We start from the raw sequence: 144,179 nt of genomic DNA on the forward strand, positions 1-144,179 counted from the left end.
TAACCAAAAAAAGATGGTGTAGGGGAGCCCTGGGGAGATGGATCAGCGGTTCAAAGTACTGGCTGTTCCTCCAGAGGACCTGGGTCTAATTCCCAGCATGCTCATGGTGGCTCACAACCACCTGTAACTCCAGTCCTAGGGGACCCAATACCCTCTTCTGTCCTGAGGGCACCAGGCATATGGTGCATAGACATATACAGGACCTTGGACAGTGTGTCAAGGCATTTCCAGAAGGTTCCTCTGCAAAAGTCCAAAACAAAAATCATTGAGCCTCTGGTCTGCTGGGTGGCTCATTTCTGCTGCTAGATCTGCTTGGGGGTACATTTCAGGCAGAGCAAATTAGAGAGAACAGGACAGCTTCCTGTCCATTTATCCTTCTCTCTCAGCTCAATTTCCCTCAAACCCAGCCACTGCCAGACATCCTCCCTTTGTCCCAGGGACAGCAGGACCCGGGGGTCAGCTTTGCACCTCACTACTTGATGGTGTCAGAGCCACCAGAACCAGGATGTAGTGGTTCTTAGCAGCTGTTTGCAAGTGCAGACAGTGAATTCCAAACTGGCTGGAAGAGGGGACCAAGCACAGAAGAGCTGACCAAGGCCATCCCAGAGACCTGATCTACATCTGCCAGCCATGTCTGTGAACTCCGTCTCCTCAGATGACAGGCCCAGGCAGGGTGACAGCAGGTCCCTCACTGCCCTGAGGCAGGCTTCATTTGGGTGTCTATAACAACATAAAGAAGGGCAAGACTGATAAAGGGTACCTTTGATGTCACAATTTAGTTCTGGTTTGAGGTGAGGGGGAAAAAAAAGCAGCTCACACAGAATTTGAGTGCAAAAAATAAATATAAAATTTATTAAAACACCCACAATATTTTAAAGATGCCAGGAGTAATACAGTTCACAAACCCAGTTGTTTGTGTAAATTATAATAAAATACAAATCAAAAAAGGATACATACTTGCAATTTCTAGGCACCCTAAATTAAATTTACTGAAACACTGGGGGAGAAGGAAAGGAGAGGAAGGCGGTAGCTCAGGAGACAAACCAATAAAGTGGAAGGAAAATATTAACAAAAAGGTAAAAATTATACAAAATAAAATTATCAGCATAAATTTACTGTACTAAGATATCTACAGTTTAATAATACACATCCTATTGCCTTGAGACATTGCAAAAACCTACCATTCATCCATCAACCCCAGATAAACTTCATTTCAAGTAGCCACAGTTTACAAAGTCAAGACGGAATATTCAAGTATGGTTGTTAAGTTCACCTCCATTGGAAGCCAGGAAACCAAACAGGAATTCAAAGAGAGAAGAAAGAAAACATATCCAGAAGCTACAAGGGTTCTAGGATCAAGTCTAAAGCGTGAGTATGCTGAGACAGTCCTTGCTTCTTTAAACACAAGAGAAGAAATGACATAACTCCTGTCTGTCTTTCCCCCCTCGAAAGAACAAAACAACAAAACAACAAACCTGCATCGGAATCAAGAAAATTTGGGATGTCCAGATGAGCCAATTAGTATCTGAAGTCCCCATACGAAGAGTGAGGGTTCCCCCTGAAGGATGGGCGGTCAGAGCGAGGAGAGCACGAACGTGTGACACCTACAGAAAGCGTCCCTGATATCAGAACAGAAGCAATTGAGGAGCAGGTCAAACAGCTCACTGATCCATAGGCACACAGCGCAGAGACAGCTCTGGTGCTGCTCGCTCTCAGATGCGAAGCCTATTGCTCTGCCCTCCTAGGCAGCGCTCCCGGAAGCAACCACACAAAGACTGGCGGAAGTGGGGCTGCGAGCCCGGGTTGGGGTACGCACCTCCGATGTGTTATTTTGGTCCAGGGTATGTGGTGAAGTTTGCCTGGTAGGGACAGCAGATAAAACCAGGTGTGGGAGTTTTCAAATGACAGCCACGCTGACAGAAAGCTCGATGAGATGGGCAAAGGAGATTCACATTTTATTAAAAAGCAAAACTTAGAGAATGAAAAAGATCCAACCACACTCCTTCCTTCGGGCACTCTGCCATTTAACTGCTGAAGCATGAGCAGAGAGAATGACCCCAGCTGTGTCAAGGTCAAGGAAGTCACCCAATGGACAACCTTCAGGTATCATACCCTCATGGAATCTAAGTTGTCACAATGTCCTGTTTTTGAGGTATTTAAAAAAAAAACTGTGACAGTCAATGATGTAAAAATGGAGCTTCCTGTTCTTGAAAGTTACATCAGCTTATGTGGACACAAGGAGAAGTTTAGCACCAACTAAAAGCGGCCTTGGTGGTATGGAGGGACAAAGAAGCACCTGCCTTTAGTCTCAGCACCAGGAGCTACCAGTGAGCGGCAAGAACCAAGGCTTGCCCGTCCCGTCCCTGCCGGGGCCAGGTGAAGACACCCCCCCTGGACCTCAGCCTGTCCCCTCTGGGGTTAGCACCCTGGACCACAGGAGAATACCTGCCACACGAGAAGAGGCAGGGGCCCTGACTCTCCTTCCTGAAAGCCACCTCCCCGTTTCTAATATGGCCTGAGAAGATAGCACAAACCCACAGTGCCTACCCAGCCAGGCAGGCCACTGCTGTCCTTGTAAGGAGCAAGCTGCCTTCTCCACGCACCTAGCTTTGGCCACCAAGGGGAACAAAAAAAAAACAAAACAAAAACACCAAGCCAGAACACTGCTCCGAGCAGACACAGCACGGTCAACAGGTCTACCAAGACAGCACCAAAAGAGAAGGAAAGAAAAGCCGAGAGACGGAGCCCACCTTGTTTTTGGTTGGTTGTGGTTTCGAACGTTGATAGCACCTCAGGGAGACAAGATCAGGGACAGTCACATTGAAACACCATAGCACCATTTATTAGACTATTTCAATTCATAAAAATGCTTCCAAGTCCAGAAAACACACTTCAGTAACAAAAGGAAGGAGATTGGTTGAGGCACGTCAGGGATATATCAGTTTTCCACCAGCTTGGCCTTGCTTGGACGTCAAGAGGCAGTCAAGGAAGTCCCCTCGCTCTGTGACATTGGGTTTTCAGCTACCGTCAACCACCCTCACACATCCACCGCCATCAACTACGAAGCAGCAGAGCTCAGCTACCTCTGTTCTTCCCGTTAGCACTCGAACCCCTAGCTCTGCAAACTGTTTCCCCAAGAGCAGGTGGGAGGCCAGAGGAGGCAGAATCCCTTCCCATGCACCAGGGCCACCTTGGCGAATCCGCACAGTAGCACCCAGGAGGACTGGGGGTCGGGCGCTAGGGCCCGCTAAGAACCAGACCCCACACTGAGCCCTCTAACCCTTGTGACACCCTCAGAGGAGCTACCGACAGGTGGTTTCCTCAGCTAGCACCAGTTATTTTATGAGAACCTGCTGCAAAATGTTCTAAAAGAAAATCTCTCGGGATATCGCTTCCCAAGTCCTCTCGCACACATCAGGCAGGGAGAACGAAACGAAACAGAGCAGGGGTGAGGGGCGGAGGGGGCACCAAACGCTTGCACTGCACGTGGACTGTGGCTATGGATGGGCACACTGGGAGCGGACTCCAATGCCGTCACCTCCCTTGCTAGAATGGTACTTACTCTTAAATTCGCTCATGCTGTCAGGTTCTTGAGTTGCAATGGCTTTATTTTTTTCTTCTCATGATAAAAATGTCTTGTCAATCATCTTCAGGACTTAAAAAATGATAGTGCCAGTAAAAAATAAAAATTCTGATTTTTCTCTTTAAGAAGCCTTCAGCAGCAAGGGGTGGGGGTATAGAACTGTGCATAGTTACGTCTTAAACACACGTCTAAAGCATGCTCATTTCAATGACAGATTTGAGGTAGGTTATACATGTAGTGTGTGGAAATCAGCATGGGCTCAAGCACAGCCACAGCACTGAGCCCTGGAACAGCGCTCGCTAGGACCTGAAAGGCCAACACAGAACGCCTCTTGCCTCGCCTCACCTCACAGCAGCCTGTTTCCTGGCCTTCTAGAGCTTATGAACCAAGGCTGTGCAGGCTTGGGGGATGGACGTCACATGCTTTTTAGCTTGTACTGGTTTCTCCATTCATCTAATGGCTTTGCTACCAAAGGGTGAGGAGGGTTGGAGCATACTGAATACACGTCGTCAGAGGGATCCACACACTGCCAACAGCAGACTCACCTGGGCCACACTTGGGACCTTGCAAGCTAACAGCCAACCTGGGGCTTCCATGGGCCGCATACACGGTCACATTCTCCAAATGCTTTGTAAAATATCATATTTAAGATTATTTAAAATGAAGTTTTTCAAGGCACCCCCGCATCTACCTAAGCACGGAGTCCGATGAGACCTGCATAAAAGTACTGATGCGATTAAGCAAAATAGCATTTAAAGGACCCAATTCTCCCTCAAAACTAGAAAATTAGCATGCGCCTTAAAGCCTCTGATTCCTTAGCTCGTCAAACAGAAGGTCAGAGGCTTTCCTATAAATCTGAATTCTGAATAATTCTAAATCCTGATAAGCTCTTGGGTATTTATTTCAAAAGCAATAATATTTCATTTTTTTCTGTCCTGTAAAATAATTGCAACTTTACAGAATATGGTAAAGGTGGATTGACAAAGCACATTAAATATTCAGCTACTATTTACAGTTTCTCCCACAATTACATGTTAAAATGTACTTTTTATTCTTTTCAAGTTGCTGTTTAAATCTAGGCAAAAGTGCTTAAAAAAATCTTTTCACTATTTACAGTTAAAACCAGACCACAAAAATGCTCAGGACACCTTTTAGCCACTCTCTGCCAGTGCTTCCGAAGGGCTGCAGTCAACACCCAGCCGCTCGGCTCTCAGCTCTGGCACAAGGCACCGCGAAGCTCGGGGACTCGGACTCGCCTTCAGCCCTGTCATGGGATTGCTACGCTCAGTTTATGAAGACCACACCTGGCTAGAACTACTTGATAACTGCTGTCTCGGGGACTGGCTGCTACTCTGCGTGTGTCCTGATGAAGCCCCCCACTCACCACACACGTCCACACGAGCAGCTGGATAACATGGCCAACAGCATCGGAAAATGAACGAACACTCCGTGAACTCTGACACGCTGCAGACCAGCGCCGCTTCCACCTGTCAGGCCCAACCTCTCTCGACAACGTCACAGAAATGAAAAAGCACCAACACTCTCCTTTCAAAGATCTAAATGAATGCACCAGGATTTTTAGAATGGGTGTGTTACAGGGGAGGTGGAGGAGGAGAGGAAAGAGAAAGATCCAATGGAGAACTGGCCCCCTCAAAGGAGGAAAGCATTAGCAACCTGTTGAAAACGCCTGACCTTTGCACTTTAAAATGAAGTGTAGGCCATGCCCTGTGAGGGCCGGAGGACTGCACCATTGTCCCTTGTGAAGATCCAGGAATAAGGACGATGAGTGACCTGCCATCACACTGGCTTGCTGAGCTCTGGCAGGATTTTGCCACCTGCCCCGAGTCAGGAAAGTCCCAGCACAATACTACAGCACCAGGCTCCAGCACCACACAGCACAGCACCGCACCGCACGCCGGCTCTTCACAGCTTGGGTTCAACTTCTTGTTTTCAAAGATACAGTAGCCCTTTTTCAGTATCGACAAACTTTGGGGCGATTTTTTTAAAAAATGCCACTAAGCTTCCTTCAGCCCGGTACTCACTGGCTTTATCAATGAGATGGGAAGGGCTCCTAAGGAGCCTCTCGCTCCTGCTCCAGCATGAGGTGCTGCCTAGCGAACCAGGACATCATATGACTTGATAAATAACGGACAGAGAGGATTCAGTGTGGAGACTAGCAAGCTTGAAGCTGTGTACTTCCAACCTGGTTTCGGGGATCTCTAACACCAGCATCTCCAGGCCGGGCCCCCAGATGTCTACAGCTTCTCCCATTCCACAGAGGGGAACGAGGTGGTCCCAAAGGCTCCCCGGCCTGTGGGAAGGAGGGATAGACCAGGGCTACATGCTAACCTTGGTTTGTGGGGGGCAGATGGCTGGGAGAACCTGCAGCTCCCAGGAGGCTGGGCTCACCCGGCAGGAAGCACTGACTGCCTTTCCTGCCCCCATCTGTAACCATTACTATTGTTGCTTTAAAAAAAAAAAAAAAAACCCAATAAATACACATTTTAAATGGAATTTAAAACTACGCTCCTTTGTGAAAGGACACTATAAACTTTCTTTCCATTATTGTGATATACAAGGATAAAGTTTTAAAAACAAAGAGAAGATAAAAGCCCCTCAAAACAAGGGGGAAAAAAATCAAACAATGTGGAGATATAAATATTAAGATCACCAAAAAAAAAAAAAAAAGAAAAAAAAAAATCACCCGACAGCCGTAGTTTCTTCTTCAAAGTGCTGGGGAAGTAGGGGAGGGAGGGGCGGGTCAGTTCTGAGGTTTGGACCATAAATACATATATATGATAGGCATATCCATATATGTAGATATAGAGAGACTTCTGCACCCCCAACCCGCCCCCGGGCATGAGGGCAAAAGCACCAGAGGCAGCTCGGGCCGGGCCCGACGCTGAGGTACGCTGGCTCCCGGCACCTAGATCCAGCGGCTGTAGGGGCCAGTGACCTTTGTGTAGGCGTAAGAGGACACGGTGACCGCGGAGTCTGTGGGCATGGCCAGCGCCTGCCGGGTGGGGACAGCCTTCTTCTCTTTGTGCTGGGGCTCAGACACCATAGCACCCCCCCATTTGCGCTTCTTCCCATAGAGCTTGGCCTCCTGCGGGCCCAGGCCCAGGCGGGCGGCCTCCTCCTGCCGCTGCCGCGCCCGCTCCGCCAGCTGCTTCATCTTGGCCTCCCAGAGCGCCAGCCCGTGGTTGGGCTGGTTGAGGTTCTTGTGCTGGTAGAAGACCAGCGAGATCCGGGTGGGGTGGCAGCGGTTGGGTTTCTTGAGTGGTGTGGTGGCATGGAGCTCCCGCCGGGCACACTCGATGAGGATGGAGCAGTGGGCGGGGGCCACGGCCACTCCACCAATGTTCTCATCCAGGAAGTTGTGTTCACTGTCTGACCACAGCTCCTCCTCTTCCTCTTCCACTCCTGGTCCACTCTTCTCTTCCTTCACCCCCTTGCTGGGGGGCTCCTCAGCTGTCCCCTCCTCCAGGCTGAAGGGATCCCACAGCTTCTCCTCTGACTTCAGGGCCCCAAACAGCTTCTCACTGGAGCCCAAGGGCATGCCAAAGGCCTGCCAGGCTTGGTCTAGCTGGCTGGGCCCCGGCGTGGGAATCCTTCCTTCCTCGACTTTCACAGGATTCCACAACTTGTCTTGGAACCCAGAACCACCTTTCAGGGCAGAGTTGAAATCCCCTGATCCGACCCCCCATGGCTTCTCAGTCAGGCTGGAACCAGTCAAGGCCGAGGTGCCGTTTCCAAACTTGCAGGGGCTCCATGGCTTGCCTCGAAGCCGTCCTCCAGGATGGGGGGCGGCCTGCTGACCTTCACCAGCGAACAGTCCCCACTGGCTATCTGGGAAGTGTGAAGGGGTCAGACAGCTGGCCCCGAAGGAATTGAGCTTGTCTGGAACGATGGTGGGACTTTCCCCAGAAGGGAACACTCCCCAGTTGCCGCTCACACCGTTAGTCCTCTTGGGGGACATGCTTGGGCCTCCTGAGTACTGTCCCCATAGATGACTGGGTCCCCCATTCTGAGATGCCTCGGGCAAGGGTGTTCTGCCCATCTTACCAGAGTCTCTGGGCACAGACTCAGCCTGGGTCAGAGGGTCTACTGGCTCTTGCTTGATGGATCTGTTGTAGCAACTGGAGCTCTGAGCAAAGGGAGAGGGATCCCTGGATGCCGGGTGGAGCTGGGGGACCTTGGGTAGCAGGTATTCCTTGGGGCCTGGGTAAGCAGGCTGCTGGTGGTGCGGGGTGGGGTGGTGGGTGTCTGTGGACACAGCCTGGCCCGGTAGCTCGGCAAACTCAGCACCGCCGTAGGCCGGGTTCAGGCCGCTGTGTAGAGCATGGAGGTCTGGCTTCTTCTCAAAACTGCCTCCACCGCCCCCGTGTGCCCAGGCACTGGGGCCCAGGAACTGGGAGGGGAAGACAGGGTTGCTAGACGGAAAGCCATAGTAGCCGAAGGAGGGAAGGGTGTACTTGGAGTGGAAGCCATTGACGGAGGCCAGGCCGGGCTGTGCATAGCGAGAGTGGTAGGAATACACACTGCTCATGCTGTAGGGGTCGGAGGGCCGGCAGCTGCCTAGCACCGAGTAGCTCTCCACCACCGCGTTACCGCTGTACTTGAAGGAGCTGAAGTGGTTCTGTGGCTCCACCTTGAGGGAGGGTTTCAGGCTTTGCTGGGACAATGCACCCTTCAGAGACAGGCCTGGGGAAGGCAGAGGGCAAGGTGGAAAAGGAGGCAGACACCACAGCCTGGCAAGGTCAAGGTGCGGAGGAGCGGGGGCAGAACCTCCTTCCTTGCCTGAGAGGTGTTTTCTCTGCAGAGTCAGGATGGACGCGGTGTCTAAGGGAGTTCAAGCCCAGCCTGGATTTGCTCCCCGGGTACCCCTCACTCCACCCCACCCTGCCTCAAAGACCCCAAGGTGAAGAGAGAGAGCTTGTGGAGAGGCCATGTCTGGCCCCAGAAAATGCCTTAGTTTCAACTGAACCTCACCTTCCCAAGTGTGGGCTTAGGGTCACAGCAGGGACTACCGCCAAGGAGGAATGGGCGCTCAGACACTCACAGCCCACTTTCTACGGTGGGCTCTGAAATAATGGTCTTCTCCCCAGACACAGTGAGAGCACACTGGAGAAGCTGAATGCTGTGCCCAGGCGCTTCACAGGGTGCCTTTCTGATGGGCAGAAGGTCTTAGGACCTTCCCTCCTAAGTGGCCAGTGTGATGTGAGGTGGGGATGACACCCCTTGAGGACAGGGCCCACCCCTGTCTAGTTAGTAGCAGCCCTTCGCTTACCCGGGTCGGTGGTGACGCCAGCCAACTCCAAGGCCTCCTGCTTGATCTTCTCCGGTGTGCTCAGCTTCTCCTTCTGCAGCTTCTTCTTCTCGGCTGCTGCCTTCCTGGCTTCTAGCTGCCGTTGGCGGCAGGACTTGGCAGGCTCGGGCAGACGCCGGACCTCTCGAGGGAAGGCGGTGAGCACCTGGATGGCCCCGCTGCTCACCTTGGCGTTCTGATTCTCCTCACTGCCAAACTCATCCGTGCTGGCCATCTTGTACAGGGGCAGTACATGCAGCTGCTCGTCCTCGGGGATCTGGCCCACGCAGCGATTGTCTTCCTTGGTCAGGGTGCAGACCTGCCCCACACAGGGAGAGAAGATAGGGGATTGGAGTCCATGCTTGGAGAGAGGGGCCTGAGCTTCCAAATATGTGACCTCCACACAGTCCTACCACCAGCCATCTCCCTTGTCCCATCACACTCTCCTGAGCACTGAGGTTCTAAACACTAACACCGCAGAGCCTGGGAGGCAGCTTTCTGAGGCTCAGTGACATTATCTCTTAGCCCCAGGGTGGCTGACCTGGGACCAGGGCGCCTGCTCTGCCTGTAACCCATTGCGGCTGCATCATGCCACATCAATAACCTGAAACCTGACTGCTCACTGCCTTTGCTTCCAAGGTAATCTTTCTTTTTATTAAAAATTATCTAAGGCTGGGCAGTGGTGGCACACGCCTTTGATCCCAGCACTTGGGAGGCAGAGGCAGGCGGATCTCGGTGAGTTCAAGGCTGGCCTGGTCTACAAAGGTGTTCTAGGACAGTCAGAGAAATCCTGTCTCAAAAATTAAAAAAAAAAAGTAAGCATTAATTATACATGCATACACACATATATAATACTTTTGGGTAACTAAATAGGATATTATGCATAGTTTTTTTTTTAACATTTTTTGAATATAGTACAAATAATTCTTTTTTTCTTCTTTTCTTGAGACAGGGTTCCTCTGTGTAGTTTTGGTGCCTATCCTGGATCTCGCTCTGTAGACCAAGCTAGCCTCGAACTCAAAGATCCGCCTGGCTCTGCCTCCCGGGTGCTGGAATTAAAGGCGTGAACCACCATCACCCGGCAGTACAAATATTTCTTGCACATGAATTTTCTAATTTACTTTTTTTTTGGAGACAGGGCCTTACCACGTAGTCCTGGCTGGCCTGGAACTTGCTATGTACACTAGGCTGACCTGGAACTCAAGAGAAATCCACTCGCCTCTGCCTCCCAAGCACTGGGACTAAAGGTATGTAGCATCATGTTTGGCCTCTTTTTTAAGACAAGATTTCACACTGTGGCCCTAGCTGGCCTTGAATTCGTTATATAGAACAGGCCGGCCTTCATCTTCCTGTTTCTGCCTCCTGAGTGCTGGGATTACAGGCATATGCTGCTATGAAACACATGGTCTGAGACAGCCCTGTCATCTACTGCCAGGCTGCCCTCCAGCTGTCCCCACACCAGACTCTGGTCCAATCTTCCAATCTCCGCCATTCATGTCTTTGAAAACACTTCAGCTGTTATTAAAACGTATCTTCTTGATGGCTTCTACTGCTCAACAAGGCTTGTCCCCCCAACTTTGTTTGTGGTCTAATCTTGTATTTTCTTGTTCCCTGTGTTCTGGTTGGGGCATTTAGGGCTATGACTCAGAGAGACTGCCCCGTCAGAGCCAGTTAACTCCCAAAGGCAGAAAAGGATTCTGATATATGAACGCTAGACCTGTCCCTAATTGATTTATAGCAGGTCAAATCTCATCCTGTCCCAAAGCACCTCCAGTGCATATGGAGACCATATCCTCTCCAGCCCAGGGCATGCTGCAGCTGCCAACACCCTCCTGGACTTACGCAGTGGTACCCTGCCCTTGCCTATCGCTTTCTGCTGAAGCACTATGCAGACTCCAGTGTCTCTCAAGTCTCTGCCCCTCCTGACCTAGCGGGTACATCCTGTAACATTCTTCATCCATCAACCTCACTCCCTCTGGTGTGTTTAAGTAGCTTTCAACACAAATCCGTCTTCCTTTTTTCTGTGAGTTTTGTGTCTTCTGCCCATTTTAAAAAATGCTATTCCATTTTTATAATTTATAAAGTCATCTTTATATATTCAGGCTATCTTCCTTGATCATAGAGTCTGTCTCAGTTGGAACATTATATACCATTAGCCATGATGACCAATTCAACAACCACATAGATGCCTGACCTGTGGCATGTATACCCACCCACACATGCTTCCACACAACATACCACTGCTGACCTGTGGCATGTATACCCACCCACACATGCTTCCACACAACATACCACTGCTGACCTGTGGCATGTATGCACACCCACACATGCTTCTACACAACATACCACTGCTGACCTGTGGCATGTATGCCCACTTATACATGCTTCCACACAACATACCACTGCTGACCTGTGGCATGTATGCCCACCCACACACGCTTCCACACAACATACCACTGCTGACCTGTGGCATGTATGCCCACCCACACACGCTTCCACACAACATACCACTGCTGACCTGTGGCATGTATGCCCACCCACACACGCTTCCACACAACATACCACTGCTGACCTGTGGCATGTATGCCCACCCACACACGCTTCCACACAACATACCACTGCTGACCTGTGGCATGTATGCCCACCCACACACGCTTCCACACAACATACCACTGCTGACCTGTGGCATGTATGCCCACCCACACATGCTTCCACACAACATACCACTGCTGACCTGTGGCATGTATGCCCACCCACACATGCTTCCACACAACATACTACTGCTGACCTGTGGCATGTATGCACACCCACACATGCTTCCACACAATATACCACTGCTGACCTGTGGCATGTATGCCCACCCACACATGCTTCCACACAACATACCACTGCTGACCTGTGGCATGTATACCCACCCACACACGCTTCCACACAACATACCACTGCTGACCTGTGGCATGTATGCCCACCCACACATGCTTCCACACAATATACCACTGCTGACCTGTGGCATGTATGCCCACCCACACATGCTTCCACACAACATACCACTGCTGACTTGTGGCATGTATGTCCACTTACACATGCTTCCACACAACATACCACTGCTACTCTGGACCAGCTTTCTTTAGTCAAAGATCACTTGAGTTGTCCATTTTGTATGTTCTTTCCATTTTCACTGTGCTGTTTTATGTACCAAACAGGCTTTACATTATCGCGGGGTTGACTCACGACTGTTCTCTGTTCACGCCCTCCTTTGGTGGTACTCTCCCCAGCTTGGTCCTTCCCAGAGTCTTCAGACTGCCTCCACTGACCTGACTTCTGCCCTCCACCTTATGCTTCCCTTCTTACACCCCATGTGATAAACAACAGAGCAAAGGTCAAACACAACGAAGAGTGAGACACGACAGGAACTGCCTCTATCCCCAACACACCCAAGAAACCTCACAATGTCAGACCCCACAATTGCGATTAAAAAGGAAGCAGAGGACATCCTCAGAGATGCGATTAAAAGGGGCAGGAGAAACAGGGAAAGACGTTCAGCCCTGTCAGTGTGTAAGAGGCACACCTCACTGAAACACGGGGATTCTACAGAGATGTCAGCCCTGTCAGTGTGTAAGAGGCACACCTCACTGAAACACGGGGATTCTACAGAGATGTCAGCCTCATCAGTGTGTAAGAGGCACACCTCACTGAAACACGGGGATTCTACAGAGATGTCAGCCCTGTCAGTGTGTAAGAGGCACACCTCACTGAAACACGGGGATTCTACAGAGATGTCAGCCCTGTCAGTGTGTAAGAGGCACACCTCACTGAAACACGGGGATTCTACAGAGATGTCAGCCTCATCAGTGTGTAAGAGGCACACTTCACTGAAACACGGGGATACTATAGAGACGTCAGCCTCATCAGTGCCTAAGAGGCACACCTCACTGAAGCACAGGGTACTACAGAGACTGACAGGACCCAGTGTGTAAGAGGCACACCTCACTGAAGCACAGGGTACTACAGAGACTGACAGGACCCAGTGTGTAAGAGGCACACCTCACTGAAACACGGGGTACTACAGAGACTGACAGGACCCAGTGTGTAAGAGGCACACCTCACTGAAGCACAAGGTACTACAGAGACTGACAGGACCCAGTGTGTAAGAGGCACACCTCACTGAAACACGGGGTACTACAGAGACTGACAGGACCCAGTGTCTAAGAGGCACACCTCACTGAAGCACGGGGTACTACAGAGACTGACAGGACCCAGTGTGTAAGAAGCAGAGCAGGTACTAAAAGCTTGCATTGTCCTGTCTGCCCACCAGGGCCTCCAGAAGAAACTGTTTCTGCACAGAGGGGCAGGGCCTCCTCATGGCACACAGATGAGAACTGTGTGCAATCACCAACTGGCCATCTGTGGGGGAGCTGGTTAAGTAGCTGATATCAGAGCTACACATGAAGCTTCAACACATTTAGTAGCACTAGTTAAGAAAAGCACACCTCGGGACAGTTGGTAGACATGCTGTGACCCCATCCGTGTAGGTGGAGTTTTATAGAGCTGTATCCAGCCGTCACCACACCGGCTGTCAGAAGGGATGGCCACCAAATGCTGGCTGTGGTTATCTCTACAAGATTTCAGATGAGTTTGTTTTGGTTTTTCGAGGCAGGGTTTTCTTTGTGTGTAGCCCTGGCTGTCCTGGAACTCACTCTGTAGACCAGGCTGGCCTTGAACTCAGATTGGCCTGCCTCTGCCTCCTGAATGCTGGGATTAAGGGCATGTGGCACCATGATCTGGCAATTTGTTTTTCTTTTTTAATTAATTTTTTAAAATTTGTGTGTGTGTGTGTGTGTGTGTGTGTGTGTGTGTGTGTGTGTGTGTCACAGAGGTCTGAAGGAGGAATCAGATTCCCTGGAGCTAGAGTTACAGGTGGCTGTGAACCACCTGAAATGGTTTGCTGAGAAAAATTCTGAAGGGCAGCAAGTTCTCTTAACTGCTGAGCCACATCCCCAAGTCCCAGCTCTGAGTTTTTATGATGAGGGGATGAGGCAGATGGTAAACTGGAAGACCTGAGTTCAGTCTCCAGGACCCACACTAAAAAGCCAAGCCGAAGAGGATCTCATCTTACTGGCCACCCAGCCTAGCCTAATTGCCCAGCTCCAGGTACCAATGAGAGACTCTGACTTAAAAATAACTCTAAAACCCCCAAAGGCAGACAGCTCCTGAGGAACACCACACGCTGGCTTCTGGCCTTCATGCGCTCACATGCATGTGCGTGCCCAGCTGCCCACATGTGCAGACCCGCTTGCTTGCACACATATACAAATTTTAAGACATGAAAACTTTCAGAAAGTTTGCTACTAATCATTAATCTTAGTAAAGACCACAGGAGCTGGGAGGTCAGGTGACCACCCGGTGCTTCGCTCCTTCCTGCTCCCAAGTGTCCCCATCTTCCAGCTCTTTATCCTAGAGGTCCTGCCCTTTCTAGCACTTCAGGTCTGGGCCCCAGCCTTCTCTCCAGCCTCCCCAATCTCTGCAGCCCAGTTAAAAAGCGAGCATAGTACCAGCACCATTCTCATGAGGGGGTCTCCACCTCAGTCAGCCCTGAGTGCCCTCTTCTCCAGCACACTCACGCCTCTGGAGATCCACTCACACTCTCCAAATCCTCTCTCTCCTGCCTGCTCTATATACAACCCACACAACTGAGCGGGCATCTCAAGGAAGACTCTTTTGTGTTTTGTTTTGTTTTTCCGAGACAGGGTTTCTCTCTGTAGCTTTGGAGCCTGTCCTAGAACTCGCTCTGTAGACCAGGCTGGCCTTGAACTCACGGATCCTCCTGTCTCTGCCTCCTGAGTGCTGGGATTAAAGGTGTGTGCCACCACCGCCCGGCTCTTTCGTGTTTCATATCCAATCTCATCTCTTAGTTATTCTACTGCTCAGTAAATGCACACACAGGCTCTGGTTACTCATACATCTATCACCAGTCCACCTACTGCTGTGAGGGTTTTCTCTGAGGAGGGGCAGGAGCAGGCCATCCAGCCAACACTATCTAGGGCTCTGAGAACCCAGTTCTACACCCCTCCCTATAATGAGCGGAACCATAGTTGGCTTCCTCCACTGGACCCAGGCTTCCTTACCACAGTGCACCCATTGTAGAGGTTGTGTTGGTCCTTGTGGGCGTGGGCACAGAAGTCCATGCAGGCTGTGACCCCTGAGAAGGGCCGCCCTTCCTTCAGCCCTAGGCGGCAGTCGATCGCCACTTCCTCATTGGTCACCTGCGGGAAGGCCAAGAACAGCTGTTCAGGAGGCTTACAGGACGAGCCCTGACGCTGCACCTGGGATCTAGGTCTCAGCGAGAAGCAGGTTAAGGGTCAAAGTTGTGAATCTGGGCCAGAGGTACTGGAGGATAACCAGGGAGAGGGGATGGGGAGCTAGGGGTGGGCTGTGTAAACAATGCATCTTACAAAGCACACAATAGCTCCAAGAGACCTCTAGACTATTCTCTCCTCAAGAACACAAAGGAGACTGCACCCCTACTTTCCAACATCAGGGAATCTTTGTGACAAAGGCCCAGGCTCCAGTACCTGGTTCTGATAGGCCTGGGGGGCAAGCCGCTTGTACAGAGGAGCAACTTCAGTGGCCAGGTCTTGGAAGCTATTCCGGAGCACTTCCTCCTGCAGAGAGAACAGTAAGATCCATCCAGAGCTGCCCTACCTGGCAAACTTCCTGCCAGAAATAAGCCCCACCAGAATCATCCCTGGGTACCACTGGGAAGGGCAGGAAACCAGGTGCCTGCAGGGACTCACAGTGCCCCTCTGTTAAAGCTGGGGATACTGTGGCTCACCAAGAAAAGTCACTATGGGAAGGTGCAGCCACCCTGACGGCTCGGCTGCCATGTCAGTCACGTGGAATCCCACTGAGCCCAAGACAAGACAGCGGGCCCTTGCTCTCCGAGCTGAATACTGTGGGTCACAAGTGTGGATGCTTGTTCCCGTGTTAGAGAAAGGAAAGTGGAAGCTAATGGGACTGTGCTGGAGACTCACAGCCGGCCTGGCCCAGAGCCTGCCGCCAGCCAGGTGTTAGACAAACAAATCCAAACATCTGGCTGCTATAGCCCTTCTGAAATTCAAGTTAGTGATGGACCGGGTCCCTCAGTGGCTCCACGTGGTTCCTGTACTACACAGCAAAAACGTCTGTAGCATCAAGGAAGATCTACAGGACGACTGCTCATACCAAGGAGTGGCCACTCACTCCCTGACACGTAGCGGCAGCATTTGTTACCTCTCTGACCTTAGCCATTGGGGCTTGCAGGCACTTGAGGCCATGAGCAGGAACAAGGAGCATTTACGAAGGAAGTACCGGCAAGCACACTGCACAGAGAGAAGCTGAGAGCAGAGCTTAGTCATCAGTCAATGCATCCAATGCGAATCTGCGTCAGGGCCTGGCCGCCGCTCTGGCTCCTGTCTGGATGCTGCCATCAGCAAAATGGGTCCAAAGAAACAGCTCCAAGGCGAGGCTCATGAGCTGGGGCAGCACAGGCCTGGGAAGGAAGCCTACCTCCTTCACCATGAACCACACACTAGGTCTGAGCAAGTCACTCCTGTCTGTGAAGTGGGGTGACAGTGCCTGGGTAAATGAGTGGTCCTGGGACCACAGGTATGTGTTAACCCAGCACACAGCAAGTGCTCAGGACATGGTGAGCGACAGAGCCAGGGATGGCTCTTGGAGAAACTAAGCCATTATCTTTTTATTCCTGACGAGTCTTAGGCCCAGAGCTCTTCAACCTGCTGAAGCAGCCACGTTTGCCCCTTCAGAAGAGGGGGGTCCGAGCTTACAAATTAGAACTAACAAGTTAGAGTATTTTAAGCTTACAAAGTTGTCTAAAAGTTTTGGGAGAAAAGGTTCTGAATTTGGAAAAAAATAAGATTCATACGTGTGCATGTGTGTTTATGGTATATGTTTATGGTATGGTATGTGCAGGTGCCTGCCGAAGCCAGGACAGGGTGTCAGTTCCCCAGAAGCTGGAGCTACAGACGCCTGTGAGCCACACTGTGGGTGCTGGGACATGAACACAGGTCATTTGGAAGAGTAGTGCTCTTAACCATCTCTCTAATCCCCCAAAATGGCTCATTTTACTTATGAAGATCAAAGCCAGGAAGATGTTTACATGGGCTATAGAGCACAGAAGACGTGCCCAGTGGGTGTCCTTGTCCTCAGGAGAGTGAGAAGCCCTGCTGGTACTAGGATCTTCAAGCTCTGGAAGACTGGCATCAGGATGCCCGCTTGTACTCCAACAGAGGGACCAGCCCCCCGATCCCCCCCCCCCCCCGCCCCGGGAGCACAAGCAGAAGGGCGGGGAGCAGAGATGAAGACAGTGTGCTCATTCAGAGACTGCCTCTTGCCAAGGCCATTGCTGCCCGGAGCACAGAAAGAAACGGCAGTGGAGAAATGGCCTCAGCGGACACTTCCAGATCCTCCGCCCTTGGTGGAAGCTGCAGGAGATACCCAGAGGCCCTTGTTCTGTTGTGACAGGGATAAGGCAAAAGTCCTGGGAGGGAGACCACGGTGAGAAGTCATGGAGAGGCCTCATTATAACCCTGTGACTTTATGTGTGGGCTACCACCCGGTGCACCAGGACAGGCCCCCAGCATGGAGACAAGAAGGGCCTAGATGTCTGCATGAATGCCCAAAATGTCTGCTCAGCCCAGTGGGGGATGGGATACCTCACCAAGCCCAGTAATGATTCAGAGAGTCACCCACAGAAAGGTCCTCCTTCCTCCTATAATTCTTACACCCTAAAAGATGTCCCACGAAGAAATGACCAGATCACATTCGGATAAAAGATCTGCCATTTGCATTGGAAGTACTCAGAATAATTTCTCTAAAGCTGCCGAGTAAGTGGCAGGAGTCTGAGGGACCGTCCCTAGACGTCCTCCATTTTCATACCACCCGCTAACAAACTTTCTCAGCAGGGTAAGGCGACTGCAAAATCCCAAGTCAAGCAAGGTACACTTTCTGCCCATCTGTGTGGTGACCCGTCAGTCCCCTGTCCGCACAGCTATCGGGGTGCAGGTGGGGAGGGTGAGGAGGGCCTGCTCCACGCACGGTGGCACTGCCTTCTCACCTCCTTGGGATTGTCCCCCGTGAGGCGGAACTTGCGTGGTGTCTTGCTCCGGGCGTACTTGCAGCCATTGAAGTACATGCTCCAGGAACAGCCAAAGGAGAAGGAGGCACCGCAGGTGTTGGGGTCTTTGCCTTGGCAGGCGCAGGTCCGGCTGCAACGCACAACACAGGCCAGGCAGACAGATGTGATCTCTTTGTTGACACTGCCCTGCTCCCCGCAGAGGACCGGCATCCACTAGCCCCTGGTGACAAGGACTCCTCCTTCCACCCCACAGCTCTTCCAAGTTTCCAACACAGGCTACTCTCTGAACACTCAGGCTTGGTAAGCCATGTCTGTTCAGAAGGCTACATGAGGTACGAGTCTATTGGTGACATTCTTGAGGAGGCAAACTTAGAGACAGGAAGGACGTGGCTGCCGAGGGAAGGGCTGTCGGTGAAGGGCACGGGGGAGTCACGTGTGCTTGCACATGTAGACACACGTGTATGTGTGGGCATCAAAGGACAACCTGCCGGAGACACTCTTTCCTTCTACCATGTTCCTGGGAATGAACTCAGGTCGGCAGGCTAGGTGGCGATTGCCTTTACTCACTGAGCCTTCTCATGGACCCCTATTCTTAATCTTGACTGGGCTACATGACTATAGATATTAAAATCCTCCCAACTGCTGGGAGTAGTGGAGTACAACTTTAATCCTCCAGAAGCAGGCAGCCTAGAATACAGGCCAGCCAAGGCTACAATAGCAAGACCTGGTCTCATCAAAAATGGAACAAAACCCTCCAAACTATATCTAAAGGATAACTTTACTGAAACTAAAACATCCCAATGAAAGGATAGGAAAATCCAATCAAGAAGGTTAATGTTGATCTGGGGCCAGAACCCAGGGCTGCCCAGCATTCCAGTGCCCCATCACCCTCCCACTAGCATTCCAACACATACTCATCATTGAGGCCACATCTCCGGCTGGTAGGGTTCCCATACTTCCGGAGGGTATCAGTGAGCTCCTGGTAGAGGGTGTCTCCAAGGCTGCGAGGGATGCCTTCCCAGGCCAGGATCAAGATGATAATCACAGCGTTCTCACAATGGTGGCCCGCCCGATGCCGCACCAGGCAGAGGAGCTTCTCTTCTGTTGTGTGTCTTCGGATAATCTGCAGAGATACAGGACCTAGCTATTACCCTGAAAGAGCCACACAATTCTGCATGGAACGTGCCCCTCACTACCCCACAGACCAGGCATTGTGGGTTTTTAGGACACTACCATTAGGGAAAAAGAAACACAAAATTTTAAAACAGCAAATTAAAAAACTAATTATGATAAAGTCTAAGACAATCGTGACTGTCCGGTGGTGGTGTTGCATGCCTTTAATCCTAGCACTTGGGAGGCAGAAGTAGGTGGATATCTGAGTTTGAGGCCAGCTTGGGGACAGCCTGAGTCGAAAAATATAAAAAACAAAACAAAAACCCAAAAAACAAAAAGACATTTTGTGACAAACACAAACCTCAAAGTAAAAATAAATGAAACTGTGAGCCAGAAATATAGTGAAGAGTTTCAGGATATCCCAGAGCATCTGCAGAGAAAGTGGTGCACATATCTGTGTGTTTTCACTCGTGGTATAGCATTATGGAAAATAGTCTGAGGCTCCTTAAAAAGCTATGTATAGAATCAATGTATAACCCACAGTTCTGTGAGTGTGAAGGTCAGGGAAGGACCTGGCCCACAGACAGATGTAGTCACATCTGCCACTGACCCTGTCTGTGCAGGTTTCACAGAAATGAGTGGCTGGGTAGGCAGTACTAACAAGGAAAAGGGGCCTGATGCCCAGTCAAGGCTTAGTGGGGACATCTATTCCCTGCAAGCTGGGAAGCCTAGCTCTCCTTAACCACACAGGGAACCTCAACCTAGTCAGCCAGCGTTCCAGTTTGTAAGAAAAAGTGGAGGGGGCTGGAGAGATGGCTCAGAGGTAAAGAGCACTGTCTGCTCTTCCAGAGGTCCTGAGTTCAATTCCCAGCAACCACATGGTGGCTCACAACCATCTGTAATGAGATCTGGTGCCCTCTTCTGGCCTGCAGGGATACATGCTGTATACATAATAAATAAATAAATCTTTAAAAAAAAAAAAAAAAGAAAAGAAAAGAAAAAGTGGAAATGAAGAGTTGTACACACCACATGCCATCCTTCCTTTGAGACAGGATCTTACTATGTAGTCCTGACAGGCCCTGAACTTTCTACATAGACCATTTTGGCCTTGAAAACACAGATCTGCCTGCCTCTGCCTTCTGGATGCTGGGATTAAAGGCATGCACCATTGTACTTCGCCAAAAACTAAGTATTTTCTTCATTTAAATACTTATGAATACACACAAACACATGCACATGAGTTTACGAGAATCATGTGAGCATAGAGCCACCAGAGGCCAGAAGTGGCACTGGATCCCCTGGAAGCGTGGTAAAACTCCTAACCCATCTCACTAGCCCTCAAACTCCCCTTTTAAAGCCATAAGTCCCACACTTTGTTATCATGGTAACTACACATAACAGAAAATCTACCACATTTAGCGTACATTTTACTGGCTTTAAGCTCATTCACCGTGTTACACAGCTACCATTTCTAGAACTTCTACTCTCAATAAAGCTACAACTTCATTCCTACAACAGTAATACTCCAACTCTTCCCTTCTGATGCTCCCAACCTCAGATCACCTTTTTGCTTTTTTTTTTTAAATTAAAAAAAATTTTAAGTTGAGGCCAACCTGGGCTATAGAGTGAGTTCCAGGAAAGGCTCAAAGCTACACAGAGAAACCCTGTCTTGAAAAACCAAACCAAACCAAACCAAACCAAAAACCCAAAAACCAAAACAAAAACCCAAAACAACAACAACAAAAACCCATTCACGTGTCTGTGCACACTCATGCAGGTCAAAGGATAACTTAGGAACCAGTTCTCTCCCATCACCTAGTAAGACCGAAGGATGGAATGCACATCACAGGCCTATGTGCAAGAGCCTTTACCCACTGAGCCATCTTGTCAACCTCACAATTTTTTTTTGGTTGAGCTGAGAATTGTCCGTAAGGCCTTGTGCATCCGAGGCAGGAACTCTATTACTAAGGCATATGCCCAGTCCTTCAGCATTGTGCTCGCTCTCTGGAATCTGACTCTGAAGTAGCTCATGCGTGTGGAATCCTATGCAATCCTTTGACAACTGGCAGTGCTCTCAAGGTGGTCTGTTCGTTGTAGCATGTGTCATGACTTCCTGCAGACCTTACAGAATATTTTGCATTTGGCATGCTAAATGACATGCAGCCCTGATCATGAGGTCTTGGTCTAAGGCAGGGTCCTAATGATGTCATCCTCCACTTCCCTGCCAACAACCAACTATCATTTTTAAAATTGTGTCTTGGAATTTAGAAGCACACAAACCAGGTACTGGGCCAAATGTTGCTTCAGGACTCTCTGTACGGTTGCCTGGCTCCTGGCAGGTTACAGGAGGTCCATTGTGGGCACTGACATGTATCTGCAGGATGCTGATTTGACAGTGGTCCCTGGACCAGGGTTCTCCAGGCCTTACGGTCCATCTCTCCTCAGTGTCCCTCTATGGCTGACATCACTTTCCAGGTGAGTTCTCTGAAGAGGTAGGCACCACCCTATCACATTAGACCTTTAACTGCAAGGGTTACCTCCCATGGGGATAGAGACAATATGCTTCTTCACACTTAAGCACCAAGTTCTTTTGTTGTGAAAAGTCCTACAATAAAGCCTAGAAGTGCTGAAAACAAGTATGCGGTGATTTAAGTTCAGACATCTGCTATTTTCACTAAATGCAGAGGCAAGGAGCGATCCCAGGGAAAAGATGCCGAGGCACAGGCGACATCCGAGTCAGCCACACAAACATTCCTGCAGTCTTTCTGCCTTTGCATGTGGACCCACCTCACCGGAAATGCTGCTCCTCATTCCTTGGGCCACTTAATACTTGTGGTCCTGTTCATGTCCGTGTTCCAGGCTAGCCCAGCGTCAACATTTATCTAGCCCCTGTCCCTCAACTCCTACAGTAGTAGCATCACAGCCGGCTCTTGGTGAAACCTTGCATTTCCAGGTTTCTGTTACCTTGCCTCCAGGGTGCCTAAGGCACTGAACATGGAGGCAGTGTTTTCCACACGGACCAGCTACCCAGAGCTCAGTTCATTCTCAGCCAGCTCTGTGGCAACAGACGCTCACGATTTCAAGAGCTGTGTGAAGGCCAGAAGGACAAGGCTGAGTGAACTGGGGTCTGTGTCTGTGACATTCTCCCTGACAAGATGCCCAGGATCCCTGCTCAGAGGCTAGGCCGAAGCAAGCCTCTTAACACCACTATGCAGAGGCCTCATCTTGTACCTCAGCTTGGCTCACGTAGGTCAGCCTACAGTGTCTTCCCTGGCTTCCAGACAGGGGACCGGAGGAGTATTGGCCACTCAGACACACAGAAAAGAGGAGCCACAATCCTTGGGGTGGGGTGGGAGGTGGGATCCAATAATGGGCCAGGCCAGCAGCATCTCCAGCTCCTCTCTTCCTAAGTCCACAGCCTTCCCCATAGGTCACACACACTGAGTGTAAAGACTAACAGTTCCTGACAGCAGAGGGTCCCTGGTGCTGGCCTGTAAGCAGGGCAAAGACAACCAGCTGCCATGAGTGTCGTTGGCTCCAGGCCCCTCCGTGGTAAATGTCTATTTCCTACTCACTGGCCACAGGAACACCCAGGCACAGCTCGGCTGTGGAGACCCAGCACTCACCCACTTGGCAATGGGGCAGCCTCGAGAACTCTTCCCTTCCTTCCCCGTGTAAATGACCTTCTCGATCCGGATCGCTTTCCCCTTTTCTCCATACCTAGAGAGGAGACAGAAGCCCCACCAGCAGGTGAGTACACAGGGAATATGCAATGTGAGGAGGCAGGGCCCAGGTGCTTTAGTCCGGGCTTCTGGCTCCTGCGCAGGCAGAGAAGGGAAGAGGTGGAAACTGGGCCACTCTGCTCAGAGGACAAGGAGACACAGTGCCTACACCCAGGCTCCCAGGCCTTGGTTCACCCGCCACCCCTTTTCTCCTGTCCAACACGTCTGTCTGTCCTCAGGCAGAAGGACAGTTGGGCAGAATAGCCCGACTCCTGATCCTTGGAGTTGCCTGAACCCACAGGCATCTGCATGCAGCCCTGCTGGTCAATGCCTCCCGAGTTAACTATTTATAAACTCAACATACACATGAACCAACTGTATGTGTTGGGGGTGCTTATTGGTCTCTCAGAGCCATCCCAGCTGATGCTGGGGGAGTGACCCTGCCAAACACAAATGCTGGCATACGATAGACAAAGTCACCCCCTCGTCCCCTGCATGTACTCACTTCCTGGGAGCCCATGCCTCAGTACTGAAGAGCCAAAGGCCGCTGACACCATCTACTCAACCACACCGTGTTCACAATAGACAGATACAACCATAAGCATACATCATACAACTACACGGGGCAAGGCTGGTTCAAATACAGCCTAATGGTCAGACGGCCTCTCTCTCACTACATGATTGTAGCTAAGTTACTGAGCTTGCCAGGCCTCAGTCTTCTCATATGTGAACTGGACGTTAAGAGAGCTCTACCTCCCAGGCTTGATAATGTATGTCAAGGATCTTAGCGTGAGGGAGGAATTCAGTAAACCTCTTCAACATAAAAGTCATCTTTTTAATAGATGTTCGGTATCGTCTGCAGACAAGGATCACTTGCCATCCTGGCCTGCACACTCTTGCAGTCTGTCTGTACTGACAGAGCTCCTGACGTGATATGGGCATCTTTGCTCATTCTGGACTTGTCCGAGAGTGTTTCCAGCCATCTCTCTGTATGAAGTTGGCTGGAGCTGAGACAAAGACATCTTTTCATTGAAGGGTATGCCGAGGATGTCCCTTTAGGATCTAGGACCTTTAGCTCAGCATCAATTAACTTAGCAAATGCATTGTTAACATTGAAAGAGACAGATGACTGAAGCATTTTCTCTAATCAATTAACATGGTATTTTTTAAAAGATTGATTTATTCTGTGTGTGTGTGTGTGTGCGCGCGCGCGTGTGTGCGTGCACACACCTGAGGGACTATGGAAGTCAGAGAGGGCATCAGATCCCTCGGAGCTGGAATTATAAGTTTTGCAGGAAGGCTGGCTTGCTCTGCAGGAGCTGGCACCCCAACTCTGGTCCTTGTGACTGCAGAGCAGGCACTCTGCTAAGCCTTTTCTCAGCTGCCAACACGGGCAGGCTTTTTAAACAGCCTAAGTAAAAACAACCTGTACTCTGTAGTAAATTCAGTTTGATCACGACATTTAAGTATGCCACTTAATAAGGCATGATGCTCTCCCGACGTCTGCAGCTCTGAGATGCCCTGTTCTTTATCTCATCTGCTCCGCTGCCATGCATCACTCTACCCCAGGACCAAGTGGACAAGGACACTGGCCGTACGTGCAGCTGCGTGGTACAGAGGTTGCTCTACAATTTCTCTATATACCTATGTGTATCTTGCCTTTAACCAAGTGTCTTGTGGGAAAAAAATCAGTGGCCAAGGTGCCTTCCTTACTCTGCACTGAGGGATGGATGGATGGATGGATGGATATATATATATATATATATATATATATATATATATATACACACACACACACAGAGAGAGAGAGAGAGAGAGAGAGAGAGAGAGAGAGAGAGTCTGGTCTAGGAACTCACAGTCCTCGTGACCTTAGATTCTTCAGGGCCGGGATGGATTACAGGCATGTACCATGCCCTGCCAACACTGAGATGTCGTTTTCAAAAAAAAAAAAAAAAAAAAAAACAAAAACAAAAACAAAAACAAAAACAAAAAAAACCCTCCTTGTTGCATCTCCCTCATTGAAAAGGAACAGAGTTTCTTTTCAAACACTGAACTAAGTTGTCTATCTCACTCAGATCTTAGGGGAGGGCGAGAAGTGCTTCTGAGCACATTAACAGGCAAGGGCTGCCAGGGCCTTATAGGAAGTGCTTGCAGACACCACTCCGCATCTCCGCAGCGGGGCCTGACAGCATTGCTTTTGTCTGGTGCCTGGACAGGTCTCAGCTCCACAGGCTTATCAGGACGCAGCCCCCAAGGGCAGTCCTGGGACCCAGGTTTGTCTAGGGATCCCTGTCAGGAGACTAGCATAAGGCTGCCACAGCACTCTCACTGAGAGGGACTATCATATTCCCCACAGGAGGGTGAGCTGAGGACACTGGGGCTGGCTTTCTGACCAGCTCCTTCCCTATCGTCCCGTCCTTGTCAGAAAGCGCCTCAAGTTTTCATTGGAGGAAAAAAAAAAGAGGGGAGGGGCTGCCTAACCAGCTACATTTTTTTTGTTGTTGTTCCTTTAAACAAAATTTAAAGCCAAGTGGCGGCGGCATATGCCTTTAACTGCTGCACTCGGGAGGCAGAGGCAGGTGGGTCTTTGAGTTCAAGACCAGCCTAGTCTACAAAGTGAGTTCCGGGACAGCCAGAGCTGTTACATAGAGAAACCGTCTCGAAAAACAAAAACCAGAAAAAGAGGTTATAAAGGAGGCTGAAGAAATGGCTCAGTGGTTAAGAGCACCGGCTGTTCTTCCGGAGGACCCAAGTTCAATTCTAAGCACCCATATGGCAGCTCACAATGGTCTGTAACTCCAGTTCCAGGGTAGTTGATGGACACCCTCATACAGATATACATGCAGGCAAAACACCAATGCATATAAATTAAAAAAATTTTTTTAAATTTAAAAACATTTGGGGGTAGGAGGCATGCCATGGTGTATGTGTGGTGTTAGAGGACAACTTGTAGGAGTCAGTTTCTCTTTGTACCCTGAGGGTTTTATGTTTACACTCAGACTTGACATCAAGTGTCTTTACCCACTGAACTATCTTGCCGGCCCTGTTTCCTCTCAGAACAGAACTTGATAACTGACTTCTGCTTCAGTTCTCTCTCTTTAAATGTCTTACTTCTTGGCTTATCATGAAGAGTGCAGATTACCAGCCTCTAGGGGAGTCGGCAAGGATCAGATGAAGCATCTGAGGACAACTAACAACTTGGCCTATGGTTCTTGAAGGGTGGACCCAGGTCCTCAGCAGAAGTCTCATTAGGAGCCTGTAGGTAGTTCTTGGGTGGGGCCCAGTGCCCTGCCCATGCTTTCCCAAGCCCTCAGCAGCTTTGGACTTCCCCAGGGTTTGTTCTAGCATACTAATGAGATCAGTCTTCCCCGAGCTCAGAGGACCCATGAGCAGCACAGGCTCTTTGTAGTACCAGGCTGCAGAGGACCTTCCTTTGATAGAAGTCAAGGCTCTGGGTAGTGAGCCATCTACAGATTGGAGCTTGACAACTGACTCTAATTATCTATCAACACCAAGACCTGGGTATCCAGTAGGTATGATGCCCATAAATACATTGAGATATTTTAGAATTTGCTTTTAATTCCGCCCCCTCCTCCAGTTTTGTGCTCTACAAATAGCTAAAAGCATCAAAAAAAAAAAATTTTACATTTTAAGATTTATTTATTTATTTATTCATTTATCATGTATACAGCGTTCTGCCTGCATATATGCCTGCAGGCCAGAAGAGGGCACCAGATCTCATTACAGATGTTTGTGAGCCACCCATGTGGTTGCTGGGAATTGAACTCAGGACCTCTGGAAGAGCAGCCAGTGCTCTTAGCCACTGAGCCATCTCTCCAGCCCTCAGAATCTTCTGGATGTTAGTATACGCCCCCTCCCTGACTCTGGCCAAGCCCTGACAATACAGTCATCCTACAAAGAAAAAGTGAAGAGAGAGGTCCAAAGTCAGTTGGGACAAGTCACAAACTCAACATCCACACAAGAAACCCATCACTCAACTGCTTCCCTCCCTGTCCCAGAATAAGAAGACATCCATAAGATACACTCAGTGAAGAGAGGGAAAGATGAGCTGCTACACAAAATGTGATCACAGGTTGTGTGTGTTTTTAGGAGCTGTGCCTAGAGTAATTTATCACACGGGAAATCAAAACATTAATAGCGATTCATAGGGTTGTGTCATCAAGATTCAGGGGTGGCCTAAGCAGATTCCCACCACCAAAGGCGACCCTCACATTCCTCCCAGGGTGGGGTAAGTGGACCTGACTCTCAACTCACTGGCAGCCAGGATGATATGGAGGCACGGCCTGCTCCATGACTCGTGGGGTCCTTATGGTAGAAACAAGCCAGTCGCCAAGGAAAAACACAAACATTCCTAGCTCTCCAAGGGGTTCCTCCCTTGGATAGCTTTCTGAAGAATCTATAGGTGGCTGTTATTTTTCAAGCAGGGAGGAAAAAAGCATAATCTCAATACCATCACTCCCTCCAGATTCTTCCTTCAGAATGTACTCTGCTATAATTAAAAGTTACTTAGACTTAGAGAGCTGTCTGGAAATCATCTAAGATTATAAACACCCTCTCCAAAGGAGTACAACCAAATCAGACCGAAACTAACACCACACACTCTCCCAGCTCAAACTTGAGCAAATAAAGCATTGCAATCCCTTACCGAAGCCACCGGTCAAGCCTGCAGTGGTGGACGAGACCCCAACACTTGAGAGACGGAGGCAGGAGAATCAGAACATCAAGGCCAGTGTCAGATACACAGAAAGCTTAAGGTCTGCCTAGGCTGTTGAAAACTCTGTGTCAACAACAGCAGCAGCAGCAAAACAATAAAGAGTCACTATCCAAATGTGGCCGGCCTGGTATAGTCTGCAAGCTGTGGCAGGCCCCTGAGGAGGCCCACAGTGAGGACATACAGACACACATGGATCTAAGTCTATTGTCCTGGGCTCAGGTGGGGGCCTTTACATCAGGACTGCATTTACAGTGGGCTTTTCTGATGGCTATTTTGAACAGAAATGTTTTCAGATAGCATAGGAAATGATTACTGTATATCAGTGACCTCTATCCAGCTCAGCTTACAGTTGATCCATTCTCCATCCCATTCCCCTGCTGCACTGACAGGCTTAGCCCAGCTCCCCTTGGCCCAGAAGACTTGGCTCCCAGGCTTGCAGAAACTAAGCCACTAAGCCTTCCACGAAACGGTATGCACGTGCACCAGCAAATGTAGATCGCCTTTACTTTTGTTTTACTTAAAATTCTAATGAGTGGTTTTGAAAATACCACTGTATACACACACACACACACACACACACACACACACACACACGCACGCACGCATGCACGCACGCAGGACAAAGACTGCGCACCTTTTTCTGAACACCTGAAACCCACACTTCAGTCTTTATGCCAGTTCAGTCTATGTCTATAGCATTCCAACAGCGTGTCCTTGTGCTATCTCTGTTTTGTAGAAAAGAAAACCAAGGCACACAACTGCCCCAAGGGGACTCAGGAGCAAGTATAGTATCAGGATGGGATGCAGGTAGCGAGCGTCCATGCTCTTAACTACAGAGCTACATCACCCTCCAGAGACAGCAACTCAGTACCATTATCTGCTGTGGCTGTGCATAGACTTTAAAGGCTCTTTGTGAGCCAGGCACGGTGGTGCACGCCTCTAACCTCAGAAAGCAGAGGTAGATGGATCTCTTGAGTTTGAAGACAGCCTGGTCTACATAGCAGGTTTTAGGACAGCCTGAGCTACTTTTGTAGCAACACACACCCTGACCCCAAGCACCCCAGAGTCTTTCAGGACCCCTTGGATAAATGTGCAACATGAAGCCAGAACATCTCATATGGGAAAAATCAGGACGGACCCCACTTATGAAGTAATTTTGGTGGAGGTCAGAAATCAAAGCAAGAAAAGCCACCTGGTTGGAACTTGAGCTTGAAGTACCTCTTTGCAGGACATCCAGAGCATACAGAGCATGATAAACAACACTGTAGAAAGCTATCCAAGAACACCAGGCTGTAGGGAACTAACTCCGCAGATGTAATACCACCTAGCTGTGTTTTTCCAGGAACAAGAGAAGGGGTCGGGGCATATGGAGGGCATATCTACAGATGGAATGAAACCAGGACAGAAGTGAGATGCCCACACTGAACCTGCCACCACCCAGATACTGGGCTTCTCCCTAGTGCCTCCTAGCACAACCCTATGACTCAGGTGCTTAGTGTCCACATTCCACCCGATAGGCCCATTCTCCCTGGATGTTGGTGTCACTCACCGCTCCTCCATGAGTTCCCGGATAGAGGCTACTGTGGGGCCAGATCCCAGGTGAGTGTAATATGGGCCTTCATCTTTCTCCACTATTTGTTCTGCAGAAATACCAAGAGCAAGCATTATTTGGAGACAATTTTGTCAACACTAATTCAGAAAAAGGCAAACCACTAATAGGAAGTTAATAAGTATGTTACAAATAGCTTATAAACATGTAAAAACTGTGTTCAATCCCTATCAGGAAACACACAATAAAATTAAATTCACAATAAAACACACTCACCAAAAGGGAACATTTAGAAATCTGGTAAGTTCAAGTGTTGTCAAGACTGTGGTCTAACCATTTGGAATTCGGCTCACCAGCAGCCAACAAAGCTAGAGTTGTGTACTACAGGATGGAGCAATTCTGCCTCCACATATACACTCTAGACCAGGAGTCAGTTATGGCAGGTACACTACAGGGGGGAATCAAACTCCAGGGCTCACGGCAGCATCCCCAAACACAAGTATCCATCAACAGACAAGAAATAAGTTAAATGTGGTGCATCCAAATCCATTCAAAAGAGCATTGTCCCAAGAAGGAGTAAGTTCTTTGTTGCAGTATTGGATTCAGGACCTTAAGCATACTGTGGTGGTTTGAATAAAAATGGTCCCATAGGCCCACAGCACTATTAGGAGGTGTGGCTTTGTTGGAGAGGCTTTGTTGGAGTAGGTGTGGCTTTGCTGGAGGGGGTGTGGCTTTGCTGGAGGAAGTATGTCACTAGGGGGTGGGCTTTGAGGTCTCAAATGCTCAAGTCAGATCTAGCGTGACACTCCTGCTGCCTGTGGATGCAGATATAGGACTCTTAGCTACCTCTCCAGCATCATGTCTGCCTGCACTCAGCCATGCTTCCTGTCATAATGGACTAAACCTCTGAAATGTAAGCCAGCGCCAATTAGATGTTTTCCTTTGCAAGAGCTGCCACGGTCATGGTCTCATCACAGTAATAAAACCCTACGACACATACTATACAAAAACTACCACTAAAGGGGTCATTCACAGCCCCCTTAAAGAAAATTTTAAGATAGTGTATTACAAAGTTACCCTGGCTGGATTTGCAATTGAAATCCTCCTGCTTCGGGCTCCTGAGTAGGCAGATTACAGGCCTGTGCCATCAGGCCCAGCAAGGATGAAATTCTGGTACAGCTACCACAGACAACCTTAGTGAAATACTATGACACAGCAGATACGGTGATGCATGCCTGTAATCCCCGTATCCGAGAGGATCAGGAATTCAAGGCCAACCTCTGCTACACAGCAAATTCAAGGCCATCCCAGGCTACAAGAGACCTGGTCTCAAAAAACAAAACAAACTATATTAAGATCTCGAAGAGGCAAATTCCTAAAGACAGGAGGTAAACTCGAAGGTTAAACCAGAAGTTACCAAGGGCTGGCAGAGTGAGAAACGGGCTGTCACTACTCAACAGGTACAGGGTTTATTTAGGGTGACAAAGCTTTGCAAACAGTGATTGGCAGAACAATACAGCACTTATTTAATGACCTTAACTGCATTCAGGTTTACACATGGTTAAATGGCAACTTTGTTTTCATTTACTTTGGTTTTTTGAGACAGGGTTTCTCTGTGTAGCCCTGGTTGCCCTGGAACTCGCTCTGCACACTAGGTTGGCCTCGAACTCAGATTCACTGATCTCTGCCTCCCGACTGCTGGGATTAAATATGTGGGCCACCACCACCGCCCGGCTAAATGGCAACTTTAGGTTAGATATATTTTACCATGGTTTAAAAAAGAGAAATGGGGCTGGTGATTTGGGTCAGTGGGTAAAGGTGCCTGTCCTGCAAGCCTGGAGACTTCAGTCCATCCCCGGGACCCACATCTGGAAAGAAAGAATTGACTCCTGCAAGTCCTGACCTTTGCAACCACACACTCATCATGAAATCTAATAAAAAATTTAAAATAGATAGAAACAAAGTACTGGTAGATGCTGACATTCACGAGGCTTGAAAACAGTGGTAAGTGAAAGAAGCCATAAAGGGCCCACAGTGTGTGATGCTATGCATCCTAACTGCCCCAAGCAGATAAATCTGTAACAACAGAAATGGAGGCCGCAAGAGTGGTGGCTGCCAGGTGGTGGTGGCGCACACCTTTAATCCCAGCACTGGGGTGGCAGAGCCAGACAGATCTGTGAGTTCGAGGCCAGACTGGTCTACAGAGCAAGCTCCAGGACAAGCACCAAAACTACACAGAGAAACACTGTCTCAAAAAACCAAAGAAGAGTGGTGGGTGGAAGGGAAAGATGGGGAGAACAGCTTACTTAACCAGCATGGGGTTTCATTTGGGGGTAATGGAAGTTTTTAGAACTAGACGAGAACTGGTCATACAACGTGTGCACACTCACCACTTACTCTGAAATGGATAATTTCATGCTATGTGAGGTTCATCTGCTAAAATAAAATGAACTATTGACTCATGTAACCTTTTAAATGAGTTTAAATGAATTTTTCAAAGTGAAAGGGTCAGAGTCCAAGAGCAATAATCACTTGGACAAGTGTACTGAATGGATACTGTAAGGCTCTGAATGGATACTGTAAGGCTAACAGGCAGGCAAACCTAACTGTAAGCCACACACACTGTAGGTTGTTGTTAAGTTTGGCTCCTGTCAAAGGAGACAACTATACACAACAGAAAGAGGAAATTGGTGGAAGCCCACTGAGGAGGGTTTAGCAGTCTACTGAGTAGTGTATCAACACCAATCTCTAACTTTAAATGTATGTACTTATATAAGACAATTAACATGGGAGTTATTTTAAGATGCATGAGATTAGTAATGATTAATAAAATTACAAAAAATAAAATTTGTTGTTGGCATTTCAAACAAGTAAAGGCTGGGGTCAGTGAGATAACTCAAGGGGAAAAGGCACTTGCCATCAAGCTCAATGACCCGAGTTTGATCCCTGGAACCCATAGAGTAGGAGAACCAACTCCTAACAAATTGCCCTCTGACCTCCAAATAAACACACACACACACACACACACACACACACACACACACACACACAAAACACATAAAAAAAATTTAGAATAAAACCATGCTACAAGCCATCATTTGTGATCTGATTCCAAAAGAATCTGGTCACACACATCAAAACACGTATGAAAGGATTTTCACAGTATTGGCAACAGTTAAAACTGGGGAGCTGGGCAGTGGAGGTGCATGCCTTTGATCCCAGCACTCAGGGGGCAGAGGCAGGCGAATCTCTGTGAGCTCGAGGCCAGCCTGGTCTACAGAGCGAGATCCAGGACTGGCACCAAAACCACACAGAGAAACACTGTCTCGAAAAACAACAAAACAAAAAACTGGGAATACACAAGGGTAGAAAGTCTGTGTCCAACAGTATATGCTGAAGTCCAAACCCCCTTGTGACAGCAACAAGAAGTAATGTTTCCAAGAAGTAATTAGGTTACAGAAGTGGAGAGCTGGGGCTAGAGAAATGGCTCAGCAGTCAAGATCACTTCTATAGAGGATCAGAGTTCAGTTACTAACATCCACACAAGCAGCACTACCTAGAACTCTAGCCACGGGGTATCAGCATGCACATGTATTCACTCTCTCTCAATGTACAGTTCTTACAAGAGACAGAGCCTGAGGAGACGGCTCAGTGGGTAGAGTGCTGTACAAAGGTGAGTCATGACCTCAGATCCTCAGCAACGGTGAAAAAGCTGGGCATGGCCACCTGTGTCTATAACCTCAACTTCAGAAGATGAGACAGTATGTGTGTGTATGTGTGCACACACACAAAATGGTGGATCTTTTGAGTTCATCAGCCGAGCCACACTGATGGGCTCCACGTACAATGAAAAGACCTTGACTCAAAAAAAAAAAACAAAAAAAAAAAAAAAACAAAACCGAGGTAGAAATGGTCAAGAAGTTCCTGGATGTTGACTTCCGGTTTCCACATGCACATACACGCACATACACACCTACAGACAAAAGAGACCCAGAAATCTTAATTCTGCTTGCTCCCTGCTCTGGACCAAGTGAGGACACATCATGTAAGAGCCTGTATCCCAGCTAGAAAGGGAGCCCTCACCAGTTACAGGGTCTTTTGAGTATCTCAGCCTTAGAATCTCCAGCTGCCAAACTGTGAGAACGCTTGTTTAAGCTGTCCACTGTGTGGTATTTGTGTTTTAACAGCACACATTGACTAACATACTCATAATCCAGCAGCTGTGGAATGGATAAATGTAGGAGTCACAGCTGGGACGAATCCAGAAGAGCACCTACAATCACACCACCACAGCCTAGTACCACAAGACCACAACGAGGGACTGAAGATTGACCCAGCAAAACCCGACTCCGTTTAAACATTCAAAGACTCAATCATGCTGCTTAGAAATCCATACAGAGGTGGCAAAATGAGACAGAACACTCAGACACTCAATGAATTCCGACCTTCAGAAAATGCCGTTTTCAAGCTGGGCCTTGGTAGCACACACCTTTAATCCCAGCTCTTGGAGGCAAAGGCAGGTGGTTCTGAGTTCAAGGCCGGCCTGGTCTACCAAGTGAGTTCCAGGACAGCCAGGGCTACACAGAGAAACCCTGTCTCGAAAAACCAAAAGAAAGGAAAAAAAAAAGAAAGAAAAAGAAAAAGAAAAAGAAAAAGAAAGAAAGAAAGAAAGAAAGAAAGGAAATGCCATTTTCAAAAGAAAAGTAAGGCTAGCATTGTCACAGAAGTCAAGACAGTGGCTTCCTGCAGAATAAGTGGCAGGAAAAGGAGAGGAAGGGCCAGAGGAGCGGAGGGGCCAGGCATGGCCTGTGTCTTGAAGCAGATGGTGGTGATGTGGGCACTCACATTTTATATATTTTCATGGTCCTATGTCAAGAACTCACAACTTTATAATGTAAGAAAATGTAAAAAGCCTAGGGGGCTGCAGAGAGATAGCTCAGCAGTTAAGAGCACTTGCTGCTCTTACGGAGGACCTGGGTTCAGTTCCCAGCACCTACATGGTGGCTCACAACCATCTGTAACTCCAGTTCCAGGGGATCTGATGCTCTCTTCTGGCCTCCATGGACACCAAATATGCATGTGGCACACAAATATACATGCAGGCAAAAACTCATGCACATAAAAACACAAAAAATTTAAGAAGTTAAGTCCATACTCATTTTGGATAGAATATTACACTCTGTTTATGGTAGATACAAAACATGATACACAGTTGCTCCCTTGAAAGAGCAGATGCTCCTGCTGGACAGACAAGTGACCACACAAGCTATCCTCACGGCATGTTACATCAGGGAAGGGCTGAAATTTTCAATGCTTGATTTTGGAACATCTGGGTAGATTTATTTGATCCATAGTTAGAAATTTAAAGCTACTGCTCACTCCCCTTAACTCCCTCCACCTCATATACACACAAATCAGAGTTGAAGATGGCAGAGTTTAAGAGCACTTGCTGCTCTTCCAGAGGGTCAGAGTTCCTGCCCCAGCAACCTTGTCAAAAAGTTTACAACTGCCTGGAACTCCAGCTCCAGGGTATCCAATGTCCTCTCTGGCCTCTGAGGGCACCTCCCTGCCACATGAACACATACACACACACACACCCTATAAACTAACTTAAAAAAATTCAAGATTATCCAAATAATCACAGAGTAGGGAAGGACTCAAAACCTGACAAAATCCACAAGCCAGTGATTTAAAACAAAAAGACCTGATAAATTCAACTAAAGGAAACCTTACCGTAATCACAACCAAAAGTCAGGCTGAAGCCAAACATCATGCTGGGGAGAGATACCTGGAACACCATACTAGTTTCCTTCATCCACCACGGCTCAGTAAGGGCAGTAACATAAAAGACGGGGGGAGGGGATGGTTCTCAGGGAATTACAAGTGGTTTGAACACGTCTAAAGCCATTTCTCTCCTTTTCGATGGGTCACTGTCGAAGCCTCTGCTAAGTCAGTGTACTGGAGAGGGCACAGGGACCAGGCGGTGCGGACAGACAGCAACACAGCCACATGCACAATTGGTCTAACCCAGCAATTTTAGAAATGTCAAAGAACTTCTGTTTCAGAATTTGGTTGTACTTGCCTGTGTGTACCAGCCAGGTACGACTACATACATGGGTCATCTCAGCACGCAGGAGGCTGAGAAAATGTTTTGTGAGTTCGAGGCCAGCTTGGGATACATTATCAAGTTCCAGGCCATCCCGGGCTACACAGAGTCATCTCAACTGAAGGGCAGGAGTTAGGGTGGAGAAATGGGGGGATGGGACACAAACGCCCATGGAATTGTTGTTCATAGTGAGAAATTATCAGAGGGAACCTAAGTCCCACCACCGAGGACTGGACATTTGGGCATGGACCCTAGGTTGGAATTATTAAGCAGCTGGGATTAGATTTATGTACAGGAAATAACTTGCAGGTGTTTTTACAGGGGCATGTTTCAGTGTTATACAGAACATATACATCTGTACATACATAAGCATAAAGGCACACGTGGTACCAACGCAGTGACAGTTACACAAGTGTAAGCCGAGGTCAGCCTTACCCTCCAGTCTTGTTCTAAAGAGCTGTTAGCTATGCTCGAGTGCAGCCTAACAGTTGCTCATTGATGGCTCTCTAGCCTAGGACAACAGTTGTCTGTCCTCAAAGCATGTTTCCCCTACCCTAAGGCATCCTTTCCATGCCCCCAGTTACATTCCCCAAACAGAAGTCTACTCACAGCTCTTGCTGCTGGGGACTCTAGACAGAAGACAGAACTTAATTTCAACACACAGTCCACAGCACCCCCACACCGTCTCGGCACGACCCCCACTCAACCTTACACCACCACTACAGCCTCCTGCCTCACAACTGCACAGCCCCCCCCCCAAGTCCTTAAGTGTATTCTCATGGACAATACCTTCTTTTCTTTCTCTTTTCTATGTATCGTGTACGTACATGGGAGCGCACTCACCTGCATGTGTAGAGGACGGGCATCAATACTGGGTGTTGATCATTTTCTACTTGTGGATGTGCATGCTCACACAAGTGCAGATACATACATGTTATGCATGCAAGGGCCTGAGGTGACCAATAAGCATCTTCCTTTATTCATTGAGGCAAAGTCTTGAAATTGAACCTAGACTTGCTCAATTTAGCTAGTCTAGCTAGCCAGCTCGCTCCAGGATCCTTGGTCACCCTTTGGGGCGATAGAATTATGGGTAGGCCATCACGTGCACCCAGCATTGTGTGGGTTCTGGGGCCCATCCTTGTGAATGGCAAGCACTTTACTCACTGAGCAACCCCCCTCACTGAACCTGGAGCTTACCATTTTGACTAAACTGGCTAGCCAATGATCCTCTGGACTACCTGTCTCCTTCACCCCAGCACTGGGGCTACAGCTTTTCATGTGAGTGCTGGGGACCTAAAGGTTGGTTCTCATGCTTACCCAGCAAGCACTGTGCCCCCTGAACCATTGCCTCAGCTCAAAAGGTCATCTTTAAGGCCTAGTTCACAGGCTGTGTGTCTTGCAAGGCTCTACTGGGCTCTGCCATATATCAAAGAGAGGAACCATCCTATTAGGTAACTGTTAATGATACAGAGAGGAACAAATATGGATCTGTGGACAGGAACCTGGGCAACGATGAAGGTTATGTTCCCCGCCTCTCTAGTCCCTGTACCTGTGTGTGTAAAGTAACAGGCTTAGCCCGTGTTTGGTGCATAACATGAACTCAATAGGCTGCTATTGTTCAGGATCTGTCAAAAACTGTGGCTGTGAACAAGTTACACAACCTTCATAAGCCTCAAAGCAATTAAATGGTAGTTATACATTACAAAACAGTTGAGGATTAGATGAGCTGTCAGAAGCCAAGGCCTCGACATTTCATGAACGGCTTCCACCACAGTTTAAACATGACTTACTCCAAATACGCCCTATTCTGAACCATACAAAAACCAGAAGATGGCAGAGGGTGCATGGTGGATGCCGGGAGAGAGCAGCATTGAGATCATGGGGGCTGAAGTTTGTGGTCTGAACGCTCTTGATAGGTGCTAGCAGACAGCTGTATCATGGCATACAGAAGACAGAATATGCCAGAACTTCTGGGCTTTGCTCCAGCTTCTGCTGTGTAGAGAAAATTCAGTGATGGACCAACTACAGGGTCTTGTAGGCAACCGAACACCAGGGTAGCTCTGGTGGCCACCTTCTGCCCCAGATCAGAAAACGGCAACTCACACGGTTTGCAGCAGAGAGAGGAGACATTCAAGGTGAAGCTGCAAACTGAAGCCTGGCAATTCCATCCCAAACCAAGCCAGTCTGGAAACCAGCTGGTCAGGTTTCTCTGGGAGGGCTGCCGAAACACAGGGAAGACACCCCCAAAGCCAAGAAAAACCAAAGCCACTTGCAGCCATTGACAACACAGCCCAGGTGTGTCTTAAAACACCATTTCTTCTTTATGCAAGTCCTCCTTTCCTGAGTATGTTTTCTTAGGGGGTGGGTGAACATTCTATGAGAAGAAATCTGACCCAACACGTTTAATTATGAAACTTGTGTACACACACATAAACCCCAACACTACCTATTTCTTGTCATGTAAATATCTCATTTTATAGTGTTTGCTTTAAAATTGTATTTGTGTGCACGTATGTGCCATGACACACATGTTGGGGTCAGAGGGCAACTCTATAGAGTCTGTTTCTCTGTCCACCTTTACATGGGTTCTGGGGGGTCAAACTTAGGTGGACAGGCTTGCACAATAAGCTGGGCCATCTCACTGGCCCAATATTTGCTTTCCATAGTCACCATGACATTAAGCACTTTCATAGGTTTCCAAGTTAGGAGTTAACATCCTTAGTACTAAGGGACACAACTATAAAAATCAGTTATGTGAAAAGCCTGTACTTAATTTGAATTGCAAATGTTTAATGTGTTACTTTAACAGCTTTAACACGGGAGACCTACACACCTCAGATAACCAGCTTACACTGAGAAAAGATTTGTTTTAGCTCATGGTGTTACAAGATTTTAGCCCATGGTCACTCGGCCCTGAGGGTTGGGCCTGTGGTGGCACAGAATATCACAGTGGGAATGCACGGCATAGGAGGCCCAGGAGAGGAGGAAGGCCAGGGTCCCTACATACCCTTCAAATGCTCTTGTACAACAGTTTCCTCCTGCAGGAAGCTCTCAGAGCAAGAAGGTGAGCAACCCAAAATAAGCTTCAGGAAGTCCCCAAAACCGACCAGATTCACTAGGCCCCTCCCTGCCAGGGTGAACAATGAAAGCTCAGAGTTCCTCTCAGATGAGGAGAGTTGATGCTGTTAGGATCCTGCCCTCACGCCCACACATGCGCAGCTCGGGGTCTTGCGTCTTACATCGTCAGTGGGCACTGGCGACTACGTACCTGCAGAGTGGTCACACTGGACCCACCCTCTCTCTCTGTTCTGTGTTTCCTGTTCTGCTCTGCTCCCTCCCCCTCCACCATCTTTCTCTCTCACCAGGCCTGGTCCCCTTTCCCCCCTTCCTTTTTCCCTCCTAATAAAGCTCTGAAAATTAACACTGGGTTCTGTCGTGACCGTGACCTTTTCACGAAGTAACTGGCGCCGTTTTATCATCCTTTCAGACACAACTACAAAGTTACACAGAAGACTTGAGACCAGAACAGCTGCCCGGAAGAAGTTCAGACAACAGTCACTTGGAAAGGACACTCTCCAATTTGTTGAGAGGCCTGAGGCTGTGCAGTATGCTCCAGGTTTCCCAGATTTTGTGAGTTGTTACTCATGCTGGGGTGGGCCTTGGATGCAGCTGTCTGAGTTATTTCTGTTCCTATAAGTAACCCCTCACCCCATACTCCTGCAAGTAACTCCAATAAAATTCATTGGTTCACCAAGTTGGACTTTGGTGGTATCCATACTTTGTTTTTACGTGAGATCCCTATCTGGGGTGAGTAGATGTGTGTGTTGTGTCTCTCCAGGAGAAGTTATGTCACGTAACAAGTACATACCCCCAACGACCTAACTTCCTCCCATTAGGGCCCCCCTCCTAGTGGTTCCACTTTCTCAATAGTGCCATAGGCTAGGATCCAACCGTCAACACATGGACCCTCGAGGGACATTCAAGAGCAAAACTATAGCAATCGCTATGAACTTAGTATCAAACTCACTGCAACAGCATAAAAGCCCTAAGCTTCTAGAGTCGTGAGCAATCCCAGCTCTTTATTCTGACTTAAATATCACCCACCAAAGGACAAGGAGGGCTCAGAGAAATGGTCAGTTCAAGATCTAAAGCCCAAGAAGTACAGCATGTACTCCAAACATCTTGTATAAAAAGCAAAAAGTACAAATAGAATGCCTAGAGGGTGGGCAAGGGGTGGGGGTATGTCCCAAGAGCCCTGGAGCTGGCCTGAAGGAGCTTCCAACCAGTCAAATTCAGGAGAAGCTGAGCAAAAAGAAGGTAACTGTAGCAAAGACACATTAAACAAACCCTGGAAGAGAATGGTAACTAACAAACAATGAAACAGGAATAAAAGAGAGACCTTTCCTTCTAACCACCAAAACGTTCATTTGCTGTTCTCTGTACAATGTTTACATGCACCAGAAAAAGGGAAAACGGCTTTGTAAACCATGGGAACACCTCTATATCATTTGACATTGAGCTTGTTGAAAACGCTTTCAGACTTGTTTAAACAGACTCATCTACCAGTATGTGCATCGAGAACAATGTGAGCTAAACAGACCATGTACACTGTGTCCACTTGTGTGTTGGTAAACATTGAATGTGTGTGAAAAAACGATTTTTAAGAGAGAGAGAGAGAGAGAGAGAGAGAGAGAGAGAGAGAGAGAGAATGAGATGATATTATGAATGTTAGGGCAGGTACTCAAGGAGGCCAGAAGAAGGAGCTAGAGTTACCGGCAGTTAGTTACAGTGAGCCATCCAATAAGGGTGCTGAGATGCAAATTTCCGTCCCCTGGAGGAGCAGCAAGTGCTCTTAATTGCATACATAGTAACTTCTTGTTTTAATACTGAGCCACAGCACATTCTTTTTGAGGACATTTTAATTAAATAGCATTGAACTCCAGCACATGATATATACAATATTCTTTAATTTTCATTTTAAAAGATTCATGTATATAAGTGCTTTGCTTGTATTATGTATGTATACCACATGCATACCTGGTTCCCATATGTAGAAGCCAGAAGAGGGTATCAGATACTATGGAACAAGAGTTAAAGATGGTTGTGAACCACATATGGATGCTGGGAAACAAACCTGGGTCTTCTGAAAGATCAATGGGTCTCTTAAGCACTGAGCCATCTCTCCAATCCCAACAATATTCTTTTGTTTTTGTTTTTTGAGACAGGGTTTCTCTGTGTAGTTTTGGTGCCTGTCCTGGATCTCGCTCTGTAGACCAGGCTGGCCTCGAACTCAGAGACCCTCCTGCCTCTGCCTCTCGAGTGCTGGGATTAAAGGTGTGCGCCATCACTGCCCAGCCCAACAATATTCTTAAAAAGACAGTCATGTAGACTAAATTGGCCTCAATCTCAATCTGTAATCAAGGATGACCTTGAACCTACATTCCTGCCTCTATCTCCCAAATCTTGGGATTATAGGCACATGCCACTATGCTTGGTGAAGCTTTTGTTTATAGTGGTTCTCAGCCTTCCTAATGCTGCAACCCTTAATACAGTTGATGTGGTGGTGGTGACCCCACCCACCCATAAAATTATTGCAACTTCATAATTGTAATTTTGCTCCTGTTATGAATCGTAATATAAATATCTGCCAGGTGGTCTTAGGCAACCCATTAAAGGGTCGTGACCCACAGGTTGAGAACTATCAGCTATTCTATATATCTGAATGTATTTAGCATTTATGGCTAGCCAGCACAGCTTCCTCATCTATCATTCTGTGTAGTCCCCAGAAGTCTACATCCCTGCAAGCTGGACATGTCTTAATGAGTCCTTTACATGCATGAATGGTGACTTAATTGAGCACTGATCTCAGTTACTGAATATTTCAATACTCAGAACTGCAACAGATATATCCAACATTAAAAAAAAAAAACTTTACTAATCAGTTAGAGAGAAACAGATCAACAAACTTACAAGGGCCCTTTACCAACGAGGGCATATGAAAAAGCACGGAATCTCACTAGCCACTAAGGAAATAAGCATAAAGGCACAACGAGACTTATCATGTAACACTGACAAAGATGCACTACTTGCTGGTAGGGGGTGGGGGGGGGTGAGGGATGCAGAGTCGAGCTGGTGTATGAGTTGAAGCATTACAACCACTCTGGCTAGTGGATGGTACCACCTACAACGGAACACAGCCTCAGCCCTGGGAATAAACTCAGACCTGCCTGCCTCTGCCTCCTGAGTGCTGGGATTAAAGGCACGTGCCCAGAAATCTGCCCTCTATTCTTACTGTTGAGTGAAACCCCCATTTCTGAAAATGCCTCTGTGAAGCCCCCATACCATGGGTGGTCTTTCCTGTCATTCCCAGTTTGGGGTTGTCCACACACACCTAGTTTTTGCTGTTTGAGACAGGGTCTTGCTAAACTGTACAGGCTGGCCTTGACCTCACTCTAATCCAGGCAGACCTTGAACTTCCACTCTTCCCACCTCAGGCAACAGGAGTCAGGACTATAGGCCTGTATCATTAGCCTCCATACAATCTTTTCATAGGGAAGCTTATGCCCAAGGCATCTCTCTTCCAGCTTCTCATACTGTTTTGCAATGGACATCGTGGAATGAATGATTGTTGTAAGCTGTATTGTGTGGCCAAGGCTTAGTAGCGTCTACGGCCTTTGGATGTCAGCTGTATTACATCTGCTCTGACAACTCAAAATGTCTTCAATCAAGAGAGGGACAAAGTAGCCCTCCTTCTCATTAACAGCTATGGTTCTAGACTCATTTGCCCGAAATAGAATATTACCCTTGTTTACTTAGCCACACTCAAATTCTTCCCTTAGAAATTAAGCCAGCAAAGACAGCTTAGAGGGCGGAAGGGACAGGAGCTAGGCGGGCTCTGGCTGGGACAGTTCCAACGGAGGAGTTTCAGCTCCAGGTGGTATGTCTAATGGAGCTAACACCTCTAAATCTCGACCTTTGTGCGCTGAGGGCTGGGTCAGAAGCTCTGTCCTGGTGGGCACAGACCCTGGGTGCTCTGGGTCATCTCATCCAGTTTTTAAAAGCCTTGCACTGAGTAGGACTTTTGTCTGGCGCTTCAGTGACTATCAATCATTCTCTGCACAATGACTTCTGACACTGCTGGGTCTCACCTACAGAGTCAGCTCCTGGTGTCAGGCTTCCTTTGTTGCCAGCCAATCAGAGCTGAGAGGCTCCCTCTCCAGATTCTGGAGGGTGAAGTCCTTTAAGGGGGTTCCCACTTTCCCCAAGCATGCCTTCTCTACATGGTCTCTGTTTCTAAGCTGTAGGGTTCCTGAGGCCCCAGGACGGTTTCCCAAACACCCGGAGCTGTGCGGCCTAACTGCTGCCCTTGGAAAGTGCTTTGGCGCTGGCAGACAACCCTGGCGGCTGAAGACAGGGCTAGCACCAGTTTTCAGGAGAAGAAACTGTCTCCTCTCACTGCATTCCTTTGGGCTCCTTTCTTCAGAAAAGAAATATTTTGCTATCTGGATATTAGGTCACCATTTTCCTCCTTTCAGTCCCATGTGATATTTCTTCCTTTTTCATTACGGTAAAGAGAGAATCAATTTAACTCTTGTTAAAGAAAAATCTGCTTTCTGTCCTCACGTTGGACAGTGAGATAAGAAATGAATTTTCTTTTTCTTTCTGAAATATGTGAGTTCCGGGGGAGAGCTCAGGAGAGCAACATACTATTTTTGGGAGAATGCCTCCTACATGGCTCGAGGTATTTTTCTTAACCCTATGGAAACCCTATGCAGTTAATCTTATACTCATTAAGACAAAGAAAGTGCTGTTCAACTCCTACCCGGCTAGGGGAGAAATGAAATGTACTTCTTCCCCCCTATCATTAACAAGAGGCAAATGAAACCATTCATAATGAAGAGGGACTCCGAGTTTCTGAATGACCCCCCACTTTCCCCTCCCTCTAAATACACACACTATGGAGAGCAGGGAAAGTACTTGCCCCAGCCTGACAACCCAAGTTAGAGCCCCAAGACCCACATGGTAGAGAGAAGCAACTACCACAAGTTGTCCTTTGATCTCCACACGCACACTGTGACACCTGAGTACACTCGTACGCAAATAAATAATGTAATAGACAGGAGGGTCTCTGCTTTCCCAGTGGGGAAAGCTGAAAACAGAATGCACACAGGGACAGTGAATGCTGCTTTCATGACACTGGTACACAGAGACTGTGGACAGCCACGCCCAGATCGTATCAGGTTTTATCTGTACCTATTACCTCTTTCCTAGCAATCCTCTGTAAGGCCTCAGCTTTTTAATGCAGTATTATGGTCAGCTTGAGTATACAGCCAATAAGACCCATTTCCAAGAGTGTGCACTAGCATGACACTTCCTGAGAGCTCTAAGTCCACAGCAGGGGCAGGCAGATGGTCAGGACCTGCCCCGAATCAGGATTATTGGATGACAGGGCTTTTCTGTGTAGCCCTAACTTTCCTGCAATTCACTTTGTAGACCAGGCTGGCCTCTGAGAACTCAGATCCACCTGCCTCTGCCTCTCAAATGCTGGGATTAAAGGCGTGCACCAACACTGCCCAACTGCGGATGAAATTCTTAAACATGATCAGGTTACCTGCTGCAGTCTATATTACTGGTAATACACCTAAGTACCTTTATGTAATAGGCCCATTAGTTGACCACAAAGATAAAAGTAAAGCATTTATACCTATGCTGATCACACATCTCTGTCAAGGTAAAATACAGAGGTGGAATAAGGTTGGTCAGTTAACCCAGAAGTATGTAGGGTGTCTGCTATCCCCAATGCTTCAGAACTACAAGAGACAGTCCTGTTACCAAGAAACGCAGGCTTGGACTGCACAGGAGAGAACAGTTCATAGTCAGGGAACACTGACGTAGAACTGATGCTCACAGCCCTCCAGGGGCTTCAACCTGCCTTCGCCACTTCTTCCCACATGACCTTCGCCTCCAAGGTGAGCCCTTCCCTAACATGGGTCTTCTCTACTCTCAGGCTTCTTTCTGGTCCACACGTTCAGCCTGGAAACGACAACTGAAATTTCAACCATCAACTGCAGAATCTCCAATTCATGGATCCAATCTTGGGTCCCCGCCCCCTCAACATCTGCAAGGCTGGCCTGTAGTTCTCCTCTATCACATCCAGTTGCCCAACCTGGAACCTCAGGAGGTCACATCAACTGTTCCTCCTCCTCCTCCTCCTCCACTCCTACCCTCTGGCTGCTGCTGAAGGTCTATCCATCTTTCCTTCCTACTCAGCAGTCTTTTTTTTGAGACAAAGTTTTTTGTTTTTTTTTTTTGTTTTTTTTAACAGATCCTTGGCTGTCCTGCTATGTAGACCAGGCTGGCCTTGAACTCACAGAAATCCACTTGCCTCTGCCTCCCAAGTGCTAGGATTAAAGGCACTCTTAACCTAGGTAATCCAATATTGACTTGCTTGAGTTTGCAAACTGGTTTCTCTGCTTTTAGTATCATCCCTCCTTCCCCTGAAACCACTCTCCTGCCACTCCCAGTTAACACACAGTCACACCAGAACTTGTCCTTCTCGTCTTCCTTCACCACATCTCACATGGTTTTGCATGCCCTTTCATGTCCCCAGTACCCACAGCCCTTTCCTTAGCATGCACCCTGGTAAACTGTAATCCCCGTTCACCTCTTAGGAGCCTCTAAAACGCAATCAGACATCACCTCTGCCAGAAGTTCTCTCTGATACCCTCTAACTCAGGACCAGATTCTCTACTTTTATCCAAATACTCTGTTTTAAAATATTTTAAGAATATCACATCAAACTGAACGCAAGGGAAGGGGACAAATTTTCATAAAATGAGAGCTGCAGGAAATAGACTACGTGATGACAAACCTACATTAACTTATTGGTCTCTATTCTGTCCCTAATGTCACCTGGTAGACACTGCAACCAGCCTCACGTGCTGAACAACGTCCTTCCCTTCCCTAGACTTTCACCGGGGCTCCAGGCAATGGAGATGTTTCTCTTGTAGCCATTTCTTTAGGCAGGATAACAGGCTTAACACACAGCAGTTCTATGAAACCTACCCCATTTTTCCCTGACCCCCAACACCTAACCTCCTGCCTGGGCTCTGGGCAAGTCAGTCCCCACAGCTTCCTGTTGGCTGCTCCTCGGATACATTAAGACAACGATTGAAAGCTAACACAGATGCTTCCTCATCTATGAAATGAGTGGATCTCCAAGGATGCTTTTTCCACTAAAATGTCACTAGGATTCACTCTCTGTCCTCATCTGTCTCCTCTGGGCATCTCTCCATTCCTGAGCATGGACACGCATAATCCCTGCAGCCCAGGGCCCTGCCCACCTCTGCCAAGTGTCACAGGATGGTTCTCCAATACAAAGTTCAAAATATTAGGAATATTTCAATACCACCGCAACAGTAGTTAAAGATCACACCACCTCAAGAGAGAGCCAATGACTTCCACATTATCTAAATCTGTTTTGAAATTTCATGGGTGCCTTTTAGTACACAAGATTTAGAAAATAAACTTAGATGTATCCTATCCAAACACTAAAAACAAACAAACAAACAAACAAAAAACAAAAAAAACCCCACATTAACAGTTTTTTTTTTTTTTTACGATAGTCCTACATGGAACCAACTAGCCTAACTTCTTATGTAGCCCAGGTTGGCCTCAAACTCCTAATTCTCCGATTTCAGTCTCCCTAGTGCTGGAATTACAGCCACCACCATATCTTGCTCTGTAATTCTCACATATGGGTAAATGCTCTTGATATTTTGGTTCTGGCTATCCAGTGATGCCTGAATTGGCCTGAACTGCACATTTGGCAAGAGTTAGTAAGAAACATGAATGTAAGGTTCTTGTACTATGTTACAGGAGATGTTCTTTTTTGGTTTTTTTAAAAATGCTGTGTATGGGTGTTTGTATGTATGTGTACTGTGTGTGTGTCCAGTGCCCACACAGGCCAGAAGAGGGAGTCAGATCCCCTGGAACTGAAGTTACAGGTGAGTTTGAACCTGTCTTGTGGGTGCTGGTGACTAAACCCATTCGCTTAAGAGCAGCAGGTACTCTTAAGCACATGTTATAAATGCTTAATGGATTCTCCAGGTCTCACCTTACATCCCTGCAAACTTCTTACATGAACCTGCAAATTCTGCCTACCAAGGGTTAAGGGATAAAGTTCTGGAACACAAGATGGTCCCCACCTGTCATGGATCTCAGAGTGAGCACTTTTGGGGGAAAGACTTCTCCTGAGCGTGAATTCACAGTCTACCCAGAACAGCTGATAAGGACCATTCTGGAAACAGGGCTCTAGGTACTTCAAAAGTAACACTGGGTGTCTTTTCCCAACAGGAGCCTCAGGCCCCCTGAAACTGAAGGCAAACCCCTTCAGCCTGCGGCTGTTTGTTGTTGTTAGGGCTTGCTTTCCAGTTATAGTTTCGATCACAATGTGGCATGGCAGGAGCCTACAGACCTGGCTCAGTGGTAAAAGTCGGCAGGACAAGCCCGATGACCCGAATATGACCCCTGAAACCCACTTAAAGGAGAAAACCTACTGCACAGAATTGTTTTCTGACTTCCCCTGCATCATATACAAATACAGCAACAAAAAGTTAAAAATCAAAATATGACACGGTGATTAAGAGCTCAAGGACTTAAGTTCAAATCCCAATTCCACCATTTCTATGAGCTTGGAGAAATATTTCACCTGACTTTCCCTTCCTTGTGGTTAAAATGGAGCCACCTACAATTCTCACATCACGTCACTGTACCGTGGATTAAATGACAGTGACTGAAGTGCTTGGTCTGGTGCCTGGTGCGGAGCAGTGTTTCATGAATACTAACTACGGTTGCTCTGGGCAGCTTCCTGCTCCACGTCACCCTCCGTCAGCAGCTTTACTTACTTCTAGGGTGCATCAGAAGGTTAGAGAAGGGCCCAAGCACCCCCAGCTAGTGAGTGATGGAGCTAGAATTCAGATTCTAAAATGGCCTTGACCAACCCTCATAGCCATAAAATGAGATTTAACAATTAACACATTTATTAAGTCCTACGCAATAGGTAAGGATATCGGAGTACCTCATTCAGTCAAGTGAGAAAGACATACAAACACATAAAGACAAGAGGATTCTCGTGATCTGAACAGGTTCTCCCCAAACCCTGGAGATCAGAGGACCTTCACAGCCACACCTTATTAGTCACATCTAACAAGGGGCAGAGCTGATGGGCTTGTTCACCCCTCTAAGAAACCCAGGGCCCAACTCTTTGTTCCAAGTGAATCCAAACATGGCCCCCTGGGTCTTGTACCCCGGAGTCTGGGGTATTTGGAGTGGATGGAAGTCCCGACTCTCTTCACTAACTGGGACAAGCACCTTACAAACCCTATCAGTCATTTGCTGTTTGCACATGGGAACAAGTCAGGAACAAGAATTCAATGTGCTCATCATGAGCACTGGTGTGTTTGATCTGCCAATACCTGAAACGCGTGTGCCATTCACAGACTTTCTTAAGCAACAGGGTACAGGAGCCGGAGCAGACCCCAGGCTGCCACCACACCAAGGACCTCCTCTTCTGAGATTGTCACATCCACAGGAGTGGTTCTAAGGCCCCCAAGAGCAAGGCCTACAAACTTACGGGATCTTCAGTCCCTGACCTGGGGCACAGGGACACTAACTTGTTAGAACCCCTGACTTAGACGCTACCTCCTGCTGCACAGCCACTCCAGACTCGGGCCTACACACCTGGAGTGCACACTCCCCTCCAAACCTGTCCTGAGTGAAGAACACCACCATGGCCAAGATCTAAGACCTCCTCCTCTTCCAGGACCATCCATTCATCTGCTCCCTCCACCTCCTTCTCAGGCACAGGGCATTTTCTTTATAGTTCCTGGATAGTCTCTCCTTCCACCATAAGCCAGAAGTTTTTCAAATGCTTAAGATAGCAGACATCACTTGCTCTCAAACCCCAAGAACCTACTGCTCCCCTGGGATCAAGTCCAACTCCTGATTGCTTCCCCACCCCCCCAGGCCCTGACTGATCTGACCCCTGACCACCACTTCAAGCCACCTTTCCTTCATCCTATTTTCCTCTTGCTCAACCAAAAAGATTCCAAACAAATCCTACTTTCAAGCCCAAGGCACTCCCAACATCTAAAACGGCTCCTTTCCAGCCAACGGCCCTGCCGGGCTCTGCAGAGGCACCACCTTGCAGGAACTGGCATCACCACAGCATCTAGAATGACCTGGGAGATGGGCCTCTGGGTGTGCTTATGGGGGTGGTACTCTTGATTATAGTAGTTGAGATAGAAGGCCAGCCCACTGTGGGTGGCACCACTCCCTGGCTGGCATTCTGTTAACAGAAAAAGGGAGCTGGGCAGCAGCATGCATCGTAATTCTCTGCTTCCTGACTGCGGCTGCCATGTGACCAGCTGCTTTAAACTCCTGTGACTTCCCTGCCATGACAGACTGCACCCTTAAACTGTGAGCCAAGATAGACTTGTTTCCCTTTAAATTTCACTGAGCATTTCACTGCAGCAATGGGAAAAAATGAAGCCAGGATCCATGTTGGGGGCTTCACTTGGACAGGTGCCCGCTTCCTTCAGGATTCTGTCCACTTGCCTGTCAGCTCGTTTCCCAGTGAAAGAGTTAAACATGAGAAAGAGGAACGAGTACCAGCCTCAGGCCCCCAAACCAGGTCCCCAAACCGTTAGCCTCAGCAGAAATATTCTTGTCATATTTCTTGTGGCATCAGCAGAATAACCTTGTGACACTGTCTGGGTCTAGCAGAACCTCCCGTGGCTATTCTAGAAAAAAAATCAGCCCCCATGGAAAGTCCCCATAGCTGCACTCTCCCTCCTTGGTGCCGATCTTCAAACTAGCCAATTATGTATTGCCCCCCAATGCTATGCTAATTTTGTGGTTTTTGCCATTAAAAGATGCCTGCAATTATTGTTCGGGGCTCCTCTCACTGAATTGTGTAGGGGGGTCTGTTTGCGCCAACGATTAAAATAAAGCCTCTTGTGACTGCATCAACTGGTCTGGAGTCCGGGTTTCTGGGGCGCCCACCGGAGAGGATAGTGCCCTGAGTCTGGGGTCTATCACCAGGACACAACACAGTGGTAAGCATTCAGTAAACCATCTGCCAGATGTAAGAGCCTAAAAACCCAAGCCTACCGGGCTACTGTCTGTCCTTCCCTGACACTCCAAAGGACTTACCGACACAATCGCAGGTGGGAAATTCAGCCTGGGCCCTCTTGGCAGGTGTGTCCAGAAGACTCTTGGTGGGTGTGTCCAGGTACTTAAGAGGTGATTCCAAGAAGCCACTGAGGGTGGGGGTGAGTGGGTTCTCAGCCTTGGTGGGCGTGGCCTCCTGACCTCCCTCCTCTGACTGGAAGCAGGTGGTTGAGAGCACAGTCACAGCCCCTGAAGACTCAATCTTGATCTTCTTGGGGGAGCGGGCGACGAAAGGGCTCCCTGGAGCTGGGAAACATGATTGGTTCTCGGGGTCTTGAATGGGCACCGAAGGAGGGCCGGGAAGCCCAAAGCTATCCCCAAATTCAGCTTCAAATTGCCGGATGAGCTCTTCCAGCTTGTCATCAGCAGGGGGGAGGGGGCCACCGGTGGAGCCTGGCTGTAGGGCTGCCATAGGGCTGGGGGACCTCATTTCCTGAGTAGGGGGCAGCAGGCTGTCCCCGGAGGGACTAGGTGCAAATAGCGCAAGAGAAGAAGGTTCTGGGGGTAGAGGGTCAGCAGAGCTCTGGGAGGCAGCACCCTGGGAGGCAGGAGTCGGGGCAGGGAGCTGGGCAGGTGGAGGTGCCTGCACTTCCTCTGAGACTTGGAATTTTAGCCCTTCCAGAACAATTTGCCGAAGAGGCAGGAAGAGAGGCTGCATGTCCCGGGACCTGGACTTCTTGATCTGAACGGGCTTTCGGACACTGGGCTTGATCCCAGGAGCAGTTTTCTCAGCTCCCACAGGACCTCCAGCTGGGGTAGGGAGCTTCTTCTTCTTCTCCTTGGATGGTTTGTCAGGAGGCCGTGGGGCGGGTGAGCCTGGCGGGGCCCACCAGCCAGGAGCCTGAGGCTCTGTGGGAGCAGGGAAGGAGGCATCGTGGGCCTGTTCCAAGAATAGGCTGCGCTTGTGGTGAAGGTGCTGCTGCAGCGCCGTCTGGGCCTTCTGGTGGGCATCAGGCTCTGGGGATGGCAGGGGAGCCTCCCGCTGGGAAAGAGGAGATGGTGCTGGGGCAGGGGAGGAGGAGGGGGCCTCAATCTTGACCTTGGGCTTGGTGGGCAGGGCCTCGGGCCTCTTGAATACTGACTGGATGTAATCACTGGCACTGCCCAACAGCTGCTCCAGTTCAGCCATTGGGTCGGGGCTTGGGCGAGGTGCAGGCCAGGAGTTCCGGGGTGTCGCCGGAGGGGTGTCAGTACCCCATGCTTCGGGAAACTCAGTTCTTGGAGTTGCTGGAGGGAAGGCTGGGCTATCGGGAGCAAAGGATGGATGTTCCTCTGGGGGAACCACAGGCCATGAGGGGGCCCGGAGGTAGGACTGGGGAGACCTGAAAGGGGCGGAAGGGGACAAGGCCTCAGGGAGCGGACAGGAAGCCTGGGAGGTGGAATGAGGTTGAGGGAGGGCAGAGGAGAGCTGTGTGAGGGCCTCAATGGCGATGGCTGTCTGCAGGCTGATGTTTTTTTCCTTGGCAATGCTCAAGGCGCTCTGAGACAGAGGCAGGCCCTCCAGGGGAGGCACCTGGGGGACCTCAGAGCTAAGGAGTGGTCTGGTGCTTGGGGCTGGGAGGCCGGCCTCACCAGGAGGCAGAGTGCCTGGGAGCCGGGGCCGCTCCTGCCCTCCCTCCATGGCCACAGACTTGATCTTCCCCTCCAGCCACTCGAGGTAGTCGGGGCACTCAGGGCCATCGCAATTGCAGTTGGGTGGTTTCATGCCATGCCTTGCAAGGGCCAGGGCTGTCTGTAGTGTGTCGAGGTCTTCACTGCCTTCAGAACAGCTCTCAGGCCGGGCACCCCTGCTGTTTTTCCCAGCCTCACGACTCATCTCACGGTTGAAGGTTTCATAGAGCCGGGTGCTAAGGGCCCCATAAGAGGACACAGCTTCGGCCACCGCCGAAAAGGCCACCAGATCGTGGGCATCTTCCAAGCGAGCAGTGTGAGCAGAGCCTGAGGCAGCTTCCCAGTCGGGCTTCTGGTCTACCCGCCAAGGACCTGCAGCTCCCAGCAGACTGGGTCCGGCGGGCTCTCTAGCACCATTGACCTGCGCCCCTGAGGTGCTTAGCTGCCTTGGCTCTCCATGGTGCACTGGCCCTGAGTCCATCTGACCTGGAACAGGTCCATCAACCGGGCTGAGCTCTGAGCCTGTCTGGAGAGAGAGAACAGAGAGGGGAAGAAAAAGGAAAACCATAAACCACACTGTAAAGTATCACCTCCCTTCGTAGTACCCAGGTATACTTCCAAACCCCTCTTTCTTCTTGCAAATTCTCTCCCTGGCACTTGTTGAGCCTTAGTCCATCTTCATCCATCTCCACTACTTAGCGGGCTTTAGCAGCCACAATCGAAAGGTCTTTAACAGATCAGAAAGTGGGGCAGGGCAGCAGCTCCGTGGATGAGGAGCTTTCCTGGCAAGCACGAGGACCTGACTTAAGTCTCCAAAACCCACATTTGAAAGAAAGAAAAAAGAACAAGTCAGGAGCAGTAACACACACTCACTCATCATCTCAAGAGCTGGAGAAGGGTTTGCTGACTAGCCATCCTGGCCTACTTGGCAAGCTCTAGGCCAGTGAGACCGTGTGGGAGGGGAGGGCTGGGGTGGGGGTGGATGGCTCCTGAGCTATGACACCCAGAGCTGTCCTCTAACTTCCGCATACACACACATGTGCACACACACAGGGGTGTTCTCAGTGTCACCAGGCCCTGTAAGAGCTCAGACCAATTACAAAAACCACGAATACTCAAAAAAGGCCTTAAGTTCCCAATAACCAATGTCATCCCAGGGCCCTGTGACTCTGTGTGTGTGTCAGCTGGGGAGGGAGGCGGGGACATTCCAACATGGAATGGTGTGTTGTAAATAGGGAGCTAGAAAGCACTCGATTCAGGGAAGCAGCATTCCCACTTAGCCTGGGCAGGATCAGCCACAGCTTCCTACTGGGGAGGAAACCCACAGTTCCTTTCTCTCCCTGTTAAATCATCTTAAGTTAGGAGAGCGAGCTCACATTCCTGCATGCAGCCCCAGGCCTGTGGGAAATACTGATGACTGACCCTTGGAGCCCCACCTGGAGATTGGCTCTGCCCCATATTGAGACTGGTGCTGCCCCATGCCGAGGTTAGCCCCACTCCAGCAGAGCCAGCTGTGCAGATGGGATTTCAGCTCCTCCTGCTTGGAAAGATTGAGGCCTCTCACCCAGGAATGACCATTATAGACTCATGCCCACAAAAGCACACAAAGGTAAGGCGAGACTCAAGTAGGGCCAAAGTGACCCAGCCCAGAAAGGTAAGGGCAAACACAAAGACACGACATTAAGTTTGCAAGATTCAAAATCCCTTGGAAAATCCTTCTTTCCAGTGCAGGCCAGGAAAACCTCAGAAGGAACGACAGCTTCCAAGTCACAGGCAGTGGGTGGGAGCCTGGTGAGGTGCAGATTGACATCTACTGAAAACCTCTCTTCAAGGGCCACAGCAGTGCCGCACAGTCCAGTGGCCTAGCTCTGCAGCACCCCTAAAGGCACAGGTCTTGAAAGCTTGGTCCACAGCGGCAAGTACTACTAGGAAGCTGTGGAAACTTGAGCTAGGGCCTAGTTGGGAGAAACAGGTCAAAGGGGTTAATGGGACCACAGCTCTCTTTTTTACTTCCTGGCTCCAGGGGGTGAGCCCCCTTGGCTCTGCCTCAGACACTGATGAAGCCAAGTGGCTACTGACTGTAGCCTCTGAAACTGTTAAAAACTTTCAAGCAAGTTTTTTTCCTATCTCCGTTGTTTTGTTTTCCACGGCAATGGAAAGCTGAACGATACAAGGGAGAATTTTAGTTAGGACCCCAAATGACCAACATTAGATATAACAATGACCGTCATCACTGTGACCGAGAAGTAACTGAGAAGAAGCAACTCAAGGGGACGGGGATCGATTTTGGCTCACAGTCTGAGGGTACAATCCGTCACTGCAGGTGTGGTGTGATGGCGGGAACCCAGGCAGCTGTGGCAGTAAGGGTGTGATGTCAGCAGACCAGACAGGGAAAAGCTGGCACTTGGCCGCCTTTTTCCTTTTTAACTCCATACAAGATCAGTCTGGCACAGTGCTCCATATTCAGGATAATCCTCTTTAGAAAAGCCCTTGAAAGACCCAGGGGTGTGTGTCTTAATGCCCAAGGTATTTCTTCAATCAAAGCTACCCATTACAGTTATCATTACAATACAACAACATCAACACCCTGGGCTGGATAGGACACAGAAGACTCACAACTCAGAACTCCTGCCAAAATGTAGAACCTCAATCTACTTATGAGGAAATTACCGGGTCGACAAAACTGCAGTGTTCTACATAGTAACTGAAGTGTTCTCTTAAAACTTGAAATCAAGAAAGAACCTCCTCCAACTTACATTGATGATGTCCACATTTATAGGTGAGATCTCAAACTAGGGAAAAGCAGCAATCGCCCTACTGATGGCAAGCTGTATCAGCACGGACCAGATACTGCTTGGTCCATCCTAATCTGGACTTGGATCATCATAATTAGATAAGAAAATGCTTCTGCATGTAGCTCAGTGGTAGATCACGTGCCTAGCAGATGTGAGGCCCTAGGTTCAATCCTTAGGATTGCCCCCTCCAAAAGGTAGTAATTAGAACTAAAGAATCTAATTTGGGTGCTGAAGAAATGGTTCAGCAGTTAAGAGCGCTTACTGCTCTATCAGAAGACTAGAGTTCAAATCCCAGCACACACTGTGTGGCTCATAAATTCCTGTAACTCCAGCTCCAGGGGATCTCATAACCCCCTTCTTGCCTCCATGGGCACACTCATGTTTATACACACAAAATTTCTTAAAAACAGTGAATGTGCCAGACGGTGGTGGTGCACACCTTTAATTCCAGCACTGGGGAGGCACAGACAGGTGCATCTCTGAGTTCGAGCCCAGCCTGGTCTACAGAGCGAGTCCAGGACAGGCACCAAAACTATTCAGAGAAACCCTGTCTGGAAACCACTACCCCTCCCCCCCAAAAAACAAAATAAAAACAGTGAGTGCCCTTATTAGGACAAACACATACAAGTATTTAGCAGTAAAGGAACACAATATTTCTGGCTTAATCCCAGGTAGTCATAAAATGTTTATATGTTTATGTAATATACATATAGAGAAAATGCCGAAGCAAATGAGACCAAATGTAAGCATTCTGGGAACATGGGAGTTCCAGGTATAATTCTTACAACTTTGTATAAGTTTTAAGATGCTGTCAAAATAAGCTAAAAAATAAATTAGTTCCTTGAGTAGCACACAAAATGCTTTACGATGGCTAAGATAATATGCCAGCCCCAAGAATGTCAGACACAGCCACCACGGCTCCAGAGTGGTGGTGGCCACTGGGAACTCAGTCCTGTGGCCATGAGGCCTCAGCCTGCAGATCCCACCTCATTACTGCTCTTGTTCTGACCACAAGGGACACGCTTCTCTAATGTCTCAGAGCTTTGAGCATGTGGTCCTCAGGGTTTCTGGCCTCTCCACGGTCACTGTGGTTTATTCTTAAAGCATCACTTCTATCCCACCCAGTTTTCAGAGTTAGCAATGCTTCTTTCTCTAGGAGTCTTCAAGGTACCTTGCATATTGTGGCTTCTTCCCCATTTTTCACTTATCACACACCACCACTGTTGTATGTCTGGGCAGCTGCCTCCAGCAAAGGGTGGTAGTTAATAATGCAGGTACTGTCTGAATCCTAAGCACTCCTGGGCCTTTGCTACCCATAGCTGGTATGGCAGAACACTCCTATGACAAGGAAAGTCTCCTATTCCTCACAGGCCATATAATAGCTGCTGGAAAACTACCTTTTAGATACTAGGAATGTGATCATAAGATACTTCAGAATCATACGCAAGTGTGGCTTCTAGACCTGAAGCTCTCCAATTTTACACACTTTTCTGTAAAGGGGCAGGAGGAGCAGCATGCATAACCAAGAAGAAACACCAGAGAGTAGCAAGATTCACAAAAACAATGTCAGGAAGACTAATGCTACATGAGCTGAGGCTTCCCCAAAATGGTCAGGACAACGAAAAGGGATTTTAAAAGTTATTTTTGGTGTGTGAAGAAGAAGAACGAACTAAGGTTGGCTGTGTGCCACTCAGTTCCCTCAGAAGGAAAAATGCGTTTCAGACCAAAAGGAGAATAAAGGGAAAAGTAGACACAGACACAGAGAGAAGGGAAGGAAAGCCAACGTGCGTGGGAGAGATAAGAAAACCTCAATTCCAGTTTCCTCACTAAGGAACCCCACGGATACATTTCTCAAAACCTGCTGGTGAGCCTAAAGCAACGTGCCGGCAGAAGTTGCCAATGTGCACCGAGGGCAAGCATGTTCCCCAACTTTCAGTCCTGAGTTTGAATGCTGGTAGATTCTTGAATGGGTACAGGGACCATAATTAGTCGGGTTCCCAGGAGACCGTCAGGCTCAACAACTTCCAGCCTGCCTCACCATTGTGCGTCCTGTGGCTAATGAAGCAGGAGACGGTTACACTGGTACCACGATGCCCAGGTCAGAGCCACAAGTGCCACCAGGTCCAGCTTAGCTGGCCTGTCCAGAGTCGGGGGGGGGGGATATGATACATTTTAAAGATCAAATTGTACACGAAGCCTTGATTTTTCTTGAAGGTCTACATTTCTACCTGGCAAATGTGTCTATAGCAGAGAGGAGCTACCTGCTTATACAGAATACAACGGTCTAAGCACACTCCCCATCTCAGCACTGGTACAGCCTTCTGAAACCAAGGCCAGGCAGGGGTCAGGGATTGATTACTCATTAACACCTGAATCAATCATAACTTCATTTACCTATACTACCTTTGAAGTCCCTGTAGGCTTTTGATTTACCACTCATCCGAAGTCCCTTAAGTTTCGCACTGTCTGCCACAATTCTGTTGATGCCAGCTATAGAGTGTGCTGGCTTGTCGCCATACCCCAGCCATACTCCGAGTACAAGCTGGTAAGTCAACGGGGGGGGGGGGGGGTCTAGTAGTAGGCCACAGTGAAGCAGGCCAGCATAGGGAATAGCTTAGCAACCTGGGACGCCACTTGGTTTGGGCTCTGCACACTCCCCTCTTCTAGTAATGCACCTGGCAGTCTGACACCCCCTCCTCTCCTATCCCCACGTACTCTATATACCCAGCTCCTCTCTGAACCCATCACTAACAGAGGATGTCAGTATACACACATCTGCACACACACCCCTCTCTGAACAATAGACTGCGTTTCTCCTTGCCTTAATGACCATCAATCTTAGCTCTTATTCAATCATACTTGAATTGGATCTGGGTACAGAAGATAGGCCATTCTGGGCTGAACTGGATTGAAGTATGTGTGTAATAACACAAATTAAATTGTCTTCAATGTGAACTTTTAAGGAGAATCCCCCTTTTTTTTTGGTTTTGGTTTTGGTTTTTCGAGACAGGGTTTCTCTGTGTAGCTTTGCACCTTTCCTGGAACTCACTCTGTAGCCCAGGCCAGCCTCGAACTCACAGAGATCCACCTGCCTCTGCCTCCCGAGTGCTGGGATTAAAGGTGTGTGCCACCACCGCCCGGCCCTATTTACCATCTTATGCTTAACTGTGTATGTATTATGGGGAAGGACATGCAAAATAGAGAAATGGCTATGTAACTTGAAAGCTGTCAATAAAAACAGACTACCCAAAGCCCTTAGTGCCCAAACACCTCCTTCTCTTGAAGGACATTCCAATAGTCAGGACCCTTCAGTACCTTTGCTCAGATGGCCTGTTGCCACTCTTGCTGGTGTATCTGGCCCCTTCTGTCCCTTTCCTTTGAATAAATCTGCAATCTGAGTGTGCCTTTGTTTCAATTCCTTTAATAAGAGATCAAGAACCCGGACACGCCAGGCAGTGGTGGTGCATGCCTTTAATCCCAGCACTCGGGAGGCAGAGCTAGGTGGATCTCTGTGAGTTCAAGGCTAGCCTGGTCTCCAAAGCAAGTTCCAGGAGAGGTGCAAAGCTACACAGAGAAACTCTGTCTCGAAAAACAAAAACAAACAAACAAAAAAGAACCAGGACACACCTAAGCCAGACCCTGACCACCAGCAACAACACAGCTGTTCTTGAAGAACACACAGATGTTGGAAACAGGAGGGATAAACCATGCCACCTGCCAGAAAGACAAACAGGCTGGACTTGGTGTCAAAGGGTCAAGAGGCTGGAGAGAGAAAATCAAACTGAGTAAATACAGCCCTGTACTTACACATGTCCATACAAATTATACACGGAAGACACCAGTGTGCACTCCAACAGAAGACTAACAGCTAATGATCCACACTCACCAGGATGTGGGGCAGCAGCTTCCCAGGGCCCGGGAGTCCCACAGCTTTCTCAGACTTTGGGATCATAATCCATGTAAGGGCAGTTTTCAGAACAGCTCTTACCAGCTCAACTACTATGCTGTGTCCCGTTCCCTTCTTACATCTAGGCTAGCATGCTTTTACTGATGGGTCCCGAAGGCTACAGCACAAAACCAGCAGGGCACAAACAGTCCCTGCCTCAACAGAGGCTTCCTCCCCTAGGAGGCCACAAACAAAGATCTGCATTTCTGATGCAGATGCAAGGTGACAAACAGGCCTGGGGACAGCCTAAAAGCCCCTGGCATTGTGTGCTCAGGTGCACTTGGACTGGTGGGGAGAGGAACTGGTGCCAGTTCTCTCCAAACAGGAATGCACAGGGGCGTCCAGAAGGGCTCCTCTCAGAGTTATCTTTGAGACTGGGCAGGAAAGACGGACAGGTCATTTAGGAAGAGGGGAGAAGGGAGAAGCATTTACAGATGGAAGGATGAAGCAGGTACGTGATAAGGAGGCAAGGCAGGCTTTGGGCATGGTAAGCTGTTGAGTTCAGTCGACAGAGCATTTGCCTTGCACGTGTGAGGCCCTGGGTCTGGTCCCCAACCGTGCACCAGATCCAAGACAGAAGAAAGCAGATATGGGGGTAGCCGCATGGACACAGCACATGGTAGACTTACATTCCAAGAGGGGAAATTTAGGCATCCCTAAGTCCCGAGAGTTGTGAGCCAAAGGCTAGGCAGATACTACCGTCACTGTCCAGATCTGTACCTGAAGGCTGAACTAAAGCACTAGCACAAACCGGTCACAGGGATAACATAGTAACATTAAGAGATGAGGAACAAAATATTTCTATTGGGTGAAGTCTTCCTTGACCGATCCTGCTTACTCCAGATTACTCCAGAGTCCATGACAGAGTTGAATCACCACGCACAGCCTCATTCTGTTGGGATGCATCGCCAACTGTGCCACGAGCTGCTAAGGGACGAGGCTCCTGGCACACCTCCGGAACCCGTGCCTCTCTGCCTCCTGCCGAGCTGGCTGACTGGCATCTATCTCATCCTCCCCAAGACCCTCTGAGGCTCCAGGCACAGTTAATGATCTCTCCACTTTCTGGGTACAAACCCCACCCAGCTGTCCTGGGGCCCTCCCACCCTTCTTTGACGACTCTCCAGGTTCCCTGTTAGGTCCTACCCAGGTTAGGGTGTGCTCCCCTCATCTGGAGCAGCAGAGACTTGTCCCTGGGAGACTGGAAGGAGTAAACATCAATGGGTCATAGAAATGTCCTAAGCTATGTCTCCTTCCGAGAAGCTGTGTACACCTGCAGCTGGGAGCTCACCTCTGCACCGCTCCTGTCTCCCTCTCGGGCCACAGGAGCCTCTGCTGGAATGTCATTCTGCATCCTGCCTGGCCAGGACTTCTAGGTTCCTCCCGCTGCGACAGCAAACTCCCCACTGGAGCTCCCCAATCTCTACCACTGTCTCCCAAACAGCTGCAGGGTTCAACAGCAGCAGCCTGCCCTCCCTACCTGAGGGATTCCAGAACCCCCGATGTTGGGCAAGGCTGGGAAAGGGTGGGATTCTCTACTCTCCAGATAATTCAGTCAACACCAGAGAGGGCTACAAACCCAGTCCCAGACTCTTACGTTTTTCCTGACGTTCAGGGTAAGTACACACGGGCTCTGCAATACTCTACTGCACGGAAAGCAAAGGGCGGTGCTTCGGAAAAGCTGTACCAGGAGAGCGAGGTACCGTTGTTCATCCTTTCTCAGCCCTGGGAGGAGGCCGAGTTCAAGAGAACAAGTACAGAGCTGGCCTGCAGCTTGTAAGCTACACACCACGTTAGCGGAAACCCGTCCAAGGTGTTTGCAGCCAGAACACACAAGCTTCCAACAACCTCCACAAACGCCCATCTCTCCACGGTGGACTCTCTAGGGTGAACTCTCCCCAGAGTTTGAGGCAATAGAGGCTGCCTCCACACCCAGATCTTTCCACCCCAAGCCCGGCTCGGCAGCTCCACTCAGCCAAGCTAGAAGCTGTTGGAAGGCGTGTGCTTCGCCGCCCCACCCTCTCCATCAGCTGGGTTCCCAAGTGGAAACGAGCCCTATCGCTCTCAGAGCGTCGGGATCCCGTTTATACCATATGTATCTAGAGATGACCAATTATTCATCTCTTCAGAGGGTCTTCCCCTCCTGAGGTTTGCCGACAAAGCTATGTGTAATGGAGAGACTTTTAGGGGGCCCTGGCAGAGGACACACACAGCTGCCCACTTTGGCAGAAGAGTACGTGTGCACCTGTGCACACTCACTCGTGAGACCCAGGGGTGTGCCACCTTTGCAAACTGCAAACCCAAGAGAAGGCCATGTCTACCTTTTTGACCCACCGCACAATGGCAGAGTCAATTCCTGTCGGGGAGGGGTCAGATGTGATTCTCATGGTGACTACTCATGTTATGAATACAGCATTTGAAAATCTGCTTTTCCTAAGACAAGGTGGAATAATCTTTCGGTGCCTGGTGATGCTCAAGAAAGCGCTGAAACTCTGCCTTGTCTGTGACAGACAACCTCTGCTACATTTGGCAGGAGTCCAGCACTATGGGAGTCCCTGCCCTCTGACCTAATAGCAATTCACATGGCTGCAAAAGCTGAACGCAGACCTGTAGAGTTCTCTGCTGGAGCACCCTCAGAGCGGGCTGAGCATCACGCTCAGCTCCCCACACTCACTCCTGTCTCATTTAATCTTCTCCAACTCTACAGGCACCGTACATAAGGACACCGAGCACAGAGAAGGTAGGTAACAGTTCCCAGTCATACGGTGCTGCCATTTTTAATCACCAAGCACTCCAAATCTCACTTCAATAAATGTAAAAACCAACAAGGCAATAGAAGAAATTAAAATGCCACAAATGCCAAGACTGCTTCCATAAGCATTAACAGAAAAGAACTACAAACCACGTGAGTGTTCCAGAAATGCAGGACTGTTTTTAAAGGGTTCTATTTGTCTTCATGAAAAGAAAATGGAGAAATAACATATGAAAAATACTCTACTACAGAAACACACACACACAAAGACACACACACAGAGCAGGCAGCTGGAGAGACAGCTCAGAGGTTAAGAGCCAGTGCTCTTAACCTCTGAGTTAAGGACCCAGGTTCTATTCCCAGCACCCACATGGCAGCTCACAACTGTAACTCCAGTTCCAGGGGATCTTAGCCTTTTCTGTTCTCAGGTATGAGGTGTGTACATGGTACATATATGTGCAGGGAAAACACTAATATACACAGATAAAAATTAGAAGTTAAAAATAGTAAGACCAGAGTGATGCCGGGTGTGGTAATGCAAGCCTGTAATCCCAGCACTCAGGAGGCGGAGACAGGAAAGTTTGATGTTTGAGGCTAGCCTGAACTACATACACAGCAAGACTGTCTCAAACAAAACAAAAGATAACAGTGAGTTCTTGCCACCACCACTTACTAAGTCAATCTCTGTACTTCCATTTCCTCAATTTGTAAATGGAGGGGAGGGTAATAACATCATCTATCCTCAAGGTCACGATGAGGATTAAAACACATGACGTGTGCTCACAGCAGCACAGGAATGCATGTAACAAGTACCACAAAAGGGTGTGTTAGTTTAGCACTGAGTGCCCATGGAGTACAGCACTAGCAAGAAGGCCAGAGGACGATCATTCTGGAAACACTTGTGGACTACGTTTAATGTCACATGCACATCCTGTGGCCCTGTAGTTCCAGTTCCAGAGAGACCACATACACACACCCAAGAGGTGGCATGTCCACAATTCATAGAAGCATTAACCATCGCAGCAACATGTGCAGACACCCTGAGAGCTCACCAATCACCAAACAGATGAGTCATAAGCAGCAGTGGGAATAACCAACCACAGGACTGGGAAAGGATCTCACAAACCAGGATGAGTTAGGAAAGTGGAGAAGGATGAGATAGTTCAGTGGATAAAGGCACCTGCCACCAGCCCTGACGACCTGAGCTCTGTTCCTGGAATCCACATGGTAGGTAGATTCAACTCATATAAGCTACTCTCTGACATCTACGTGAGGAGGGGGAAGAAAGAGTGAGTGAGCACACACGTGCACGCCCACACAGAGAACTGGCCTTATGCTGGGCACAGTGGTGCACGCCTTTAATCTCAGCTGTTCTGAAGGCAGAGGAAGGTAGGATCTCTATGAGTCCATGGCCAGCCTGGGCTACATAGCAAGACCCTGTCTCAAACAAAAACAAAAACAAAGACCGATCTTCAAAAAAGTATACACACACACACACACACACACACACACACATTCTGAAGAGTCTAAATATATTCTGAAGAGTCTAAAGATTTCTACTAAATAAGCAAAATTAAACGTAAAGGAATACAAGTGTATAATGAAAACTTCATCAAAGGAAAGATAAACATTGAATTCAAGGCAATGGTTGGGTCTCTAAGGCAAAGACAAAAATGGACTAGAAGAACTCATGCAGGCAAGCAGTACTTTTTAGTTAGGTTTTTATCTGTTTGGCATATTATGATGTATACATATTAATATACACAAGAAAAATTATGACACTTCATTTGTTGATATGTCGTTTAAGTTGATAACAGGAAAATATAAAAACACAGAAAATTGTTCAGTGGAAAAAAACGACTTCAGAATACCTGCGTTCTCTACATATTAACTGAAAAAGACAGGGTCTCATGTAGACCAAACTGGCCTCAAACTTTCTGTGGAGGGAATAAGACCTTGAACTTCTGATCCTCCTGTCTCCACCTTGTGAATGCTTCAATCAGGAGCATGTGCCACCACATGGAGTTTATGCTGGAGATTGAGCCCAAGGCTTCCTGGAGGTGGGCAAGTACTCTACCAACTGAGCTACACACACACACCCCCATTGTTCGGGAATGTTTTCCTGATGGGGCAGTGCATACTTTCTTAAAGGGGGGGGCAGCAATTCAACTCAAAACACTGACTTAATTCTATCCCTTTAACAGTGTACAGCAAAACAGACACTGCAGGTGTACACACACACACACACACACACACACACACACACACACACACACGTAAAGTGCTTGGCTCTGAGTGACTGCGCATATTAAACTTTATGTATGATGTGTATACACATACATCAGAGTAAGCATGCAGAAAATGTTCTTGTTCAGATTATACTTGATCTCTCTTTAGGGAGAAAAGGCTTAAGGATAGAATCCCAGTAGCAAAATCACATGTGGAAGCCTATGAACATAAAGGGAAGCCCAGAGACAGGACTTGTGGGCTCTTTTTGCGCAGTTTCTGTTGCTACAAACTGGTCTCTCACATACGAGTCCAGTAAGAAAACCAGGGGAGTGTCTGGGAGACCAAGAGTGCCCTGGAAGAAACCTGAAACCTTCACCCACGAGCCATGGCTGCCAACTTCAAACCCCCATCTGCAGCCCCTGGCAGAGCAGCTGCCCAGTACAGAGCCCTGGCCCCTGGGGGCCCCACCAGGCCACAGCCTCCAGCCAGTATGGAGGAAATAGAGCTGACCACATCAAAGGACTAGCAGAAGGCAAAGTCTCCAGCACAGCATAACCAGGTCAGGCTGTCAGGGTGGTTCCCAGGCACAACGGGACTCCCCTGCAGCCCTGCTGTGCAAAAACACAGTCCCGAGGCATGCAGCCTGTACTCCTGGCCACAGGGCCACTAGGCCAGCCCCATAGTACATGTCCTTGGACTGGGGCACCCACTGGACTGGGGCACCCATGGCTCAGTGAGGCCCCGCCTAGTGCTGTTCACAGCCAGCCTCTCCACCACACCTCCTGCCCCAAAAAAAGCCTTCTTAAAAGGCTCAGGAAACCAGCAAGCAAACACTGCTGCCACCACAGTTCCCTGACAGAGCCAGCCTTGGTGAAAGGCCCCATGTCTGTCTCCTGAAGGAGCCCCAGAGCCCTCAAAACCCAGGAGGATTCAGGCTGAGGTAGAAAAGCAAGCAGCTCACAGTTTGGCGGAGGGTACAAACTGCACGAAGCAAGCGAATCTGGCTTAGGTGCAAGCTTCCAACGCTGCCGGCTCCTCCGCGTCAATTTTAGCCGACGAGCTAAATGAGGCACAGACTCGCCAAGCTCAAGACCGGGAGTGCCTTAAAGCCAACTCCAACATCAACAGCAGCAGCAGCAATGTGGAGGCCCACAGCCTCCCCGTTACCTACCCTCCCTGCTACCCAGTTACAGTTCTTTGGGAGAATAATAAGCACCCCCAGTTGCAGAGGGGTCTCAACGTCAGTAACAGATTTCTTCTCTTGCAAATCGTCAAAGAGCTCGCTCCCCTGTGCATTCCTTTCTCAAGGACTCATGGGGTAGTGCAGGGCTGCAGAGACAGATCCAGTGGGTCCAGTGCTTACATGGCACCTCGGATCCCTAGGGCCCACCTAAAGCTGGGTGTGGGGTGCCAGGGAAATGGAGGTGGGTGGCCTGGCTCCCTGGTCAGCCATCCTAACCTACACAGCCATCTCCAGGTTCAGTGAGATCTGTCTCCATACAAAGTGGAATTGATACTTAAGGATGTCCTCTGCCCCCCCCCCCCCACGAATCTTAAAGCAGCTACACAAGAGGCCCAGCACCTTCACCCAACATGACACTAAGATTCTTCCAGTCCACTGACCCAGATTCTTCCAGTCCACTGACCCCAGGCCCAAGGAACCTGGTTTCCAGGCCAGGGTGCCCTCTCACAACTGGATTCTTTACTTTTATTTCAGAGTAAAAGACTGACAACTAAGTACGTAAACAAATGCGTAACCTGGGCAAGAAAGACCCTTCCCCCTAAGAATGCTGAGCCTAGGAACTTGGGTTTAAAGATGTGAATTTCTAAAAAGTCCTTTCTACATATTAGTGAAAACTGGTTCATTATGAACAGAACATTGGGGTAAATTATGGGACAATTCATGGGAATATTAGGTACTCATTGAAACCCTTAACTACCAAGGAAAAAGATGGATGAAACTAACAACACCCCACCTTATGAGTTATGACATCAAACCATGCATACAAATAACTGAACGTTCTTTAAGAGGTAAAAGAGCTGCAGCAGCCCCCACAAAACAATGAAACTCCACCTATGAGTGCAGTCAGCCCATAAGAACAATCACCTTCCATCCAGCCATACAGAACTACAAACCATCTCTCCAACACAGTCAGCATCACTGCTAGGCACCGGGGTACTGTGGCAACAGAGCAGGGTCCTTGTCTCACAGACTGGCATTCTACATTCACACTGCATCACTGTCACCAAAGTGTGGAGGAGCCCATAAGCCTGTGTCCATGTACTCTGGCTTTGAATATGTAACGAGAGGGTGACTGACCCCAGGCTTTCTTTGAGTGAATCTGCTTTTTGTGTGGCGGCTGGTAGACTATCAAAGGCATACAGTGAACTCATGACAGAGCCAGGGAAACTCTGGTGCACAACTCCAGGGGATAAGGCAAGGTCATAAGAGAAAGATAAGGAAGAGAGAACAGTTCAGTAGAGTCGTGGGGAGGTGTGGAATGGAGGGCTCCTTCACCGTCAGGTGCCATGAGGCAAACACAAGGAGACTGAGAATGCCTGGCTGGTATTTGGTGCCTTTTGACTTGGTTTGGAGTTTATCACAGTTTAATGCACCATACACTTCATTTAAAAAATTGGGACCTCTGAGTATATTCAGTGAGTTTACATGAATTTCCCCTTAACATGTCATAAAGCTTTGCATTTGCATATATTTCTTAACTATATAAGACACCTCTGATACCTCATTGTCCCTCAACCACCCACATCCTGTGCAGAACCCCTGGTTCAATCTCTAGACGGGTCATGGTGTGCCACATTCCTCCAGCACACACTGGCTGTCCAGGTGGGTTGTGGGCTGTTTGTTTGAAATCTCCTCATCTATTTGACCGATTAATTCCCCGACTGGCCGCAGAAGCCACACTGTAGGAAGCAACCTTGATAACAGGTGGGGCTTCACTCAGCTTAGCACGCAGCTCACCTCATCTGGATGACAGTTTAGAGGCTGTAGCATTCATTAGCAAGCCTTGGAGAAAACTGCCCTTTAAGACTGGAGTGGGGACCACCACCACCAGGATCTGCAGTTCTTATCCCGCTTGACACTAATGAGGCCTGCAAGGCACTGCTTGAGAAACAGGTCTGAGAGCACCCAGCAAGGGGTAAACAAACTGAGTATACCCGGCATGCCCATGGCCAAGTCCTCTGAGTAGCCCTGGACCAGCATTGCTCTGAATCGCCATCCATCCATGGCGAGGTGAATATAGAAGACAGGAGTGTACACTTTAGAACTTGCATCAGAATCTGACACTGGTTTCCTAGAAACCTGTTTGTACTTTACAAAATGACCTATGATGGATTAAGAAAAAACTCACACATATGAGTATGACACCTGGAGAGTGTGGCTAGGGGATCCAGCAGTGCAGGTGGAGAAGAGAAACAACTTCTATTTTATAATACAGTGGGTAACTATGGTTAAAAACGAACTGTACACTTCAAAATAGGTAAGAGCGTGGCTGGAGAGAGGGCTCAGCAGTTCAGAGTCCTGGCTGCTCTTCCAGAGGATCTAAGTTCCAGTCCCAGCGCCTACACAATTGCTCACAACCATCTGCAACTCCAGTTCCTTGGAATCCAACACCCTCTTCTGGCTCTGTGGGCATTGCATGTACATGGTACAAAGACATACATGCAGGCAAAACACTCAAACACAATTTTAAAAAAGCTAGTAAGAGATCCTGAATGCTCCCAAAGAAATGATAAATGTTTGATATAAATACACCAGATATAAATACCCAGATCTGATCATTAAGCATCATACACATATACTGAAATGTTATACTATATCTTAACTAGGTATAGTTACATAATTAAAATTTTAAAATTACTGATTTATATAATGTAAAAGCTAATCCCAAACAACTCACATAAAGAACTAATAAAAAATTATAATCATCAATCTCGCCATCTCATTTGGTATAAACACCTCACAAGGCTGCAAAGGGGCCAGTGAAACACTGATCAGGTAATAAACAGTGCTTGCCACCAAGCCTGGTGATCTGAGTTCAATCCCTGGGACCCACATGGTGGAAAGAAACTCCTACAAGTCGGCCTCTGACCTCCATATGGGCCCTGTAGCACCCACATACCCACAAACATATACATTAAATGGTTAAGAAGACACCTTTAAAAACAGCTGCAAGGTACACCAAGATAACGCAACAGGAAAAGAACTGTAGCAGAACCACCAGGTACCATATGCAACAGAACTTGAACATGTGCCTCAAACCGGGTTCACAATGAACCAAACATACAAGTGTAAGAACTAAAACTACGCAATTCTTAAAAGACAGGCATGCGCCATGACCCCAGATGAGAGGATGGTTTCTTAGGTGTAACACTCAATGAGTAACAAAGAGCAAAGAGAAAACGGACTTCAGCAATCCCATCCTGTGGGATGGCAGTGAGATGGCTGGGCATGCAGAGGCACTCGCTGGCACTCACCCACGCGGTGGAAGGACAGGATTAATTCCCATGGGCTATCTTCTAATAATAAATGTCTCTGCTTCAGAGAAATCCATCAGGTACATGTGGGGAGTCACACCCCAGGGGGACGGGAGCTGGGGCAAACCAGAAGAGACTTGCAGATCATACATCTGATAAGGAACTAATTTGCATTAAAACTCATACAACTTAGTAATAAAGAGACAACCCAGTTTACAGAGGAGTATGCCAGGCAAGCATGGTGGCCCACATCTATATTCTGGCACTTTCAAGGCTGAGGCAAAAGTCAGAGTCTAAGATCTGCCTGGCTTATACAAGTCACCCTGTCTCAAAAAAAAACCCACAAAAAATGTCAGTTACACAAAAACTTGTATATGATTATTCATACCAATGGCATTCTTAACAGTCACAAAGAAGAAACAACTCAAATGTGTACCCATGGCTGAATGTGCACACAAAATGTGGGCTAGCTGTCCAACCCGATGTTCTGGATTATGAACTTTTACACACAGGCAGGCCTCGAGAAAGCGCAGAATCAAAGTGAGGGGCACCAAGGGTCACAGCTGTGTGGCTCCATTTATATGAAAATGTCTAGATTGGGCAGATCCTCAGGTAGCGCATCCATCAGTGGTGGGCGGGGACTAAGAGAATCCAGGGAGCTGAGTCCTGTCTCCCCAGGGCTTCTCTGGGGGTGGAAGACATGAGAGAAAGGTACTCGAAACATACTAACCCCACTCTCGGAGCGGTGTAGTTTAAACGGGGCAGTGGCACCTGTCACTAAGCCGGACAACTCGACCCACAGGGCAGAAGAGAACCAACTCCAGGAATTATCCTCTGATTCCCATATGCACACTCGTGTGTGTGTGTGTGTGTGTGTGTGTGTGTGTGTGTGTGTATGTATGTGTGTGTGTGTGCGCATGCGCACACTTTTAGAAGAAAAAAAAAACCTTTCTTTTCAACTCCTTAAGAGGCTGTAGGGCAGCCAGGCGGTGATGGCGCACGCCTTTAATCCCAGCACTCGGGAGGCAGAGCCAGGCGGATCTCTGTGAGTTCGAGGCCAGCCTGGGCTACCAAGTGAGTTCCAGGAGAGGCGCAATGCTACACAGAGAAACCCTGTCTCGAAAAACCAAAAAAAAAAAAGAGGCTGTAGGGCAAAGCAGAAGTGGAACACCAGACTGGAGGGCCTGGAGGGGAGGAGGGCCTGGAGGGGAGGGCCTGGAGGGGAGGGCCTGGAGGGGAGGGCCTGGAGGGGAGGGCCTGGAGGGGAGGGCCTGGAGGGGAGGGCCCGCTGTAAGGGTGAGCTCACAATCACAAGCGCAGCAGCAGAGGCCAGACAGGCTGAAGCATCAGAAAAGTGGTTTTAACTCCATTAGTTTCGGTGACAGGAGGCCCCACCCCAGGGGCCTGGAGAGAGGCTCCTTTCTTAACCAAAGATAAACCTCCTTCACACCTCACCACAGGGCTTTGAAGGGAGGAAGCCCTCTCAGCAGGGGTGTGGACAAGAAAGTGAAGGCTAATCATTCACTGAGGGGGGGAAAAAAAGCAATTTGTAGTTTAACACCCTCCACCCAGGTGAGAGCAAGGTGACAGGAGGGTCATCTACCAGGGATGTGTCCCTTTTGTAATGTAAATGACCCGCTCCAGATGTCCTGCACCTGGAGGAAGATGCGGAGCAGGTGAATCTGCCACCTGTTCACCCGGATCCAGACTCCTGACAGTGCTCAGACATATTTCTCAGGTGAGGGGTGAACAAGTCCCTAACCAGAGGCCCCCAACAGTGGGGTTGGGGAGGAGTGTGGCTCAAAGTCCACCCCCTAGCCCGAGGGTGTTCCTCCTGGGAAGGGACAACTGGGCTGGCTCCTCTGGCGGTGGCGATCCTGTCCCCAGCACGGTTCTCAGGGGCACTAGAGTTTTAAAGTCCTCTCCTCCCAAGCTTCAGCCTTGATCCCAGGCCGACACCCAACCAGCCAGGAAAGGGTGGGGCACAGGCTGTGGCCTGGCACTGTAGACAGATGGGCAAGAACAAGGAAAGCAGTTCCTGGGAGTTGGCCCTGCCCCACCCCTCTGCCTGTGGACTTTAGCTGGGCACCCAGACTCCAGGACAGATACCAGATCCCCAGCTCTGCTCCTCACACTGCCCTGCTGCATGCCCCAGAGCAGTTGGGCCCCTATTCTTTATCAGCACTATTAAAAAAATACCCTCCCATCCAAGTACTAACCAGGCCCAACTCCACTTTACTTCAATGATGAGACAAGATCAGGTGGTTCGGACTTAGGCAGAGGCAGGTGGATCTCTGAGTTAGAGGCCAGCCTGGTCTACAGATTGAGTTCCAGGACAGCCTGGGCTACACAGTGAGATATTGGGAAAGCCTGAGGCAAAAAAAAAAAAAAAAGATCATAAATTCAAGTCTGAGGACAGCCTAGGCAACTTAGATTAAAAAATTAATAAAACAGGGCTGTGAACGTGGTATGTGATGGGCCAAGATGTCTTCTACAAGAACGGCACAGACACCAGCAACATTTGCACGGGGTCTGCAGATTCCCGGGGGACTGCAGTCACACTATTTTATCTTACATGTGTGAACGTTTTGTCTGTGTACCACATGCACGCAGGTGCCTGGGAACATCACAAGAGTCAGATCCCCTGGACCTGGAGTGACAGGTGGTTGTGAGCTACGACATGGGTGCTGCCACTCCAACCTGGGTCCTCTATGCTTGTAACCACTGAGCCATCCCTCCAGACCCCACAACTCCGGCTGTTGGCGTGCTTTCAGAAGTGAAGGACATCGGGGCTTCTATTTGTTTTTCAAATGACTCAAAAATTACAGAGACAGGGGCTAGGTGTGTGGCTTGGTTAACACGGCTAAGATGCTGGTTCAATTCCCAGCATCCCAGGAGAGATGAGGAGAGGGAAGGAGGAAAGGAAGTGTAACAACGCACTAACATCTGAGGAGGTGGATGAAAAGATTCTTTTATAGCCTTCCTCTCACTTTTTGGAAACTATGAAATTATGCCAAAACTGTACGTTCTTAAAAATAGGAAAGCTAATAGGTGACCCTAAAAGCCTTCCAGTCTCTGAGGTGAGGTTACATTTTCTGCATTTTACAAACATAAAAAGCCAGTGGTCAAAGACACAGGCCATCAGTGACAAGAGGGCTCTAAATCTTGGGTTCTTTAACAAACAGTCCCCCTCCACCAGGCCCCAGGTCTTCCTCACACCAAGGACTGGTACGTGAGCTACTGAGTCAGGAATTGAGGAACAGAGAAGGAAGGGGCCGCCCGTGTAGCATTTGAGCCGTGGCAGCGTTGTGCAGAAACAGGGTTGCCAGAAACCGTTGCCAGGGAAGAGTCCCTTCTCGCTGTGAGACCCCTTCCTGCCCTCCACAACAGGGTAGCACCCACTCCTCTCCTGGCATTCTAGAGGGTGCTGGGTGTTTCATCCACAGGCAGAGAGGCTCTAACCAGAACATCGAGGCCCACACGGAGCAGCTCACCGCTTAGAATGCTAAGCAGTAGCCCAGGAGCACAGCCCTCAAAGCCCTCTCTAACCCAAGAAACATCTGGAAAGCTTTATTAGCAAGCTGCCTAAATAGCTCTAGGGTCAGAAGGGGGAAAAAAAAAAAATCAAAACCACAACTGCAGACTCAAAGATAAATTAGTATCAATGAGAACAGTATCTAGTACCAGAAAAAGCCCTGATCTCAGAAGTACTTCTGCAAAATAAGGAGGAAAACTAGTTTTAATCCAAGGAGGTATGGGGGAAAGCGAACAGAAGTAGGAAAAAATGAATCACCACAAATAAAGACTGAAGCAGCTAGTTAGGAAACAAAACACAGTGACTTTTATACATGAACCTGAGCGACGGCTGTTCAGAAGTCTAACCAAACACATCTGACGAGATTGGTCGTTTTAAAAAGGATGCGCTAAACGGTGCCACATGCCTAGAAGCCTAGCACTAGAGAAGCTGAACCCAGAGGATCACCAGGAGCTCCAGGCCTGCCTGGGCTACACAGTCAATCCGAGGTTACTCTGGGCCACACAGCAATCATCTGTCTCAGTAGAGTTCAAAGGAATATAATCACCAGTGAATGTAAAACGCCTGACCAAAATTTTAAAAATATGAATGAAAATTTTCTAGGAAATTTTTAGATAGAAATATTGAAAGTACTAGAGAAAACATCTACCAAAGAATTACACCCATTTAGTTAATTCATTTTTCTCTTATTAAGTTTCCCCAGATATGAGATAAGCATTTACCTTCTCCACATTTGTAGACAAGGAAATCTAGGGGCTCAGACAGGCCTAGCTATTAGCCAAGTCACCTAGCCAGACATGAGACTTAGTCCTACAGCTTGGTGTCCCAAGGAAACAGCTCAGAAGAGAGTTATAACATGCCCTGAGGGAGCTCTGACCAGCAGACAGATGTGGGCATTTCTGCCTCCCTCTATTACCTATGCAAAAGGTGGTCTAAAAGCTGCCAGCAGCATTTCATTGGAAAGCATGTGAGACATGCAGAGCCCCAGGCCCAAGCCCAGGCCTCAATTAGAAAATGAACCAAGAGCCCCAGATTACCTGGATGAGCATTAAACCATCATTAGCCTATGAAACCTCCACTTGCCCAGCGGCCCTCTAATTCCTATTGGTTTGCTAAAGTAGTACCTACTTTCTGGTCTGCCTGTCACAACGGGGGGAGGGGGGCTTGATTTGATCACACAATCATAATTTAAAAGCTTGGCAGAGAAGGGGCAGGCAAAATGGCTCAGCATGTAAAACCTGCTGGCTGCTAAACCAGCGGAGTTGAGTTTGATCTCTGGGGTCAACATGGTGGAGGGAAACAGACTTCTAGAAGGTGTCCTCTGACCTCCCTGCATGTGCTCTGGCCCATACACAGAGATATTTAAAATTTTGTCTTTAAGAAGTTTGGCAGAAGAAAGGGAAACCCTTACTTAAAAGATGTTTCTATTATTTCCTGAGGTAAAGACTGGATGCCAACAATATATTAAGGTTTCAGTAATAAGATCACCACAAAATAAATACAAGAAAAAACCACATTCACAAATGAAAAACTACATATCCCAACTAAATGTAGTTAAAAAGAAAAAGACTTTTTATATCACTTTATCCAACTAGAAAACAGTATATCCAGTAAACATGTATGACTTTGATAATGGGGTAAAAAATTTCAATGAAGACATTAAGATGAAAAAGATTGTTCTAGAAAGATCAAAATATTAATGAGTTATAAATGGGGAAAAAAAATCAGAATACCTTTCTGCTTACCAGACTTTCCTTTTCTGCAATGAATTTACATTCTTTGTCACAAACGAGAAAAACTTTTAACTATTTCCAGAGTTTGGCCAGATCTGAAGTGTAACAGCTTTCACACTTAAAAGACTTTCGGCCCAAGCAAGCAGAATCCCTTTAAGCCAGCTCCCAGACCACCTGTTTCTCAAACTTCCAGGGGCATAGGAGTCACCAGCCTCCTACTGGCTATAAATGGGATCCACAGGTCTGACAGGGAAGGGGCTGATTTAACTTGAACTACCCTCTGAGAAGCCCCCTTCTGTGGCCCAATGAAGGTGAGCACAGACGAGAAGGGCCCAGGTGGCTGAGGAGCTAAGTAAACAGGGCTCTCACAGGCTGGCAGAGGACAGCAGTCTACACCCACCTCCCCCCCCCCCACCCCCCCGTGTGCACGGACAGGCTTGACCAGTCAGAGATCTAAGTCTCTGCTCTTCAAGTGTGCACAGGGAGGTAAAAGCAAGCAAGCTTCATCCTACAGGTAAGGCCCATCCTGAGTTGCCCAGCACCACCATGCCTCTGTCGGAATGTTTTCTGCCCTGGGAGGAAGCATTTGGATCTACTCCACAGGTTCACCAAGGTCCATCTGTTAGTTTCTGCTCTGCACCCTGAGGAGACAGCTCCTCCAGGGCTGGCAGGGATACAGCAGTGGCTGCCAGAAGAAGCCCCTGGCAGTCCTGGGGCCACCTGGCACACAGCATCTCACCCACTCAGGTGGACATGGAGATGGATCAAGGTGCTCACAGACAGGACAGGGTGGGGGCTCAGGACAGTACTCCCACCTCCTTCCCCGAACCCCAACATTCCTGAGTGTACCCTTGCTTTTGAGCTGTTCCCAAAGATTTAAAACAGGAGCAAAGGAGCTAGGGAAAACCTTTCTGGGTCTGCTGCCCTGCTGGAGAGATGAGTGGACAAGAAGAAAGGGCCTCCCAGACAATGGTTAAAGTGCTATACCCTGACAGACACAGGAAGCCAGCTAGTGGAGGAACAGAGGACCTGTGCACATCGACACCCCCACCTTCACCTTACACACATCAGACAGCCTGACCCCGGCTTCACCACAGTGGAAGCTCCCACATGTCAGCCTGTGGGCTCTACGTAGCTTCCTAGAGAGGAGGGTGCTTTGTTCATGTGCCACAGGAAATCTCGCATGGCTAGGCAAGGATGGTATCTCCATTGCCACCTTAGCTCTTGGGACAGCAGTGACCAGGACTTGAGGACTGGAGCTGATCAACTAGTGAGGGCACGGGACAAAGGGGCACACCAGTACAGCTGCATGAAGAAACTGTGCCTTTCCAGACTGGCAAGATTACTCAGTTGGGTAAGAGCACTTGCTGCCAAGCCTGACGATCTGAGTTCAATTCCCAGGACTCATGTCATAGAGCGAGAGAACCAACCTGTCCAGTGTCCTCTCACCTCCACCAACTAGCCTACATGTGCACATAGCAATTAAAAAGGAAAAAAAAAAATGCCTCTCATTCCCAATAGAAGCTTAAAATACAATGGCCATGGGAAGACTAGCATGCTGACAGGCAGGACCATCTGGGGGGACGGACTCCGGAACAGAACAGCAGGAAGTAAGACGCCACCCTGAGCAAGGTTCCTGGGCACAGAGCTGTGGCACGAGCACACCTCGCCAGCAGCCTCCCAAGCTCCGCTTCCTACCCTGGCGACGACTCCTCTCCTCTGCGGCCAGTGGAGGATTCATTTTTTTCTGTGTTACCTTTAGGCACCTGGGAACAAACAGCACAGGTCTCCCCAGGATTAGTACTGATCAGGGTGAGGACAAGAGGGTACCTGGTCATTATGGGTAATTATGAGGTACAGACGCCTCCCTGAAGTCTCCTGTGGGAAAACGGCCCAGGACCCTCTTCCCTGAAGAGACAGGGAGGGAAGGGTGCCCCATCTGTTACCCAGATCCCAGCCTCCAGGCCAGGAGCCAGAGCTGCCTCAGGCTCCACTCCTGGCCTTGGCCCAGGCAACACACTTTGAAGATGTGAAGCTCACTGTCTCTCGCACCAACGTGATCCCGCAAGCATTTATTAAAAGCATTTACTGCATGCTAGGCTTTGCGCCAGGTGCCGGGCATGTGAAACTGATGAGTACCCTACCACAAGGAACCTACGCCCGAGTACTACAGTATTGCCACCGAGGGACAGAGACGGGGAAGCACCCCAGACAGCTGATAAAACCCAGGCATCTCCAATGTGCCTTCAGCAATGAGCTAGAGGCACACAGCCGAGACCGAGAAGATGGCTCAGCCGGGAAGAGTGCCGGCTACGCAAGCAGGAAGGCCTGTGGTGAACTCCCCAGCACCCACACAGAACAGCCAGCTGTGGCCATGCGTGCCTCTAACCCGGTGCTGCGGGTCCAGAGGCAGGAAGACTGTTGGGGTCTGCTGGCTACCAGCCTACCCTGTGTCAAGGGAATAAGAGCAGACAGCCGATATCCTCCTCTGGCCTCTACAGACGCTCACACACATGTGAGTATACCACACACACACACACACACACACACACACACACACACACAGCAACAAAAGCCCACAGTGGCTAAGTGGCTCCGTTGTATGGAGCCTGCCTAGAAGCGGCGAGGCCCCCAGTCCAATCTTTAGCACAGTGCAGTGGAAAGCAGTGGGTTAAAAAAAAACAAAACCACAATCACAAGCCGGACAGTGGTGGCCACGCCTTTAATCCCAGCACCTGGAAGACAGAGGCAGGCAGATTTTGTGAGTTGGAGGCCAGCCTGGTCTACAGAGTGAGTTCCAGCACAGCCAGGACTACACAAAGAAACCCTATCTCGAAAAACTGGAAAAAAACCAAAAAAACAAACAAACAAAAAAACCCCACATTCCCAACGGCAATGATGATGAAGAATTTGTAACAGACACAGAGAAACTGCAAAGCTTTGGTAGAAACCCAGAAGGCTAAGGCAGAAAGATGAACTTCCCTGGGCATAGTGGTGCACAACTTTAATCCCAGCCAGTCTCAAAATCTGGGGGACAAGATACACTTCCCTCTGCCCTCAAATCTCCAAGTCCTCTAGGAGTCTAACTGAAAACACCCAACATTTCTCACAGAACTTGACACATCTTTTACAAGCTTATTTGGACAAAGAAATGAAAAAAAAAAGTAACAAAAAAAAATTAAAAACAGGGCTGGAGAGATGGCAAAGAGGTTAAGAGCACTGACTGTTCTTCCAAAGGACCTGGTTCAATTCCCAGCACCAACATGGCAGCTCACAACTGTCTGTAACTCCAGTTCCAGGAGATCCGAAATCCTCACACAGACATGCATGCAGGCAAAACACCAATGCACATAAAAAAGAAAAAAAATGTAAATACATTTTTAATTCATGTGTATCTGTGTGTGTGTGTGTGAACTTATGTGGTGTGTGGATGCCCACGAGGACAGAAGAGGGTATCAGATCCCTGAACCGATTAACAAACAGTTGTGAACCATCCACGTGAGAACTGAACTCGGGACTTCTGGAAGGGCAGTGAATATTCTCAGCCACTCTGAGCCATCTCTCCAGCCTCAGAAGGATTTTTTTTTTTTAAGGACTAAATTCTTGAATGAAAAACTGGTAATTGAAACAATAGAATAAACAGAACCAGAAAAACAAGTCAAGAGAACTGCAGAGGCCCTAGAATACCAATGAGTATGTGAAAGACTTCATGGAAATATGAACTGCTCAACAGACTAAAAACATACTAGGGATAGTGAGTTCTCTATATAAGTTCAATCCTTGCTTCATACCATATATAAAAATAAATTTCACCTTAGAAATGTGGAATTCAGGCGGTGGTAGCACATGCCTTTAATCCCAGCATTCGGGAGGCAGACGTAGGCGGATCGAGGCCTCACTACAGAGTGAGTTCCAGGATAGCCAGAGCTACACAGAGAAACCCCAACTCCAAAAAAACAAAAATAAAAACTGGAATTGTGAACATCTACCAAGGGGAAACAAGTTAAATTATATAAATCTCTATTATTAAAATCTCAGTGGCCATTTTTGTGGTTGCTTTTGAGAGCATCTTACTATATAGCTAGCCCAGGCTAGACTTGAACTCTTCATCTTCCTTGCTTTAGCTTCCTAAATGCCAGGATTACAGGTATGGGTCATCATGTCTACTTTCTGCAGAAAAGGCTAAGATAGACACACTGACATAGGAAGTGTCCTTAGCATATTTAGTAAATAAATGGGTATGGCCGAGGGGAAAAGTAATAAACTGTGAAGTGTTTAGTTACTACAAAGAATGGAGAAATAAGACCTGAGTTTCCAGTTATATGGTTTTATATTACTTGATGTCTTTAAATGGAAACGCACTATTTTAAAAGTTCAGAAATGGCCAGGCAAAGTGGCACACACCTTTAATCCCAGCAACCGAGAAGCATATGCCAGCCTGGTCTGTACAGAGAGATCCAAGACAGTCAGAGCTGCATAGAGATCTTGACACCCCCTCCCCCATTACCCCTGCTGATAAAAAATTCAAAACTGGGGCTGGAGAGATGGCTCAGTAGTTAAGAGCACTTATTGATCTTGCAGAAGAACTGGACCCAGTTCCCAGCACCCATGTGGTGCCTCCCAACCATCCAGAATTTTGGTTCAAGGATTCAGTGTTGTTCTCTGATCTTGGAGAGCACCAGGTACACCCATGGAGCATATCCTTACATGCAGGCAACACACACACGTATAAAACAAATCTAAACAACAACAACAAAAAAATGCAAAGTATGAAAAGAATCATGGTACAGAAGAAATGAAACACAGTTAACTGCATATACATTATGTGAATAATTTGAAAATGCATCACTGACAGAAAATACCTGGTAAGTGTTTATACCAACAGGCACAGGACAAATAAAAGCCAGAAAGCTAACACCCGTCTCTCAAGACACAAGGGAGCCTTTGTGAAGCAACAATAGCATGTCTGACTCCAAGATACCAAACCATATGGTTTCACACCAGCTTTTCAAATCCTAAAAGAATGGGATTATTTCAGCTATATTACTTAAAAGTGTACAAATGCATTAAAAAAAACTTCCCAATACATTGCATGAAGTTAATGTCACTCTATTACCGACACCTAATAATGAAAACACAAAGGCTACAAGTTAATCTCACAATTATACAAATCAGATAGTGTTAACATAAGTCATCTTATTGTTAAAAAAGACAAGAATACTATGTGATCTTCAAGCCATGCTCAAATGCTCAATAGACAAAATTAACTACTTCTAATGGGAAAAAATTAACACAGTGGAATGAGATCACTTCTTTCATATAAAGAAATCACATAACCCTAAGACCTCAATAATCCACAACACCATGCTTAAAGGCGAAACACTAGTCATTCACATTCAAGTGAGAAGGGAAACTATCACTAAAGAGAAAGATGTTCTCAAGCTAATAAGTACCTAGCAAACACATAACACAGGACCCATGTTCCCAGCTCCATCTATCATGAAATATCAGTTCCTGGGTCAAGCTCTCGGCCCGATGTAACCTGGCTACCTGACCGAACCCAGACTCGCCACTAGAACCAATGGACAGAACTCATGTGCAGCACGCTCCTAAATGACCTGGTGGCAGGTTGTCATCCAGGGTGAAGAGTTAAGGACATGGCACAGCTCCATTCACCCACACCACACTGGGCCATGGGGCAGGGAATAAGGTCTGAACTGTGAAGTTGCCAGCAATTCCCTGCCCTGCCATTCTCTTTCTTTCCCCCAAAGAATAGTTGTTATTGGTATAATTTTTAAAAAAAAATAGAATAAAGGGCCAGAAAGGGACATAGGCTTTTATTTTTAACTCCAGATTGGGTATTGGCATCAGCTTAAACACCCAGGTGGGAAACTAAAGTGGCTGAGAGAGCCACATGGAGTAGTGGCTTGCAAGGTCCCCTGCCCTGTGCCCTTCCACAGTGACACCTACCTGTGCCAGAGTAAAGCACACAGGTCTGGGAAAGTATTTAAAGGTAATTCCTGGCAGAGGCCAAGTTAAAGCCCTCCAGGCCCAAAGCCAGCATTTATTGCCACACTACGGCACACCCTGACTTTACTCAAGTGCCACAGAAATTCTGAACACCGCGAACAGGGCAAGAGTCATTTCTAGAGCCAGATGTTCATTACGTAAGGTGTGTTTGCGAGAATTTGCCATGCTGTACATGCTTTTCTTCCTATGTATGTACTAGACTTCAGTTAAGAGCTTAAACATTAAAATGCCACGCCTGCCTGCAGCCCTGGCACCCTGGAGGCAGAAACGGGGCCATCCATGGAGCAAGCTGGCGGCTGAGGAGCCAGACCAGCGAGCTCTAGATCCCAGTGAGGGGCTCTGACTCAATGTGTAAAGTAAACTTCAGACAACTTCGGCCTCCATATACATGCACACACACACACATACATACACCTGCAGAAAATGAGAACACACACACATTAAAAAAATAAGATTTCAAAAATTAAAGGCTGAGATGAGAAAATTCCATTTCTATGACCTGCTCCAGAGCCTCCTTCTGAACATCACACTTTAATCGCTGAGCTCACAGATCGGTCTCACGGGACAGGACGTTCAATCCTGTACAAAGTGTCTGATGATCTGATCTTAACTTTCCCAGACTCTCATTTGGGTGCAACCCACAGGTATGGGAGACACAGAGCCAAACCCTGACTGCACATTCTAACCGGCAGGAGAGCCTCAAGAAACGTCGGGTCTGCTGCACTCCACCAACCACATCAGAGTCTCTGCAGCCCAAACACCAACATCCCTTTTTGAAGAGCTGCTCAGATAATTCTAACATGGAGTAGGGGCCAAGAGCCGCTAAACTTGTTAAACCAGAGGGACTGGCTGTTGGAGACTCTCGAGACAAGCTGAAGCAAGGCCCTGCCTGTTTTGGTGGAAGCTGGGGTGGGAGTGTCCGGGGATGGCGTGTCCTGGCACCCACCCAGCTCCTCCTCCATATCCTACTTCCCCAGACCTCAGTCAGAGACCTAGTGGGGAGCTAAGGTATCATTCTAATACTGTGTGTGTGTGTGTGTGTGTGTGTGTGTGTGTGTGTGTGTGTGTGTGTATGTATGTATGTGTGTGTGTGTGTGTGTGTGTGTGTGTGTGTGTGTGTGTTTGCACTCCTGGGCACACAAATGTGGAACACACAAGTCTTTCTAAATAACTTTAGGGCCCATGAAGCTGGACACAGAACCCTGGGTTCTGGCTCCTAGCCAAGGACTTCAGACTGGACTCCTTGCCAGGACAGCCCCAAGACACACGCCACTGCAACCACACAACCCCAGAGCTAAGCCCTAACTACTACCCAGGGGCCAAATGATGCCTCTGGGAGCCCACAGATAGAAAACAGGAAACCAGTGAAAAATAATAGAAGGAGAGACCATAGGACAGAGGTAGGCAGAGAGCTCAACCAGGGGAGGAGACCAGATTCAGAGACATGGAATGAGGCCAGTGAGGAGGGAGAACCCACATGGTCACCTGCCAGCACTATTATCTGGGACCCCATGCCACCCTCCTCTGTCTACCTCAGTCTGGAATAGGAACCCGTACCCAACATAGGGCTTTCTTGGCCAGGCAGCCCCATGGATGATTCTGACCCAAAGAATCCTGGGTCATGTCATAAAGCACGTCCAGACTAGGGAGAGAACTATGCTTAAAGCATGAGGAACGGGAACAAGGGCAGACTGAAGTTCTGAAGAATGTCCTAGTTCGGAGAAGAGTGGGATAGAGAAACACTGAGAAAAACAGGTGGACAGCTCTCGGACGTGTTAGAGAGAGAAACCATACCTACGCTGCACAATCTATCAGGCTGATTAGAACACTTCAAAGATGGTTGAGTTGGGAAACGGTGTAGGTCCAGGGCTAAGTTATCTTGAGCCATCCTAGCCCCTAAATAGCCATCTGTTGACCCCCCACCCCCACCCCGTGACCGAACATCCTGTGACTACTGGGTACATTCTTTTGGAATATATGAGCACAACAGCTTCATCAACACCCAAGCCCGAGAATGTAATCAGACAGTATCCGAGACCCGCAGCAGAGATTTCCCCACCTCACTGCATCCTGCCTGCTCTTCCCACCAATGCATTGGTAGTGTTTTGATTTATGGCTTTGTTCAGGTTCTAAAAAGAACTTTATGGAACAGTTACCACATCGGGCCATGGAATTTGGGGTTACCTAAACCTGTGTCTCTGGGCCATGATCATTCATGTTTGGCTCCAGAATAAACTATGGCTTAGACCCTTTAAGGTGAGAACTGTGTTTTGTTTTATGTGGGCAGGGACATCTCCAGCTCCACCAAAAATCCATTCTCCTAAAGCCTGGGGACAGGGTACTAATGACTCATATTTTTGAAGACCTAGTCTCCCCTCTCCAGGACCAGGAGAGTCAGAAAGAATGTTCTGCACCCTGGCTGACCCTGGTCGAGCCAGCAGAGACACATGACTTAGTCTAAGGAATACTCCCGAGGTTTGCAGCAGCAGACCATACTCTCTGCCTACACCCCTTCTCAGGACCTCTGACAGGTGTGTCTGGCCTCCCTGCTGGTCCCCTTCTGCAGAGCAGCCAGCAGAGTTAGAGCTGGAACCTCCCTGAGGGATAGAAAGGCAGTCGACAGGCCAGGCAGCGGTCTCTCTAGTAACCTGTCTGCTTAGCAGGACTGGGAACAAAGCCCGTAGGCAGAACGAGTGTCCCTTTGGGATAAGCGTTCAAGACAAGACTGGATGCTGCAGAAGCAGGAAAGCAGAAGTCAGTCATCAGGGCAGAGCTAGGGAGCTCTCTGATCGGGACAAGCTGCAAGCCCTCTCAATGCCTTTGTTTCCAAGCAGAGCCCATGAGGTCAGGATTACTCATGAGGATGCGTGGGGGCGGGGCTCAGAAATCCAATTACTTAAGCACCAAGGGCACAAGAGTTCCTGGCCAGACACAGCCAGGATTTGCTTAGACCCTAATCCTCCTACACTTGGCATGTTGGCCCCTTAAGTAATATTTCTGCAGCAAGACAGTTTGGGCCCTTTTCTCTGGACAGCCAAGACAAAAAAATTCCTATTTTTACTTGAATGTTTAACAATGCTAACGAAAAGCTGGAGAGCCTCAGCTGGAGGGAGTAAGGCCAAGACGCTTCGACTCAAGCCACCAAGATGACTGGGAGGGTCCATCCTTACAGAAGTCACAGTAGAAGACCAGCCCCTGACAGGAAAGGGCTATACCTCTAGGTTAGTAAGGACCATCGTATGAAAGCCTAAAGAGCATTGCACAGCAAGTCCTGGGTTCCAGCCTCAGCATCACAACAACAAAAATAGCTTCAATGTTTTAAAACCATAAATGAAGTTGGACCTGATGAACAGGGCTGGAATCCTGACTACTCAGGAGACTAAGAAATAAAGATCCCAAGCTCAAGGCCTTCTGGGCTACAGAATAAATTCAAAAGCCATGGCAAAAAGAGGGCTGAAGATATTACAGTAGTAGATGGTTTTGGCACGTGTGAGGTCGAGTTCAGTCTCTAGTAATAGGCACACGCATACACACAAACTGGGGGGGGGGGGGGCGGCACACCCTTCAGGGGCCCATGTGGTTCAGACTTAACATCAGAGTCCTGAACATGCAGGAGGGATCTTTATCTACAGGAGCTGAGGTACAAGTAAGTCTTTTGGCTGCTCTAAGAGACTCTGCAACAAACGCAGCGTGAGCATGTGTGAGGAGGCAATGTCCAAAAGGGTGCGGAGACAGGCAAGCCAAGGACCCTACGCACTACCAGGAGCAGGTTCAAAGCAGTGCTGTCCACAGTCTGACCCAGTCCAGCATCAGACACACAGAAGTGTCTAGTTACAGGACATCCAAGAGCAAGAGCATGGAAACCGCCCTGCGGACAGCTCACAGGATGCTCTCAACAGTACCGAACACCCAAGGCAGGCTGCACAAGCTGTTAGCTAACTGTACAAAGTGGGACTGAGTCTTAGAAATTTAAAAAAAGGAGAAAACCTAAAAAGACAATCTGGTCTGTTTCTAGATTTAGTTTGAGGAAAACTAACTTTGGAAGGCAAACCCTCTGCTATACAGAGAGGAAAAGATGGCCAGGGAGGGACTCTAAGTGACTTTCTCTTCCCATAGTTAATGGCAAAGCCCGTGAGTAGAGGAAGAAACACTACTTGTTGCTCTCTCTCAGCCAGTTAAGCAGTAAAGTCTACAAAGACTCAAACTTTATTTTTTAAAGATGGGGCCTGATATAAACCAGGCTAACCTCAAACTAGCTACATAGTCAAGGATAACCTTGAACTCAGTCTACTACTCAAATGTGAGATTGCAGGCACACACCACTATATCCAGGTAACTGCTCACAAGGGGACTTTTCTGTTCTTTTTTGGCAGTGCTGGAGATAAATCTACAGCAGAGGCTTGACTAGGCCACATTGCAGCTCCAGAACACAAACGTTTTCAGACAGGGTCTTACTATGTAGCTCTGGCGGAACTTATGATGCAGACTAGGCTGGCCTCAACTCAATCGATCCCCTTGTCTGTGCCTCCCAAATGCTGGGGTGAAAGGTGCACACCACCACAACCAGGAGACCCTCACCCCTGAGGAGCTGGCTGCAAGCAGTTCCAAGTTCACATGAACAGCCCCGGGCGTAGTATTTTATCCGGCCTCCTCTGCATCTCAAACCCAACACCTTCTTTTCAAAAATCAAGCTTTCTTTCCACCTTATCCATTTCAGAACACAAGACCCTAATACATCACCACCAGATCCTGGAAGCACTCACAAACCTTAACAAGGCTGGCATGTTGATTTTTCATTCCAAGTCCCCTGAGGTTCAATAAGCCACAAAGAAAGCCTAGTACATCCAAGTGCACATGTGATGAGAAGTTTGATGTGTACAAGTTCATATGCCCCAAACGCAGTGGAGATCAAAGGTATTAAATGCATGAAAACGCACTGGCAATATTGGCTTTCCCACCTATAACTGAAGGAATTTAGTCCACATCTCTTAGGTCTAAGGGTTTTGTAAGACTCGAACAGTAACTTCTCTCTTCTGATTCTGTACTTAGTACCGGGACGCGGGAGTGCTCAGCAAATGTTGAGGAGACAAGGAATGGGAGATAAAAGTAGGCGGGGATGAGAACAGAGTCCTGGTTAGACTGCCAAGCTACAGGTTTTACTCCTGCAAGCCGTCCCTGTCCTGTTTGCACAGACTTCCTAGATTAGCCCAAGAGAAAGCCACCTCCTCCTCAGAAGCCTCTCAGATGCTGGGAACAGGGGGTCCTGCTGACTGCCAGATGTCTGGGTGTGGGAGGAAATGAGGCCAAAAGCCCAAGAGGTCAGGGATGGAAAAGAGGTCTTAAGAGGATTGGGAGACCCAAAAGCTGAGCCAAAACAAAGCCTCTGCCATACTCCCAGCTCCCGACCCCCCAGCCAGCCAAACCACTTGCCACAGCCTCCAGGGTATGGGAGGGAACTTGGCAAAACCACAAAGCCCATTTCTAGCAGAAACGTCCATCTGCAGCTAGAAGCAGATGAACACCCAAGCCCCTCCTCCTCACAAGCCCAGCAAGAGGCCAACAGAGCCATCACGGTGGGGTCTCAGAATGCAGCCCCAGGTCCCTGCACTGGGACAGACAGAAGACTCCCATTCCACCTTACACCATGTTGCCACAGTCCCTCCTCTTCTCTGACATTCATTCAAAACTGACTGACGGGGCTTGCCAAAGGGGTAGAGCCGAGCCCTGTGATTAACTCCAGCTCCCACCAAGCATGGGGAAGCCCTTTCTCCATTCTCCAACGTAAACCTGGCATCCCCTTGGCTGGTTCCTTTCCTGCTCCAGCACGACAGGCCCACCTGTTTTCAACTTTATTGCTGCTTGTAAATGACTCCAGAGAAGGGGACTCCTCTACCTTCCAAAGAGCTGAAGGGCAGGTGAACAGGACAGACAGGAGTGACCAAGAGTATCCAGAGAGTCAAGCAGCAGATTCTCAACAGGGCATTTTTGGGGTGGTCAAAAGGAGAGACAGAAGGCAGAGATCCTGGGCTCAGCACCAAAATAGTTTCCAGACATCCTTAGCCAGTGTAGTGCTCCCATGAGGCACAGCGTGGGAGCCCAAAAGCAGGGCAGCCTGGTGCTCCCGGCACTGGCCACTCTATCCTGGCAGCTGGGGGGAGGAGGTAGCAACAGGGTATTATGCTATGGCAGATTCCCTGGGCTACCGCGGGTAAATGACATGAAGCATAATACATAGTAAACTGACGACTTGCATTCACCGAGCTCCGCTCTGTGACCGTGCCAGGCACTGTTCACCCACACATCAGGATATTCCTGGCGGCATTAGCATACAAGGAGACACGCATTACTTCTTCTGGCTGCTGGACACCATTCACCCTTGGGGCTTACCGGTCCTGTGGGAACTTGTACACATACACACATGCATACATACTCCCTTTATGCTGACCACAAGAGGAGCTCTTCTACCATGACCTGATAATAGACTGGGTGGGCAAAACTCTCTCACCCCGCAACAGGCCACCTGAGAAAATCCAATGTGGAAAAAAGACAAAGCCAAAAGCAGGGGCTCAGACCTGAGTACTAGTGGCACCAAGGCTGCGAGGGAGCCATGGTTCTCAGACAGGCGGCTCAGCATCCACAAGCACACGCTCAGGGCGGGAGGAACCAAAGTCCTGTGCACAGGGAAGGGCAAGACCTAGGGACTTTCATAATGCTGGGGCTGGGGTACTAGGCTGGGGGGCCTCCAAAAGATCTTCAGACCAGATCCCGGGGCAGCACAACAGGTGGTGGACATAGAGCATACTAGCAGAGTGCAAGGACACAGGTCTGCTGAGGAGAGCCGTCACCACAGCAGCCAGGCAGGAGGGTGCTGGAGAGAACAAGCAGCCGAGGATGGAGGTACAGAAGGAGGGAGCTTCCCCCTCTCCCTGAGCCCATCTGTCTCCATCCTTTTGTCCTGCTTTCATGGGAGTTGGGGGACAGAAGAGTCTGCCTCAGAATCTTAACATCTCCAGTGCCCACACTTTTGAAACTGTGTACCCAGTGACTACAACTCCCCCAGTGAGCAGCGGGTGGCCAAAGGAAGCGGAGGTGGGAAACTGTGGGTTCTGGCTCCCCAGAAAAGACAGCAAGAGCAAAAGTCAGCCAATGAGAGGCCACAGCTCTCTCAGCAGCCCGTGCACAAACAGTATCACCGATGCTTCTGCTTGCCTGGGGGTCTCCCACGGTCCCTGCCAGATGACTACCAACAACTCCCCAGCCTCACCAAGGCATGCCAGCTCCCTCCGAGCTGAGGTCGCCTGGCTCTTCCTCCCTAAGAAACTGTTTCTGAAGCAAACCCATGTCCTTCTCTAAACACTTCCTTGGGAAGAGGCCAGGGACTAACCCTGGCCTTCAGATCCACCTTGTAAGCTAGCCCAGGAACCCCCAACCCACACAGGAAGCAGCAGAGCCCCACCCTGCCAGTGTCCACCACCCAGACAGGGAGGTGGCAGAGGGCCATTTCCAGCACCTGCTCAGAGCTTCCCACAGCTTTCCCAGGAAGTAGGAGGCAGCTTTGTAGGAACAGACTAAGAGCATGCTGGGACACTCACAGCTCACCCACCTGCTACCTAAGCAACCGGGCTCCCGGTTTCCTCCAAGCCAGGGAGAGCCCCGCTGGGCCTGGCCTGCCCACCTTTCCCCATACTCACTCCCAGTCTCTGCTCTCCAGAGACATCCACACTGTTTCTTCTGTCCCAGTGCCCCCCACCTCCCAGGCTAGAGGACACTGCTGAGTAATTCCAAACTTAAGGTGGGCCCCCGGCCCTGTAAACTGGGGCAAACTAGAAGGAAATCTACTGATCTGGTCCTCGCCAACCTAGAAGGATTAGTCATGGCTTCTCAGTGCTCCGATTCTCCCTGGACTCTCCATTCCCCCCTATCATATGCACCACCTTACCCTCTGAAAACCCACCTGGAATGGGTCAGAGTCCCTTTCTCTGCTTCCCCCACACCTGGGAACACTGCCTTCCCGGGCTCCCAGACACCAAATGGCACAGAACAACAGCAGACACCCGCTGGCTTCCTAGCCATGATGTTGCATCAGCCCCCACCCTACCCAAAATATCCTCACCCCCACCACCTCCTCTCCTCTATCCAGCCATCTCCATGGCGACAGCAGCATGACTAATGACACCCTATCAGCTTCGGAGTCAGGAGTGCAATTCTCCCTCTTACTGTCTTTCACCCCCCCCCCACTCCCCGCGACGCACCCCGGGGATTTCTGCAGATTGGATGCAAACCAACAGTGCCAGGGCCATTCTCCAGAGATTCCCAGAGGCAGGGACAGGGAGTAGGTTGCATGTCTTTAACACACACACAGGCACGCACGCGCGCGCGCGCGCGCACACACACACACACACACACACACACAGTTCAACAAACCAAAATCCAACTGCACCCAAACCATCCAGCTGAGAAAGCAAAAAGAATCCAAACAAAACCCACACAGGCCTGAGAATTCATTGGCCGCCCACACTCCCGCCGCCCCTCCCCCTCAGCTGCTGCTACACACACACACACACACACACACACACACACACACACACAGTGTGAGATTAAAGAATCACCAGAGGAGACCCTTTATTTATATCCAATCCAGTCCAACACTTCACCCCCACCGCGCGCGCGCCCACGCACACACGTAAACGTATACATACACACACACACATATACACATACACACGCACACGCACGCACGCAAGCACGCAGGGTACCTTGACAGTCGCCCCTTGTGCCCAAGGCCCCGTTCCTTCACCAGCCTTTATTTCCACCTGCAAAAGAAGCCAAAGACACTGGTGAGGCGGACTGGTGGCAGGCAAGCAGCAAAGCAGTCCTGCACAGGCCCCGGCGCACTGGAGAGGAAAGGGCCGGGGAAGAAAAGGCTGGACGGGACCATCTTCCTGCTCCAGCTGCCTCCCGAGCGCGGATGGGCCCTGCGCCTTCCAGTGTTTTGTTTTCCTGCTCGGTTCCCGGGTCTCTCAAGATCCAGGGTCCCCGCTCCCGGCCTGCACGCGGCCTCCCCTCCCCTCCAGGCCCTGTGCTCTACCTCGGCCGGCCTCCTCTACTGCATCGGCCGCCGCCGGGCCTCCCATTATCCCCGCCGAGGGAGCGCACCGAGGGAGGCACTGCAGAGGCGGCGGCCAGCTGCCGGCTGCTCCCGCCCCGCCAGGCTGGTGTGCGAGGGGGCGGCGCGCGCGCCAGCCAATCCCGCGCCTGGCCCTCCCCGTTAAGGACCTGCCCAGCAGCCAGGCGGGGGCCGTGGTAGAGGAAGCCATAGCCACAAGGACTGCTTCCTAGGCAGGCCGGGGATCCCGGGGCACCCCCCCATCAGGCAACAAGCACAAGGCGTCCCCTGCACCTCCGGCGGCGGGTGCACCCGGAGTACCGCGGAACGCAGGTACCCCACACGGGCCACTCTCCAGCCGGCCAAGAGCTGGAGCTTCAGTCCTCCAAGGAGAATTCAGGGTAGCAGGAGCTACACACTCACACACTCACACACACACACACACACACACACACACACACACACACACACACCCGCGCTCTGCAGACTGCAGATGAGTGGAGTAACTTACCGAAGGTGACACCGCTGGAACTCAGCGGAGCTCAAACTCCCTGCCAGGTCTGTCCTCCCTGAAGACCGTACCCCTTCGCCATTCTGTAGCTCTCCTGCCCTGCCCTCTTGTACCCCACTCGGGAAAATGGGCTGTAGCCCATACTTCCTGCGCTCCCCCAAGTCATCTGTGCCCTCCCTGGCACCCACCTCACTACCCTAAGATCACTCCCGACCGTGATCGTCATGTGGTAGTCTCTCCTGGAGAGGCTCTACCAGGTGCCCCTTCCAAAGACCCCCTGGGCTCCCAGAAATCAAGAGTTCCAGTACAGTCCCCTAACTCCAAACATACCAAGGGTGCAAAGGCCGGGAGACCGAAGGGGTGAGGGGGACGGCAAAGTCCTAGCAATTCACATTCCTGTATTAAATTCCCAGGCACCTCTTCCGTCTATTCCATCCCTGAGAGGGAACATAACATCCAGGCTGCTACCTCACATACACTTTAGTACCCACATATCCTGTTCCTAGCCGGTGGTAACTTACCTCTCTAAGCCTCTCTTTTCTCATCTGTAGAATGGAACCAGCAGCCATTTCACACAGCTGTGAGGCCCTGCGAAGGCACCCAGCCAGCTTCCCGGCACAAGGTAGGTGCTGCTGCCTTGCAGCCCTCTACATTTCTGCCGGAGCTCAGGGTGCTTTCTCATTCTCACAGATGAATAAGCTGAGGCCTGAGAGAAGTGACTCACAGACGAGCGCCCCTGCTTTAGTGACTCGCTCTATTACCCACTCCACCACAGATGCATAATTGCGCCCCACCCCAGGGCCCCCGGGGGGTACTCAGAACCAGAAAAGCCGCCTTAGGAGAAGGGCAAGCCTGCCTCTGATGAGGCAGCTTCAGGGCTCACACTTGCCTCCTCTTTGGGACAAAGGGCAACCTTACTAGGTCCCTCCCAGAGCAGGAAGGCAGGCAGATGCCAAGACAGAGTGAGGGACAACGGCAGGGGTTTTTGTTTTGGGTTTTTTTTTGGGGGGGGGGGGTTTGTTTGTTTGTTTTTGTGTTTTTGAGACAGTCCCTCTGTGTAACAGCCCTGGCTATCCTGGAACTTGCTCTGTAGTCCCGGCTGGCCTCTAATTGCCTGGTTCAAATCCACCTGCCTCTGCCTCCCAAGTACTGGGATTAAAGGTGTGCCCCACCACCGCCGGGCTGTGTTTGTGTCTTTTGACTCACATCACTGACCAGCCTCAGTGAATCCTTCTTTCTCTTGGTTCCCTAAAGCCCCGTGTTACAGACCCATGTACCCGACAGAGACAAACACAACTCGGACAGTATCAATTAATACTATGGCTGCCACCGTGTATCAGGCCCCTGCTACGCAGCAGGTCCCAGCAGGTCCCGTGCCAACCACGCTGTAGTATCTCATTTTACCTACTCTACACATTTTTTTGGGGGGGTGGAGGGGGAAGAGTCTTAGAGATGTTGAACAATTTGTCCTTCAAAATTAGTGGGCTGGAATTCAAACCCAGCCCCTTCCCACCCTCTTTACCCCCCTTTCTCTGCCAAGCCCAGGGAGATATGAAGACAACTGGGTCACTTAAAGTGACCACTTCCTGTCAAACAGATCTGAGAATACTAATGTTTTCACTCTTCCCAAAGCTGCTTCCTGACCCCTCCCCCGCATGCTAATGTACTGCATGGCTGAATCCAAACAGTGCTTCCCCTCTGCCAGGTCCTCAGTCACCAAGCCTTTCCCAGTATTAGCCAGGCTCCTCCCTGTCCTCAAGAACAACATACTGCCTCTTCTGGAGCGCCAGTCACATCCAAGCAGTTATTTATTTACAGTCCTTCCCCCACGTGGGTGGGGCCCTGTCTTCCCTGCTTTCCTGGGCTCTACACAGAACTGGAATGTGCTGAGCTGCGGTCTACCTCCGGAGCGTGGAGTAGCAGAGGGCTGGACACTGAGATGGTGAGTCTCCTCTCCTGGTCAGGCTTCTAGATGAAGTCCCCAAAGGCAGGCAGGAGTGGAGGGGTGGGGCCGGGGTAGCATCCACTCTCCTGGAAAGGCAGGACCTACCACTGTGGACTATGGACCAGCATGCCTCTTTCTTACAGCTTATGGGAACTCTGAGTTCACCCCATCTCCCCCTGCTAACTCTCTGCTCCCCCAACTTCAGGTACCCACCCTGCCCTCCAGCAGCCCTTGGCTAAACCAAGGGAGCACGTGGCCCCCGAGGCAGCCTGCTTGTTCCCATTCTCATCCCACTGCAGCCCACCTCGAGAGTGATGTCCGTCAGAGACACGTGCCAGGGCCACTGAGACAGAACAGATCTTTTCCTTACCTGACATCTTTCTCCTCTCTCTAGGCCCCTCTCGCTACATGTGAGCCTCCCTGGGACCAACTGCGAGGTACTTGGAATTCCTCTGCATAAGGACAAGGATCCCTCCCTAATTTCCATCTGGATCTCCCAGTCTCCACCATACTGGCTGCAGGAGTGGGGGCCACAGAGAAGGTCAACAGGGAACTTGCTGAAACACACTGAAAAACCTCAAGAACATGGCCATCCATAGACCAGACTCCACACGGACGAACAGGAACTCAGACACACCCAGACACACTGGGCAGGGAGACTGCAAAGGAACCAAGCCCCAAGCCTGTGCAGCCCCACAAATGGGGACACAATTTCCATACCCACTCTACAGACAGACAATAGAGTCCTAGACACCCTGCCCCAGACCACACAGCCGGAAATGACCCAGCAGCACTCCTGCTAGCCTTTCTTTCCCTCACAGTGGTATACTCAAGGGCTACTGTGGCTAGTCCTCCAATGCTCAAGTCCATCTACCTCTTCCAGAGGGAACAGGGAACCGGAGACAGGTCTCTTCTCTCCCTCGCCTTGTCCTGAACAAGGCTTGTCTGCACAGGGTTTTTCCTTCCTTGCTCAGTTGAAGCCCACTTCCTCCAGGAAGCCTTCTCTGGTTACCTCCGCTGGTTGCTAGTCCATAACACTTCTAACATTTCTCTTAACACCTGAGGTTTGTCTCTGTGTATGTGTCCTGCCTCCCCAACCAGAATGCCTGCAGCCCTGACTCTCCAAGGTACCCAACACTGAAGGCACTAGGAATTGACGGTGGGGAAACCTGTGACCTCCTCCTCTCTCCATCACACAAAGGATCCTGCCAAAAACCTAACACCCCCTCCACCCTTGCAGCCTGTTTCCTGGTGTCCACGCATCAATTTCCACCCAAGTAATTGCAGCCCATCACACATACATCATCCTCTATATTTGAAACTCTTCGAGGTTGTCATGGGAACTGCCTTCGCCTTCATTCACTGATCAGACCTCACAATTAGCTTTGGCAGCGGAAGTCTGTCAATGGCAGTCACCAGGAGGAGGAAGCAGAGGAGGAGCAGAGAAAAAAAGATGCTCCTCCTTGGAGGGACGGCAGAATGAGATGCAAGGAAGGTACCACTGGTGTCCTGATGGACAAAGAGGCAGCCCCAACACCCACCCCTCACTTCCACTCTGACCAATACGGTGCACACACTGAGCCCCTGGCAGGTAGTGCCACTCTGCCTGTACTCTGCCTGTACTCCACACCTCCTCTCAGTGGGTCTTACCCCTCCTAATGCTACAACCCTTTCATACAGGTCTTCAGGATGTGGTGACCCCCCCATCATAAAATTATCTCATTGCTACTTCATAAATGTAATTTTGCTACTGTTATGAATCATAAGGTAAATATCTGATACGCAACCCCCAAGGGGGTTACGACCCACAGGTTGAGAACCACTGTCCTAGAGGCTTAGGAGAAGGTGTTGTACTGTTAGGGTCAAATTCAACTGTCTTTTGGACCACCAAATGTTCCAGGACCCACTCAAATAACAGGGGACTATTTGACGCTACGGAAACAAGATGCAGAGTGCCTCAGAACCCCAGGGCGGCCTGGAGGAAGACTTCCAAGAGTAACTAACGCATTCAACCTCCCTCAAGGATCTGTGAGCACCCTCGGGTATGCCAGCAGCCTGCCTGAATCTTTCGACACCTCTGCCATCGGCCTCAAGCGGTCCAGGCACAGCAGAGTCGGAGTCCTCCTCAATCCTTCACAAGCCTCTACATCCCAACTCTCAAGGCCTATCCCTTCCCTTCCCAGTTGGTCTGCAAGAAGCCCAAGAGTGACTAAGGCTAGACTCTGTCCTCAAGGCACTCCTCCCTTCCAGGTTTCTAACAGCATTCTGGTAAGAAAATGTTGCCTTGGGAGAGGTTTGCTGGATTGGTCTAGCTACAGGTTAAAGCGTATGACCTTGATTCTGGAAACTGAGGCAGCACCACAGAGGCGCTGTACTTCTCCAGGGAGAGGGACATTGTAGGTCCTGGGACCCAGGAAGCACTCCAGATGGTATGTGTCTTCCTGTTCTAGTGCCAGCTCTTTTCACCCCCTCCCTGCATCACCTCACCCCACCCCACCCAGGCCTCAAGCAAGAGCCTGCCACCGCTCTCTTCTAGAGTGCCAGAATCATTCCTGGCATCTTTGGGGGGAACTGATTTCCCTCTGTAAGGAGCAGATCAATAAAAGCATAAAGACAGGTAAGACCAGCCCAGCCGTCTCCCTGACATAATCAGAAGTGGAACTATAGTCCAGTACCGGGCCACTTGTTTTGACCCAGCTTCTTCGTGTCCCCTCCTGAGACTTCCCCTGACAAGAGGAGCAGTGGGGTATAGACACCCAGTCTCACCAATGCCTTTAAGATTGCCAGTGACATTCCCATCCTATATTCTGAGACCCTGGAGTCGCTGTGCCAGCAGCAGTGGGAGGCATGTAACCTGTCCACTAACTCCCCCGGGCACAGCAATGCTGGAACTCCAAGTCAGTGCAGCAGTTCAAACAGAACCATCTGAGAACCCGGCCCACCTCTTGTGTTACTTGAAGCAATCAGCAACCCCCAGACCTGAGTTCACCTGGAAGGCAACTGAGGATCCCACACGGAGCTGCTTTCCCAGCCGCCCGTGCCCCACCCCTGCCTCAGTAATTAGAAGAAACTCAGGCTGTCAACTTCTTATGCAAGTAGACAAGGCCACCAAAGTGTACACAGTCCAGGAGTGCCGGCAGTCTTCGCCCCACACAGATCACAAGGCAGAGGCCTGTAGCAACCCTAACACACTCTTCCAGAACAGCCAGCTGGAACACGGGGTACACAAAGGTAAGGGGGTCTCCTCCTCTAACATCCTCTCTTCCCGAGCACTCGTCTTTCTCCACAGGCAAAGAAGGGGTGGAGTCTAGACACTTGAGTCCCACTGGAGTCAGCCCATCTACCACCACACTGCCTTCTCCAGGAGACAGCCTAAGGCAGAGGGCTGACTCTGGGCCGGGCTCGTGAACAAGTATGTGCAGGACCAGAAGTTAACATGAACAAGGTTCACAGAGGCTTTGATCAGCACTATGGGGGGAGGGTCCCTGTGGGGAACCACACCTTACACCCACTGTGTTCCAAAGAAATCCATGGCCATGCCTTTAAGAATGAGTTCTAAGCCGGGCAGTGGTGGCGCACGCCTTTAATCCCAGCACTCAGGAGGCAGAGGCAGGCAGATCTTTGTGAGTTCGAGGCCAGCCTGGACTACCAAGTGAGTTCCAGGAAAGGCGCAAAGCTACACAGAGAAACCCGGTCTCGAAAAACCAAAAAAAAAAAAGTTCTGTAGTAGGTTAGAATCCAGGAGAGCATTGTTCTCTTCCCTACCATGGCTATGAGCCATGATCCCCAACCTGAAAGAGGTTATGGTAAGGACGGATCTGGGGACCGCATAGGGACATCCTATGTCCAGCTCATAGCTCTGCCCAATAGATCTTCTATAGCAGTAACTTTTAGAGCCAGGGTATTAGTATATAGCTGAGACTGGCCTGGAACTCATCAAGTAAGAGGCTGGACTACATAAAGAGTTAAGCCAGACTCTAACTGAATGTTTTCTGCCTTTTTCTCCCAAGTGCTGGGATTACAGGTATAAGCCCCCACTTCCAGCGAAGAACATTCTTTATCTGCACCGTCCAAGAACCATTAGCCATGTGCAGCTAATTAGAAGGTAGCTATTGTGCCCATTACTGTATTTAATTTTAATTTAAATAGCAGTCCATGGCTTATGGGTCTCACATTGGATGGCTCAGGTAAGTCACGCTTTTAAAATCTAGGGTGGCCATGAACATTCTTGAGAATGTACTAAAAACCATATACCATCTCCCCAAAGATACACTGTCACACTTTCATGAGACATTCAGCTGAACCTTTCAGAAAGCTCACAAACCTGACCTCAACCCAGACCTGAGACTAACTGCAGTTACAGGATAAAGTCTAGGGCTTGGGGTGTAGCTCGGTCATAAAGCACTTACTTGCCTAAAGTATTTGAGGTCTAATCCCCAGCATGACCAAAAAAAAAAAAAAAAAAACTGTGGAGTGGTTCCATTTAGTAAAGTGCTTGCTGCACAAATGTAAGGACCTGAGTTGTGATCCCCAGCACCCATGGAAAAGCCCAGCATAGTGGGTGCTGTAATTCCAGCACCCGAAAGGTGGAGACAGAAGGATCCCTGAGGCTGAATCTGCAAACTCAGTGGAAGACTGTCTCAAAACAACGAAGGTTAGGCTGGAAAGATGGCTCAATGGTTAAGAGCACTAGCTGTCCTTGCAAAAGACACAGGTTCAATTCCTAGCACTCACATGGCGGCTAACAACTATCTGTAACTCTAGTTCCAGGGGACCTGACTGCCTCTTATGGCCTCTATACATGATGTACATAAATATATGTAAGCAAAATGCCCATATACATAAAGATCTGTGTGTGTGTGTGTGTGTGTGTGCGCGCATATTTTTTTTTAAACAAGATGGACAGGTCATGGTGGCAAGAGACAAAAGGGTCTCTGCATTCAAGGCCAACCTGGTCTACATAATGAATTCCAGGCCAACCATGACTATACACAGTGGGTGACTGTCTCTAAAATAGAAGGTAGACAGCAATTGAGGAAGACACTCAGTATTGATCACTGGCCGCCACACACGTGCATACACACACAGACACACAAAGATATACGTACACACAAATTAAGTATAAAATGTGACCAAAAATGTTATGGCCCAGGTTAGATATTTCTTCTGCAATAAAGCTGTCTAAGGAATATGAAGATACACCTGCTGTTACACTTCCCACAGACCAGAGGGATCTCTCACTCCAAAGGATGCCTTCATAATGTATCACCAGTCTGCAGAGCCCAGCCTCTATCCAGAACCATGCCGGCACAGGAAACAGGGCAGCCCTCAGGCTAGCTCAGCAGTGTAGGGGAAACTGTAAACACATTTTTTTTTTCCTAACACTGCTTCAGTCCAGCCTGCTTAGAACCTACTAACAGAAGGTCTGCAGCCTCCTCCACAGGAAGGAATTGACTCCTCTTCCACACTCATTTGTAAACTGACTGGCCCTGCTTCCTCTGATTGTCCTATACGTAATCACCCTGACATATCTCAAGATAGGCTGACAAAATCCTATACAGAGTTTCAGGTCTCCCTATCTGATCAGGAAATCAAGGTTCCTCACATGTGCAGCTCTTTTTAAGAGAAGGTCCCAGGAGGACCGGAGAAATGGCCCATGGTTAGCATTTGTTCTTGCAGAGGACCCAGGTTCAATTCCTGGTGCTCAGGTGGTTTTAAAACCATCCATGACTCCAGTTCTACAGGGATCCAACACCCTCTTCTAACTCTTAAGGACACCAGGCATGCACATGATGCACAAACAGAGCACTCCTACCCATAAAATAAACCTTAAAAAAAAGGTCAAACAAATCTAGACTTTTCTACTTTTCTTCAGTCCTGCGGAACTTGGCAGAGACTTGCTGTTCAGGCTGTCCCACTCTCCTCAGCCCCCTTCCCACCATCTTTCAACATAGTCACTCCCTCACCTCCAATTCCCAGTCACCATCCGCTGCTCAACTGCAGAGCCTTCCACTAGACCCAAGACTCCACAGATGTATCTCTCCCTCGGCTAGCCGCCACCGCCACTTGTGACCTGTGAGCCTACAACCTCCCCCGTCAGGCTTCCCAGCCGCAAACGTCGCCCGAGCGCTTTCCTGGCTGTCTTCAGATCACACCCTTAGACAGTACTACTCAAAACTCACTAGCCTGAGGGACTCCAGAGGAATGAACACGGAGTCAGGCCTGGGTTGGGTTCTCCTTCCCCCCTTGACAACCAGAATTCTGGGCCTGGTTGTGAGGTAGTCTGACCCCCTTCCCACTGCCCCACCCCTTCTCCTGTTCACACAAACATTGGAGAGTCACTCTTCAAATTCTAATGGTTAGAAAAAAAAATTTTTAAATAAAAATTCTAATGGTTACATAAACCACCTGGGTATCTAGCTGAACTACAGATTTGTGTTCAAAAGGTCTGGGAAAAGGCCAGAGGCTCTGCACTCCTGACAGGACACTGATGGTCCACGGCATAGCAAGACGGAAGTGAGACTAAACTACTTCGTGACCTGCAACTCAGGTGGGAGCCACGCCTCTCTGCTCTGCAGCAGAGGGTCTCTACCTTGACATCAGATTCACTTCAAGAGCCTCAGTCAAGTCTATTCTAGGCCAATTAAGTCAAGGTGTCTGGCTGGCAGTACCCATGCACTAGGAGTTTTACATTTTCCCCAAGTGATCCCAGCGCAGTACCCCTGATCTACAGTGTTTGACGGGCAGGGCAGTGAAGCTCAGATCTGTCCACGAGACTTCCGGAGAGTCTGCCATCTCGCTGAAATCCAGATCTTAGTGAGTTCAGGCGCTCCCTAAGGACAGTCTACTGCTAGTCTCTCTATGTCTCACCACCCTTTCAACAATCTGTTCTAGATCAAAAATTAACAACTAATGTTTATGATTTCCAATATCTCAAAAACTGGACTTCTTGCCAGCCCTAATCCACTGCACTTTGTTTATCACCATAATTCTGTAAAGAGTGCTTCCTTGGAGCATTCAGGAAGATATTCAGTCGGGCGTAAGTGCCCGGTGGTGTCTGGCTCTCCTTTCCCCAGTTATGCTCCCTAAGTTGAAGGCCTACTTCACTTCCTTCTCCCTGCTGGAGCATACAGAGAATCTGCTGTCATAAGCATTTCCCAGGCATAGTATCTTCTGGCCACTGGGCTTCCTGATGTGCCTGGGAAGGCTCACACCACTCCCAAACTTTCCATGTCACAAGGCCCAGGGGGCACAACCTTGACCATGTCTGTACACTTGACGGTAGTGTGGCACCACACAGATGGCTCCTGTTAGGCTTGGCCCCCTTCACTACCCTTGTCATAGTTCCATTAAAACAAACAAACAAAAAAAGCAAAACAAAATCTCTTCCCTCTAGCTGACTGTCCTTATGGAGTCTATGGCTATGGGGTTTAAAAACAGCATCTCAAAGACGGTTATCCAGTCACCTCGTCCAGCCTCTTCTTGGGCCTCAACCAGGTGGGCTTCTTTTTAAAGAAATCTCGTCCCCTCTACTTTCACCTGCCTTTCCCTTTGCTGAACACCCTCCTGAGGAGCTGAACTACCAGCTAGCTCAGGAAGAACCCACCAGGTTTCTGACATTGTTCCAAGAGCTCCTGGCCCCCAAGAGCTGCAAGGTATCTTGTCAGAAGGCTGAAGAGGATGCACTTGGCTAGCAAGCACTCTCTAACCACATACCATTTCTCCGCTGCTCATCCACACTGTTCTGCTTCCAACCTGATGCATCCGTTTCTCTGTACAGATTTGCTTCCTCTACTTACTCGGGTCGTTACTTCCCTTGCCCATGCCCAGGACCACAGTGCCGCCTTGTTCCTGGTGCTCAGACACTCCCCTTCCTACACCTGGCTCCAGAGTCCAGGGGATGTCTCAAGATAAACATTTAATCTGCATTTACAGTCTTACAACTCAGACTAATGCACAGTTGTTTATATGTTGGAGTTTAATTCTGTCACTGTGTGCTGGCTACCTACTGTGTGCCAGACACATGCATATTTTATCTTACATTTCATCCTTGTAACAGCCTGAGAAGGATTACCCTTATCTCACAACTGAGAAAACCCACGCTAGAGGGACTTCCTATGTGGCCCTAGCACGCTTCACACTCAAACTCTACTTTAAGAAACCTTCTTTTTTTCAAGTGAAAAGAACGCAAATCAAACTGACACCAGCCTAAGCTCCAAATCTTTCTGAACTAGGAATGAAGACCACAGTAGAGGTACAAACTCCTTCAGGTGTGTTATACCTACTGCCAGCCCAGGAGCAACCACCTGCTGCTGGGAAGCCATCTTTATTTAATCTTCAGATTTGAACTAGAGTCCAGGGACTCAGGCGTACCTTTCCCAAAGCCCTCTGGGAAAAAGGAAGCCAAGCAGAGGAGCAAAAGGCAAAATACGAGATAAGTGTTCCCCTCCCATGCCCCCCACCCTTACAGGATGGTGCCAAGCAGCTGTCAGTGGACAGTGTGAAAGAAACTCCAAAGGCAGCTGGAAGAGTGGAGTCAGGAGGGAGTTAAGGAAGGATGCCGAGAGGACTAGAAACTCAGAGGCAGAGATGAAAGCAGATGGTAAGACTTCTGAGACTCCGGGGATGGAGTAGCCCACCACACCTCAAGAGTCAGGCAACAAACAAAACAAACAAACAAAACCACCTCCCCAGTCCTGGGACACTCTCCTTTAAAGCACTAAGAAGATCTAATGATTAAGGTCACTTCAGTCCCCTGGGGCTGTTAAACACTTTGCTCAAGCAGAGTCTCTCAGGCGCATCTCAGCCTGTGAACATGCCAGAGACAAGTCCATTAGATGGGGTGTTGTCTAGATAGCAGTTCCCGGGTTTTCCAGCCTTTCTGAGGAGGTCGTTTTTGTAAAGGAGAGCCACCAGTTACCAAGACAAAAACAAAAACAACAAACCTCTTTCTTCAAAGTTTAAATATCAAAGAGAAGGGACCCACCTTTGGAGCACTGCTCTTAAAAAAAAAAAAAAAAAAGTTAGGATCATCAAGCTGGTGGGTAAAGCTGTCAGCTGCAAGGCATGAGGACCTGACTTTGTTTTTTGGGACCCACACAGAAGAAAACTGACTCCCAAGTTGTCCTGACCTCCTCATATGTACCACGGTGCAGAAATACATGAAAACAAAATAGCTAGCTTTAAGGAAAAAAAACTGTCTCCACAATACACTATTTCTCTAGACACTGGAGCCAACCCTGGTCTACAGACCCATATGTAGACCCTCTGTCCTCGGCTATCACAATGTCCAGCTGACCCTAGGGGCCTAGGGTAGCTGCCAACCATGGCAAGGTCTGTCGGTGCATAGACTTCTCAGGGCTGTCCCTAAGCCTCTGCCACCCCAGGTCCACGGGATCTTTACCATGACCACCCGGCAGCCTGGCCAGCAGCTTACAGAAGAAGATGACAGGCCCTGGCCTCATTCCTGGCTCCTTTCATTCAGGTTATGTCCCACTGTTGCCAAAACCGGCACTTAACGCCACCCACAAGGGCCACCAAGAATATCTAGCCCACAGGGCTCAGCATCTTTACCCTGGAGTCTATCAGAGGGGTGGAGAGAGAGAGACTGGGATGGAAAAAGGAAGAGCCCCATTAGGAAGAAGGGAATGATGGGATCTGGCCATGCAACATAGTTCTCACAACCAAACACCAGGTTATACCTATCTCAGCCTCTAAGAAATGACCTGGAGGGCACAGGGTGAGCAGCATGATAACTGTGTCCAACACTAGCAGCATAGATGGGCTGGGCACCATTGCCCCAAGGCTGGGGCAGGGGGAGCTGCAGACCTGATCCAGACCTCTGCTTTAACTGGTCAAGGTAAATAGGGAACAGACTGTTGTCCCCGAGTCATGACTTACGGTGTGTAGCAAGTGGACAAAGAGAGTTAAGGGACAGAACCACCCTAGCAGAATCCACTTCCTGCCCTGAGCACGGAGATCTGTCTTCCCAGCCAAAGCCCCACCGGCTTGAGGCCCAGCTCTCATTCAGCAGTCAGGGAAATCCCAAGTGCGGGCGGGCGGCATACCCAGAGCAGCCACAGGTGACCTTCTGCTCGGAGCACAGCAGCTTCTGGCCCAGCTGAGGGGGCTTTGAAGACCATCAGAGAGAACTCCATTTCCCCCACAAGAAGAGAGGCCCAGAGGGGCAGAATAGTCTAGGCTCTTGGACAAATTAGTGGCAGGGCCAGGAGCCCTACAGACTGCATAGGCCTCTGTCTCTGTCCAGCGCCAGTTCCGCTGCCTGGAGCGGCTGCAGCCGCTACACGCTCCGCCTAAAATCTGTTCTACTGGCTGGTCCCTACTTTCGCCAGCTCTCTGTCACAGCGGCCACCAACCTCGTGTGGGGTGTCCATCACCACAGTAGAAAGGAAAGAAGCCCGACACAGGGTCACTGCCTCTCCACTTCTCCCCCGACACCCACTCTGGCTACTCTCACCCCAAATCTTCCTCCGTCTTCTACCCGGAACACAGGGAACCCTTGACAGTATCTCAAAAGCTCGTCATTCATTCATACATTGGTATCCAGTGCCTACTACCCACCAAAATACTACTATGCCAAAAACCGTTCCGCCCCAGAAAGTATCCCATGCCATCGAGAACCCCAGTCATGGGTCTCTCACTAAATTCCCTGTTTGAGGAAAAACAAGAACCCAACCAAGGAAAGGTTTAGGGGAGAAACACCCCGCCCCATCAGGACAGCGCAAAACACCAACCTGTCACCCGGAGCTTTCCTCTAACCTCATCCGCCTCCACTGCCCCACGGTCACCGCGGCTGCCCACATCACCCATACACACACACACACACACACACACACACACACACACACACGTCACCTCAAAATCCACCCGAGGCTTCCAGCGGGAAGAGAAACTTCTAAAGCCAGACACCTCTGTCCTGCATCAGTTATAAACATCCAGGATGGGGATGTTGGCTCTCCACGCTCTGCAGGGGACCGAGTTACTCTCATACAAACCATCAGCCTGGAAAAGGAACCCCCTGGGCTTCCAGCAGCAGGCTGTGCGCCAAAGGAGACCGAGCGACCAGAAACAGAAGGACAGGTGTAACCGGACGAGTCTTTTTAACCGGACCCTCATGATGACAACGCCCTCGCACAAGGGACGGGGAGCCTAGCAGAGGCCCGCTTACCTCCTTAAGCAGCCCCACTTTTTTCTTCAGCACCTCACACTTCCGAAGTTTGCAGATCTGGTGCGTGCGACGATTAGTGCAGCTGGTACAAGACCCACAGTTTTCCAGCCGCCGGCAGGGCTCACAGGTCCCACACCTTTTTCTTTTCTTTCGCCCATCTCCACCCCCTCGCAGGTGGCTCTCACTCCCAGCCATAGGAAGCCCGGGCCCCTGGAAGCCCCCTACCATCACCTGGCCCTGCGGGAAGTCGTAAAGGCCTGGCAGGTCCGGCTGGACCGCCAAGGGCACCTGAAACTGGCTCATGATGCTGCCCTTGCCAGAGAAGGCAGCATAGGAGCCGGGTTCAACTACTGTCCACCAACAGGTCCTTCTCTCCTCAACGCGTCTACACGGGTGAAGGCAATCAGTTTCCGCCTCTGGGATGGGTGCCTCTTCTTAAACCCTCTTCACCTCCTCTGCAGCCGGCTGCCAGGGCTCCTTCCAGGACCAGTCTCCCACCTGCAGGGCCCCAGGATCAGGGGCAAGACAGTGGCGGCAGCAGCCCCCAGGAAAGGTCTCATCTTGGCTGGGTGGGTTCTTCACCCTCACCCACCCGGGGCTCAGGCATGAGGTGAGCCAGTGGGTGTGTGGTGGGGCAGATTAGGGTGAGGAGTTTCCTCCTGACACTTCTCCCTCCCTGGGTCAGGATGATGGAGAAGGCTACGCTGCCTGGGGGTGGAAAAGACACAGAAAGGGGAAGCATATCACTCGGGGCTCGGGGACAACTTTCATATGTTATCTCTTCCTGCTTCAGGGAAGAGAGAAAATGGGGGAAGCCAGGGTCTGAGTCAAACGAAGTCATTAGAGCCTCAGATGGAGGTACCGAGGACTCGTGGGGGGGACTTGGAGGGAGGAGACATTGAAGAGGATGAGGGGTGCTCAGGGTGGGGTTTCGGAGAAAGTTGCTCTGTGCACCCTTACACTCACACACCTTCCACTGGCTTACGAGTTTCATTAAAATCTGAGCGAAGCCCCTCACTGGGGGCCACAGGACTGTCCCCGGGGTTAACAGAGCTTGCAAAATAAAGTTTGCAGAGGCTCGCTCATTGGTGTGGATGGCACCCCAAGCACTGAGTTGGCCAGGTTGGGGGGAAGGGGGCGCGACGCGCCCGTGGGGAGTCCCGAGTCGTCCACCTCGCTGCGCCCCAGGAGCCGGAGCCCGGAGGGCCACAGAGGAGAGTGACCCGCGCCACCGAGGGGCGCGGGGAGGGGGCGCGCTGGGGCGCAGGCCAGGCTGCGCGCGCCGCCGCCGCCGCCGCTCCGGCTCCTTTGTTCTGGGGCCTCGGCCGCTCCACTCCCGCTGCACCGCAGCCCCCGCCCCGCCACCCCCACCCGGCAGCGCCGCCCGGCCACCCGGAGCTCCCTGCTGGGTCCCTGGCTACCCTGCTGCGCCCACCCCGGCCTCGCCACGGTCCCCGCGCCGCCCCTCCCCCCACGCGCTGCCCCTCCCCCACCGCGGAGCCGGAAAGCCACCGGCTGCACCGACCTGCCCGCCGCCTCCGGGGCGGAGCGCACAAAGGGGCAAAGTTTCCCAGCCTGCCGCTGCCACCGCCGCCACCGCCACGGCCCAAGGTGTGCGCCTCCGGGAGCGGAGCGCCTAGCCCGGCCAAGCACGCTGCGCGCACCGAGTCCCCCCCGCCCCAGCCCCGGCCGAGCAGGGGACGGCTCAGGAGGAAGGAAGAGGCAGCGGCAGCGGCCGCGGCGGCGGCGGCAGCAGCAGCAGCAGCAGCAATGAAGGCGGCCGCGGGACTCCCCGCCCCCCGCGCGCCGCGGCACGTGCTCGCCGGGGGACTCCCCCGCCCGGGAGGGCGCGCACGTGCGGTCCCGCCGAGGCTGGCCGCTAGGCCCGGGACCGCGCAAGAGCGGAGTTCCCGGGTAGGGAGCGATGCGCGCGCGGGCCGGCCGGGCTTTGCACCTGCAGCGCCTCCTTGGACCTCGCGGAGGGGCCCCTCCGGAGACGCGGCTGTCCCCGCGGGCTGGCCCGTCCCTGCCCTCCGGCGGGGCCCGAAGACCGAGCTGTCGAGGCGGGGCGGGGCGGGGCGCGGACCTCCCCAGCTAGGCCCTTGGCCCAGCTGCCTGGGTGTCCCCACTTCCTGCCACTCCCTGCGTGCTCGGGACAGCCCCACGCTCGCTGGCAGCCCCGAGCCCGACCGACCCCTTTTCTCCTCCTCGGCTGCTGCTCAGTCAAGCCGAGGCAGGACAATAGGGGACATCGCGCGTTTGTGTACCGAGTCAGCCTGGCCGGCAAGAAGGGGGTGCCCGGAGGCAGAGACTGAGAGCCCGCTGCATGGCATCCGCGTGAGGTTCACAACCGAGCGCCCTAACCCCGAACGACCCCAGGGCCCTGCCGTCACCAGCCTCCCTGGCGCGGCGCTCAGGCTCTTTAGCATCTAAAACAAAGACTAATTCGAGACCCCCAGCCTGCCCTGCTTCCCAGAGTAGAGGGACGCGGCACGTAGGGGAGAGGAACCCAGACTCCGGATGGGCCCAAGTCGCTACTGAGGCCTAAAGCTCGCAGGCACTTTGAAAAAGTCACCCTGGGCTGTCTTCCAGGTAGGGGGTAAGGGACAAGACACAAGAGTATTTCCAACTTGCCAAACTGTCCATTTCTCCTGCTGTTTCCCTACCACCCCTCACCTGTTGTTACTGGCCAAGTTGAAATTCCAGGTTAGATTAATTCAGCTCCACCCATCTGGTCTGAGTGCCAGGCTAGAGTGCTCACAGTTGCCTTCCACCTACCGGGGTTGCTGTGGAGAAGGTCTGTACCCTCCCTACGCACGGGCAAGTCCTGGCAGAAACAGCCATGGGGTGGACTAGCCTGACCAGTTTGGGCGGTGCTCACCCAGCCAGGTACCTGGCAGGCGTCCTCATCGGCGAAGCTAACAGCTCAGCCAGAACTGGAAAAAGAGCATTCGGCCGACTGTGTGTGTGGTGGGGGTGGGGGTGGTAACTGATCTCAAACAGCGCCCGCTGTCCAGAAAGCCCTAGGCAGTTAGCTGAAACAGCCAGAGTTGTCTGGGACTTCCCTCTGGCACGCTGGATATTTGACAACTTGTTCCGCAGGCCAGCTTGTCAGCTGGGCGGGTGGTGAACATGGCTGCAACACCTACTTCCTACTGTGGCCTTCGGAAGGACCCAAGAGTTTCTGCTCAGGGAAGTTAAGAGTAGAAACAAGATGGAGAAGTGGTGGACTTGGCAGATACGCACACACATACGCGCGCGCGCGCGCACACACGTACTTACAGGCATGCACACAAACAAAAAATAGGTGACTGTTTAAAAACTTTTAGCCGGGCGGTGGTGGCGCACGCCTTTAATCCCAGCACTCGGGAGGCAGAGCCAGGCGGATCTCTGTGAGTTCGAGGCCAGCCTGGGCTACCAAGTGAGTTCCAGGAAAGGCGCAAAACTACACAGAGAAACCCTGCCTCGAAAAACTGGAAAAAAAAAACAAAAAACAAATAAAAACTTTTAATGTCTCTTAAGTTACACTCACGCCGATTATGCGATTGCCATCCTCCTTTCACCTGCCTATTTGATAGATGAAGTGTGAGATGAAGAAAATAGCTTAGGATCGGGGAATTGTGGCTTCCAGATCTGACTCCACCATCAGCCAGTGATGCAACCTTGCACTGGGTACATACCATCCTCAAGAGAATCCAAATAAAGTACTTATTATCGGGTTCACTGAGAGACAAATGCTTTTGGTTTTTTGTTTGTTGTTTGTTTTCAAGACAGGGTTTCTCTTTGTAGCCCTGGCTGTCCTGGAACTCACTCTGTAGACCAGGCTGGCCTCAAACTCAGAGATCCGCCTGCCTCTGCCTCTCGAGTGCTGGGATTAACGGTGTGCGTGACCACACCTGGCTCCACAAATGGTTCTTATTGTTAATAGAGCAACCTTGTGAATTAAGTAGTGTCATCCAGCTACTATGGTGTGGATTCTAAAGCAGAGCCCAGCAACCTCTCATTTGCCTTGGTAATTGGTGGCAGCAATTAACCAATTTATTCCACACCTTTCATCTACCGCTTTGGCTTAGATAACCTGATGGGAAGCTGGTGTGTGTTCACCAGGATAGAATACGGGGATGCCTGTGGCCAAGTGTGTGGAGGGAGCAGATGAGGCCTGGTTATCCAGTTCAGAAGCAGACCTCAGGTGCAGAGGTGCTCAGGGGTGGGGACAGGGAGAGTGAGGAGAGAGATGTCAGAAGGAGCCTTGGGGCACTTCAGCTCAAGAGCGGATTGAGCCACCCGAAAGGAAGGAATGAGGTCTGGCAGGACAGCTACCTGGCAACCCTTCTCAATCGCTCCTCTTTCCGGAACTTTCAATCTCAGTTCTGTGGCTTCACCCCTGCTACCCTGTGTCAAGAAGTTCTTCCCTGGAGAGAAATAGAAGTTTACCCTTTCCTCCTAAGGCTCCAACAACAAACCAAAATACAGTTACAGCAAGGTTTACACTGGGACCCCACGAGTGTGTTGGACTTACAGAACGTTGTGGAGGGGTTCCTAGTCGGAACATGAGTCTCGCTAAAACAGCAGTTACACTTCGATCAACAGGAATGACTCCCGAAACAGTCGAACAAACGGAGAGAGACCCTCGCTTAACCTCACCAGTTTATATATCCTCTAACACCTCCCACTTGCAATTAGGGCAGAATTGAGTCCGGCCAGCCGGGAGGAGGGGCTTGAAGCTCAGGTGAGGGGCCAATAACCCCCACCCCCAACTTCTCTGAGGAAATGTTGACAGGCACTAAGCTGGATCTCCATGGGCTCTTGCAAACAGGCACAGCTCATCTGATGCAAACAGTCACTTTTTACTCAGAGGACTGAATTCAACAACATACCTCCTCCACCTTCGAGATTCTTGAAAGCCCTTCAGGTCTGGGCATAAACGCCAGTTCTTCCAAGAAGGTTCCAGTAACTCAGATGCCAGGGTTCCTCCCACTCTTCACCCATAGTCCCTCCAGAGAACAGTTATCAGTGTTCTGTTTGCATATTTTCTTTCCCGCTTTCGAGGGCCAGGACCACACTGTTCTTTCTCCTTGTCCCCTCAGACCTAGCACCAGATCAGCAAGAAACGGGTCAATTGTGCCAACCAACGAAGTATCCCCAAACCACTAGCCTTCCAAGTGTCTTCCCTGACTAGTGTCCAGCCTGCCTAAATTCTTCAGGGGTGCCTCAAATGAAGTCCAAAACGCTTAGGTCTCTGCCTTGAGGTTTCCAGCCTTCTGTGCTGTGGCCTTATTCTCATGCTGCTCAGGCCAGATGAGCAGCCGAGGAAGGGTGAGGAGGAACCAAGGCTCTGTGTGGAGCTTTTTGATAATTGCAGTCCAGGGGCTGCAGCATCACTATCTCCTGGAAACTTGGAGAAGTCATCCTCCAGTTTACCCTAACCTACTCCATCAGAAACCCTTCCAGTCTGGCCCAGCAATCTTTTAAAAAACCTTTCACTTGTCAAGTTTTTTTTTTTTTAATATGTATTTCCTTATTGTGTGTGTTATATGTGTGGGCACACACATGCCACAAATGTGGGTGTGGAGGTCAGAGGACAATTTGTGAGAGTCCGTTCTCTGCTTCTACCTTGTAAGCCCTGGGCATTGAACTCAGGTCATCGGGCTTGGTGGCAAGCACCTTCACCTGCTGAGCCATATTGGCAGCCTCACTGATGACAAGTTTAAGAAGCCCTGGACTAGAGGAAGCAGCTGGGAAAGCAAGTTCAGCACCTGGCAGAGGTCAGGGTCTGGCCCTAAGGTGCTTAGGAGAGAGTATCAGGTCTGCCCCCTTGTGAGCCGGCCTGGCTGGCCCACACCTCAACTGAGGTCGGAGTCTCCTGTAAGAATGTGTGCTCAGGAGAAGAGAGGTCGGTCAGAGCCCTGCTGCAGCTGCCATGCAGGCTGGACCCGGACAGGGACGCCCCTTGCCAGACAAAGAAGCTTTAAGGACTACGAGGACTATAGGGCGATTTCTGGGTTTGGGCTGAACAGGAAGCGGAGCTTCAGCTCCACTGATGAAGTTGATTCAGGAGCGCAGCAGGAGGGACAGGCACCATAACTGGAGGTGTGTGCCTGCTTGGTCAAGAAGGGGGTGGGGGTGGCATACGGCTCAACAGGAAAAGGCACTTGATGTCCAAGTTTGATCCCCAGAACTCCCATGAGGGGAGAGGAAGGAACTGACCCCACAGAGTAGACCTCTGACTTCCACGTGTGCAAATGGCATGGGCCTCAATAAAAAAACAACTGTCAAAACTAAAAAGAAATGACTGGAGCTGATCAGAGAACCAGTACTGCTGGGATTGCTCAACCTGCAAATACGTACTGTGACTAGCCGTGGAAGAGACTCCCACACCGTGCCTTCAGCTAAGTTATGCGTCTGATTGGTGAACAGGACCCTGGGCTTGCTCCGTTTCACCTTCTTTTTTTTTTTTTTTTTTTTTCTTCCTAATGTCGATTCTGAGAATTCAACTCAGGACCCCAGGTTTGCATATCAAGTACCTTTACCCACTGTGACATCTCATAGGCCCAGCTTGTGTGGTTTTCAAGACTGGAGATGTTGGGAAACGTACTGCATTTTGGATGTTACTTCTTTAGTCATATATTTGGTTAGGGGGGACATGGTTTTTTTTTTGTTTTTGTTTGAAATATTTGTTTATTGTTATGAGTATTTTGCCTGCATGTAAATATGTGCACAGTGTGTGTGGCTGGTGCCCGAGGAGATTGGAAGGGAGCATCAGATCCCCTGGAGCTGGGTTATAGACCATTGTGAGCCACCATGTGGGTGCTGGGAATCAAATCCTGGTCCTCTGCAAGAGCAGCCCCTAGTCATGTATTTGTTAAGCAAACAAACAAACCCAAACTATAATCAGTTGGCATTTGCATGGAGCTTTCCCATTTCAAGTCATTTCTGAAGACATTGTTCTGTGTGTAGAGTGGTTCAGACAGAAATCACGAAAATGTTACTTTCCTCTTCGTATGGCATTGCACTTTTTATTGTTTTAGAGATAAAGTTTCTGGGGTTCAAAGGAGTAATAGGTCCAAAGTCATTTGATTACTGAGTAACAGGAACTACTCTACAATCCAACTCCCACTAATTGCACTAGGGCTGACATGGCCCCAAGAATGGCTAGCGAAGAAAGGTGAATTCACTGGTGGGTTTTATGGGTCATGGGGTGTGTGTGAGATTCACTGGTGGGTTCTAGGGATCATGGGATGTGTGTGAGATTCACCGGTGGGTTCTATGGGGTCATGGGATGTGTGTGAGATTCACTGGTGGGTTTTATGGGGTCATGGGATGTGTGTGAGATTCACTGGTGGGTTTTATGGGGTCATGGGATGTGTGTGAGATTCACTGGTGGGGTCTATGGGATCATGGGATATGTGTGAGATTCACTGGTGAGTTCTCTGGGATCAGGGGGTATGTGTGAAGTTCTAGACTATGCTTTTGCTTTGTGAGTTTCTTTTTCAAAAATCCTTTTAAAAGATTTACCTATTTTTAGTTTATGTGTATGCATGAATGCTTCCATACATACATGTATCTGGTGCTTGAGAAGGTTAGAGGAGGGCCCCAGATGCCCCAGACCTGGAGTTACAGGCAGTTGTGGGCCACACTGTGGGTACTGGGAACCAAAGCCAGTTTCTGTGTAAGAGCAGCCAGTGCTCTTAATCACTGAGCCATCTCTCCAGCCCTGGCCTTTGTGTTTTATAACAAGTTTCGTGGCTTCGTTCTGAGTTTGAGTTGACTGGAATAGGCTGTGTTAATTGCAGGATAATGCATGGGTAAGGGCAAAGAAGTGAAACCACCTGGAAACCTTCAGTCTGAGGGGTCTGTGCTCGACTCAGAGGCCCAGGTTGACAAATGTTCAGCACGGATAAAGGCTTGGGTGCCTCCAAGTTTGGTTGACACAATCAGTTATGTTGCTAGTAGGAATCAGTTACATGATACTGGGTGGCAAACAGTCCCTGGATTTCAGTGATGTCACATGACAAAAATATGTCACTTGGGGGAAAAGATGGCTCTGTAAGTACAGTGTTTGCTGCTAGCCTGGGCCCTGACTTTGGATCCCCAGCACTCATGCAAAAATCCTGAGTACCCTAACACTGGGGACAGCAGAGACAAGGAGATCCCTGGGGGTTTGTGGCCAGCAAGCCCAGCCAAACAGTGAGCTTCAGACTCAGTGAGTGGTAACTGATGCACAGGGAAGGTGTGTGTGGTGGATGTGTGTAGAATTCCTTAGTGCAATTCATCTTGCCCCTTTCCAGGACACTGCTCCCTCCTGGGGATGCATAATTGAGATTCCCACTCTAATGGGCTATCATTCCTTACACTTGAACAGGCCCAGAGATTTGGACTTCAGGGAAAAAAATCTGGGTTAAGGGAAGCAGGGTGGAAGAGGTGAGTGGCCTACAGGGTAAGCTCAGTAGAAATTGACTTGTGGACAGAGAACCCAGCAAAAAAGGGCTCAGGGTATATGAGACACGAGGGTCTCCCCTGCTCAAACCTCTAAAACAATGTGGCATTGATAGAGGCATTTTCTGCCTCTGCCTTTACCTCCCACTCATCCCTTCTGGCTAAGCTCTGGTGACACTTCAGGAAGCCTTTGACAAGTCCTGAGACCAGGCCTAAGCACACCAGTCACACCATCCCAGAAGTGCCTGCCCCTGTCTTACCCACCGGGCTGTGGACAGGACCACACCGGAGCCAGCTGCCGGCAACTGGATGGAGGCTGCCTTAGGGTGAGATGTCAGGAAGGAAGTAGAGTGATCGGCTCAAAGGCTGGAGCAGACGTCCAGGTGAGAAAAAAAATGGGGTTGTGGAGAGGGTAGAAAAAAATCTGGAGAAAGGTTTAGAGAATGGAGAAAATCCAGAGAGAGGATGTCTGTCAGGGTAAACAAGGAGGTGGGAACAAGGGTCCAGAGGAGGAGAACGGTGGTGAACGAGGCTGGGTCAGTATGTCTGATTGGAGGTACCTGGGGGACATGCCCACAGACAGACCCAGGAAGTAACATGTACAGGGAGCTCACACCTATGCAGGGAGAGCAAACTGCCTGAGTCAGGTGCCATGAGCTGCTTCCGGGTAAACGTCAGCGTTGAACCCTCTAACAAGGTCTTAGAACTTTTGATCCACCTACCTCCACCTCCTGCATTTTGAAAGAAATTTATAAGAAAAAGTGTGTGTGTGTGTGTGTGTGTGTGTGTGTGTGTGAGAGAGAGAGAGAGAGAGAGAGAGAGAGAGAGAGAGAGAGAGAGAGGGAATGGCACAGAAAATATGTATCACATTAAAATGGTGAAATTCCTAACTACAGATCCTAGGAGTTCATTGGGTACAGTGAAAAGTATTTTAATTTTTATTGTGTGTGTGTGTGTGTGTGTGTGTGTGTGTGTGTGTGTCTGTCTGTCTGTCTGTCTGTCTGTCTGTAAATACAGGCACATGTGTGCCATGGTACATGAGTAGAGGTCAGAGAATGAATTTTGGGAGTCAATTCTTTTCTTCCACTGTGGGTTCTGGGACTCGGTTGAAGTCATCAGGCGAGCACTCTAACCTGCCTGCGTGTGAAAGGTCTTTACAGAGAACTCTTTGTCCCCGTGATCTGGTTTCCATGTTGTCCCTGTCCCATCTTCTGTAAGCAGGAGATTGTCTGTCTTGAGACTTGAACGTCACCTATCAATCAATCTTCTTATATTTGATATTCCCTTGAGCCACATTTGCAGGGGCTTCACAGTGCAGGAACACCAGTCCCAAGAGCCCCTAGAGGACCTATGTTTCCCATTCAGTTGTCATGCCTGTCTATGACATCACCCCTTCTCCCTATACATGCAGACGCTTCCCCTAGACACCGGAGTTCCCATTCTGGATCCTCGAGGTATTAGTTTGTGACTGTGTGAGGTTAAGTCACATCTTACTTCCCATCTGCCAAGATGGCACTAACGATAGACCTTTGCAGAGTGCCCACAGAAGCTACCCTATGCAAAAGCCCTGTCTCAGACCTTGCTCTTCCCACCCCAGCCTGTCTCTGCTCCTCTCACTCTGCGATTCCTTACCTCACAGACATGGATGGAAATGCCTTTGATTCTGACCTTTTGAGTATCTGCAGGGCAGTCCTCCACAGAGTCTGGGAGGCAATGCAGCCAGTCAGAAGTTAGTTTCAGATTCTTGCTTCTCAAAGTCTAGGCCATGAATTTGAAGCAGGAGTCCCACTGAGAGCTTCTAGCAGGGCAGTATCTCAGCAGGCCCCCAGAAGTGCCAGTCAGAAGCTGAACTAGATAGAAGATCTCCGGGGGGTTAGTGCCCATTCCACAGTGATGGACACCTTCGGGGGGGGGGGGGAGGTTAGTGCCCGTCCCACAGTGATGGAGACCTCCAGGGGGTTAGTGCCCACCCCACAGTGATGGAGACCTCCGGGGGGGTTAGTGCCCACCCCACAGTGATGGAGACCTTCGGGGGGTTAGTGCCCGCCCCACAGTGATGGAGACCTCCGGGGGGTTAGTGCCCACCCCACAGTGATGAAGACCTTGGGGGGGTTAGTGCCCGCCCCACAGTGATGGAGACCTTCGGGGGAGTTAGTGCCTGCCCCACAGTGATGGAGACCTTCGGGGGGGGGTTAGTGCCCACCCCACAGTGATGGAGACCTTCAGGGGGTTAGTGCCCGCCCCACAGTGATGGAGACCTTGGGGGGGGGTTAGTGCCCACCCCACAGTGATGGAGATGGAGATGCTACTAGTTGGACATCAGAGGAACACAGGCCTTCCTGGCTGAACTGGGAGGGAAGTTCCAAAAGTGCTCACACCAGTCATAGGTGCCACTCTAGCACTGTCCCTGGGGGAGGCCTTGTGTCCTATTACACTGTACCTTTCATGATCTGAGCCAGGGATGGAAGTCACCAGCCCATGTTGTCATGTCTACGCATATCTTCTGTAGGACTGGATTAATGGTGACAAGACTGGGCTATGACCCACGCCATTCCAGACTACAATACAATGTGAATTTTAATGTCACCTTGTGGAAAAACATAGAATTATTAATGAATCAAAATCTGCAAGACAGGAAGCGGGGTGTCAAAGACATGAAGACACCACAGGAGAAGTAAGAGATTGGCTACCACAAACAGCACCACACAGTGGGCCACAATGACAGCCCATCAGCAGGTCCTGCCCAAATCCACAGACCCACAAGGAACCTTAGAGCTGCTAGGAGGAAAAGGTGAAGAAAGCCTAGAAACAGCCTGTGGCCGCTTGGTGGAGAAGCTGCTGCTCACTTCTGTAGCAGATAATGCAGAGGAAGCCGAAAGGCTTCTGGGGCACAAGGAGGAGTCTGCCCTTGGCCAAGAGCCTTCTCTGGAAGCAAGCAGATTAATCGCTTTATGTGGGATACCAGAAGCTGGCTTCCTGTGGGCACTTCTTGGATGTGGGCAACCATGTCAACACAGGCAAAAACTTCAGGATTAGGGTTGTCACATGCTGCAAATAAAATATAAGATATTCAATTGAATTTGAACATCAGATAAAACACAAGTAATGTCTTTATATGGAGAGTATATCTATATCTAGTCAGTCACCCTGCTCAGGACAGTCTCTTGCTAAACCTGGAGTTCACTGATTGGCTAGAGTAGCCGGCCAGGCGAATCCCTGTGATCCTCCTGTCTCTGTCTCTCAGCACTGGCACTGGAATTCCAGGTGCACGCCCTCTGGGCCTTTTACAGGGGTGCTGTGGGTCCCAGCTCAGCTCAGGCTTGCAGGCCTGCCCAGCAAACACTTTCCCATTGACTCTCTCTCCAGCCCCCACCTTATTTTTAAATTTAGAACAGAAACAGAGTTGTTTTGTTAGTGTGGAGGTGGGGCAGTCTTTGGTACATTGTTGGCTTTGTTAAATGTTTTGCTCTACAAGGGTGGGACTATCCATGTGGTTTTACATTACTCTGAGTGTGATAGTTGAGGAACATATATTGTTAAAGTAGTGCTGTTTTGATCATTTGGAGCTGGGTTTCTGAGGAGACAAAACTGTTTCTTTGTCCAGAGCAACACAATCCTACTTAACCAGACAAATTGTTTCCATGTAAGCAGGCATTGACTCTGGGAGCCACAGAATAAAACCAGCTGGCTGTTTACCTTTGTAGATAATATTTCTAAATATACAATCAAATCCTACTTTACATCAACAGCCTAAATTAAAAGATAAAAGATTTGCCAAACAAATGAACAGGAAACAAACTATATACCTAACAGACAAGAAGGGAAAGAACAGCACAGAGGAAACACCAAGGACCAATGAAGGTGTAACTAATAAAATATAATAGCTGTATCATAGTCCAGTGCATTCATATTCCATAATTCTTCTACATTTTTCATTGTTCTTTCATATTGAACATTTAGGTTTCTAGGGGTTTGGGGTTATAAATAAATCTTCCATGAGGAATCATGTACCTAGATTTTTATGTACCACTTTCTTGGAAGTACAGGCATTTAGAGGATATAAAATAATTTAAAGTACTGCTAAGCATTGGTAACTCTCTTCCCAGAAGTATATACAAGTTTATGGTCTATCCAGGGAAAGAAAATGTTAGTGGGCGGTAGAGATAGAGACGGCTCAGCCGTTAGAGCGCAGACTGCTCTTACAGAGGACTTGAGTTCGATTCCCAGCACAGCTGGGACAGCTCACAATTACCTGTAACTCCAGCTCCAGGGGCTCTGACACCTTTCTATGATTTATGTAGACACCTGTACTCAAGTGCACCCCCACCCCCACACACAACTAAAATAATCTTTTTAAAAAGAAAAATATTTTTGAAAAACTTTGTATTTTCACTTTTTTGTGAGTTGTCACTTTTTTTTTTTTTTTTGGTTTTGGTTTTTCGAGACAGGGTTTCTCTGTGTAGCTTTGGAGGCTGTCCTGGAACTCACTCTGTAGCCCAGGCTGGCCTCGAACTCACAGAGATCTGCTTAGCCTCTGCCTCCTGAGTGCTGGGATTAAAGGCGCGCGCCACCACCGCCCGGCTAAGTTGTCACTTTTAATCCTACACATAACGGGGGATCAGTGAGATGCTCAGTGTGTAAAGGAGCTTGCTGCCCAGGCCTGGTAACTTGAGTTCCATCCCTGGAACCTATGTGAAGGTAGTAGGAGAGAACCAACTCTTCAAAGTTTTCCTTTGGCCTCCACATGTACTCCCACCCCCCATATCTTACACACACACACACACACACAAATAAATAAAAATAAATAAATAAATAAAAAACAAGATGGAAGGCGGGTGTGGAGGTACATGCTTTTGATCCCAGACTTGGGGAAGGGGGTTGGGGGCCAGAGGCAGGTAGATCTCTATGAGTTGAAGCTAGCCTGGTCTATCCAGGCCAGCCAGAGTTACATAGTGAGACCCTGTCCCAATAAATAAATAAATAAATAAATAATAAATAAATAAATGGATAGTGATTGAGGAAGACATCTGACAATGACCTCTGGCTTCTATACACGTGTGTGCACATGTGCATACACATGCATGTGAACACATGAACAATGCATACACACACACACACACACACACACACACACACAATGACAGATGGAGCATCAGTGCCTTTAAATAGTCCCTCAAAAAAGGAAGCAAATTCTGATTGGTCTAATAGAGTGGCTGAGATTTCACACACGGAACTTACCAGAACCCCAATGCACAGGCTCCATCCCCAGATTCTGGTTGAAAGGACTAGACTGCTCCACCCGATGGTGTTCTTGTTACATTCAGTCCCGTTCTGAGCTTAGGGGACAGTCTCTCGGGTCAGCCAGGCTGGAAACCTCTGGGAGCGGCTGCCAGTTGTGGTGGGCATGTAGGCCTTTGAGGTCTGGGCTTTCCAGCTCGACTAGGTACGTTGTGGTCTCTGGCTATGTGTTTTAGATGACCTGCCTAACTGATCCTCTGTTTGTGCGTCTACAAAATGGGAAGGTTTAACGTCTACTGCAAAAGCTGTCATTAAAGGAGAACATAAATGAAAGTATTAATGTCACAGAAAGCATATAGAATATTCTTGTCAGAGTCGGAACCTGAAGGGCAGCAATTCTCTCTAATCAATGGAATAACCTTGGCAACACGGGGACTCAGGCAACCACGGGTTCTTCCTAAGCGCTGTCAGTCTTGTACCTTCATTTAACTTGGAGTTCCTTGCAGGTACTGTCACACACATGGGAGCCTGGGGCAGTCCTCGCCAGAGGGCTTGTGGCAGTTGACAAGAGCCAACAGATCTGGGTTGGGTGAGGTCATTTGGTCATTCCTGCTTTGAAAAATGGCTGGCTTCCAGGAGCCAAAACTGGTTCTCATGAAAATGTGCTTTTGCATTTTAAACAAGCCCTCAAATAAATATTCTTATCTAAGTCAGGTCCTTGGGAGAGTGTCTTACCATAGTTCAAGATCTATCAGGAATTCCTCTTTTGAGATTGCTTCTGTCTAAACTACATTATTCTGAATATTCCCAATCAGTCATTTTATTCTCTATCCTTTGAAAGAGAGCTTAATTTTAGAAAGCAGTCAAAAATAATTTTGAGAGACACGAGAGAAGAAAGTATAGTCAAGCATAGGTAAGACATTTATTTTTAAGTAAAGATGTCACTTGTGACATTCATGTGTCCTGCTACTCATCAGACTCCGATGCCCAGCATGCAGCCACTTGACATATCCCTGTTGAATGGTAAACACAGCCCAACTCTACAGGGACCCACAGAAGGGCTCCAAAGGAACCTTGAAAAGACTTCTGGGCAACAGCAGCCTCTTTGGGACTAATAAATCCTAGTTAATATGCTAGTTAGAAATTTGCTATTTCTACACATATGATCAAGGAGAAAACCATAGCAATTCTTTACTCATTAGTGAGGCTAAGCCTGGATTGTCTCCAAAAGCACACACTAATCATTGGCACTGGACAAAAGCAGACATTCTGGGATGTTCATGTTGACAGCCCACAGAACATCCAAGCATGGAATCCTTAGTAAAGACAATGCCTAAGTAACCCCTTCTTGTAGGAAGACTACAGGACACTAGCATTAGCCCAGACTCTTGCAGAAGACTGAGGTGTATGCATGCATCCACACCTTCATGCATCTCAGTGTTTGGAGTTAAGCAGCTCACAGGATGGAGTACACTGGCTGCCCATCAAGCCCCTGGGTGGTCCTGGTTTTAAAACTTTTCCTTAGCCGGTAAATGGTGGCACACGCCTTTAATCCCAGCACTCAGGAAGTAGAGGCAGGTGGATCTCTGTAAGTTTGAAGCCAGCCTGGTCTACAGAGTGAGTTCCAGGACAGCCAGGACTGTTATGCAGAGAAATCCCATCTTAAAAAACAAAAACAAAACAAAAATCCTTTTTTAAAAAAAGTTTTAAAAAATGTGTTTGTGTGTACCACATACATGCCTGGTGCCCTCAGAGGTCAAAAGAGGTGCACTAGATCCCTTGGAACTGGGGTTCTGCATGGTTGTAAGCCACCATGTGTGTGCTGGGAATTAAATCTAGGTCCTCTGCAAGAGCAAAAAGTGCTTTTAGCTGCTGAGCCATGTCTCCAACCCCACTGGGGAAAACTCCTTACAAGCCACCCCTTGGTCTTTGCTTCTTTATGTGTCTGCTTACCTGGTTGGTACCTTAAAGACTTATACTCTGGACTGAGAAGAGGCACAGAGTGAGGGGCAGAGTCCCTGCTGGTGAACACTAGGAAAAGCAAGGGTCTACAGATGGAACAAAAAGCCTTTTGGAGTAACAGAATCCCAGCTTTAAAAGACAAAAAAAAATAAAAAAATAAAAAAATCTCCAGCTTAAACCCAACTGCTCCTGGCTATGGAACCAGTCCCAGCACACACAGGTCATCTGAGGGCACACTCAGGGCAGCCAGCCAGCCACTAGGCGGGAAGGAAGCTGCAGTGAATGCTGGCCTCCTCACCCAGCCCTCCACCTTCTGAGCAAGTCCAATACCCACCCCTTTGCGAGGTAGACCAAGGGACCTCACGGGCTCCTTCTAGACTGAGCCGTCTGCTCTGGCCTCGGACATAACCTGCACAGCGCTGCCAGGGGCAGCAGACTAGGGTGCAGCAGTTTACAAGTGGCCAGCCATGGCCTCCAGCAAAGCACTAACGAAAATATCAGAATGGCCCTGTTTTCCAGCTTCATGGTTTCCTGCTCCAGGACATCTGGGCCTTTCCTTAGGTCCCCGCCCTTTTCATGCTTTATATTGCAAACCTGCACCCCAAGTCTTGTTTTATTTTTATTTATTTTGAGATTTATTTTTATGTGTATGTGGTGTTTGGCCTGCACATATGTCTGTGCATGAAGTGTGTGCAGTACAGTGCTCCCAGAGGCTAGCAGCAAGCATTGGGTCCATCAGACCTGGAGTTGCAGGTGGTTGTGAGCCACCATGTGGATGCTGGGAACTGAATGTGGAGCCTTCACAAGAGCAGCTAGTGCTCCTCACCACTGAGCTGTCTCTTCAGTCCCCAAACTCTTTGGTTAAAAAAAAAAAAAAAAAAAAAAAAAGCTTATCTTATGTGTGTGCCCTCTCTCATGAATGTGGGGGTGGGGTGCAAGAGTGAAGTTCAGAAGAAGAAGAAGACAGCTTGCAGAGACTGGTTCTCTTCTTCCACTCTGTGGGTCCTAGGAATCAAACTCAGGTCATCAGGTTTGGTGGCACGCACCTTTTCCCAATGAGCCGTCACACCGGTCTGCATCTTTTCTGTGAAAATCCTGCTACCCAGCTCAAATGCCATCTGACACAAGGAGGAGCTCTTATTTGGGTCTTCTGTGTTTCTCGTTAAGGGATGAGCTGTCTGCCCCATCAGGACCACAGTGTCCCTCCTTGTTATTGTCTGCTTCACCCATGTCACTCACTCACTTGGCCTGAGATGGCCTCCCATTACCCGTCCACCTATCCCTCACCTCACTCTAGAGGCTTGCGTAGAGGGAGTCTCTAAGAACTGTTAAACTCTCTCTGACTCTCTGTTGTAGAGTATTATTTTAAGGTGTGTTACTTTTGTTTATGTTGCATTTGTTTAACTCTGTAATGCTGTGTTACTTTGCCTGTCTAAAACACCTGATGGTCTAATAAAGAGCTGAACAGCCAATAGCGACGCAGGAGAAAGGATAGGCGGGGCTAGCAGGGAGAGAGAATATATAGAAGGAGAAATCTGGGAGGAGAAGAAAGATCAAGGAATGAGAAAGGAAGGAGGAGGATGCTAGGGGTCAGCCACCCAGCCACACAGCCAGCCATGGAGTAAGAGTGAAAGTAAGATTACAGAAGTAAGAAAAGGAAAAAGCTCAGAGGTAAAAGATAGATGGGATAATTTAAGTTAAGGAAAGCTGCCAAGAAACAAGCCAAGCTAAGGCCGGGCATTTATAAATAAGAATAAGCCTGCTTGTGTACATTTATTTGGGAGCTGGGTGGTGGAATCCCCAAAAGACCAAAGAGCAAAGAGTAAAGAGTGAAAAACCAACAACTCTCTGTCCACCCACGCCTATCAACTCCATTTATTGTCTGGGGTTTTGTAATCTTTGGAGCCGCCTTGTGAAGTTACTTTGCTTGCAGCTTTAAGAAAACAGCAGCTCAGACTAAAGAACCAGCCAGGATTTGCACTCAGGTTTATGTTGCTTAAACCCAAGTCCTCCATCTACTCCATGCTACTTCCTCAATTGTAAAGCCAGTGTTGGAGCATGAGATGGCATAGACTTTGAAGACAGTCTTAGTTTATAAAGCAAGAAACTTAAAATAGAGAGGTCCAAGGACTTTCCTAAGGATACCCCCTTTACCTGGTTTCTCATGCCAGCTACCACCATGTATAGAGGTTCCCCACTATGGGGCAACATTTGCTGGAGATCCTCAGTTGTACGCAACCTGACATCCAAGTGCACTGCAAGCAGGACTCCAAATCAGACATGAGAGAACACTGCATGAACACCACCCCCAAGACATACCAGCTTAGTTGTACAGGATAGTCCAGTTCGGGACAACAGTGGCTTACAAGTTTTTGTCTTTCTCATATAAAAGAATTTTAGGGCTGGGTAGGGAGCGCTGGGTTGATGCTGCATTTCTCCAGGGTCGGGGCCCAGGCTGTTCCCTGTAGCACGAATCTTAAAAGGTCTTATTAATATAAACAAACCCGGGAGCCAGGTATTGGGGTGAATTCTGAAAGATCAGAGAAGCAGAAAAAGCCACAGTTAACCTCACCTCAACAATTCCCCATCGGATCATATTTCCTCAAACTGGAAGCCTCTGAGTCCTCATCCAGAATGGATCTCAGCTGAACTGCTGCTAAAAGCTAAAAGCTTAAAAAGACCTCTAGTTCCTGATCCTATGCCTTATATACCTTTCTGTTTCCTGCCATCACTTGCTGGGATTAAAGGCGTGTGTCTTTCCCAAGCAAGACATGAGATCTCAAATCCTGGGATTAAAGGCGTGTGTCACCATGCCTGGCTTCTATGTCTGTCTAGTGGCTGTTCTGTTCTCTGACCCCAGATAAGTTTATTGGGGTGCACAATATATCAACCACAGTTCCCATCTTCTGCAGTCTGCACCTTATGAGGTACTTCATGTTCTAAAGTTGCTCCCCCAGGGTCAGTGGGGATGGGGGTGTCCGGGAGTCGAATCACAGGTTCATTTCTTTTTTTCTGTTCTCTTCTCTTTCCCTTCTTTCTTCTTTGAGGGCAGGATCTCATGTAGCCCAGGCTGGCCTCCAACTCACTATGCTGCTGAGGATGACCTTGAACTGATTCTCCTGCCTCCACCTCCTGAGTGCTGGGACTACAGACATGCCCTACCACACCGGGCAGTATTCCATGCAGGGGCTGGACCTGGGACCTTGTGCATGCTAGGCAAGCACTCTATCATCTGAGCTCCATCCCAAGTCCCCAGTGTTCACTTCTGTTCATCTTCTATCTCTGCCATGTGCTCTAAGGATCTCAGTTACACGGTCTAACCTAGAGTCTGCTCACAGCCTTGGATAGCAGGCCCCTAGCATGCTGCTGACAGCAGAAAGAGGTACTAGCCAGAGGCTATTGCATTGTTTACTGCAAGAGGCCCTTCTGCCTACTTCTCCTTTTCTCCTTCCCTTCTTTCCCTTTGCCCAGGGCTTCCTGGATTAGTCACTTCCGTGGTGGGCTAAGTACTGGAGCTACAAACAGGAGCTGCCTGTGGTGGCTCATGCCTAATCCCCACAGAGGATCAAGCTTAGCAGACGGCAGTTCTTTGAGTTCAAGGCCAGTCAGATCTACAAAGTGAGACCCTGTCTCAAAACAAAAAACAAAATGTCTTCTAGGGGCTGGAGAGATGGTTCAATGGTTAAGAACGTGTGCTGCTCTTCAAGAGAACAGAGGTTCCATTCCCACCACTCTACCAGCTCACAACTGTCTGTAACACTAGTCCTGTGTGTGTGTGTGTGTGTGTGTGTGTGTGTGTGTGTCGGGGGATGGGGTTGGGGGGTAGTGGTGGGTCTGACCCTCTTCTGGCCTCCAAGGGCACTGAAGACACTTGGTACACAGACATGCATACAGGCAAAATATCTGTACACATAAAATACAAATGTTTGTGATATATTTTGTGTGCTAATTTTAAGATGTGAGGAAAGAGCTCTTAATGGAATCATAAGATAAATGTATTTGACAGTTATACAAAGCAGAGCACCTGGGCCAGCTGGGGTGGGAGTGGGCCAAGGCATCTGAAGACCCTCTGCTGTAACGGTAGGCTTGGAGGTGGAAGGGCAAGCCAGGGGAGTGAGTAACATCAGCAACTGCAACCCAAGCAGCAGGCACATAGCAGGACAGGAAGGCCTTGATGAACCTGCTCAGGTACCCTGGGCCCAGGGGTGTGTTCTGGACACCCCCACAAGGTCAGGTATGTGGTTGCCCTATGAAATTGGGATTTGAAAGTCACAGGAAGGGGGAAGAGTCTGGGTGGGAATGAGGTTCAGGAGAGCAGTATGAGACTCAGGAAGATGGGAAGAGGCAGCTGACTGCCTGGAGGGTGGGGTGAGTGACAGGGGGGCTGGAGGCTGCAAGCCTTCCGGCTAGAAAGGCCACAGGGATGAGTGACCACAGGCACCAGAGTACACGGCCTGCTCTCACCCACCCAGCACTCTCTTCCTTGAGCCCTGGAGTAGGACATGCCCTATACTGTCTGTCTTTCTGCACTGTAGGGTATGCACACAGGCCCAAGTCATTTTAGCCCTAGTCAATCACACAGGAACAGTCTGTATATAGATGCTCTAAGCCAAACCAACCAAATCAACAAATGTCACCCAAGGCCAGGGCACGGTGGCTCATACATATATAGTGCCAGCACTTGGAAGATCTGAGGCAATGGATTGCTGTGAGTTCAAAGTCAGCCTGGGCTATACCAAGGGCTCCAGACCAGTGAGACCCTCTGTGACACCTTTGGAGGCTAGGGTAGGTGAATCACAAGTTTGAGGCCTGCCTGGGCTATGTAGTAAGCCCCTGTCTCAAAACATACATACATAGGAGTCCCCTCAGCTCACCAGTTCCCAGGAGAGGCTTTGGCTCTGTCATGGCTATCTCCCATCCCTTTGGAGAAGCAGTGAATGAATCCCCTTCCTGTTTTGGTGGGACAGACTCTCTTGGTTGGAGTGTTTCTCCTAAAGTCTCACTAGATGCAGGGAGAGCATTCTCTCAATAGATATACTGGGTCCTTGAAAGCACTGGGCCCCGAAACTTACAGCTCACAATAACTGGCTTCTGTTTGCAGTCAAAGACTCTGGGTAATTCTTGTGGGGCCAAGGCACATGCAGAAACGAGGAGAGAACAAATTTGGTTGACAGGACAAAAGTACAGTCACTAAAACCACAGCAGAGGCTTCTTCATAGGTGAGGAGCCAGGTGGTCAAAATTTTGTAGGAGGCATTACTTTAAAATAAGTATGTAGTTTTTAAAAACCCATGTGTACATGTCTATGTGAGTTTATGGCAACATCAGAAAAAAATACATGATGACTCAGAAGAAAGACAAGTGAGACATAGATAGACCCAGGGATACAAATACTTCAACTGAGGAGAGGAAAGGGAGCCAGGCCAGTAGGCAGAGAGTGGGGAGCACTAAGTGGTGGAGAGGATAAAGGTCCAAGAAGAAAGTGAACCAGAGAAGGGTGAGGTAGTCCTTACTCGACACTGCAAGTTACTCCCTGCTGTTTTCTCCGGGATCATGGCGTTTTCATAGCACAGCCTCCCTCACCCGAAGCTCCCCCCTTTCCCTTCCAATGTCTGAGAATTTTCATGACCTTGATCCACATTAGAAACAGTTCCAGAGCGGTCTGCTTCACATCACAATCTGCAAAGAAGCACCACTATTTTTATGTGCTACTCTCTTGCCTGAGAGCTGGTCCAAACCTGGGCTGAGAAGAGCTACCAGGCTACCCCAGTGCTGGGCAGGGACCATTTTAGGGAAACCACTTAAGAGATGCTCAGTCTCAGTGTGACTTCCCCTCCACAGAGCCCCCACCCCACCCCATTATTATTGCTGTTTTGGGATTGAGACAAGGTCTCATGTACATGTTGTACTCTAGGCTGGCCTCAAGTTCACTGTATAGTAGAGGATGGCCTCAACTCCTGATCCTCCTGCCTCCATCTGCCAAGTGCTGGAATTACAGGTGTGTGCTACCATGTCCTACTTCCTAATCCCTGTCTCTACCAGCTCCTGACCTCCTGTAGTAATGAAGGTTCATAATTATTGATCCTCATTAAAGCATCTAGTTCCACAGATGTGCTCAGCTACCAATTTGGAAAAATGTCTAATTATTTTACATAGGTTAGACTGTTGGTAGCTCTCATATATATGATTTTAATGATTTGTATATATATTTTAATATATATATATAACTTAATATATATGATTTTATTTTAGAACATGTTTCATGAAGCCCAGGCTAGACTCAAGGTTTGATTTTCTGTCTCTACCTCTCAGGTGCTGGGATTACAGATATGTGCCACCACACTCTGCTTGATATTTACAGTCTAAAAGGCAACACTTGCAAATGGAAAGAAATGTTGAATTATTATTACACCAAGACTTAAGATTGAAAAAGTCAGAGAGAAGACTGTTTTATTGGTGTTTGTTTTTGAGATGAGGTCTCACTGTGTATTCCTATCTACCCTGGATCCCACCATGTACACCAAACTACCCTCTCTGCCTCCCAAGTGCTGGGATTAAAGGTGTGAACCACCAATCTTGGCTGAGGATTGGATTTTTTATTTAAAAAAAATTTTTTTATGAGTGTTTTGCTTGTGTGTACATCTGTTCACCACATGCATGCCTGGTGACCACAGAGGTCAACAGAGGGTGTCAGATCCCCTGGAGCTAGAGTTACAGGCAGCTGTGAGCTGCCAGATGTGGGAAGTAGAGCTCAGGTCTTCGGAAGAACAGGAAGTACTTTAAGTGCTGAGCGATCTCTCCAGCACTGTCCCCTTCCACCCCAGGAGGGTTGCCGGGTTTTTTCCCCGAGACAGGTTCTCACTAGGTAGCCCAGGCTTGCCTTGAACTCAAGAGAGCCACCTGCTTCTGTCTCCCAAGTATTAGGATTAAAGGTGTATTTGAGCATGCCCAGCTCAGGAGTGCGTTCTTAAAACTATAAATTTACTTTCTACATCTCGCCTTAGCTTCCTCTTCGAGTGAGGGGCATGGCACCCCAACAGCCAACCCATTCTCTCTTCAGAAAAGTCCATTTCTCAGAGAGGCTGTCCAGGTCACTCTGGCTCTTTCCAACCTTCACAGGTCCTCACAGCACAGCTGCAGCTCTTCTGAAGTGCTGACCTCATGGGCACTTTTGTGTTTGGCCTCCATCAGATGACACTGTCTGCTTTGTCCCTCCACTGTTCTCCTGAGCACCTTCCATATGGCCGACACTCGGGGATCTCTGGTGATAGGTGAGGAGCCAGTGTGCCCACTCTAGTCTACAACTCATTTGCACTACAGTGGCTCCTGGAAATAGAAGTGGGGATTCAGTAGTTGGGTTCTTCAAGTTGAATGAATGAAATGTTGAGTTTTCATCTGTGGGCTTTCCAAAGCCTGAAGCAGCAACCCAAACCAAGATCAAGGGCAGTTTTCAACAAGGGTGCTAAGACAAGTCAACAGAGCAGGGAGGAGACTTCATTAGATGGTGTTGGGACAACCATAGGCTCATGTACAAGAACAAAACAAAACAACAACAAAAAACAAAGATGGGCCCTATCCTTAGATGCAAACTCACTCAGAATGGATCACAGGTCTGGAGAGAAGCTAAAACAGGAAGACAATAAAGACACAGGAGTCAATGTCTGTGAACCTACGTTACTTGGCCTTTTAGATAGAGCCACAAAAGCATAAATGACAAAAAGAAACAAGTGGGTTTCATCAAAACACAGGTTTGCTTGCTTCAATAGACACTACCAAAAATGTAATGCCAGTACTCAGGAGGCTTAAGGGATCAAAAGTTCAAGGCTATCCTTTGCTACACAGAGTTCAAGGTCAGCCTGGGCCCCATGAGAACTTGTCTCAAAAAGCAGGGGGTGGGTAGAGGAGCTGAAAGATGCCTTAGCAGCTTAGCTCCCTTGCTTCTCTTACAGAGGACTGGAGTCTGGGTTCCAGCACCAGGTCAGGCGGCTTACAACCACCTCTAACTCCAGTTCCAGAGGATCTGACGCCCTCTGTTGGCCTCCATAGGTACCTGTACTAATGTACACCCCTACCCCACCCCAGTCACACATCATTAAAAAGAAACCTCTTTTAAAAAAGGCAACAGAATGAGAAATAATTTTAAGTCATGCATGTATTTCTCTGATAAGAAACATATACCCCAAATACCAAAAGGACTCTCATAAGTCATTAAGAGGCTAAATCATTCAATTGAAAAGAGGGCAAGGGGTGTGAACAGACATTTCCCAAATAAGATACTAAGATGGTATGAAGCACAGAAGACACTTGGCCTCGTCAGCCCTCTAAGGCATGCTGTCACAAGCACAATGAGGCAGCACTCCATGGGCATGAGGCTGGCAACAATGCAAGTGGCAGATTCCCATGAGTGGATAAACAAAGTGTGTCACAGCCATAAAATAAAATGTTGCTTAGTCATAAAAAGGAAGTGTGGATGCATGCTACAATCTGGATGAACCTTTGAACATGATGCTGAGCAACAGAAGTGACTCACAGAAGACTACACACGGAGAATCTATTCACACAAGATTCATCATCAATCTCTACACAAAGAACGTGGATCTGTGGTAGCCCAGGGCTGGAGGCAGGAGACAACTCAGGGGGAAAGTGAGCTTTCTTCTTGGAGGATGAGAATGTTCTAGAATTTGGTTATACACCCTTCTGATTACATCAAACAACTCTGACTTGCACAATTTAAATGGACAAATTAATGTGCCTTATGTCATTGCTTTAGCTGTTAACTTGACACATATCTAGAGAAACCCTGAAGGAAGGATCTCAACTGAGTAATTGCCTTCATCAGACTGACCTGGGAGCATGCCAATGAAGCATTTTCTTGATTCCTCACTGATGTGGGAGGGCTCAGCTCACTGTGGGTCTGGGCTGTGGAAGAAAGCTAACTGACTGTGAGCCCCCAGCCAGCCCCCAGCCAGCAGCATCCCTCTGCTGTTTCTGCTTCAAGCTCCTGTCATGGCTTCCCTTGATGATGGTTGTTTTTGGTCATGGTTTATTGCAGCAACAAAAAGCAAATGTTTTCTCAACGAGGGATAAAGAAATTGTTGGATGTGTTGTTGAAAACCTCATAGCCTTGTCTGTACGAAGTCCAACACTTTCTCAAGCCATAAAGGGTGGTAAAGATTTCTGTCTCCCAAGACACCAACTCCTGGGTCATGTGGTATCTTGTGTGCCTGCAGAACTGTAGAGGGCCCAAGTGCTCAAATCCTGACCTGAGCTTCTCACTATGGAGAACTTCAACTCTATTACATCCATGGGTTTTCCTTCCCTTGACAAATACACTTGGTGCTTAGAGCAGCAGCACCAAGAGACACTGTCTGCTGCTGTGAGCTTCATTCATTGCAAAGGTGCGCGGAGTGTAAGCAGGAGACAGACCAGGAGAGCCAAACCCTAAGTGTCCAAGGCTGTTCCCACCCTGCCTTCTGCGCAAACTCTTTAGCTCAGGACTGGGATGGACTCCCTCATCCCTTCTCCTCAGTACTAGGAACAGTGGATAGGAACTGCTAAAGAAGCTCTTGGGGTATGCACTGCTTCTGCATTCTGGGGTACACACTGGGCACCCACTTCACGCAAAGGCAGGGCTTGATTGGCTGGTGGCTCTGGGACAGTCCCTGCCCTGGATTATCAGGTATGTGATCACACAGGAGCAATTGGTGAAGAAAGACTAAGCCTTTTCTTAGGCGGAAACTGTATCTATTATGGAGTTGAGAACAGGCATCAATAGATATACCCTGAAATAAATGAACAAATGGATTAGAAAAACAACCTTAAGTCAGCTTTATTTTTAAAGTGCTTGAGATTTAAAAAAAACAAACAAACACAGCAGTACTGAAGACAGTGTGGGGATGCTTGAGGACCAAGTGGATGTGCATAGCAAGATGGATGGAAGGTCAACGTTTGCTAGCTTCAGAAAGTTGGAACCAGACCACAGCGAAGATGTCTAATTACTGCTTACAGGTTCCTTATAAAGGTGTTTACCTGCAGGGAAAGAAGATCTAATGTTACACTGCACAGTTTCAATACTCCCCTGCAGTGTATGCATCTCCAGTCTCATGAGCATTTATGAGGCGAGGAAATGTGAGCTGCCCAGGGTCAGAGAGCACCAAGTGGCAGCTGGGCACAGAACCCACGTCTTCCATGTCTCTCACTTTAGAGCACCTTAGAGGGGGGCGTCAGCTGGCCAGCAGACGCTGGAGTCAACTGGCTGATACTAACCCAGCACACTTGGAGCTGGGATTTTACTGTAACTTGCATAAAATCCCAGGGCTTTGAAGTGTGAAATGCAAGTGAAGTACAAAGCAAAGGCCAGACACAGAGAGGAGGAGAGGAGAGCACTGCACTGGGAACCACTGCCAAGGCCAGACACAGAGAACAAGAAGAGGAAAGCAGTGCACTGGGAACCACTGCAAAGGCCAGACACAGAGAGCAGGAGAGGAGAGCATTGCACTGGGAACCACTGCAAAGGCCAGACACAGAGAGCAGGAGAGGAAAGCAGTGCACTGGGAACCACTGCAAAGGATAGACACAGAGAGCAGGAGAGGAAAGCAGTGCACTGGGAACCACTGCAAAGGCCGAGGTTCTGCCCACCTGTCTCATGAGTTCTTCTTGTTTGGCAGCGTTTTCAGAGAAATCGTCACTGACGTTCAGCACCAGCACTGGCATGTGCTGCAGAGCTTCGAAGTGGAGCCTGGAGCAGCAAGACAGAAACGCCAGGGTAACATCATTTACCCACCACACTACCATCAGAACCTGACGCCTCTGCCTGTAGACAGTAGTTTTAAAAGAATTCAATGAAACTGCCTGCAAAGTGGAAGGCTGAGACTCTCTCTAGTCCTGAAACTGCTACTGAAGTCAGCACTCCAAACATTTGAAGTGAACACTCCAAGCCTGAAGGAGGACAGGCAGAAACTAAGAAGTCTATTCAAATGGACATTTTTCTAAAACATTTCAGCCCTCCATCCTGAGCCAATTGTGACAAGCATTCATCACAAGGCACAAACTAGGGAGGAGGAAGGAAAGGAAGGAGGGAGAGAATCTACCAGATGCCCCTTCGGGACGCATGGGTTGTATTTGACAGGACATCTCCTAGCTGACAGATGTTGGGCACTTCCCTCTGTGTCCTTACAGTCCTGGGCTGTGTGCTCAGCTTGTGCTCAGCATGGCGGTGGAGGCCTCTGTCTGCCGGTTACATACTCACTTGGTCGTCTTGTGAATAAACCAGTCTTCATGCTGACCATGCAGCTGTTCAAGATAGGCCAGTTCAATGCCTTTCTCTTCTTCTCTGGCCCTCTGGTACAGTCTTTCCAAACAAACCTAAAAGACAATCCCCCTGCTGTTACATTGCAGTCTTCCAGAGCCAAGCAACCCACAAAATATCTGTATGTCTTCTTTGGGTACCACAAGCCATGACCTTGCTTCTGCTGCCTTGTTCTCTTACTCAGAACACTGGTACAGTCTTGTTCACCTCTGCCTCAGACTGCTCTTCCTTGGAGCAGCCTCAGCTGGTTAACGGCAAACACATTCTCCCAGTCAGCCACACTGGGAACCACATCAAGAAGCCAGGAGATTCTAGCCTCTACTGGCTGTCCTCTCACCTCTGCCTTGGTGCTCATGCCTCTCATCTGGACATTCCAAGAGCCTTCTGCCTCTCTGTCTCCTGTGTGAATAAGATGTGCAGGTCCTGCAGTGTCAGTGGGCTGCCCATTCTCCGTCCTCCACCCACCCAGAGTTAGCGAGGCTGCTCTAAGGTAAGGCACATTAAGATTCTAGCAAAGGCCATCTCTCCTTCCAGGCTGTCCCTCACTCCAGCCTTCTACGTACTTGTATCTCCACTTAAAGTACTCTGTTCCATAGGTTCTTTGCCAGCTACAGACATAACCACAGGCTTTAAGAAGTTGTGAATTTGCCATCCTCTTGCCTCAGCATTCCAGGTGCCTGGCTCATGAGAGCCGTTCTACTTATAAGTGATAAGCAATTTGAAACATCTCTTTCATACTAGACCAAGCACTCACTCTGGAGCAGACATCTGCACAGGTCAAAGCTAACACCCAATGAAAGGAAACTTGAGTCCTGACACTAGCTCCTCTCTCCCTTCCCCTTTGGTAGAACTCTAGTCTGCTTCCACCTGCAGGTCTGAAGTTCTCTGCTTCTGAGACCTGTGTCTCCTTCACCCAGCGCAGAAGGCCACCCCTCCTACGTGTCCTCAACTTCCTCAGCTCCTCCCTGCTCACTGCTTCAGCCAGACTTGGCTCCTTCTTAAGGGACAGACCAGGCTCCTTCCCACCTCAAAACCTCTACTCCAAATGTTGGTTTTGCCTGAATTGCCCGTTCCTCTTTCTGCCTGGCCAAACATGTCAGCTGTCCTGAAGTATGGGCAGATTAACCCACTGACTCAGGACTCTCCAAACATGTCAGTATTCATGTCGGCTGTCCTGAAGTATGGGCAGATTAACCCACTGACTCAGGACTCTACAAACATGTTAGTATTCATGTCAGCTGTCCTGAAGTATGGGCAGATTAACCCGCTGACTCAGGACTCTCCAAACATGTCAGTATTCATGTCGGCTGTCCTGAAGTATGGGTATATTAACCCGCTGACTCAGGACTCTCCAAACATGTCAGTATTCATGTCGGCTGTCCTGAAGTATGGGCAGATTAACCCACTGACTCAGGACTCTCCCCCTTCCCTTAAGGAAATGAAAGCACGCAAACAACTCTTCTTTAGCGTCCCCGCCCCGGTTTAATTTTATTTCTCTGAGATAGTCCCAGATCTAGTCCAGGCTGACCTGGCATTCTGTTGTCCCTCTTTCCCAATAAACTCCTGACTTCCGCTACTCAGTTCACCTCACACACAACTACTGTGATATGCTTTCAGCAGCAGTTTATGCACACATACACTCTTCACTCCATCTTCTGAAATGTACAAAAGGCACGAGCTCTTCCTATTACAGGCTGCCCAATCGCCTCCTCAGAGATTAACCACACTACACTTCCACAAGCAAGCAGCTTCAGCTAAGTTACTTTATTTTCTCCTCTGAGAGAAAAATATTGTCTGAATTGGAGTAAATGAATATTAAAAACAATATAACCATGTTTTCAAATACACACAAGGACAGAACAATTCTCGCAAAAGCTATTTATAATTGTTCACGTATTGACTACAGACAACCATTGACACCAGCCTGGATCTATTAAAATCAGTTAGCATTCCCTTCCTAGTATTAATTTGCTAAACTGAGAAAACTTTTCTCCCCTTTAAAGTCTAGACAAAGTCCTTCTTTGAATATTTGGCACAATTCTTACTTTACTGACATGGTTATAATGAATTATTTTATTTAATTATTTTTATTTTTATTTATTTATTTTTTTAGACAGGGTTTCTCTGTGTATCCCTGGCTGTCTTCGAACTCACTCTGTAGACCAGGCTGGCCTCGAACTCAGAAATCTACATACCTCTGCCTTCTGCGTGCTGGGATTAAAGGAGTGCACACCACACCCAGCTAATAAATTATTTCAAACAGGTCCCACAGAACAGTTTTATGCTGGCCCCACTTCATTTCAGTCCCCACAGGGAACACACGCCAGAACAGGAAGGGGAAAGATGGTGTGGGCAGAGGTGGCAGGCAGGGACTCTGTGGTCAGCTTCCCCGGACCTGCTAGGCTGTGACTGTCAAAGGGTCTGCTCACTATGCCACTAAAGTCTCAAGCTCAGGTGGCACTTGTCCCCATGCAGCCCCCAGCACTGTATCCATGATTCACTGTCCCAGACAGGGATAGGAATCCTGAGGCATACAACCAGCTGTACCCTCTCTTGACTCCACGCGGTAGGGAACACAGGTCCAGCCATTTCTCTTCCAATTAGTATTATTGTTGTGATTGCCAGCTTCCTTGAATTTAAGGGAGAACAGGGGGACAGGGGCCTGGAGCCTGTCTCACAGACTCTGAAGCCAGTATTTGCCAGGAGTCTGTGTTGTGCTGGGCACTAGCTTGAACCCATGCCCTATTCATCCTCTAGCATTCCTGGGTTCCTGTATCTAACACCATCCAAACAGCACTAAAGTCTCAAATCAATCACAAATCAATCACTTCAATTAGCCTCCAAAGGGACAAACCAGCCCCAGGGACAGCCACCATTCCTACCACCACCCTGTCCTTTCACGCAGGCCCCTAAAGGGCCGTAAGGAGGGGGAGGGAGACTGGCCCGCTCTGTGGATCCGCAGCAGCCCTGCTCTGCTCTCAGCTCCCTGTCTCCTCGGCTTCCCCTGCACTGCTGCTCCGGCCCTGAGGTGACCATGCTGTTGCCGTCTCTCTCAGAACAGGTTAGGTCAACACTCTCCCTCTCCCAGCCTCAACCTGCAACCCCCTGCTTCTCAGTCCAGCCACCTATGACTCTCACGAGAAATCTAACTCCACCTACACCTCCTCTAACTCCACCTACACCTCCTCTAACTCCACCTACACCTCTGCTCTGTCCTACTCCACAGCATCTCACTGCTGGAGAGCCTTCCTCTCCCACAGAACCCTACCTCAGCCACGTTCTGTCATCCTCTGTGGGAGAAGGCTCCTCTCTCACTCAGGGACTACTTTCCACCTGTAAAACCACCCGCCTTCACAATGTGCCTCTTTTTTTCCGTTTCGAGACAGTCTCACTATGTAGATCTGACTGTCCTGGATCTCACTCTGTAGACCAGGCTGGCCTGGAACCTACAGAGATCCGCCTGCCTCTGTCTCTCGAGTGCTGGGATTAAAGGCGTGCGCCATCACACCTGGCTCACAATGTGCATCTTTTACTCCTCCTCAGACTACAGAAAGCAGTCAGGCTATGTGCGTCCACTAGCCAAATTACTTCACTTCGCAGAAGATTCTCCTCAGCCCTTAGGACTTGTGAATATCTAGTTTAATTTTATTTCAACCTAAAACTTCATCTAGAATCTCTTACTCTCCAATGTGACCTAGCTTTTGCATCACAACCCAGGAACTCCCCGTACTATACCATGAAGTCCTGATGGGGCTGGCAAGACGGCTCTGCAGGCAAAGGCACTTGCCAAGCAGTGTTGTGGAATATTTATACAACGATGTATTACATTTGCTTAGGCTGTGAACTATTACTTTAACTGTAAAAGTGTAAAGGCTGCATTTGTTTAACAATGTAAGGATGTGTGTTAAATTATGTAAAGATCTATTCCATTTGTTTCATGCAGTTCTAACATCTAAGGTTTTAGGTTCAGAGTTACCTGGGGAGAAGCCTGGAGATAGATGAAGCCATGTAACAAGAGACGGTTTGCAAACTCCTGCAGGAGAAAAGAATGCCAGTCCTGATAGATGTGCCACTCGACGTCACTGAGGGAACCATTTTCAAAAAGATTCTTTGCAAAGATATACCTGGTTGGAAATGTTGAGTGGGAGGTTGGGGTGAAGGAGAATGGGAAGAGGGATGAAAGACAGAAGAGGGAGAAAAGTAGAAAAATCAATAACTGGTTTGTTCATGTTTATCCAAATCACTTAACCAGTCTAGCTCCCATCAGCCCTTAGGAAATATGAATTATTTTGGAAAAAAAAACCCATTTTATTATTTATGTGTGTGTGTATATATCTTCGTGCAGATTTGTGTACATGCATGTGGGTGCTTGTGGAGGCCAGAAGAGGGCAGTGGATTCTCTGTGTTACACTCACAGGCAGTTGTGAGCCAGTTGATGTGGGTGCTGGGAATGAAAATTGGCTCCTCTATAAGAGAAGCAAATGCTCTTAACTGCTAAGCCATCTCTCCAGCCCTGGAAATCTGAGTTCTCAGTCTACAGCATCCATCCTGCTCAGCACTGTTAATGTCAAAGGCGCTGACTGACCTGACATAGGCCCACACTATAGCTCACAGATGGAGCAGCCCACGACAAGGAAAGGGCCTCCAGAAAGCGATCTAGTCAAGACACACAACATGTATGTGGAAACCTGAACCTTGCAGATTTCTTCATTACTATAGCAAGACTCCAGACAAAACCCAAGGGAATGCAGGGTAAGCCACCCTTCCACACTGCATTTCAGAATGAGGGTATCTGAGTCTCTAGCTGCTGAGCCATCATGCTTTGTAGCTGAGAAGCAGAGGGACACCGGCCTGTGGTATCAGCTCTGGAGCTGACTTTGGCAATACCAAGAGCACACAGAGCATACAGGAGCCTAGCTTCCTCTGCTGAGCTTCCCATCAGATCAAATATGGCTAAAGCTGAGATATTAAACTAACTTCCCTCTTTGCTTACTACACAACAGAAGGAGGATCTGGCAAATTGAGAAATCAGAGCTGTAGAAATCATGGCTTCCAAAGGGTCAATTCGGCTTTTAAAGCTTGATACAAAACACAATTTACATCCACAACAATGAACTCCAGTTTCTAAGGCAACCTCAGCAACTGGCCACTTCTGGGGAAATGAAATTCAAAACCCTTGTGACTGGCTCAAGGAAGTGCAAACTGCAAAGCTGTGTCACCTTTAGGAGAGTGGCTTTCAAAGTGACTCTGCAGGGTCTGATCCAGTTGCAGCTTCCATAAGCCATGTTGCCTTGGAAAGCTACCTGACTCTCAGCCTGCGGGAGGGAATGACTACATATCATAACTGTGAAGTGCTCAGAAGGGTGGCGATCACTCAGTAACCAACAATCCTAAGTCATTATAACTGCTCTTCCTAGGCCACGAAGAAGCTAATTTGAAAACTCCAAAAGTGAACTTGCCCAGACTAGACTGTTTCAGCTACAGCTCTCTGAAGGCAACAAGAAGGTGACTTTTATAACTCAAGTATTGAAAAATGCTGCCAGCTTCTCCAAGGACAGCTAAAAGACAAAAGTTATATCTTGCAAATAAAGATGACCAAACCTAAAACAGGGGCCTCTGCCTCTCCTGGGGTGGGCACTTCCTGTTCTCCACAGCTGGTGATAATGGGCAGAAGGGGAGTGGGAGCTAAACACAGAGAGGTATGGGGAGCTGCAGGTAGAACAGGGCTGAAGGACCCAGCAATCCTGAGCTCTGTTCCAAAGCCACACTGGTGCGTTCATTAATTCAACCAGAAAACACTTCCATTTCTTCCTCCCTGCAATACTGTCCTCTGGACACCACACACACACCACACTTGTGAACATGTATGCAGTCCTTGGGAAGGAGTGTCCTCACTGGAACAGGGACTAAGGACTCTGGTGTTGCCCTAGGGCAAAGCCTGGTGCAGGAGATAGTCAATAAACCTATACTGATCAAACTAATAAAGGAATGAGTTTTTCCCCTTTGGCACTGGGGCTTGAACTCATGCCTTGGGCACGAAAAGGACCACTGAGTCATATTCTCAGTTCCTGAAATACATTTTTAAATGAATGGAAGTCTAAATACTCTTGAGATTAGATTTATAACAGGTTATCCTTTCTACCTGAAAATGTCCCCCTTCAATGAAAGCAGCTTCTATGATGTAATGGCACACAGTATAACCAACTGCCTACTCCTTTACAAGGAAATGTCAAGACCCAGATAGTTCTTAACAATTCATTTCTACCTGGCATCTGGTGGCATGCACCAGTAATCCCCATCCTCAGAAGGCAGAGGCGGGAGGATCACCTGTGAGTATGAGGTCAACCTAGCGACACTGAGTTCTAGGCCACCTAGGGCTACAGTTGGGACTCTTTTTAAACAAACAGCAAAGCACCTGTAATTAACAAAACATGTCTGTTTCCCTCTGAGGGGATTCTCATAAGCCCTCCACACTAAGAGGCTAGAACTCAAAACAGCAAGTCTGAATGCCTCCAACAGCCTAGTAGTTCATGTGGGTCAGCTTCCTAGCCTGGGAGGTACAGCTCCAGAGAGGAGAGGAGACAGGCACATGTGCAGTAGAAATGCACTAGAACCTGGAGCCAACTAGCTCTACCACGAACAGTTAGCTTTCTAAAGAGCAGACTCCTCTCAGACCCTGGGACGAGGGATGGCACAGCACTGTCTCTTCCACATAGCTGGTGTGATCCTCAAGTGCAGTCAGAATGGTCATGTGATTTACAAATGAACTCTCCCCTCCTTTTTTTTGGAGACAGGGTCTCACTATGTAGCCCTGTCTGACTTAGAATTCACTATGTAGACCAGGCTGGCCTCAAAGTCACGGAGATCAACCTGCCTCTGCCTCCCAACTGCTGAGATAAAAGGGACGTATGCCAATATCGCTGGCCTTGAACTCTCATTAAAAAAAAAAATTAAATTATTGCTTTATTTTATGTGTACGGTGTTTTGCCTGCATGTCTATATATGCATCATGTGTATGCCTGGTGCCATCAGAGATCAGAAGAGGGTGTTAGATCCTGCTGTGGGATGTTCTGTATGGCAAATGTGTTGCTCTGATTGGTCAATAAATAAAACACCGATTGGCCATTGGCTAGGCAGGAAGTATAGGCGGGACAAGGAGGAGAATAAAGCTGGGAAGTGGAAGGCTGAGTCAGAGAGACACTGCCAGCCGCCACGATGAGAAACAGTATGTGAAGATGCCGGTAAGCCACGAGCCACGTGGCAAGGTATAGATTTGTGGAAATGGATTAATTTAAGCTGTAAGAAAAGTCAGCAAGAAGCCTGCCACGGCCATACAGTTTGTAACCAATATAAGTCTCTGTGTTTACTTGGTCGGGTCTGAGCGGCTGTGGGACTGGCAGGTGAGAGAGATTTGTCCTGACTGTGGGCCAGGCAGGAAAACTCTAGCTACAAGATCCCCTGGAACTAGAGTTATTGATGGTTGTGAGCAGCCACACAGGTGCTGGGAATAGAACCTGGGTCCTCTGGAAAAACAGGAAGTTTTCTTAACCGTTGAGCCATCTCTCTAGCCCACAAACTCTCATTTTTTAATTTCAGGAGGCTTTCCAGTAAGAGCTGCAACTAGCTTACTTAACTTGGAATTAAATGGGTGACCAAGTGTCTCCAGTGATGGAGGCGGGCGAAGATACAGAATGTTCCATCTTGAGTCATGGGGCTCAAGACAGATCATTCTCCCACCAAAGTCATTCAAATTTAAACTCTGCACAACGACCAGATCAAGGAACCCTGTGCCTTTGTCTGTTGGCGGCCTGAGCCCATGGCCTGGTCTCTGGAGCCTGAGGCCTGGAGAGCATGCTTTCCCAGAACAGACAGACTCACTTCCCAAGCTGGCTGCTAGACTTTACTAAGAGCACTTCCCCGTTTACCCCTTAGGGGTTGGCAGCGTTTGGTGTCTTACCTGTCACTGTACACAGACCTCTCGAAGATCTGCACGGACTTCTCTGCCTGTAGGAGTCTCCCTGGAAGGGGCTCCAGCTGCACTTTCAGACGGCTCATAAAGGAAACCGTCTGGAATGTATAGGACCATCTCGCTGGCTCTCGGTACATCATTTCTAGCAAGTTTCCATGACCTTTGGAAGTGTTGTCCTATGGGAGAATGCAGAAGAGGACAATTTCCTAGAAGGTGTATTATTTTATAGGACACACCCACCGTCTGCCCTTCCTCAAGAAGATTCAATACTTAATGTCAAAAATAACCACAGCTGTGTCCTTCCACTGAAAACATGAAAAAGATATGCTTTTCCAGCTTAGTTTAAACTATGTAAGCAGGGAAGACTGTTCAACCTTGTGTGGTAAGAATCTGACAGAGAGACATGACACAACACATCTACTGGAACAGCGAGCAAACTAAAACTCACAGACAATTCACATACACACCGAAGACTGGACTTGTGGAGTCTATTTGGGGTGCGTTAACTATCACCTACAACTTCTCCTTTGAATCAAGTCCTTCTACTTTAATACCATGTTGACTTTCAGATTCTATTTGCTATTATTTTTCAAACTTCAAGGCAGATAAGAAAGAAAACCTAAATAAGACAATCTAAATAACCAATGAATTAAACAAACTTCTGTGTCTTTCATAGAAGGATCATACTTTGTTCAAAGTCTAGTTCCTTCTTTATTCTAGGAACCATGAAATGCAATTTGAAATACCATTCTGAATGTTCAGGTGGGAACAAGTAGTGGACACTCAGGAGCCCAGGTATAATTTCTAGGCTCAGTTACTGATTCAATGCAAAAGTAAATTTTTGTTTGTTTGCTTGTTTTTCGAGACAGGGTTTCTCTGTGTAGCTTTGGAGCCTTTCCTGGAACTCGCTCTGTAGAACAGGCTGGCCTCGAACTCACAGAGCTCCGCCGACTCTGCCTCCCGAGTGCTGGGATTAAAGGTGTGCGCCACCACTGCCAGGCTATAAAAATAAATTTTAAGCAAAGCACCTTGTATCTTCCTTCCTTCTTTCCTTCATCATTCATTCATTCATTCATCCAATCATTGCTACTGAAGGCTTGTATGGCTAAGGTATATTACATGGGCTGGGTGCTGTAAGGAGTAGAGAAAAAGGAAGTAATACTTACTTCAGAGTTCACTGGACTGTTAATTCATCTTCCAAACAGCTTCCCAAGGTAAGTAATGTTAGAACCATTTTACAAAGGGGAAATCCACTAAGAGACTAAGTAACTTACTTGTGTAAGGTCCCATGGGGGAATAAATAGGGAATGGGGCTCAAACTGGGCTCTCTCTAGGTTCTTGATTCTAACACCTCTCCTATAAAGATGAACAAGATGCAGTAACTGGACTCAAGGATTCACAATGTGGATGACTAAGATATAAAGAGCTGACTAGAAGGCCAAGCATGTGACAAATGTCCAGTCATTTACGCTGTAAAGAACGGAAAGAAGTTTCTGGCAAAGAGTATCACTAAGTTTGGAAGTAAATGACAAGCAGAATCTTCACAGAAAATGCAAACATTGCTCGAATGTGTCAACAGAGACAGTAAGTATAAAACACAAGGGCTGGGGAGATGGCTCGGCGAGTAGAATGACTGCCATGAAAGTGTAAAGCAGAGCTCAGCTCAAACCCCAGAGTCCACAGAAATCTGGGTGCGGTAGCAGGCACATCATCTCAGGGCAGAGACAGGAGGGTCCTCGGGCCAGCAGCCTGGCACACACTGCAAACTCAAGACTGTCTGCACTGAGATGGAGGTGACCAAGGTTGTCCTCTGACCTTTTTGTTTTTGACAGCCTGTTCTCATTTTATCAGTGAGGCAATCTCTCGACTCTTGTTGAGACATTCGTTTTTGTTTCCTATTTTGGACAATAGCTTTCTCAGCACAGAGACCGACTTGTTCCTTTTCAGCTGCAGGATATACATATGTGTGTGTGTGTGTGTGTGTGTACGTATGTATGTACATATATATTCTACAATTTTGTATCTTTTATAGTATATATAAATACATATTTTAAAATTGTGTATGCATATGTCTATGTTTGTGTGAGTGTACCTGTATATACATACTCCCCTCATATACACATAATTTAAAATAATAATAAAAAATCTTTAAAATGGAGGAAAGAAAGAAGGAAGAACAGGCATGGTTTCACTGTATCAAGAAAAAAATTAAACATAAGAGTTTTTCCTTTTAATTCCAATAAATTAATGAAGATCCCACAAAGACTTAAAATGGGAAATAAGCAGTACTGAAATCTACAAATGTAGAGCAAAACCAATTAAAAACGCAAAGGGAAATTACAAGGAAAGACAGGTGGAATAGAAAAAAAATCACAAATGTTAATATTCATGTTTCACAGTTAACAGAAAGAGCAGACCCCAAAATGAGAATGCAGAGGGAACAATCATTTTTTCCATATATTTGAATCTGGGCTACATCTTCAATGATTACTAAACTAAACCTAAGACATTTCCCTTTTCCTAAAAAGTCTAAATAGATTCTGTCCTCCAATGGCATCTTACCACTGATGAATCACCTCAAACTTTATATATATAATATTCTTCTCAAAAGTTGACAAAGCCAGCTGTGGTGGCACATGGAAGCCTGAGGCAGAAGGATCCACGTGAGTTTGAGGCCAGCCAGGGTTACATAGCAAATTCCAGGCCAGCCTGGTCACTTAAGACCCCACCTTTAAAAAGAAAAGCAGCGTCAGCAGCCATGATTGTCTCATGGTAAAGGATGCTAAGAAGACTTACGAAGAAAACTCAACGTTGGCTGTTGATAAAAAGTGAGCACCCAGTACTATTACCAGCAAGGACCTCCTTCCACAGGGAGTAACAGAGGACCAAACACTGACATTAGAGTGAGCTTCACCAAGGGCAGAAAAGAATAATGACCACCCTCCTACGGTTATTTAATACTCTTCTGCAAACTCTACCCAAAGCAAGCAGGAAGACAGAGATGAGTCATGAATACTGGAAAACTCTTCCAAATGACTCCACTTAGAGGCAACAACTATTGTCTAGAAGCCCGGGCAAAGGACTCCATATGAGAATTGAGTCATACTATTCAAATACAATCAACTGCTTCCCGTCAAAATAGCTATAGAAGTTTGACAGATAATGAGGATAAATATCATTAATGATACAGTATATATCTACTCAGGAATAAGCTACATAAAGCACTACTGGACCGGTCAGATAACTATTTGCTTAAAAAAATAAAATGTGGGCTGGAGAGATGGCTCAGTGGTTAACAGCACTTGTTGCTGTCCAGTAGACCTGGGTTTTATTTCTAGCATCCACATGGCAGCTCACAACCATCAGTAACTCCAGTTCTAGAGGATCTAATGTTGTCTTCTGGCCTCTGTGGGCACCAAGCATGCATGTGGTACATAGACATACATACAGGCAAACGCCCATACACATAAAATAAAATAAAAATCAGTTAAAAAAGGGGGGGGGCTGGAGAGATGGCTCAGAGGTTAAGAGCACTGACTGCTCTTCTAGAAGTCCTGAGTTCAATTCCCAGCAACCACATGGTGGCTCACAACCATCTATAATGAGATCTGGTGCCCTCTTCTGGTCATACATGCTGTATACATAATAAATAAGTAAATCTAAAAAAAAAAAGCAGGCTGAGGAGACAGATTAGTGATGAACAAACATGAGAGCCTGAGTTCAGACCCTCAACTCCCAGGTAAAAAGCTGGGCATGGCTGTATGCAAGCTAGTAATCCCAGCACTATGAGGGTTCAGTGACAAGTGCTGCCTCAAGAGGATAAGGCGGAAAGTCAAAGGACAGGACACCTGATGTCCTCCCTGTCCAAGTGTGCGCGTACACACACACACACACACACACACACACACACACACACACACACGCACGCACGCACGCACACGCACACGCACACACACACACACAAAGAGTCTTACAACTTTTGTTTTGCTTTATTTTTGGAGACAGGGTTTCTCTGTGTTGCCCTGGCTATCCTGGATCTTACTCTGTAGACCAGGCTGGCCTCTGACTCACAGAGACCCACCTGCCTTGCCTCCTGAGTGCTGGGATTAAAGGTGTGTGCCACCACCACCTGGCAAGTCTTACAACTTTTAAAGCCACATACAGCATAAAGAAATGCAGGAGGCCGTTTTTTAAAATCTTGAGCTATTGGAGTCATAAAAAACAAAAACAAAAAACAGAGCCTCCAAGATGGCTCAGGGGGTAAAGGAATCTGCTGCTAAGACAGACAACCTAAGTTCAATCCCAAGGACCAATATATATTGGAAAGAGAACTGACTCCTGAAGGTTGTCCTCTGATCTCCAAAGGTACCATGGCACTCTTCCCCTTCACTAACTAACTAGACCTAAAACTTTTAAGGGCTGGGGAGACAGTTCCGTGGATAAGAGTGCTTGCTCTGAAAGCATGAGGACTTGTGTCTGGAATCCCAGTATCAACGTAAAAAGCAGAGCTTTTGGCCGGGTGGTGGTGGTGGTGCACGCTTTTAATCCCAGCACTTGGGAGGCAGAGGCAGGCAGATCTCTGTGAGTTCGAGGCCAGCCTGGTCTCCAAAGCGAGTTTCCAGGAAAGGCGCAAAACTACACAGAGAAACCCTGGCTCAAAAAACCAAAAGCAGAGCTTTTGGGGTTAGAGACAGACACTCAAATCCTGGCTGACAGCCCAGATGAAAAGTCTAGCTTCAGGTTTAACGAGACACTGTACCAAGGCAATATAGCAGAGGGTGACAGAGGAAAACACTCAATATCCTGCTCTGGCCACACATGCCTGTGCACACTCACACATGTATATCACACACATGAGAGAGAGAGAGAGGTGGGGGAGGGAGGCAGACAGGCAGCCTTTAACACCCAAGGCAACAATTGGTGAAGAAAAGATGGACCAATTTGACTACAGAAAAACTAAACTAGTCCCGGCAGCGGTGGTGGTGCACACCTTTAATCCCAGCATTCCAAAGGCAGAGGCAGGCGGATCTCTGTGAGTTCAAGGCCAGCTTGGTCTACAAAGTGAGTTCCAGGACAGCCAAGGCTGCACAGAGAAACCCTGTCTCAACCTCCACCCCCAAATCCCAAACAAACAAACAACAACCATCACCCCAAACAAAAAACTAAACCGGATGGGTGGTGGTGCATGCCTTTAATCCCAGCACTCAGGAGGCAGAGGCAGGTGGATCTCTGAGTTTGAGGCCAGCCTGATCGACAGAGTGAGTTCCAGGACAGCCAGGGCTACATGAAGAAATCCTGTCTTGAAAAACCAAAAACTAAAATCTAAACCTAACCAAAATAAAACAATAACGACCACAACAACAACAACAAAAACTAAGCTAAGGGCTGGTGAGCTGGCAAAGCAGGTTAAGTTGTTCTCACCTCCACAGATGTGCTGTGGTCCATGGACACCTTTCCTTTCTCCACACTTGAAAAGAAAAAGAAGCAAAAATTTCCCCACTAAACAGTATCATAAAATACCATATATAGTCTGGCTGGAGAGATGGCTCAGTGGTTAAGAACACTGGCTGCTTTTCTAGAGGACCAGAGTTCAATTCCCAGCACCCACAGAGTGGCTCACAACTGTCTGTAAACTCCACTTCCAGGAGATCTGACACCCTCATAGACATTGGCAAAACACCAATGCATGTGAAATAAAAATAAATAAAATAAATACTGTAGATAAAACTAAAAGAAAAACGTATTAGCAGAAAAATATATCAGCTGTTTATCCCAGTTAATATACTTATCTACAATGAGCTCACAAAGACACCAGGAAAAAGATGAAGATCTTGGGGCTTGGCCCACAAGCATGAGAACTAAGTCTGAATCCCCAGAACCTACATTAAGCCAGGCACAGAAGCATGGTAATGTCTGTCTATAAACCCATTGTTCCTAAGGCAACATGGCAGGCAGAGACAGGTGAGTACAGGCAATGCCAGGGCCAGTGGATGAACAGAGCCTATCTCAAAAACAAGGGAAAAAGTCTTCACTGATGTGCACACACATGGGGATGGTGGTGGTGGAAGGAGGGAGGGGGGGAGAGTGGGAGGGAGGGAGGGAGGGAGAGCGGGAGCGAGCATGAGCACACAAGAGAGCAGTAGAAAAAAAAAATCAAGGGACAAACAGGCAGCCCACTAAAATAAAAAAGCAGTTATCACTGAGAATGCAGAGTGCTTGCCTAGAGTGTGGAAGGGTCTGGGTTTAATCCTCAGCCCTAGAAAAAAAGAGAAAAAGGAAAAGGAAGAGAAGGAGGAAGGCTGGAGAAGAAGCCCACACTCATGCTCTCATGTATCTTACCTTCTCTTGGGCATCTCTTTTTCTCTTAACCCTTGAGCTCAAATCTATATTAAATTATCTTCACTAACCCCCACCTTCCCAACCCCCCACTCCCCCAAAAAAAGAAAGAAAAAGAAAAGAAAGACTGGGGAAATGGCTCAGTTGATAACATGTGTGCTTTCTAAGGGTGAGGACCTGAGTTTGATTCCCAGAACCCACATAAAAAAGCAGGTGTGGTGCAGGGTGTAATGGTCTGTGTCATCCTCCTGGTACTTGGTAAGTGAAAGCAGGGAGACCAAGAGTTCAAGGTAGCCTAGGCTACAAAAGACTGTCTCAAAAAGCAAATACAGGACTGGAAAGCTGGATCAGTGCTGAAAAGCACCAAGGAGTGGAGAACTCAGCTCCCTGACTTCAATGGCGGAGTAGCAAAGATTCTGTGAGTGTATTTTAAAATGTTACTACTTGCTTCTGGCATACTCAGAAAAAGATATAATCTGTTTCTAATGGAAAGTTTTACAAATACACATCTGTATACATACAAACATATAAACACATGACTGGAAAAACACACCCCAGTCAGCATAGCATGCCAGCCACACAGGCAGCATTGCTCTGGACTGGAGTAACAAAGCCTGGCGCCCAGATCCCACTCTATGGTTTCCTAGCATACAGAGCACTGGTGAGTGCCTGTTGGGCTCTGAGCAATCACTCTTGGTAAACTGAGTGGAAAAGAAATACACTGCACGCTGCATCACTCACACAAAGTGGCTTCAAGATGGAAAACAGCCGGGAGGAAACCTGTAGGTGTTCTCAAGAGATTAGGTCTGAGAAGAAGGAGAAAGCCCTCTGAGCCTCAACTGTACACTAGGCAAAAGAACCTGAACCAGCAGCTCAAGTCATATGGGTTCAACGTGGTTCAACATACGAAGAACTGACCAATAATTAGCGGCTAAGACAAGACGGAGTCACTCAACACATTCCCAGTGCCTGCAGGAGTTCCCGAGGCCAGCAGCACGCTTTGCTACTCCTTCAGCTCTTCTGAGCTCTGTCCAGACTGACCCTCCCCACTCACACTGATGGGGCAGGGCTTGAAAGCAAGCCTACAGCCTTGGCAGAAGCAGCAGACCTGACGCTAGGGCTGAGTCGTGAGGTATGAGTGAAATGTGGGGTCAGACCAGGCTGAAAGAGACCTGGCAGACACTTTTAAGACCAGTGCCTTAAAAATGTGAGCTGTTGTCTCTTCATTGACTCAAAGAGTGACCAGCTGCTCAGTAAGGTCCCTTCCCAAGTCTAAGACATTCTCATTGACTATTAATCCTGCCAGCCACCCTCAATAACAACAATATAAATACTTAAGGGTAGGAATGACAACATTCATCTTCAGAGCCTGGATGGTTGGGCATGCTTGGGAAACCACAAAGACAGGAGGCGGGTGCTTACACAGACATACACAAGCCACACAAATCAAAACTAAACATATTCAAACAAGTCATATCCTCTGCGGCCTGCTCTCTGGAATGAAGCTATTTTAACAGACAAGCTGGGCTACTTCATCTCCTTAGAGCAAATTAAATTATTCCAACTGGACTGCTT

The 144,179-nt window shown here is 48.8% G+C and overlaps 2 protein-coding genes across 2 annotated transcripts in view; both read right to left on the reverse strand.

Moving 5' to 3' along the window:
* Nucleotides 1–823: 823 nt before the first annotated feature.
* On the reverse strand, nucleotides 824–102,039 carry Tet3 (tet methylcytosine dioxygenase 3). The gene is made up of 11 exons (XM_059258055.1): nucleotides 101,357–102,039; nucleotides 87,363–87,419; nucleotides 49,464–51,618; nucleotides 29,144–29,234; nucleotides 22,764–22,857; nucleotides 18,939–19,147; nucleotides 18,004–18,154; nucleotides 15,464–15,553; nucleotides 15,017–15,154; nucleotides 8,874–9,210; nucleotides 824–8,287 (listed from the first exon to the last, which is right to left on the reverse strand). Exons 1-11 carry the CDS (start codon nucleotides 101,657–101,659, stop codon nucleotides 6,510–6,512), a joined length of 5,403 nt encoding a protein of 1,800 aa, XP_059114038.1. The 5' UTR covers nucleotides 101,660–102,039; the 3' UTR covers nucleotides 824–6,509.
* A 26,196-nt stretch (nucleotides 102,040–128,235) lies between these two features.
* The window catches only part of Dguok (deoxyguanosine kinase), a 27,060-nt gene continuing 11,116 nt past the window's right edge, over nucleotides 128,236–144,179 (reverse strand). The window contains exons 3-5 of the mRNA XM_059258056.1: nucleotides 136,257–136,444; nucleotides 132,276–132,423; nucleotides 128,236–128,355 (exon numbers count right to left, since the gene is read on the reverse strand). Coding sequence (XP_059114039.1) covers nucleotides 128,236–128,355; nucleotides 132,276–132,423; nucleotides 136,257–136,444 — 456 coding nt within the window. The remainder of the gene's footprint in view (nucleotides 128,356–132,275; nucleotides 132,424–136,256; nucleotides 136,445–144,179) is intronic.

This window comes from Peromyscus eremicus, chromosome 3, assembly GCF_949786415.1.
Source record: "Peromyscus eremicus chromosome 3, PerEre_H2_v1, whole genome shotgun sequence".
Classification (NCBI taxonomy): Eukaryota; Metazoa; Chordata; class Mammalia; order Rodentia; family Cricetidae; genus Peromyscus; species Peromyscus eremicus.

What these genes read in the sequence shown, in the direction of transcription:
- Tet3 (XM_059258055.1), bottom strand. Translation starts at nt 101,659, where the DNA reads ATGAGCCAGTTTCAGGTGCCCTTGGCGGTCCAGCCGGACCTGCCAGGC. An exon ending in AAGTGGGGCTGCTTAAGGAG is followed by an intron (nt 87,420 to 101,356) that starts GTAAGCGGGCCT and finishes CTTCTTTTGCAG; the next exon opens with GTGGAAATAAAGGCTGGTGA. An exon ending in CGGGGGACAATCCCAAGGAG is followed by an intron (nt 15,554 to 18,003) that starts GTGAGAAGGCAG and finishes TTCTCTCTGCAG; the next exon opens with GAGGAAGTGCTCCGGAATAG.